Raw genomic sequence first — 144,179 nt, 5'->3', positions numbered from 1 at the left:
TTAAAACACTCAGTTTGTTCATGCCGTTCCCAACAGCTCTGCAGAGCAGCTATGGACCCAAGAACCATGTCTGGAGTCTCACTGTACCCTAGAGTGAGATTTAAACTAATTTGGCCTCAGAACTGAGTGCCAACAAGGAGCATGCTTAGAAATAGTGCTTCAACCTGCAGCTTTGGAGCAGCTTCTTGGGACACATTACTGCCATAAATGATGAGATGTTCCCCAGGACAATTCTGCGTCACATCTAAAGTGCTTGAAGTGTCTTTTCAGTGCCACCACCCGCATTCCCCAGTGTGTCAGGTAACCTGAGTTCTCACCACCCCGTGCGTCAGGACTTGCACTATTTCCCCTTCAGCCTGCGGCCCGCATCGCGTGCTCCTGGACCGCCGTGGAGAGGGCCGACCAGGACAACGGGCACCGGGTCGTGCAGCCAGGGACACACAAGGAGCCCCCGAAGCCTCACGGCTATCCACAGCGGGAGGTAGAGCAGCATGGGGGGTGCATGGGGAGGGCGTGTGCGTGGGGACCACATTTTGGCTGGCGGGTACGCTGTAACACCGTCTGTGTCTGGGAAGCTGTCTGCTACAAACTGGTCTTTGTTCCCACCGATCAACTGTTTTTCTCTTTTTTGCCAAGTCTGAAGACTCTTTCTCCTTCTCTGAATTTGTTCCTGCCAGGCAAGCATGTTTATTTTCCTGTAGAAGAGAACGGGATGATAAACAGTTGACTGGAATTTAGTTTCAAGCAATATTTTTCTCCTAAGCAAGGATGCTTCCTGACCTGGCCCAGTGTTGGTGATGGCTGTGCTTGGCGTGGGAGGCTGGACTTGACACCCCAGAAGTGGTATCAGGCAACACTTGTGGGGCTCCCTTGTGGTCTTCTCTGTTCTCTCCAGTGGAGAGAAGATCTTAATTGTTTGAGTACAAGTTCAGAAAGCAAATAAAGAACATTTTAGTTGTGAGATGGGAATTTTTCATAGGGGTTTGCAGGTCGAAAGAGAAAGTGAGCAAAGTCCTATCATATATGTGTATGAGGTGCAACTGTGGAAGCTGAGCTGTCTGTGAGATATGCAAACATGATCCAGAAAGCAGAGTGGACCATTCTGGTTCTTTATAAATGAGTCTTTGTAATTGATTAGCAAGGCTTGTAGGCGAATATGCAGACTCTTCATCAGGTATATTAAATGTGCTACCTTCAGGAAATGAGTAGCCACCTTTGTATCTCTTCTTCTACACTGAGAAATTGGTGGTGCTCTAATTTTACTGAATTATTTCCACCCTTCCTTAGTTTCTAGAGTCCACCGATCAAATTTTTCCATGGGCTGCTGGATTATGATAAAAAGAGTCCCGGGGTTCACGTTGTCATGGAGAAGGGACACATGGTGTTCTTCCATCCCCTGCTTATTCATGGCTCCAGAGCAAACAAGGTTTTTGAAAGATGGGAAACCACCTCCAGATACAGCTGTTAATATTTGTTTTAGCTGCTAAACACCATCAAATTCTCCTTAACTAAGAACTGATTACAAAATAAGTGGGTTGATGGGACTGTCTGGGTGCAGAGTAAGCACCCTTACTGAGCACAGAGGTCTGCTCTGACCCTGTCTTCTCCCATTGCCACTCCGGTTGCTGGTAATCTGAGATCAAGCAGGTAAGGTATTGCTTTAGGTCGTGTGTGTCCACGATCTGGGATGCACGAGCTTTTTTCCACTGGCGATTCGTAACCAGTGTGGCAGTGAGTGATGCCCAATCTCCTCCCGCAGAGCATAAGCTGTCACTTTGCCAGCTCCGAGTGCTACTACATTGATGTCAAGAACACGATCCAAGAGCACCTGGAGAAAGAAGTGACTGAATTCGGACATGCAAAATATAAAGTGACTTCTCCCTCAGACCTCGCAGTAATCCTAAATCCTGACCTTATCTTGTAACTAGCAAGAATTTTTGGCCTTTCAGCTGGTAAGGATGCTTCTTGCTGCCTGGCTGTCTGTGCTGGAAAAGTGCCCTCACCCTCCAGGCAGCCCCTTCACGTCTCTGGAAAGCAGCGGAGGAGCTCTGCAAGTTCTTCCTCCAGCTCTGCTCATCGCCATTCCCACCTCTGAGCTGCCAAAATGAATTTCATCCATGTGCCTTGGTATCTTTCAGGGAAGTGATCGTGCCCCTGTACTCAGCACTGGTGAGGCCGCACCTCGAATCCTGTGTTCAGTTTTGGGCCCCTCACTACAAGAAGGACATTGAGGTACTGGAGCGTGTCCAGAGGAGGGCAACGAAGCTGGTGAGGGGTCTGGAGCACAAGTCTTATGAGGAGTGGCTGAGGGAACTGGGGTTGTTTAGTCTGGAGAAGAGGAGGCTGAGGGGAGACCTTATCGCTCTCTACAACTGCCTGAAAGGGGGTTGTGGTGAGGTGGGTGTTCTCCCAAGTAACCAGCGATAAGACAAGAGGAAATGGCCTCAAGTTGCACCAGGGGAGGTTTAGATTGGATATTAGGAAAAATTTCTTCACCGAGAGAGTGGTCAGGCATTGGAACAGGCTGCCCAGGGAGGTGGTGGAGTCACCATCCCTGGAGGTGTTAAAAAACCCATGTAGATGTGGCACTTCTGGATATGGTTTAGTGGGCATGGTGGCAGTGGGTTGATGGTTGGACTTGATGATCTTAGAGGTCTTTTCCAACCCTAATGATTCTGTGATTCTGTAAATCAGCCCACCGAGGGCAAACTTATGCCAGCAGCTTTTTAGGTGACTCTGAACATGCAAGAACAGGAGGACAGAGTTTATTCAGTACCCATCTGTGGTGCCTTCCCTGCACACCACACCAACCCACTGAGCCTTTTGCCTGGGATTTGCAGCTTTTTATTTCATTTAGTGATGTCTGTACTTTTCTATTGGAGACTTAGAAGAAACAATGAATACGTTAATGGGTATTTTTATGCATGCATGGCCAAACAGACAAGCTCATGCAAACAGGAAACACTGTCCCAAAAGATGGTGGCTTCTAAGTATTTTTGGAGGTTTTTGTTTTTTGTTTTTTCTTTGTTTTTAAATGCAGGGTGTTTGGAAGAAGCAAGCAAAGGTCATGCAAGGAAAAAGGATTAATCTTTAAAGTAGCCTCTGAAGACCAGGATGGAAAACATGTACCCGAACTTCTGAGTAGACAGATTTATGTGCTTTTGGCCCTCTATGTAAGAAACTTACCCAAATACTACATTACAAAATCACTTTATACTAATACAGAATAGCTGCACTGAGGTTGAAGAGCTGATGCACTTTGAAGAAAACGTGACCTACAAAAACAGAGTTGCTGTGGTTATTTTAGGTAATCAAAGAAAAGCGATGATGAGAGATGTGCTTTACTTCTTGATTATTTTTTCTAATTTCTCTCTTGATATACTTTTGGGCTGATGCTTTATTAATGTAAGAGTATTAATAATCTTAATAGAATTATAAAAATTATTATAGTTAGATGAAATTAATATTATTAATATGAGTCTATGCACGACTATGTTTTTAAGATTTCTAACATCCTTTTTCCATGCAAAGTAAACACAGTGAATCAGAGTTTCATGCAAGTTTCAGTATGAGCTCACATGGGAATTCATTAGTACAGCCGATGAAAAAGTGGATTTTATTTTTATTTTTGAAATAAAGATTAAATTAGAGCAAAATCACGTTTGGTGGCTGTCTTGCATTATTTCTATAGTTCAGAAATTCTGCCGATGGGTGCGTGGGTGAATAACCAAAGAAGTGAACCCTGGAAATGTAGGTGTTTGGTCTGAGAAAAATATCAGGATGCTGCAGCTAAGAGTCACCCAAAAAACATGTAACAGTTGCCTGTGTCCGGCCTGTCTTGCCGGACGTTTGGGTGACTGGGTGCAGGGCAGCTGAGAGCAATCCCAGTGCTCCTGCCGCTGAGCCCTCCTGGTGTGGCTTACAGGACTGGGGAGCCGCGCAGGGATGGCTCTTCTTTATTCCAGGGAATCCCGCTGCAGTTCAGCTCGATGCTCTGGCTTGCTGAGGTGTAGTTTTTGGCGTGCGGGGCTGGACATCCTCTCCCGAACGCTTCCAGCCCAGTAGGAGTTTGGCTTTACCACCGTTAATTTCTCCAAAAATCATCAGGACACATTAATGAGTCCAGAGCTGGTAGGTGCTTCCTTGGCACCAGATTGCAGTGCAGTTGAGTCTTTTTGCTAACATTAAAGTCAATCTCCTTGTCGTGAGCTAAGGCCATTTTTTCTACTTTTAAATTCTATCAATCAGAAACTTCATGACTTTATTACAGCCTTTGCTCACAGATATGACAATGCCAAAACCATTTTGGAGACAGCTTTGGACAAACCACTTGCCAGTATCTCTTCATGTCCTCACTGCATGACCCTCCTGGTCCCAGCCCACATCCTGGCTTCCAGGCTGTTATAGCCAAGTTTTCAGAAATCGAGGTATCGGTGCAGCAGTAGCTGAGTTATGCTGTGTCTGTGATTAAAAGCCAACTGTCCTAAGGAATTATTATGTGAAACATAAAACAAGCTGCATCTAACGACAGCTTGTATAAGGAAAAACAGCATGCATGCTATTTATGGAAAGGTTTTATTTATTTTTAATAAGCACTTTTGTTATGCAACAGGCATGTAGCAAGGTTTCATGCAATCAGTCTATGCGCATGCATGTGGAGCAGACAGATGGCTTGTCCGTGGAGTATGAGGCAACCTGCATTGAACTGGAAGGTTTCAAGCCCATCATCTTCTTGCAAACATCTGGTCACCTGCACCATCAGGCAGGCTGCATGGTTTCAGGGCTGTGAGTGATGCTACAAGACTTAACATGTCCATGGTTTGGTGGCCTGATCTTCCCCATGTTGCTTTACCCTGTTGTGCTGTGTGAGGGTAAGCAGGAAAATTCAGGGACCTGAGCATCAGGGACGTGGTACAAACAGACCTGGCCCTGATTGTATCATTGCTGCATCCTCCCCTTCGGTGTTTGCCCCCTGATCATCGCTCAAAGCTGACAGGTGAGGGGAACATAGGACAGAACATTTTGCAGAGAGTGGGTAGATCTCTCTGCACCCATGCCCAGCTCCCCTCCTGCTGGGGCTCAGGGTGATGTGCTCTGCGGGGGACACACCTTCCCTCAGCATCCTCTGCCCCCGAAATGCAGGGCAGCATTTATTGCCGCTGTTCCCAAGCCATTTTCTAGGCTGAAAACCCGATTTTTGGGATGGATTTACATAACTCACTGAACCTAGCCAGGGTGTTCAAGTACTTGATCACCAGGATCTCCAGGGCCCTGAATGAAACCAGACTGACAGCATTAGGTAGATTTAATACACAGGGCATACAAGTCTTCGCATGTGCTAGCAAGTAACCAAGGCCTTAATTTAGAAAGGTAATTAAGAGCCCATGTAATTACTTCCATGCTGCTGGTGTATGGGATGGGCTCAGATACAGGAGCACCAGGTGCCGTGATTTGCTTATGATGGGCTCTCATCCAGCCCTTAACCTCCTCACCCTGTTTACTCCAGCTCTGCAAGGGAAGGAGGAACTTGCTAATTTTATGATCATTTATGTTCAGTGTCACCTGTCACGTGTCCTCTCCTAAAATCAGCACGGCCAACATGCGCTGAGTTATCTGGGGTTACAATGCAGGCGCTCACCTGCTCAGTACTCCCTGTCGGGACTGCAGCCCACACCAAGGTCAGTTATTTTTGTGTTTGCACATGTGTCTCATCCCCCGTGCCTTTCCCAGCCCCTACCTGTGCCTGGACAACCAGCCCGGACATGTCTGTTCTCCAGGCCTTAGCTGCTGTGGGGAGAGAGTGAGCACTTAATTACCTTTTCCTATGCAAAATATCCCCTTCTCCTTGCTCTGATTACTCCCCTGCTCCTTGTCAGTGCAAGTGGCGTGGGTAACCCAAAACCAGAGCTGCTTCTCTCTCGGCTTTAAGTCTATGAAGACAGAACAGAAAAGCACAATATAAGACGCTGCGCTGGAGGGGAAACTGCGTGGCATATTGATACGGCAGCAAGTCCGGCTGCCCGTGCTGAGAGCTGTCAGGCAGCCAGCAAAAGGCAGGAGTAAACAGCATGCCAGGTAGGAAATTCTGAAAGAAATCTAACAGTAAGGTACAAACTTAATAGTGAAAATAATTGTCCTGGAGAAGCCAGGTCCCCAGAGACACAAGGGATTTCCCTTCCCTCTGCATTTGCCTGTCATTCTAAAAGTCAGGTTTTGTGTTTTTTTCCAAGGGACTATGGACAAAGGTTATTTTGCCGTTTTTGAGTCACTATTAGTCATATAAATAGAAAAGAGCCCTGATAGCCCAGGCTGTTTGTGGTGGTTAACCCGGCAGGCAGCTAAACACCACACAGCCGTTTGCTCACTCCCCCCAGTGGGATGGGGGAAAGAATCAGTAAAAAGGTAAAACCCATGGGTGGAGATAAAGACAGTTTAATAGGACAGAAAAGGAAGGGAAAATCATAACAATGATTAAAGAATATAGGAAACAAGTGATGCACAATGCAATTGCTCACCACCCGCTTACCGATGCCCAGCCAGTCCCCGAGCAGCAGCCGCCAACCCCTGGCCAATTCCCCCCAGTTTTATTGTTCAGCATGACATCATATGGTATGTAGTATCCCTTTGGGCAGTCTGGGTCAGCTGTCCTGGCTGTGCTCCCTCCCAGCTTCTTGTGCACCCCTGCCTACTCGGTGGCAGGGCAGCATGAGAAGCTGAACAGTCCTGGACTTGGTGTAGGCATTGCTCAGCAACAGCTAAAACATCAGTACGTCACCAACATTATTCTCACCCTAAATCCAAACCACAGCACTATAGCAGCTACGAGGAAGAAAATTAACTCTATCCCAGCAGAAACGAGGACACTGTTTTTTCAGCCAGCAGTGGAGGACCCCAGCTGCACCTTGTGGCTCTCGCACATGGGCAGTGCAGGGCTGTTTTCAGGGCAAAATGAAATGGGATCTGCAACATGGCTTTCCACAGGAAATGAGAATAAAAGAACAGGAGAAAAGTTTTGCCTGCACTCCTGTCCCACATATACTTAATTTGGGGAGAGAAAAGCCAGGCAGCAAGTGGGCTGGGAAAAAGAAAATGATGTGAAATGGCTGGGTGAGCCCAGCTTGATGGGGGAGCTGCATGTGATGGCACAAGAGACCATTGCACAGGCTCTGCCATGAAAAACTGACAGGCAAAAAGGAAGGTCCTTTAGTCGTGCATTTATTGTGAAATGGTGTTAAGTTTTCATTAAGCTGATTTTACTTGAGAGTTAATAAACCTAAACTGGCTAGTGAGAGGGAGAAAATGCTAAAGGTTTAATTTTTCCTCAAAGTGTTTGTAAAATACAAGGAAAGATAATTTGTGGCAGAGTGAGGTGTTTTAAATTAACATTTCAGCAGTAGCTGAGGGCTGAGGAGAGGCAGGATGCTTAATGTATCTATCTAAAACCCAAGCCTGATTTTGTAGGAGGTTATTATGAGAGAAGCTGGATATCTTCCTGCCTGTTTTCATATATACACAGGGCACTTTGTAGCTGCAGAAACAACCTTGTGGACAGGTGAACATTTCCTGGCTGGGGAAAGGGTTGATTTATCAGCTTACTACTCTGCAAATCTTAATAATGGCTCTGAGAATCCACATTCAGCATTATATTTCCAGTGTGATTTTGCTTAACGATTTAGGGTACATGGCAGCTTCTGCAACACCGCTGGCTTGATTCACCAGCAATACTAGAAGCAGTGGTGGAGGTTTCTGTAATGTTAATCCACTGTAATGCCTTATACCTACTGGCAGTGTTAGGGCAGACTCCCATCCCTGGGCCTGGTGGCTGCTCTCCAGGTCTCAACACAGCCTGGCATGCGATTGGACTTCTCTGTCATGAGGTTGGAGGCCTTTGTATCATGTTCCCAAAATTGGGACAGCTTCAATAACGGTGTAGATCCCGCTGGGCTTGTCAGGTCACGGCCAAGCTGCCTCTCCTGGGTCTCTGCCTCTGCTCTTGCTCCGAGTATTGGTGGAAACCTATCAGTACGGACAAGAGACCCCGCAGGCTGCTCTGGCACGGTGTTGGGGCTGTGCACTCATGTGGCAGCAGGCTGCAGCGGGTAGCTCCCCTCCTGCCTGCTTCTGCTGGGCTGGAGCCATCTCTGGCACAAGAAAATTATCTTCAAAAATAGACTGAGGCACATGAAGTCCATGACATCAATCTCCCCCACTCCTTGTTTATTGCTGGCGTTTAAGCAAAGCAATGGGCCTTGGTTTCTTCATCCTATTTTTGCATGCAAGGATGAATCGAGAGTATCGCTTTCATTCCCTGGCTCCCGAGGAGGCATATACCTTTCCTATATATCACAATCCTGGGGGCATCTGTGAAGATAAAGCATTGCCCCATCTTTGACAGTTTGATTTCTGCAGAAGTCTCCATTCCATTGGCCAAAGAGACGAGAACCAGAAAAACCTGAAGTTTTCAAGGTGCTGGCTGAAGGCTGATACTGATGTGGAATTTCACGCTGGCTTTGTGGCAAGAAACTCCTGTTACTTGGAATGAGAAATCTGAGTGGCAGCCGGAGTTATGGACCACAACCCAATTCCTTTTGGTGATTCAGCACCAAGCTCTCAGGCAAATGAAGATATTGAACAAGCAACTCATCCTCAGAGAAATGATACCATGCAAATCCAGGGAGTGTTTATCGCGCACTGTGTTTATTCTGAATGAGGAATCAGCAGGAGACACGGCCAAGCAATGTCACAGTTACATATTTACAGTCACCTGCCAGTGACACCCCACACATCAAATGGTATCGACACGAGACTGAAATGAATGCAATATGCTGAGCAAAGTTGCCCAGCAAAAGCACCAGTGGGAGACGACAGCTGCAGACTGCTGAGGTAAACCTGTCCAGTTGCTTCAAATGAAGCAACTTCTTTCTCTTCCAGCCCCTGTGCAAGCAAACAAGAGGTACCAACAAGGCCACCGGGACATGCAAGACTCTTGGTGGCAGTTTCATGAAATCACTGAGGTACTAGTAGTGGTTTTAGGCACTTAAAAACACCCTGTGATCCTACTGGGCACGAGCTAGGGGCAGCAGAAGGATCAGGTCCAGGAAAAGCTGGCCAAATGCCACAGGCATCCCTACAGAGATGTGCTTTCAGAAAAATGCCTGTATGAAAAGAGCCTTTCTCAGGAGCCACCCCTTGGAGATCTCGTCCTGCTTGGTTTGAGATAGTTACTGTCTCCCCAGGCAGATATGCCAACAGCCAAGGCTGACATGGCAGATGACTGGGAGAGATTTCAGGAAAATTTAGTGACAGAAAAAGGGAAAAAGCTATTAAATGTAATCACTCAGCTCTTTAGAACCACTCACAAAATGGTGCCAGATTCATTAAAATGCTTTTCAAAGTAGGAGCTGCAGGTTTGTAGCTGTAAAGGTGCTGTAGTGTGGATGGTGCTGGGAAGCCAGTATAAGCTGCGTGATAAGGAAAGGGCTTTCAGAAGAGCTCCCACTAGTCTGCAGTGTGAACACTGCTGGTTTGCAATGCCAAAGCCACTGAAGGGTTTTGAACACATAAGCCAAGGAGACGACTCAGATACTGTTTGACATCTGTTCTTATGGGTAAAAGCAAGTAATTGTGGAGCCAATGAAGACTGCTCTATGGCTACAACCCTCTCGCATCCCTTTTTGGCCAACAGGTGAAAAACCTTGACAGGCTGGCATTTACGCACCACAGTGCTTATGCAGTATACAGGCCATCCCAGTTCATGATGATTTGTTACTTAAAGTTCTGGTGAGGTCACTCTACATCAGCCATTCAACATAAATTATGGGATCCATAGGGGTTTCTTGGTACAAATTCCTCTCTAGCTGTCTCTTTCCTAGGTTAAATCTTGTAAACAAGCTGTTAGTAAGAAAGAACAGGCATGAATGTATATTTCACAGCCTTATTCAGTCAATTTTAAAAAGATCAAAGCTTAATATCCATGCATTGACTCCCCTGCTCATTCATCTGCAAAACCAGAATCCTCTTGACATTCCAGTAAATAAATGTGCGGTTTAGATGCAGAAATCCATCCTTATGTTGTGAAAAAGTTAACTCCAGGTCACTTAAGACTGTTGAGAAATTTTGGTTTTTCCTCCCCTCTTGGTAAAAGTGTTTCTCCACCAATCTTCGGACCCTTTTTCTCCTAGAAACATGAACCATAGAGAAAATAAGTTAAACATGTGGCAAGATGTTTCCCAAACATTTTTTTTGACACAAGCTGTGGTAGGGCTAAATTATCTGATTAAATATTGACAGACACTCTAGGATTAACATTCTGAACTCTTACAGCTTTGGTCAAAAGCAAATTCCTCACAGTTTAATAAAACAAAGCTTCAAGATCAGAAAGCAAGAAGAGAAGGTCCATTAAAACACAGCCTGAAGGTACCTGTATGTACCTGACAAATGCAGAGCTGCTTGGTTTTGCCGGGAGCTTGTAAGGGCACTGAAGCAAAGCGTGGGATAAAAGTACAAAGAGAAGCAAACAGAGCTGAGGTGCTCAGAAACTGCTGGCTCACACTTACCTTTAGCATCCCATCTCGCTCCCACTTGAAGAGGCCACAGGTACTGAAAGATGAAGATGGCAGGTGAGGACCACTGTGGTGCGTGTTTGCCACACAGCATGAGGGGGTCCAAAACTAGACCAACACCTTTCCCACACTGCTTAGCACAAAGGCTACCGTTCCCGTTTTAGGACATGGTTATGCAACTCCCCACACATTACTTGTGAATGGACAGTACAAAAGCCCCAGTCACTGTTTCACAAGGCTCATTTCTTACCTGCAGGGCTTTTTTGGGAGCCTGTCCAGGGAAATAGCTCGGTTTCCACAAGGACATTTGAAAAATCGCTTGATGGCATCATGCCAGTGGTAGTCGTGGTTATCCTGCACACAAGTCTCCAGAGGCTTGAAATAGGTGTAATTACACTGTCAGGGAGGAGAAAGAGAGCTGTGAGTGCTTCACTGGCATGTGAGACCTCTTCTGTACGTTGATGATGGCTGAACATCCACGGGAAAGCACCTCTGTCTTCTCCCAACCTGAGGAGCCCAGCAGGCCTGAAAGATCATTGCCCCAGGCTTTGTCATTACTCCTTCTAATGCCATCCTGCCCTCTTTGCCAGCACCCTGTGGCCCTGCTTCCAGCACCTCATGGGGCACACAGTGGCCCTCTGTGCAGCCTCAAAACAGATAGGAAAGCCCAGCAGGAGCTAAAACTCTGGGAATGGGAGTTAACTCCTCCCTTCCTCTCAGCACATTTAGGATGGTAACAAAGCTCCACTCCTCCTCCTCATGGGAAAGTCCCTGGAAATGCAGATAGAGGAATCCCATCCAGTGTTGTTTTCAAGGCACTTTGCTTATTTTGTCATCCAGTACGGGGAACTGAGGGTCCTGGTACAAAGCACTTCAGAAGAAACTGATAAATATTTTCAGGACACCAACACCCCAGGAACCCACTGGCATAAACATCACGTTGAGGTGTTCAGCACAGCAATAAAGCCTGCCTCACCAGTGTCTTCACGTCACTCAGTGCATGGGCTGCTCTCAGCAGCAGTCACAAGGAATGAAACTGTCTCCATTTGATGCGTGCACTGGACTATGGCCAAGAGTGACTAACGGAGAGTCTGCAGGATGGTCCAGCACCACTTCGTACAATCCATGCCCCACTCCCCTGCTCTCACGCTGGCTCCCCTTCACTCACTGTTTTACATGTCACAACTCGACATTTCATTTCTTTAATGCTTCTCATCTTCTCTTCCATTTCTTCCTTTTTCACCAGGGGCTGAAAGTATTGCTCCTGCAGCTCAGCCTCAGCCTGTGGGGGCACACAAAGAAGGTTTAGTGGGGAGACAAATATAGAAGCCTAAAATGTCCCTAAAAAGGCCCATAAATGGACTTAGGGAAAATTACTACCAGGCGTGCTTGAAGTAGACTGCAATCTGTGAGCCAGAGGAACATCAAATATCTCTTGCTTCAAAAAAATCCATATAGTGCACGTGCTGTGTGTCAGCAACACTGAAATGAGCCACCTCTGAGATGTATGAGTGGGAAGGTTCAACAGTAGCATGTACTATTGAAATAAGCACATACCTACGAGGACAGTGCAGGGAGAGGTCAGATAGGCAGATGTAATGGATGGAATTTGTACTTAGCCAAAATATTACTCTTCAGAAGACCTTAAAACAACTAGAACTTCATACAAATATAACGTGTCCAAAACAAGAGCCCTGTGCTACTGGCGGTGCCATATCCCTGGGAACATGCTCAGCAAAAATGCCGATGGGAGAAACCCAACCTCTTAGCTCTTCAGGGCAACTGCTGGCATTTCACATACTCCACATCTTACATGGGTCCCAGATGAAGGTGGCAGCTGTCTTTATGTGGCCAAGATGTCAAGAAATTAGGGACAAAATAGGCACATGGCTAATTTGGTTTTAAGGCAGAAGGGTTTCTTTGATCATCCACTAACCGGGAAGCTTCACTGATTTTTCCGAATACAGCAAAAAAACCAATGGCAACTTGACCTTACCATGGCTATGGCAATAATGCTGACTGGCAGGCACTGTGCCCTGTGTGCTCAAGCCCGAACCCTACTCATCAGGAAAATTTGGTGCCTGTTACATGTTTGGGTGCCTGCTTCTTGCTGAAATCATTATGAGGGGTCCAGACAGCTCCCCAGTTCTGAGCCCTCAGTCATGGCTGGATTGAGGCCATACCTCTTTCAAGACATCTGTGTGCTTGGACTTGGCATTCAGGATTTTCTGGAACTCTTCTGACTGCAGATAGGCCAGCTGCTCACGCCGTTTCTTTTTGGAAGGCTCCAGTTCATCCATATCTAGGAAGACAAAAAGGCTCAGTCCTACAGAGACCAAGGTTGTGATCTCTAAATTATGAGATTTTGGAAGTCTCAGGTCTCTCAGACAGATGTTCAGGTCAAACAGCCTTTCATAGTTCAGGAAATCATGATGCCAAGTTCAAATATGGCTTCAGAAAAAATAAAAGCATTTTTTTAAATAACATTGCATCTTCTCTCAAAGTACCATACTAGGAATTTTCACATCACTCCCAGGGGAGAGAGTAGTGTTGCTTCCCTGACCGATGGAGAAGCTTTAAAGGGAAGTAAGAAATTCATTCAAGATCACACAGTAAATCACCAGCAGGCAAACTCAAGTTCCCACAGAAAATTCAAATACCTTCACAGGTGGGACTATTTCTTGGTTAAGTCAGCCATGCATTGCAGGTGCTCAAGTACCATAGGAAAGGGAACAGAGATGAGGACAGGGAGCTATCAGAGGTTACATCTCACACTTTCCACCGGGTTAGAGATTTTTTAGCATTTGCAACAAACCCTTTAAGTTCTAAACAGACCTAACTTGGCCTCTCTTTGGCACAGCAGTTAAGTCCTTAACCCAGCAACTAGTGTTCCGATCATCAGGACATAAGCGTATTTTTTCAATTCGAGAAGCTAACATTACATACCATTCTCTGCTTCTGTACCTTGTGTCTGAGCAACATTTTTCTCAACTCGTTCAACAATTTCTAGGACATCACCAACATCAGCTCTTTTTCTCTTGACACTGTTTGGGTCAGTTTTAGCAAGAATCTGGCCTTTTGCTCGTAGTCGGTGTATTGCAGCCAGCTAGAAAACAGGAAAGAGCAGTGAATGTGTTGGTGACGAGTCTGGATCCCATGTTCCTACTTCCAGAGGTAGCAGAGGAAAGTCTGTCAAACAGAGGAGACAAGATCCACTGGCCTGAACATAGAGCTGGCTGAAGAGAGGCACAACAAAATTCCTAGCTCTGATGTACATTTAATTCACCACATCACCCAACCTCTTGTGACTTCCCAAACCACAAAAATCACTCCTCTGGGGGTGTTACCAGGCTTGATATCTCTGCAGCTGTGCTTTAACTGCACAAATCAGTCTGTTTCCCAGAGGAATCAAATCACTTGAGATTTCTGCATAAATTGGGAATAATTGTGAACTAATAGAAAACCGCGCACAACTATTCCTTTCCATACTCCCAAAAATGTTAAGACTCCTTCACCCTTGCTGGAACAGAAAAGGTTCTTTGACAAATATGGGAACAGATTTATGCCAAGGGAAGATGCAGTCTGTTCTGGCTAGACACCAAACTTGTCCAAACTCATGGCACAACATGGCTAAACCGGTTTATTTTCCTGTTGCTTACCTGGCAGGCAGAAAACACCAACAATACCTGGCACTAGCAATGCCAAAGAACAAACATGCACAGTTTAGCACTCCAGGGATTTTCAGCACAAATCCCCTGCCCCTTCCCAGCACTTAAGGGTTTCCACGCTCATGAAACAATCAATAGCAACAGGCTTTGCTCTCCTTTCTTCTGTAAAAATCACTTCAGCCCCTCCAATCCTGGCCCAGGACCTATCCACAACCTGGTGCATTAAGGTGTCCCAAACACCCAAAACAAAAGAGCAGCCACTGGTGGACAGAGAAGCTCTGTCCCACCTGCGTGAAGAACAGAGTAGGACAGCCACATGGCTACTCCAAACTGCTCTCCAAAGGCATAGGTTGCCCAGGGGGTGGACAGACTATGTCAGGTCACGAAGAACAGAGTCAGTTCTACTCAGAGAAGCTGCCAGCATGCATAAAGAAGTGTTTCTTCACCAAAAAGCTTAGCATCAGGTCCATGACTTAAATGAGATGCCCTATCTCCCCATCTGCTTTTCCCCAGTCTCATCCCAAGAGGCTGCTCTGTCCCCTGTCCATGCCCAATTAGCATTTACTGAAATTGCCAGTTGTGTCAGCAGCTTCAGTGATCTTGCCTTCAGAGAAAATCAAGAGTGGGCTCATAAGCATCACACACATGAGACAGATCGTAACAACTCAATTCTGACCAATTCAGGTGGATTATGAACAAGCAAGGGACACCAGCTCCTGTGGCTAAATGTCACACACACAGGCCCCTCTTTAGCAGCTGTTCTGCTGGTCTGGAGGTTGACTAGAGGCAAGGTGGCAGCACGGACCTTTGTATTAACAGCTGTCAGGAACTGCAGGTTTCTTCTGTATTGTAATATAGGCCAGTCTGACCCCACAAAGCAGAAACTTCACCAGCATCAGAACTGAGCTGGCCTAATCTTATCAAAGACTCCTCTACTACCACAAACCACACTTCCCTTAACGTCCCCTTCTTAATACTTAAAAGATTCAAAGAGCTGTTACCTTTTTGGCTTCTGCCAAGCTGTCTAGCTTTGGTGTGGGAGGTGGAGACCCATCAAAGAAGAGGATATCTTCTCCTTCTGAGAAGCCTGTGCCCAACCTGGGCCTCTGAGGAACTGACATTTTTGCAGCTTTGGGAAACTCTGCCCCAGGCACTGGGGAATGGAGTGAGGACTGTCTGGAGGAGGATGGGAGAGCAGGGCTGCCAGCTTTACTTGTGCTCTGCAGAAACCTTGTCAGACAAGAATAATCCATTAAAATAAGGACACAAGCCAGAGAGACAGAACTGTTTGAGAAACAGATAGGAATAGAAGGGATGCAGACTGGGATTTCTCACTAACTGGACTTTTATCGCTAGAAAAACATGCAGCAATTTAGGCATTCAGGAGCATAAAACAAGACTGGTAAAGAACACACCAGGTCACTGAAATCAAGAGTGACTTGAAGTCACCAGGAGTGAACAACCAATTGCTTTCAAAATTAAGATCAGGAAGAAGCAGCAAATGAAGCTGGAAAGTGGGAACTGAAAGCACTTGGAAAAATGGGCTTCTCTGCAGAACAGATAATTAAGCAGTGGGACTCCTTGTCACAGGAGTCACATAAATGTTTAGGTTTACACAGGTCACACTGGAGGTTGCACAGGTTCATGAGGAAAAAAAATCCCTTCAGAGATACTGTAACAGACACCACCTTTAGCTTGGAAACACCCTGAAATACACACTGTTGTAGGCTGGAAGAGTATTTGGGGGAAATACCATCATGATTGTGCCTAGTCTTATCATTCTCCTTCAGGTTCTGTTTCAGCTCCTGTTGAGCCTTTTGAGGCTGCTTGGCTGTGCCAATCTCAGTCTCACCCAAGGTGGCCCTTATGAGGTGGTTCTTAGGTTTGTTAACAAGATACGCACAAAACACTTGCCAAATGTTAAGGTTCAGAAGAACCCTGCAAGCCAGCCACAAAGAGAACCAGGAACCCGAGTTTCCTACTCTAATCAGTCTCTTCCCATCATGCCTTCCAGTTGCTGGGCACTGTGCTGGAGCATTTGGTTCTGCATTGAATACAGGGATATTTCTATTTAAATGAAGTTTTTATTAAAACAGCAAAACACCTCCACAGTTATACTTAGGGCCACAATAACAGAACCCTTCCTCTGAAAGTCAGTATGTATTACCGCCTCTGAATCTCTTCAGATCGCTTTTTTCTGGCCTCCAGCACTTTCTGTTTCTGTTGCTTGAGCAGTGCTGAAGCAGAGACAGACTGGAAATTGGCCCCTTGCTTCTTTTCAGCATCTGGGAAAAATCCAAAACAAAATAAAAAGCCACTTATGTTTGCTCAGAAGGAGCTTGAGTGTTTTCAGGAGTGGGTTTTCCTTCAGGCAAAAGGACAATACCTGCTTTGGTCCAGTGTTTGCAGAGGTTGCGTGCTCCAAAGGTTGGCTGTGCCAGCAGTTCCTTGAATTCCTCAGAACATTGCATGGGTCTCTTTGCTGCACCTGGAACGGAAGAGGCAGAAATACAACAGATTTGGAGCCAGTAAGGGAAGCAGGCCTGGCTTAGAGATGTAGAATAGTCTAGGTCAGAGGAATAAACACCTGCAGGTCACCTGAGTGACCACCCCCCCCAAAGCAAGGCCAACTTCTATGTTATATTTGGTTGTGCAAGGCCTCGTGTCCTCACAGAAGACATCACAAAGACATTTCTACCCCTTCAGCAATTTCATCGGACAGTCAGCTCTCCACCAACCTTGGCTGTCTGTGGTGCTCCCACCGTTCCTGTTTTTAGAACACGTGAAAGCCCTGCAGCCACCACATCTTATCTATGGAGAATTAAGAACAGCTAAAGGCTAGAGACAGGACACACACTATATTGTCTGAAATGGAGGCAACTGAGGGAACTGAAGGATGTGAATAAGACATCTAAGTGGCATCTAGAGCATGTAGTTTGAATAATCTGTCATCTACTCTCAACTGAGCATAAAGAGGGTGTAATATTAAGTGCTTTACAGAAACGAAACAGAGGCAGAGAAGATCGGTGACATCCCAAAGGCTATGGAAGGAACATGCTTTGAAGATCACAAAAGAAAAGCACTAGAAACAGGCTGGGTACTCAGGAGGTCCCCTGCATTGCAGACCTGACTGATTTATACTTAGTATTCCTTGGAAGTTTTCAAGGCTGACAGAAGTAATTTATTTTAATCAAATAAAATAAATTCTCTGGTTCAAAGTTCTAAAAACTTCCAATTCCCATTAATCTGGCAAAGATCTTCTGTCACTGTCCAAAGACAGAACAGGAGACTTAATTCAGGGGCACTGATGAAAAAAAGATGCATGGAGCTGCACAGTTGCTTAGTTACATTTGCCTTGCAGCTGTGATCTCAAGAGGGAAGAGGACTTTTGATCAATTGAGAAAGCAGCCTGCAAACGGCTATCTCTGGCAAACCAATTCCCAGACTCATTCAGTGAGTAGCAGGGTCCTGGGACACATCTACATATCAAGCTGGAAATATCTGGAGGGCGAAGAGACTACATAGGTACCAATTTTCTGCCTGGTTTCCTGGACAATTGCATCAACTCCTCTCACAACCAGATTGGAGAGAGTGGTTTGAATCTTCCTTTTCGGCACTGCAGCTGCTGCACTAGAAAGAGGAAACAAAACCAGAACATCAGAATTTTCCCACGCTTAGAGCAAGGACAAGAGCTTGAACACTAGCCCAGTGCATCAACAAAATTCCAGCCACCCTTTATTTAATCCAAACTGGTACCTCTCTGCTGTCATCTGTCTTTGGGATCTAAAATGTGTCTGAATCTAAATGCTAGCACAATGTTTAGATCTCCCATTTCTCCCTGGGTTGAGATATATATTTCCTATGCATTGAGAGAACCCTAAACACAGGTCATGGCTAAGCCTTGCTCGCAGTTAGTTCCAGGGATGGAGAGGAGGTTGGAATTGCTTCATTACTGTGGAGTGACATCAGTTATCAGAGGGCAGTGGTAAGGGAAGGAAAGCTGTCTGCAAGCACAGGGCTCGATCCAGCTGTGACTCAAGTCTTTCCACAGCTGTCTGCAATGGGATTTGGATGAAGGACCTGACCCCTCCATGTTAGTTATGAGACACATACTGATTACTGACCTTGGTTGCATAACAATATGCAGGGTGTACTACTGTCATTTTATTAACACATGGTGATACTCTATCATTTCAGTCAACGAAGAAAGGAGGAGGAAATACAGAATACACTGACACTGAACCTGGGATTAAATGCAATGAACCATAACAAAATACAGTAAGGGAATAGCACTGAAAAATACTCATCTCAGACTCGAATGCTTGGAATCTCATGAAAAAGTTAATTTAATCTACTGAAACACAGTGCTGCCTGGCTTCACAACACAGTATTAATTTAGAGGTAAAAACACCCCTTACCACGTCTTAGCATTGACCATTAAAATTTTCCTATCAAACAGCATCCCATGAAGCCAGGATTACACCAAACAGGGGGCATTTATTCCTATTTGGTGAATGTAGTTATGTCAAAGGGATCTATAACTAAATAGACCCCCCTAGAGATAGCTTCAGGCTCACTTGTATATGGGAGGGAACTTCAGTTCAAAAGTAAGGAAAATAAGTGGTTTATCTTACACTGAGGCTGCATATGCTGCTGAAGAGACACCTCCATAGTAAAATCCATCCTGACACAGCCTCTCCTTCAAACTGGGATTTTTCCGACCAACTTTTTTGGGAATGCGGCCACCAGAGAAGGTGGACTGCAGATCTGCCCGCTTCGAGCTGAGCTTCTTGTACTGGGATTGTATGTGATACTGACAATATTCACAGTCGTTCTGAAAAGAAACGAGAGAAGCCTGTTGCAGAACACTAGCGATTATAATTTACTTCACTCCCCTCACCTACACGCATCCTTCTATGGCTAAATTGAAGTAACATCTCTACTGTAGTACTCCAGCATTTGACCAACTCAGCAAACATATGCCCACATTCCAGCAATGAAAAATAAAACTAAAATTGCCCAAACTAATCATTGGAAAAAAACCTGTGTGTCGACTTCCTTCACCCCAGGAATTTTAAGGCCATTCCTTGGCCCAAGTCAACTCATGTCCCAGGTCCTCTTGCTCACATTCTGTACTCTTGACTCTGAATTGCACACAATTTTCTTACTGGTATGAACACAAAGGAAAACTAACACTGGAGCAAGGTATTTCATGCACTCATTTCAAATTAATTCATCAGTTTTCAGTGTAAATTTGAGGGTTTAGAACTGAAGATAGTGAGCCTGCCAGTCAGAGACAGCAGTGCCATAAATACACTCAACTCAGGGTGTCCTTTAACTTCAGACAGCAAATTCCTTCATGAGGTTCTTCTGCCAGACAGCCTCCATCTATGGTTTGTTCCAGGTGGCACTGGAACTTCTGACATTGAGAGCCCTGTGCAGAGCCACCTCCTGGAGTGGGTCTGCAATCACAGCCTTGTTTTGCTACAAGTACCTTCTGTATTTGTCTTCCTCCACCCCACACACTTTGAGTTCCTCCCCAGGTCATCATTCCTTCATTTTCTCTCTTCCTTCTAACTGCTACGCTACCAACTATAACCCTTCCAACTTAGACAAGGTTCCTTTCAGGTATCATAACATCACTATAGCCACAGTGAAGTGACATAATCCACAAGTCCTTTAAACTAGTACAAATCAGTACTGTCCCTAAAAGAAGAATCCCAAACACCTTTTTCCTTTCATCTCTAGTGCCCCACATTCAGGTATAAACATTCTGGCAGCTTGCAGGCACGCTGGACCAGGGAACTCATTGGGTTAAAATGATCTCCAAAACCCAAAAACATTCCCAAGAAAAACCTCCTATTGTTTTACCTTGGATGAGTTCTTTAGTGCAGTGCGTAGAAGCTTGCAGCGGCACAAAGGAGAGTGAAAGGGTGTGGCAATGGTGACAGTCATGGGTCAAGACCATCTCTTTTCACTGCAGCACCAGCTTTGCATTTAGGGAACTACCGTGCTGCTGCTACAGTGCCACCACAGCAGCTCCTCCTCTGGGTTTCATTTCTGTTTCTCCACCCACTTCAGTTAGTTACAAGTCAAGATCCAGAAAAAAGTCAGAGTCGGAGCATCAGTACAAAACCAGCACCCAGATTTTTACCAACGCCTTAAGGATGTCCTAACTACTGAGATACAGACCAGGTTCACAATCTGCACGCAAGGATCACCGTTCTTCTTCCTGGCTTTGCAAGTGCCCATGTCCAGAGCTTCACCCATGAGGAGGATCTTCTGGGGATGGTCAACAGACAAACACACCTAGAAAGAAATCGGAACATGCCTTCAGGAGGACTGGATGGGCTTCTCTCTAGATACCACTAGTTTGGCTTTGGTCCAGTTTGGTACCAGAGGTATTAACAATGCAGTTTTAAAATGCAGGCCTAATTTAAGAAAGCCACATATCCTGTTCAAATTGAGAAAACGCTCAGTTAAAAAGAAAAAAAGTTAATTTCTTTCTCACAAAGAGAGGAAAGATGTTGCATTTTTATGTTCAGAGCCTCAGGAAACCAAGGGCCAGCAAAGACAGATCTAACTGTGCTATTAATGATGGTTCTGTACAACTGCTTGGCTCTGACGCCACCATGGCAACAATATTCGGCAGTGGATGGAAGAGGAGATGGGCTCAGAGCTCTCTGTCCTTCTCCATATGTCCAGGCACAATCAAAACTGACTCCTGTGGTAAAAAAAAAAAAAAAAGAGCGTCTACTTCACACAACCAAAGATACTAGGAATTATGTTGTAGGTAAGAAATACATTGCGAAGTCAGTTTTAATGTAGTTCCAAATGTGTACATTCTAGCTAAGAACCATTCTTAACAGTTAAATACAGTCCTTACATTAAATCTGGTATGCCTTTTGACTCACCAGTAGGACTTTCTACTGCTTATTCATGTTAATTTAAGTGATTATATAGCTTAATAGACAATTAATGAGATTCTTAATTTTTCCATTTGGAGAATTTAAAATGCAGAACACATCACTAGATTGCAATTCCCCTTGACAGAAGTCAGTAAAAACGGTTTGCATTCCAGTGTAATTAAAAAGATATTAAAAAAAAAATTTATTAGAAAAATGAAGCCACCTTAAATGTTTTGCTACATAAAGTAAAGTAATTAATCTTGTTCTGCATTTATAAGTAATTGATTAAACAAGTGAAATACTATGTATCAACTTACTATACATAATACTTCGTTTGTTTAATAAATCAAATATTGCTTCTTCTCAGTTATGATTTTGGAGCCAGGAAACATTTTGCAATCACATCTCACGCTTAAATTAGAAGGGAGAAATGAGCTTCCCCACCTTTTTCAGCTTTTAGAGACCTCTTGGCTGACACAGGCATTACACTGAAGTAGCTGAATAAACTTAAATGAAATAGCACACCCTACATCTGTGGAAGAGCCAACTGCTACCAAGAACAGATTAAACACTTGAATAAACTCCGGTTTTAGAAGCTTAATAGGACTTCTTGAAGTTCAGTCTTCCAGAAGGCCAGGAGCAAATACACACCACGCAAATAACTGAATGCAATTCAAACTGTTTAGGCAGACTGCTGTAATTTCAGCCTTAACATGTGTTATAAAGCTAAATCTCAAGCAGATATGAAAAGGTTCAGCTATGAGTTTTTATCTGCAGCTGATGGGCAAGTGAAAAATCCTCTCACCTCATCTGAGCCTTCCTTAGGTTTCATAGGATTAGCATTGAGCAGCCCGATGACCGTGCCTTGATCTGTCTTCCAGTGCTCTTTGTGGACATCACCAAACAAGAAGAGTGAGACACACTGATTGAGATCCCGTAGGTCGTTCAGCCGCCAGATACTGAAAGTTCTGCCCTGGAACAGACATTTTTTTCCTTTCAGCTCTCAGCATGGGGACACTGACTGCATCCCCTCTTGCTGTTGCTTTTAAAGAGTTATTCTGATTTGTTTTTTCCCTGGGTTTTCCTGATTCAGAAAAACATGATTTGTAACCTTAGTAGAGGTTAAATAAAATACCTGCAGCCATTTCTGGGATTCTTAAAGGCCAAAATAGCAAAACAATAACTGCTATCACCAATCTTCCTGATATTAAAGCTGGACAGCACTCTTACTTGCTGAATAAAGATGTTTTTACCCCACTGAACAAATAAAACCAAGGCATATCCAGATCTCTGTTTCATCAATGACTTTCTAGAGGACGTAAGAAATTTGTCATGTTGAGGGTGGTGAAACCCTGGCACAGGTTGCCCAGAGAGGTGGGAGATGCCCCATCCCTGGAAACATCCCAGGTCAGGTTGGACGGGGCTCTGAGCAACCTGCTCTAGTTGCAGATGTCCCTGCTCATGGCAGGGGGGTTGAACTAGATGGCCTTTAAAGGTCCCTTCCAACCCAAAGGTTCTATGATTCTGTGTACACCATATAGGACAGAATGACCTCTAGGGAAATGATGGAAGCAGAATGTGGTGGCACACTTAAAATAAGAGGGCTGACTAGGAAGACTGAGAGTCACAGTTCTTTTTTCCACACTGGCATTTAACATGTAACAATGGATTAACAGATTTAGACAGATTTATGCCATGGCTACATTTCTTACCTTAGTCTCTGGGACACTTGCACCAGACAAGCTAAGGACTTACCCTGAGGACTAAAAGCAGCATTTCTGCATGAAACCAGAGGAGACAAGATCTTTAACATAGTAGCTTTTCATGAACTACATGGACCTGGCTGATTTAAGTTGAAAACCTAACTAGTTTCTCAGGAAAGAAGACCAGCATGTTACTTGGACTGAGCAAGGGATACAACAAAGTTACTTACATTATTTGCGCTCTGAGGAGTGACCTTCTTCACTATGACTCCAAATGTTACCCAGTCTATTTCCTCCAGATTTTCTGCAGCAAGCTTGTTCTTCAGCTGGGACAGTCGGATGAGCTTCCGGTTAGCCATCTTCCTGTCCATTTCAGCCGATGAAACCCGGGGTTTTCTAGATCAAGCAAAAGCATGTAAAAGAGAACACATCCATTGGCATAAATGGACAGAGACAAGCAAAACCATCCAGCATTCTCCTGGGGAGACTATCTCTCTGCAAAATGCCTCTGTGCCTTTGAAACAAAACCCCTCAGGACACTGTACAAATATCAGAAAGCTACTCATCATGCTGTTTTTTGTCCAAATAGCTGCACTGCAACTTAGCCCCGAGCCTGCATTAATTCTGCTCATTTCAGGAATGACTGAGTACGACTGACTGAGCACGGTTTGGAAATCCAGCATGGTTTCTGGTGAGGAATGACACCGTGAGTATTCAGAGACCTCTTGTGGCCACATCGAGTACGGGGATCGCGAGTAACTGCCAAGGCTCCTCAGTATGGAGCAAAATCTGCTCAACTGGAGGACAGTTGGGCTTTGCACACGCCCACTGCTTCCCTCCTCCACCACTGAAGACATCCCAGGGAAGGCAGCGCTCATAAAATGATAGCTTTTTTTGTGAGAAAAGAGCAAAAGTGAAAATAATATTAGAAACATGGTACTAAGCCAAAAGTCAGTCACCTATTTACTGACCAACCAGCCAATGCTGTGGCTTTGTGTCACATCCCCTAATGACAATTAACTAATCTGACATGGTTAAATGATGTATATACAACAAATCAGAAATCCAGTCCTTCACACACCACTTGTGTGACTAGCATCACAGGACGCTGGACTGACTGCTTTTTCTCTCCCATTACTGGAAGGTGATGTCCCCAGACAGAGCTCAGTGCTGGGCTGCTGACCTTAACCTGAGTCCTGAGAAGGTTTCCACAGACACTGGCTGAGTTGTTGCACTGAAGCACGTAGGCATGTGAGGAGTCTTCTCTCTGGTCACCTTACTGGGTGTGTTCCCTGCAGCAGACTTGAGAGGCTGGAACGCCAGACTGAGGACTTGCCGTGGAGGAAGAGTCTTGTTCTCTTTAGCAGGGAAAAAAGGCAAGAAAAAAAATCTTGATAATGAAAGAAAACTTCTAAATAAAAATAACACTAACTTACACCTGACCAGACAGGAGTTTAATATAACACACTTAGGAAAAAGGTGTAAAACTGTCTTATTTGTACCAAACCAGTCTCCCAGTCAGCTGGGAACTAACTGACAGCTCCAGATCAGTCACATGTTAACTCAAGCAATGAGTTCTGCCTGGTAAGGAGCTTCCCAGAACAGCTTTCATCTTCCAGGCAAGCTAAACTGAAGGACACACAGATGCAAGCCAGACTGCTGTCAGTGTCAAAGTTAACCGCAGTAGCACAGAGCATAGCATCCATTGCAAAGAATGCAATAATTAACTCCGTAGTGAGCTCTGTTCCACTGTGACCAGGCTGCTACTGGTGCACTGACTAGCGTAAAACTAACCTGGATGTGTCTACACTGCTGCTGTGAACTAGACAGGCTTTCTACAAGTGTCCAGTGTGTTTCAGTGAAAGGGAGACTGAGAACAGTACCTGCTGAGGATGCCTTTGATTTCTGGATTCCTCGCTTGGCTGGTGGTAAAGGATTGCCCAACTGGGCTGAGAAACATGGTGACTCTTGCAGCTTCTGAACTTTCCTTTCCTTTAAGGGTGGACAGGGAGATTTACCTGGCCAAGAAAACAAAAAAGTATTTTTGAGATCTCAGGATCTGGACTCTAAGAACAGCTCCAACCGAAGTAATTCTCTGAATAACAAGCCCAGGTCAGGGTCCCACATAGAAACCCTTCACCTAAGTTGTCCACATCCGAAATGCAACAGCTGGAAAAGCCCCAATGATTCTTCCTCACAATGACCTAAAACTCTGGATGTCACTGAAAGCACAAAGCTGGGGAAAATAGGAACATCCCTTTGTTTTTCAATTTTCCCATGTTGTTTCATTACTACACCCAGTGTGCTACAGCAACAATCAGCTGTATTTTCTGGGTGTACCAACATCAGCCAGTAAGAAGGTATACTTCCAGCAGAAGACCCTGGAGCACTTCAGTCATGAAAGCTGCCCCATATAGAATCAGCCCATGATGCAGATACCAAAACTGTAGCTTGTTGATTTAGTCTGTAGCTGCAGGAAACACCAGACCACCATTCCTCCTTGCTACTCAGTGCCCACTGTAGGATTATCTGGAGCCTTGCCTATAAATTGCATGTTGGTAGGCCAACAAATCAGAAACCCATATAATTAGTCTCATTACCAGGGGTTTTCTTCTCAGGGCCTGAGCTGGATTGCTGCCCAATAGCAGTCTTTTGCAACTGCTCCTGTAATGTCTTCATCTGTTCTTGCAATTTTCTCAGCTCAGCTAGGAAAGAGAGAAGAAAAAGGATAATAATGAAGACAGCGGGTAACCATTGCAAACAGGGATTTATGAGATCCCTGGAAGTCTAGCAGTTTTACTGCATCATAGGAACTTAGAGAACAAACACTTGAGCCACAATACAGATTTGAGTCTACATAGCTCACAGTGAAGGGGCACTTTTCCATAACAGCCTGGAGTTGACTTCTCTGATATTTTACTTGACCATGATATGTTCCTTGCCATGTTGCATATTTCTTTCCTACTGAATGTAAGACAATTTAAATGGCTGATGATTGCACCCCTTACTAAAAAAGAAATGCTTACAATACAACCAAATATGTGGTCTGGACACAGGAAGGCTCAGTGGACAGCTCTGCTTCCACACTGACTGGTATGGCAGAACCTCCTGCTGAATAAGTCCTGACGGGGAAGTGATTGCTGTGCTGGTGAAAGATGGCAGGATGACAGCCCTGAAGGCTGAAGTAACATTGTTCCTCATCAGACAAGGCAGAAGTACATAGGCAACCTTCTCTGTCCTGCTCACCAGAGATAGTTTAGTCTCCCTGGCTTACTTCAGTCCTGTCTGTCTTTTGGAAAAACAGGTCTAGTGAGTTCGGCCACTGAACACCGGACTTAGAAACTTTCACAAGGACTTTCTGTATTCCCCTTCTGGGCACCATCCTAAAGTGAGAAGCAGAAGGCCCTACCTTCTGCCCATTAGCTCTCTAGAGACAAGTTATATATGACAAGTCAGATAAAAGATGCTGTTACAAAAACCTTGCAGTTCTTGGTTGGTTTTCCCTTTTGCCTGGCTGGGAGCTGAAGTGGGGACAGTTTCTTCTGCCGCCTCCTCTTCCAGCAGGTCATCCACATCTCCAAACAGCGTAGCCAGGTTCTCCTTCTGTTCATCAATCATGCTGTCCTCAGCATCGACCTCCTCAGTGTAGGACACATCATCTTCTGCATCAAAGAGCTCATCGTATTCATCTGGTTCTCCCCTCTCATCCTCTGGGGCGTCTTCCTCCTCAGGAGAATTCCTCTCCTCAGTTGCCTCACTTTCTTCCAGGAGGGAGGCCAACAGATCCAAGTCATCATCAGCTAAGGCAAAAATTAAACTCAGAGTTATTTCCATCCAGTTAAAAGAAAGATACCATCCACGATACTCTAATCACAAGCTAATGATAACTGAAACTAAGTCAGAGCAAGTGGTATTTTTAAAAAACTACTTCAGCTTTGGCTAAAGGAAGATAGAACAGCTTCCTGCTGTCTAGTCAGATGTAAACGTGGTTGCAGACACACTCAGCTTGCAACCTAGGCTGGCTGGTCAGCAGAAAACTGGCAGGCCACTTAGCACTGGCTTTTCCTCCTATGCAGCTGCTTGTACAATAGCTGCTGTTACGAAGAAAAGCCCTGAGACCTGTAAAGGTGTAGCCAGGAGCTCTACAGAGAGACTCACACGGCTTTTGCCAACAGAAGCTGAAAGGGAAAATGCAAGGCAGGCAAGAAAGCATATTCCCACATATGCTTTGCTCAAGGAAGAGAATAGAGCAAAGAAACATCAAAGGTACAAATAATGGAATAAGGAAAGTACAGAGAGAGGGATGGGGCAGACAGAGCAGAACTGAAATTCAGAATGAAATAAGAAATATATTTAGCTTTTGCTGCTCAAGAAAACACAAAACCAGGGAAGGGACAGAGCAGCCTCACAGAAGAGTGACAACAATGAAGGCAAAGGGCAACTCAGAGGTCTCTTCAACTGAAGTCAGTGCAACATTATCTTCCCTTGCTAAAATGTTTACCAAGCTTTCTGAATAGAAAACCGTTCTTTTTTCCTTTTTTTTTTTTTTTAAACCTAATGTATTGGACAGAAAACAACTTTCCTACTGAAAGTAAAAGAGTACTTTCTCCCTTACCGTCCATGGTTTCACCACGATTTCTTCAAGAGCCCCTCAAGGAAAAATATGCTCTGTTATGGGGAGAACAACATTGATACTGTTAAAATAGATATAGCTCAACTAGAAATACATGTTGTGTTCAGGCTCCTTATTTGTCGATTTGCAAACCACCCTCTTGTTTTTGTTTACAGCTGCAGATGAGGACGCCACTGAATTTAAAATCTCCATGTACATTTTCTATATCTGAAGTTTGACCTATGCTGAACTCACTGCAGCGCAAGGACATTACTTTTAGATAAAAGCCCACAACAGACACAGATTTTAAGAAATGCCTACCATGTTCTCCTAGTAATAACCATTTCCGCCTCATCAGTCCTGCGCTATAACCATAATTAGCATTTAACTAAAGCAAATCTTCTGAGATGGATTCAGCCTTCATTTGAAAATGGAAGAAGGTAGCAGGGTTTCGTTCTCTCCTCGCAAGGCAGTTCTTATTCTTAAAAACATATATTCTACATTTCACACAGCTCCTCCATTTCACGGGCACGTGTCCATGGAAAATAATCAGCACAGGCAAGCAGAAATGGCCAAGGGAGACTGGATAAGAAGTAGGGAAACCCACTGGGGACATGCTACTCACAAACCCAAACTAACTCTGTGCTTACAGGTCTTCCTGCTGCAGAGATTTTTGTTTTGTCCATAAACTCCACTTTTAACAGTTCTCTCTTTTCTCTTGCTCCAGAATATTAATTTTCAGCAAAGAACAAAACAAAACTCAAGAGCATACAAGAGCAGCCGTGGCCTGCGGCCACCACACAGCCCCGGGCTCCGGCGGCCTGGTGACAGCAGCCCAGGGACCCACCCCGCTGCCCCTTGGCTCCTGCTGGGGCTCGCCCAGGCGAGTCACCCCGGGATCTCCCCCGCCTCCCTCCGGACGGCCAGCCCCGGCTCCCAAGGCCCAGAAGAGCTCGGCTGTGCCGTGCCCGCCGCCTCGCCTCTCCTCACGGACCACTGCAGCCGCGGGACCCCCATCCCTGCCCTCAGGGGAGCCCCGGTTCTCCCGCAGCGCTGCCCAGGAACCGCCTCCCCCCCCTCACCCCCCCCCCCGCTTCACGGCTCCCCCTCTCCGCTCGGCCGCCTCCCCCACCCAGGAGGACCCCAACCTCCTCCAGAGCTTCCCCGCGGGTCTCCGATCCCTCACGCCAGCCTCTACCCGCCCCGACGGTCGCTTTCTGGGCTCCCAGCCCCCCCGCACCCCGATCCCCGCCGCACCCCCCGGCCCTTCCCTCACACAGCCCCACTCACCACCAGCCGCGCGCTGCCCAGCACCCGCCAAAACTCCAATCCGGCTCCGCCCTCTCCCGCACATGCGCGGGCGCAGCTGCGGGGTACGCGCGGCGGCGGCGCGCGCCCGCGCCATCGTTAATCCTGGCAGGGGGCGCCTCCGGGCGCCATGTTGGTTGTGGGTGGGCGGTAGGGAGGGTGCGGATGCCCGCTGGGGTTTGGGCCAAGGGGTGTGCGGCGGTGGCGTTGGGAAGAGCTGCTGTGCTGAGTGAGGTCACAGGTGAAAGGATGACGATGTCATGTCATTGTTACATGCCTCGGTGGAGCTGCATGAGGTGTCATGGCCTGCCCTCTTGGTTATCCCCATGGTGTGAGGCCTGTGTTTCTCTAGGTTAGCCTCCTTTGGCTGTGGAGAACTGCTTTTGTGTGGTCAGAGTAGCCTCCAGGAGTGGCTACAGCAGGGACCATAGTCGTCTGAATTACCTAAAAAAATCTCAGCACTTGTGTTAAGCCAGCAAATTCAAAACCGGGTCTTGCCCTGTGCAGTTGACAGGACTTTGTAGTTGGTTGAGTATTCCTTCAGTGCAAGTAACTATGGTTCTGTGAAAAATAATGTTCCTGCATATGTACCAGCTCATTGCTCTAGTCACTTTCCCCCTGCATCAATTATATGCAGAAATTACCCCAAAATTGCTCGAACCCCAGAATGATTTGATCTTGGATCCTAAGGCTCTTGCACTAAATCCACACTGCAAGACAATATACACGAAAGAGAGGATGTCTCTGGTATTTAAAGGCCAGCGGTACCAGTACCGGCTTAGGGAAGATAAATTAAGCACAGAAATACTGTTGTAGCTGAAGGAATCAAGAAGAAGTTCCAGCAGATGGCAGGAAAAGACCCCAAAGAGAGAAGTGCTCCTATGAGCTCATAGCATGAGCTATTCATGCTCTGCTGAATAGCTGTCAACCAAGCTGTCCTGTGTGTGGCATGTTAGATGCTCTTGTTTTCGTGTTTTCTCACAAAAATCACATGCCTAGCCCAGATGTGCTGGGCTAACTCGTCCTGGCTGCATCTGCCTGCATGGTGCTCGTGCAAAGATGTTTCAGGGGAGCCGGAGCAATGAGTAACAACAGGAGCTGGGGAGGAGCATGTGGGCACTGAGGGCCCCCCTGAAGGGGCTCCTCCATATTGCTGCTCATCCACAATGGAAGCGGGGAAACACCTTGTGCCTCGTCCTGGCGTGGTGCAAATCCATGAGCCGGCATCGGGACACTGTTTTTTTCATATTTGCTGTCCCTCTGGCTGCTAATTGCTGGTGTGACCCAGACTATGGGCCTCCTGGCAGCAGATGGAGTGCAACTGTCTCCAAAGGGGAAAAGGATTCTTGCTTACGAGCTGGCAGGGCTCATCGAGAGGGCTTTAAGCTAGATTTGAAGGGGGAAGGGGATAAAACCAGGCTCACTAGAGATGAGCCTAGGGGTGACATGCCGGAGTTGGGGGTGAAATCGATAGCCCAGCTCAAGTGCATCTACACCAATGCACGCAGCATGGGCATCAAACAGGAGGAGCCGGAAGCCGTTGTGCAGCGGGACAGCTGTGATGTAGTTGCCATCACAGAAACATGGTGGGATGATTCTCATGACTGGAGTGCTATAAGCCTTCAGAAGGGATAGGCATGGAAGGAGAGGCAGTGGGGTGGCTCTGTATGTTAGGGAGAGTTTTGATTGTATAGAAATCAAGGACTGTGAAGACCAAGTCGAGTGCTTATGGGTAAGGATGAGGAGGAAGGCCAACGAGGCAGATATCCTGCTGGGTGTCTGTTATAGACCACCCAACCAGGATGAAGAGGCAGATGAAACATTCTATAAGTGACTGGCAGAAGTCTCGCAATCGCCAGCCCTTGTTCTTACAGGGGACTTCAATCTACTGGACATCTGCTGGAAGTATAACACAGCAGAGAGGAAACAGTCTAAGAGGTTCCTTGAGTGTGTGGAGGATAACTTCCTGACACAGCTGGTAAGTGAGCCTACCACAGGAGGTGCCCCGCTTGGCCTGCCATTTATGAATGGACAAGGACTGGTGGGAGATGTGGTGGTCAGAGGCTGTCTCTGGCTTAGCGACCGTGACATGACAGAATTCTCAATTCGGAGTGAAGTAAGGAGAGGGTCAGCAAAACTGCTACCATAGACTTCAGGAGGGCAGACTTTGGCCTGTTCAGGTCACTGGTTGAGAGAGTCGCTTGGGAGACAGTCCTGGAGGGCAAAAGGGTCCAGGAACACTGGACGTTCTTCAAGAAGGAAATCTGAAAGGCACAGGAGCAGGCGGTCCCCATGTGCTGTAAGAAGAGCTGGCGGGGAAGACAACTGGCCTGGCTGAACAGGGAGATTTTGCTGGGACTCAGGGAAAAGAGGAGCCTTTATCACCTTTGGAAGAAGGGGCAGGCAACTCAAGAAGAGTACAAGGATCTTGTTAGGTCAAGCAGAGACAAAATTAGGAAGGCAAAAGCTCAGCGAGAACTCAATCTGGCCACGGTTGTAAAGGATAACAAAAAATGCTTCTACAAATATATTAACAACAAAAAGAGAGGCAAGGAGAATCTCCATCCCTTACTGGATATGGTGGGGAACATTGTCACCCAGGATGAGGACAAGGCTGAGGTACTTAATGCCGCCTTTGCCTCAGTCTTTAATAGGATAATACTTCAGACCAGGTATCCTCAGGGTATTCAGCCCCCTGAGCTGGAAGACGGGGATGGAGAGCAGAGTAAACTCCTCATAATCCAGCAGGAAGCGGTTAAGGAGCTGTTAAGCCACCTGGACACCCACAAGTCTATGGGGCCTGATGGGATCCACCCAAGAGTACTGAGAGAGCTGGTGGAGGAGCTTGCCAAGCCACTCTCCATCATTTATCAGCAGTCCTGGTTAACAGGGGAGGTCCCAGAAGACTGGAGGCTTGCCAATGTGGTGCCCGTCTACAAGAAGGGCCAGAAGGAGGATTTGGGGAACTACAGGCCTGTCAGCCTGACCTCCATACCGGGGAAGATTATGGAGCAGTTCATCCTGAGGGTGCTCACAGGGCATGTGAAGGACAACCAAGCGATCAGGCCCAGCAAGCATGGGTTCATGAAAGGCAGGTCCTGCTTGACCAACCTGATCTCCTTCTATGACCAGGTGACCTGCCTCATGGATGAGGGAAAGGCTGTGGACGTTGTCTACCTGGACTTTAGTAAAGCCTTTGACAGCATCTCCTACAGCATTCTCTTGGAGAAACTGGCAGCTCGTGGCTTAGACAGGTGTACTTTTCATTGGGTAAAGAACTGGCTGGATGGTCGAGCTCAGAGAGTTGTGGTGAATGGCGTTAAATCCGGCTGGCGGCCGGTCACAAGCGGTGTTCCCCAGGGCTTGGTTCTGGGGCCGGTCTTGTGCAATATCTTTACTGATGACCTGGTTGAGGGGATTGAGTGCTCCCTCAGTAAGTTTGCAGATGACACCAAGTTGGGTGGGAGTGTTGATCTGCTGGAGGGCAGGAGGGCTCTGCAGAGGGATGTGGACAGGCTGGATCAATGGGCCAAGGTCAACTGTATGAGGTTTAATAAGGTCAAGTGCCGGGTCTTGCACTTCAGTCACAACAACCCCATGCAACGCTCCAGGCTTGGGGAGGAGTGGCTGAAGAGCTGCCTGGTGGAGAAGGACCTGGGGGTGCTGGTTGACAGCCGGCTGAACGTGAGCCGGCAGTGTGCCCAGGTGGCCAAGAAGGCCACCAGCATCCTGGCCTGTATCAGCAATCGTGTGGCCAGCAGGAGTAGGGAAGTGATTGTGCCCCTGTACTCGGCACTGGTGAGGCCGCACCTTGAATACTGTGTTCAGTGTTGGGCCCCTCACTACAAGAAGGATGTTGAGGTGCTGGAGCGTGTCCAGAGAAGGGCAACAAAGCTGGGGAGGGGTCTGGAGCACAAGTCTTATGAGGAGCAGCTGAGGGAACTGGGGTTGTTCAGTCTGGAGAAAAGGAGGCTGAGGGGAGACCTTATCGCTTTCTACAACTACCTGAAAGGGGGTTGTGGTGAGGTGGGTGTTGGTCTCTTCTTCCAACTAACTAGTGATAGGACGAGAGGAAATGGCCTCAAGTTGCGCCAGGAGAAGTTTAGATTGGATATTGGGAAACATTTCTTTACTGAGAGCGTGGTCAAGCATTGGAACAGGCTGCCCAGGGAGGTGGTGGAGTCACCATCACTGGAAGTGTTCAAAAAACGTGTGGATGTGGCGCTTCGGGACATGGTTTAGTGGGCATGGTAGTGTCAGGTTGACAGTTGGACTTGATGATGTCTATGGTCCTTTCCAACCTTAATAATTCTGTGATTCTGTGGCTAACCACAGAGCATCACCAAGTCCCCCTACCCTCCATCTAACTGGAGTAATGATGGCTTGCCCACTTCTGTGACTTGAAGTTTGCAAATCCAGAGATACTCTCCTGCTCAGAAATCTCAAGCCCACCCCACAGGACTGTTCTGGCCCCTTCCAGTCTGGATTTTAAATCTGAAGTGGAATGAGATGCTTCTGGCTCCTGTTCCACATTGGAGGTATTTGAAAGAGGTGTAGCTGTGGTGCTTAGGGACATGGTTTAGTGGTGGACTTGGTAGTGCTAGGTTAACGGTTGGACTCGATGATCTTAGAGGTCTTTTCCAACCTAAATGATTCTGTGATTCTGTGAGTCGGGGTACTGACCGTGGGACACACTGCTACACCAGGAATGTCCTTTGATAAAAACAGGGATATGCTGACAAGTAGTATTTCATGGACATGTAGCGTCTAGTCACTTTAAAACATAAATACATTTTATCTTATCTTTCATCTAAGGGAAAACAAAGGGGATGTACTCTTAAATCTGTGCTAATGAGCATCTGCTGGCCATGGCCACCTGTCATGATAGCCCATCTGCCCTCTGGACTGCAGTTAATGATGACAACAAGAGACAAATAATCCTCCTGTTGTATGAACAGGTTTCAGTGTGTTGTGGTTTTATTTGCAGTTCCTTGTCCCTCCTGATTTGTGCTATTAGACCTAGTATCTTACCTTTTTATGAAGACCTACTTCAGCTGATGCCTATGTCTTCTGTTAGTATTCCTGTGCTAAGTTCCCTTCTCTTTCTGACTCCTCTTAAAATGATGAATTTTGACTTGACAAATGCATAAGTAATTCCTCTTTTCGCCTTTCACATTGATTTTCTGTGTTTTCATTAAAGTTAAAGCTCCTCAGATTAAATCATCTCTATTATCATTCTATTCGTTTGATTTTGGCCTAGTAGCGTTTCCATCAGATTTTAATCATTGCAGAATCCGTAACTATCACAAAGTTCCCGTAATAAAATTGGATTCAGGGGAAAAAGCTCATACATCCTGCTGTCGCAAGGAACCAATTAAAAGCCAGTAAGAGATTGCATCTGCTGGCAATACTTGTAATTGATGAAGAAGGTTGCAACCAAGCTGATGAATACCTCTTCACAAGAGATTTCAGTCAGCTTTTGTATTACCTGAAATTATGGGTGAAGCTATGTGAGAACATGAGCTGCAGCTAACAGAAAAGTAGAATCCAGAGTCTACAAGAGATAATTAGAACAACAGTGACAACCAGCAAAATAAAATAAACTCCTCACTTTAATTACAAGGGCAAAAAAGGCCTTGTTTCTCCTGGTATTGGTAGCTGAGAACTCACTGACAGCATGACATTAAAAATACACTGAAGGAAGATTTTCTGTGGCCCAAGAAACATCTGCAGGTATTTTTCTTGTGTATATTTTAAGATTATTCATCTGCTGAGAGTGAAACATAAATCTTACACTACTGAGGCCTGTGCTTTGAATTAATCAGCTCTAGACTAGTTTCTATTTCAGGTTTGAAGCAAAATATTGAGTAAAATATTGAGTCACCAAACTTTTTATTTCTAATTCCACTATTGATCTGTTCAGTGTGTTTTCTCCTCTGTGATTGGGATCTTCATCCACAGGGCAATGTGGAGAAGCCTGCACTTTTGGAGCTAGGTTGACAGGAGAATTTGTCATGTGCAAGTACAAAATACCTGCTATAACTCTGCCCGTTCAGGTGTGGTATCAAATATCCCTAAGGCTTTGTCCTATAGAGTTGTTCAAGGGGTTCCTGCCGTTCATGCTTGTTGGTATTTTCTTAAGTTTCATGTAGTTTCTTCCCTTATGTAGTGGCAAGTTATGAACTGGGGTTTTTGTGAGATAAAAACACCAGTGAGGGCAAGAACAGAACTAAACACAACAGTTCTTTCTATGCAAGCTTTTCAGCCATAGGTATTTGCAATCCTGTAAGCATTCACAGGCATAGATAATTTTATACTTGCAATAGATTTATTTTGAGATGTGAAAATCCATTATACCCTTCTCTTTAAATTAGGTTACATCCATCTCAGCGCTTTCTAGCACAATACTGTACAGGTTCAAATGAATTTATTATAATAAAGAAGAATCAACACAACACCTTAAAAATGAACAGTTCTATAAAACCAAGTGACTTTGGATACACCAGGAGCTACCTGCATCAGACCTAAATGACTTATTTTAAACCTTACCCACATCTGGCTAAAGCAAGAAGTTACATAAGCCATCAAAAATTTAACATCAGATTAGTATGGTCACAAGGGCAGCAATAAAACTGCCATCTGGAGAAAGAGCAGGGTTCATTTCAAGTGCTCAATGAATACAGCACTACTCCATTTTGCTGAAAGCTTCCCAAGCACCTTTTTTAATGTATTAGCTTCCTGATACATAGTATGTAAGAGATGAAGTATTTACAGGCTCACAGTATTTTAATTGATCAGCATATATCCCATCTCCCTTCTGACTTCAGTGATTCAGCCCCGTTCTGCTGGCTAGCCATAAGAGCAGAGCACATCAGGGGAATGTTCCTTAAAGGATTTCATAGCAGCAGACACACTGGGAGTTCTTTAACACATCCATGTTGTTAAGCTATAAAAATTATTTTCCTAAAGCAGATTAAAACAAGATTAGTGAGTACAGGGTAGGAGTTTTACCCTTTTCCCATTGAATTAATGAGAAAAACCCTGAAAACCTCCTTCACTGGATGTAGGAGTTGAGTATTATTCGAGCAGGAAGAAAAAAAATTGTGTTTGGCAGGTGCAGTTCCAGAGGATGAAGAATTGGAGGGCATCACTCAGTTAATGCAGTCCATAACGTGAATTTGCAGTGTGTCCAAATCTGGTAGAATTTCTTCACATTTGGGGCATGAATACATTGAGATATTCCGCTGCTCTGGCCAGTCTTGACTACCAGTTCCTGCAAGCAGAGAAGATAAGTGATTACCTGTTATATTTGACTTTTCCACTTTCTGTTGAGTGGTTGGAAGACGATTGCTGTCTCACTCTAAGAGCCAGAGAATCACGCGCTCTGCAGCTACCCAGTTGCCAGAACAGCCACAGGGGAGCTGGGGAGCTGCATGCAGCCAAGCAAAGCTGTTTTAAACTGAGTGCAGCAGGGCCTGGCCCCATGAGTTGGAGGGGCTGCTTACGGTACCTCTTTGGACAAGGCGAGGTGAGTGTTCCCGATCTGGTGCTCTGGCTCCGTGGCGATTCTGCATCTCCGCCAAAGAGTTTCTGAGAAAAATAAATCAGTCAAGGGCTCTGAAATAAGACTCAGAAAAAGGTATCTGCTCTTTCTCTCCAGAAAAGGTAAGAGGATTCAGAATAAATCAAAGGATTTGCAAGTAAATCATGTCAACTGGTCATGCATTTAGTTCATAACTGCTGCTCAGAAACAAGACCTAGAAAGGCTGCTGCTTCATGAGGTTGTGCCAGGATCCTGTTGAAATCAGGGTCAACCAACTGACACCAGCAGGATTTAGGGAGCTACACAGCTAGGGATCTGGGGCACACTCCTCTGGAAAACTCCAAATCTCAGCTATTCAGGGCAAACTGCAAATTTGATTGAAGTAGAAAAGCAAGTTATACCAGAAAAAGGGTTCAGTGCACAGTTAACACGACATGTAACTTGACTCTTCAAATTCTGGGCACTCTTCTTGTACCCATGGCTTCCACAAGATGAGTGGAGGACACATGGTTAATATTTCTTTTTTCTCTTTTACAGCTAAGAGTGTTCAAATGGCACAATTCCAGGGTTTCACAGTACTTGAAACTATGGGTACTCACTTATCACTGCCACATGGAGAAGCAGCAGATATCCCTGGCACACATGTAGTAAGCTTAGCTGCAGATTCACCACTAAAATTGAGGCCAGAACCCAAAGAAACTCAAATGCATCATCAGGGAAAATTTACCAAGTATGAATCATCCGAAGTGAAATCTTGCTAAGGCACCCAAGTAAGAACTAACACGCTTTACAGAGATTCTATCACAAAATTAAAATGAGAAGTCAGCCAACTAATTTTTTTTTCTCTTTTAAAATTCAAATTAACCAAGAAATAAATGTCTGCAAAGTTGTTTGCCTTTCTACTGAGATGCTAGCAAGACAATGTTGGTCAGCTCCAGCACACAGGGTAACAAGACAGTCCAAAGGCAGCTCAGCCAAACTCTGTTCTCACCGGCCAAGATCTTCAAGGTTTTGCTGCTCTTTTAGCAGGTATGCCAGCTGGACAGCCAACTGCTCCTTCTCCTCATGGATCTTCTCTCTTGCTGCCCTCTCAGCATGGAAGTCAGAACAATAAACCTCCATCTGATTGGAGAAATGAAATCATGCTGAGAATTTGTAACTTAGACTGAAGCATAGTCATATGCCAAAATAGCAAAACTGTATCATAGCCTGCATCTACTCGAAACACTCCTACAGCATCTATACACTGCAAAGCGAAGACCTGCACTACTTATAAGGTGAAGAAGACGCAGTAGTTTCTGTATTCTGTATAAGATACTTAAGTGTCTTATCTGGGATGGTGCTATTGCCCTGTGGCGTACAGAGGCAGAAATGAGGTACTGACAAGCAGCAAGGAGGTAGCTTGACTGATGACACAGACAAACCTGTGGCATAGAGAGTGGAACTGGGCCAAGATCCCAGTTCTGTGCCTTAAATGTGAGGCAGACCCTTTTTAGTCACTGTTTACACACACTGGTTTGAGTATAAACATCCCGAAAACATATGCAGTGATTCTTAAGACAGTGGTTTTAAATACACAAATGCCTCTATGCCCAGCTATTGTTTGTTGTGCCAGACTCCAGCATAAACAGTTCCTCCTACAGAACCACAGGATGTAGTGGTAAAGGCTCTGCAGGGATCTGCAAGGCAGGCCGAGTAAGGGAATTATGCTTTGGAATTGAGGAAACAGATATTCAGTATTCCAGAGTGAGCCATTAAATAGCTACTTCTGGCTTCTGAATATTGGCTAGGGGAACCAGCCAATTTCTGAAGAAGAGCTCGTACCTGAGCACGGAGCACAGCCATGGTTTCAAGGTCCTCCTCTTGCTTAGCAATTAACTGCTTCATTTCATCTATCTGGAGCTGCTTCGCAGCAAGGGCTTGTTCTGCTAACTCCACCTTTGCATTCAGTTGCTCCACCACAACTTTATCCACTCTGTCCAGCTGCAAGGAAGAACTATCATTAAGAGATGAATTCAGAATACAACACGCTTGAAGTGAAAGTTTGCTTCTTAGTCCTCCTGGCCTTGGAAAAGCTTCCAATTTTGCTCATCATAGACATGGATGTCTATGTTTATCCACATCTCTCATGGACTGAGACAGCAATGGTGATTGATATTTTAATTTAAAAAATTTTGGGCTTTGAAATTTGAAAGTTTTGAGCTTTCAAACTACATTGTGTCAAGTTAAAAGACAGCTCCCTAACGGACACTGCAAAGGATGTTTTTCCAAAATTATACAGAAGAATCTGGCACTTATGTGGAGCCTCAGTTACGAACAGGACCTCACTGTGACAGACATTCTATTAAAGATTACAAAAATGTTTAGAAGTCTACCATCCCACATTTACGAATTATGCTGCAGGAACATCTATATGCTTTTGCTTATAACTGATCTCTAATGACTGGACTCCATACTGCACTGCAGATTAGACCTTATCTAGAAAACACCATGGAAATACTGATGTGTGGATCAAGTTTTCTATAACTGACAGCACAGGGCCTATGTTTATTGAGCAATGCTGCTATGTTGCATGCTATATTATGTGGAAGGGATGACAATTGTTTTCTGCCCAAATTTGTTCCTAGATACACTCTCCCATCCCTTCCTACTCCCTCTTAATTAATTATGATTTATTCTTGTGACGAGTTTACCTCTTTGAGTTTCATTTCATCGATTGTTTTCTTTGCCTTAGTGAGTTCAGGAAGGAGTTTGTTGTATGCCTCCTGCAAGCTACTAAGTCTTGCCCTGTTTACAACAAGAAGAGGTTAAAGTTTGAAACATGTAAAAGTTTTTTCTCTGAAATCTAAATAATCTGCCAGAATTTAGAAGAAAAACCCCTACCACCAGCTCCTTGCAAATGAATCTGCATTTCTGATGAGGAAAAATCATGCTCCATCTCTCGTCCAGTGAGTTGCGTGCTGCTCTACCCATGGACTGAGTCCAAACAAATGTCCTTACTGATCATCTGCCTTTCAGATTGAAGAATCCATCACCCAATATTTTTATATCAAGCTCACAAATTCTGTTCAATATGTAACACCCCTCTTAGGAAGACATCCAAGTCTTGACTCAGAAACTTCAAGTGAAGGAGAATTCATCAGGAGAAGAACCAGACACAGAGTCCAAATACAATAAGCAGCTTCTCCAGCAGCTGAAGTCAGGTCCTTCAGGCAGTTTAGCCTCTGTACAGCTTGGACTGACATTTTCACACTCCTTACATGAATTGCACATGTGACTCTTTACCTCAGTTCACTTGCTCTTAGTTGCAATGTATTGTAGAGACTGCAGACCTCTTCATTAACATCACTTTCTCATCATTGTAACCACCTGACTTGTCCCAACCCTCCAAGGTGTGGATGCATTTACCCCTGCTACTCAATGGGACGGCTGTTGTCACTTTTCTGCTTCCTCTGCTTGTATATTATACCTGACACTACTCTGTCTTTGACTTCATGACAAAAGGAAATACAAGTCAGAGCTTATAGCTCAAATTTTCCTACGTGAGGTGTTCAGTAGACAAAAGAATACAATTTGGGCCTAATGTGGAGACTTCAGATTTGAAGTGACACAGATCCTGAGGTGAATGCAGGTTTCTAGTTCAGACTCTACAAACATAATGTGGTTTCAAAGAGTGCAGAACACAAAACTCATATTTCAGATTGAATTCCCCTTTGGCCAGGTTCCCTTGGACTTCCCTTCCTCACTGACAATACCTCCCTGAAATATAAAACCAAGTCGTACTCACTTTTCTTCACATGTCTTGGCTTGTTCCAGCTTGACCTCTGCCTGCATGCTCTCCACCTGAAGTTCCAGCTTCTTGATCGTGTATATTAGCTGCTGCTTCTCCTCCAATTCTGATGCAGCAGCTGAGCTTTTTCTTTCCAGTACTTGGCACCTGACAGAACAAGGAAAAAGGTTGATGTCTCCTGTTCACCTTTTCCTGATGGATTTGGCACACTAGGCTTATTACAAAAAGAATCTTTTTGTGGTTCACTTTAAAGGCTTATTTTGATGAAGAACAAGGAAAGACAAAAATTAATCTATACAGAAACATCAGAAAACAAAGCTGCTGAAACCAACGCTTACTTTCGTACTATTATGAATCTCAAAGATTTGACAGAATCCAAATACCAAATTCTGGTATTTGACAGAAAACTAAGCAACTAAAGTGTAACCACTTTTCATAACTTACACCGTCAGTCTTCAAACGCATAGGCAGTTCATGTGAAAAGGGTCATAACTATGTTCCTTAGCTTCTTCCCCTAAGACTAGAACAAGGATTGATTATGTGAAGCAGAAAACAGGAAAGATTTGCCTTTACATCAGGAAAGGTTAAAACCCAAGCCTTAAAATTCAAGGCACTGGAGCTCTATTTCTAGAACTAGGTTGGCAGCTCAGATTTTCTGACAATTACTGTATTTCTGTACTTTCATCTCCACTTACAAAGAAGGAGCAATCTTTTACAGCATTTCTGTGAAACAGATATTTAAGTTGGTATTTGTAGAGCTGGTGAGTTACCCAAGGTGGGAGCTGTCATACAAATATGTAGTGGGTGTCACGGCAGAACTTTTGTTCTTCTGAACCTTACTTTTCTTGAAGCTTCTTCTGAATCAATTCTGCTTCTTTTAACTTCTCATGGGCTTCATGAAGCTCTTTAAAAAGAGCACAAACTTGCAAATTCAGGGTTTCTACTTCACTGCCAACCTTTTAGAGAAAAAATAAGGAAAATTACATATGGACAATTCAAGGTAAGAAAGTTGCAGGCTAACCAAGAGATCTAACCAGGAACTATCATTCTTTCTCTAGAGAAAGTGTAAGTCAGTATGCACCGTTACACTCCATACTCAGTAGTAACGCCCTGTCCACAAGGCTTCATGATTACTGATTATTCCTAAATATGGCAGAACCCCATTTTGATGGAACACTTCCATAAAATCCAGATGACTCAAAAGACAATACTATTACTTAATGACTTTCCAATGTTGGCTGGAATACACCTCATGCAGATGGGAAACATCTACATTTTCTTTCTCAGAATCAACAATTTAAAATACACATGAGCAAAGCAGATGGACTTTGTGATTACTGCCACTCCACTAAGCAATAGTTATAGTCTGTCAAAGACACATAAACAAATGATGTACCCCTAGGTAGGCTTACAGTTTGCTAGCATCAGTGAGCTCTTTCGAAAGAGGTGTGACAGCAGATGTGGAACAGAAGCAGCAGTTTGGAAGTAGAGAAGTCGAGGAGGCAGACTAAAACCTTACTTTCTCTTCCCAGCACTGGCATTACCTTTCCATTCTAGTTTCCTCCATTCTTGTTTTGGGCAGAAAGTAGAGAACACAGAAGGTTCATGCATTGTTATTTATTTCGATCACACATTAAACCTCTCCAGACAACTGTCACTCTCCCCACACCTATCAGCGTCTCCCATGCACACGCATCAGAACCACAGGTCCAGAAGACTTCAGTTCTTGACTTTTTGAAGGAGAAAATACAACCCCAAATGGTAACTCCATTACCATGCATTCATGAATCAACTTTGCCAACCAAAAAGATGATTTTCTAGTAAAACTGAAATCAGTTTTGTTGCAAGTTTCTGGCCCTTCCATTTGGGGACAAGCAAAAGACAAGAGGAGGAAAGAAACAGCAGCTGGGTTGTCCTCCAACCCAAGACACAAAGGAGACCTCAGAGTTTCAATTTGTGAAATAGATCCCCACACTCTAGAAGACATGAAACCTTTGACTCCTGCTCCACTTTCCTAACAGGAAAAGTCCACCCAGGCAACTGAAACTATAGAAGTTGTTCATCCATGATGACCTGTGAACACTCCAGCTTTCATCTCAGAGTGGAAGTGTGGAACACAGCCAGTGTGACAGAGGGGCAGACAGAACACAATTGTCTTCTAACAGGTGTTGGTGAGGACACCTTCCACAAGCTGCCCGAGCTAGTATCATTCACCAGTCATACCAAGCAAAAGGGACTGAATATAATGGTGTAAACACTCACAAAGCACATTGCACTACGCTTTTTCTATCTCAGAAGCAAAAAGAGATCATTCTTCTACCATCATAGCGGCAAAACAAGCCACAAAATCATTTTATGCAGCGATCCAACTAATCCAGTCATGCTCACAGATGAAAGCACTGATTTTTGTAAGGTGATGGCATTTCAGTTTGAAGAAAACTAGACGTCAGTAGAAACTGCCTTAACAGAAAACGTGTCAACAAATTAAACCATATATCACTGGCAAGAGTCTGACTTCTAATAAAGCTGTACTGTGAATTCTTGGTCCCTGGTGAAAGCTAGCATACTTCAAGATATTTTACTTAACTGGAACACAATCAATCCACGCTTCTGGAAAGCAAGTCTGGCAGCTTCACTGAAAGAAAAGGCTAACCTGATTCAAAAAATCCCATCACACAGTACAGACTGTCTCTTCCCAACACCCATTTCTAGCCTGACCAGGAAAAGAGCAACACCTAAACCACAGCCTCCTAGATCGCTGCTTCTGCGAAGCTTGCAAGCAGCCTCCCAGGGAAGGCAGAGCAAAAACTGAAGTGGTGCTTTAAGATGACTCATCTCAGGAGACCTGGCTGAGGTTAGTGTCCAGCTGCTGTTTGGCAGGTGATGTGCTCTAGCCTGTTCTCCCCCAGCCACTCCTCACACTCCAAACACAGCCAAAGCAGGTTTGAAAAACTCTTCCTTCTCTCCCAGGATGTTTTCAAATGCAGAGCCTTCAACTGGTCCACACTGTACCCCGACTTCGTTTCATTAAAGATCTACCTTTTACAACAGGGGGAGATAACATGAGCTCCACTGACAAGAGCCCTCTGAATAAACCCAACAGCATATAAATGGAAACAACAAGTGCCATCACAAGGATCTCGCTATGCTGACCTCAATATCAGTACTTAGATGAGGAGCATCTGGCTCAAGCTTTAACTCAGGCAAAGTTGGGATAAAAATACTGGAAAGAATTAACTGAGACATCATTTGCTTCCCTAGAAAGGACATCTCTTGGCCTGACTGCAAACTGGTCTTGTTTAACTAAGACAGCTTTTCCCTAAAATACTTGTCTTCAGAAGGGCACAGGTCTCCAGCAGATTCCATAGTGTATTTGCTAGCCCCATGCAGCACCTCAGATAACCCACTCTACCTCACATACAGGCATTCTTAGTTGCCTGTATTATGCAGCTGCACTGAACCTGAATAGAACTCCACTGCTATGGGAGCTTACATGCTTAGCTCACATAGAGACGCCTACAACGGTAGGCACGTAAATTTAGGTGTCTGAATCTGGAGCTGAATCCCAACCCCAACATCCATTCAAACCCTTAACTGAAAACAACAGGACTGAGTTTGCCTGGAACTGTGTCTCAGTCCAAGATAGTTATGTGCTGCCATTGTAATACATCTCACCAAAACCACGGAAAAAACCCCAAACCAGGTGCCATGTGAGCGCCACATTTAAAGTCTGTTTTACAGTACGCTGTCATTGGATTCTGATCCAAAAGCTGACCTAGCCAGCAGTGAGGAAATCCACCCAGTCTACAAGACTTTCTGGAGCTAGCAATGACTGTATCTATCTCTGTTTAATGGGCACGGCCAGGACAATGAGGTATACCTGCACTTATGCCATGCTTCCCTAATTCCTGGCCATCCATCTCACCCTTTTTTTGGTGGCTGGTGTAATTTGGAACCACCTCTAAGATATCAATTGGAGAGTTCAAAATTCATTTCCATGTCCTGTGCAGGATATTTGCCCTTTGCTCCCTGAGTGAAAGTGGAAATCTTGGCCTCAACAAGTAAGCTGTATGTTGTTCCATCTCAGCTCAGGAGGACAGGTACTTACAGCCTCTGAACTATCCTCTTCTTCCAGTTCAGTTTGTGTCCCACTCTCCAGGCAACTGCTGGTTTCCTTCTCCAGCTTTGACAGTCTGGAAAACAGGAGGATCCAACAATAATGGATTTGGCCTATATTTAAAGTGAGATTGTGATTATTCAAGGATTTCATGCAAGTGATGTACTCTCTAACATCACAGCCACAAACTGTGTTTGAGGCAGAATTGAAAGCACAGACATGCAGGAAAGCCTGTACAACCATGGAGGTTCCTGAAGAACACAGGACCCCCAGCATATAAATTTAACTTAAGTGGATGTATAAGTCTGCAGGTGTGCTGGATGACAGTGACATTCAGTCCACAATGATCGATCTTCGGTACAGTCCAAAACTGCTAACCCTTTGGAAATGGGTCAGTCTGTTCACTGAATCCAGTAATTAATAACGCCTTTATTTTCCTTTGGTATTTTCAGAGGCTGAGATTTCCAAGAATCATCTGGCTATGGCTCATTATCTCTTCTAGGAAGACCACGTAGAAGCAATTACTGCGACATCAACCTTTCATAGCAGATAATGTCCAGGAAGTCTTACTCTGTCTCTGCAAAGTGGGGATTTGCAACAGCTATTGCTTAGGCAATCTTCCACACCTGAACAATCATGCCAATTTATACCAATGTAACTGAGCTGAGATGGACCCTCATGCAGGTCTCACTGGAAAAACTCTCTCTTAGACAAGTTTGGAATTAAACTTATTTTAAACATTTCTAAGGAGCTTTTCCAAGCTCACACATTGCTAAATGTAGACTGCCAGTATCACGAAAAGGACTGTAATCCCTGTTTTATACATAGTGATTTGCTTAAGACACCACATGCAGATGATTCATACAAAACAATATAACTACAGAGGAGTGAGTGGAGAGAACATCCTCAGCTAGTCATCATATCATGCTGACATGAAATGGGTAACCACCAATCTGTGGTGCTATAGGAAATAATACTAAAACATGGAAACAATGAAAACACAGAAGAGAACCTGTGGTTTATCTCCATGAGGACTACCATGAAAATAAGTTATTATTACAGAGTGCTCGGGAAATTCCCCATCCAGGTCACATTGATATTTCAGCTTGTCTCTGATCAGCCCCAGACTTGTTAACTGCAGCAGCCCTGACAGAAAATAGCTTCAAATGTTACAGTGCACCTGCTTCATACCTCTCTTTGTGATCCTGCAGCTCCTTCTCAAGTTTTTCCCTCCTGTGAGTTTCATTTCTAAGGCAGCAGAGCAGCTGGCTCACAGTTAGCTCCTCAGACTCCAAATTCTTCGATTCATCTGCAGGTTTGCTCCTGCTTCAAACCAAACCAGAAGTAAGTAATGACATCTATGATTATACAAGAGCACTCCCTTATCCCTAGTTCTGGGACCCAGTTTGAGAGGCCACCATTTCACACAGTGCTGAAAACCAATGTTCTGTGCAAAGGGCTCATTCCCAAGAGCCAAGACCTGCCCACAAGCTGCTAGCCACAGTCCCCGTGCGTGCAAATGCAGTCCTTGCTTTGTGCAGTGCTCAGACAGTCCCCTTCAAGCTGGGGGAACAACTTAGTAGTTAAGCAAGGAAAACAAAAGCAGCCAAGAAAATAACAAAATTCAGTGCATTTATTCTGACCTACTTTGCAGCACCTTCTGCAAGGTGCTGCTGCCCATTCCCAAAATAACTTATTTTCCAATGAAACAGGCAACATTTCTTATCTCTGTCTCATTCCTTTCCAGGAAAAGAAGGCAAGTTCCACCAAAAACAGTCATCAGAAATTGCTTTCTTTCTCAGAAAAAAATCTCTTCAGTATTCCACCTTCATCATATTCTATAGCTCTTTTGAAAATTGCATTATGCTACTGTAGAAATGAACCAAAACAAATACAAAATTCTCTGAAAAACAAGGTAAGTTAATTTCCTGGTGATAAAATACTGTATTTCATTCCCTCCATTTTTATGTCCATCTGGAGAGAAAGTCAAAACCCCCTAACTGTATGGTAAGATAGGCAGGTTATATACACTGTACACTTTGGAAGCTCAGCTGTAAAACAGCATGTGTTTTTCATTTTGCTTTTGTAGTTCAAAACAGAAAGTAAAGCATAGTCCTCTGTGTGCTCCTGAGGGCTAGAAATCTTTGGTGAGCAAAATTCAATACCCCAAAGACAGTGTTCATACAGGATATATCAAGTAAATAACTTCTATCAGGGGATTTTTAGTGCACCATTCTACTCTTACAGAAATAAACCTGTCCTGAGTGGATCACATTTCTCTGAACCTGTTAACAGCACCAGTCTAAAGTTTCAATGCTGCACAAAGACACATGGTGACACAGGAAATATTTTAAGAGGTATATATACCCCCTGCTCTTGTAGATGCGGCCCAGATACTCATGAAAAGGTAAGCAAGTCCCACAGAGAACGTCTTCTCATAATCAGAGTGTTCTCACAAGCTACCACTAACGACAAGCTGAATGCCTGCAGTCAGGTCTGTGGTCAGCAACTCTCTGAGTTTCATCCATGACCATAACTTCTTTTTTCTTTCCTCCTTCAACTTCTTAACTGCAGGCTGAGGGACAAGTTTCCCGTCTCATTACATTAAAATGTTGCTCTCCCTTGCAGCGACGTAGGGAGTGACAGGGGTTTAAGAGAAAACCTGTACACTGAGCACAGCCTTCTGGCCTGCTATGCCCTTAGCATTTTCTATATCCTTTCCTTCCAAAAGCAAAGGCCAGAAAGTAAATAAGAGAGTTCGGCCACAACCATCTAGCTGCTAAATTTGGCAGTATCCAAAATGGAAAGTTTAATAGCATCAGCTGTCTATGTCTATGAGGAGTAAAGGTTCAGCTAGGGGCAAGAAAGTCCCTTGTGCCCTAGTGCTGATATAAAGATCAAATTCTGAGAAGTAGCCTAAACAGAATGCTGGTATCTTAAGCCTAGTAGCCTGGAAAATAAGGACTATGTCATTGCACTGTCTGTCTACCCCACTGTGACACATTTTATACCAGCCACACACAAACAGAACAGACAGGGTTTAGATCTGAAAGACTACAAGACCTCTGATTCTTACCAACATCATTGTAATTGGGTAGAGGACAGATACTCTATTAGATGGTCTCCAATGACTAGAAGGGAGGGAGTCCCGGCAGCCTCTACCTTTATCTTTTCTGTTTGGCCTCCCTTAAAAGCCTGAAAAGTTGGCAAGTAAGCATGTACATGGACAACTGGCCAGAATATGCAGTCCCTCTTGACAGCTAGTGAAAATTGGAAGGAAAAAAAATCAGAGAGCTGAGGGTCTTTCTAACACAGTAGGAAGGTAAAGCTGCTGCAATGGAGGGATGCAAGGCCACAGAAAACAGGATTTTCTAGTGCATTCCTCATAGAAGAAAGGTTCCCTCATATTGAAAACAAAACACATTGCAGAAGTCTAAATCACACACATCACACAAGAACCTACATACATGTAGATAGCAATGTTACTGGTCATTTCATCACTATTCTCTTGATGTTTCTTTGCAGTTCTATTTATTTCTCCTTCCTAGGAAAGAAAAAAACACTATTAGTTTGGTATTGGACTAAGTAGGACATAGTTTTATTTACTTGAGTTAAGGAAGGAAGAAAAAGAGGGAAAACTACTATCATGACAATAACAATGAATAAAAGATAAAACTCCTACCTATCAGTTTCATGTTTGGAAATTAACTTATTAACTTAAATACTGCACATGCCTTTCCCTGTATCTCTTCCGGGCTGATCAGAGAAGAGGAACAATGAGATTTGGCCTTCTCCTTTCATCAGCAACTTCCATGGCCACTCATCCCTAGAAAGATGACTGGGCACCACACAGCAACAGCCAACATCACTTTCTACTAAAGGAAGACAGGATGCTAAATACCTCACTGTAGAATGTCATCAACTAAATATTGTCACTGTAGTTACACTCAGACCTGACTTCCTCAACATTTCACCTGGTATGAGAAGAAAAATTAGTTTGCAAAAAAAGGAGGATCAAGCTGGAACCAAAGTTTCTTGGCCACAGGTCACTGTTCTTTTTATTCCCCTCACTTACATTCATCCCGATCTCCACAAAGGAATCCTCTGCTGAGATGTTCAGCTTGACCTGCAGTTCCGATATGATGGCTAGCAGATCTGCCTTCTCAGCTTGGAGCCGCTGCACCTGGGATTTCAGCTGCCTCACTTCCTTTTCGGGAGCCATGCAGCCCTCCTGGGATAAACAAACCCTGCATTAGGCAACCCAAAGGCAACACCAGCCAAGAAGCACAGAACCTGAACATAACAAGGGTGTCCCACATCCCTTCTTCTCCGTTTAGGTTTGTCTGGAAAACCCCAGTGTTCAGATCCCTAACTGTGCTCTGGTCCACTAGCCAGCAAGAATTCTAAACTGTGAAACCAAGTTGATGAAATGATAAGCATCATGCTTCTGGAAGACATGGGCCGGGTTCTCTGAATGCATAGATAATTAGGATGTAAATCTTTGCCTGAGTCTATGCCTCTCACTACCACGTAGAATCTCAGCCAACCTACAGAATTATTGTCCAGAATTACTTTATTTTTCACTCATGCCGTTATCCTCTTTTCCCAAATCTACCCAAGATTCTAGGAAGAAAAGACCAATGGGCAGAGGGGTTTTCCACACACCCCACTTTCAGCCTTCCTTCACCATACAACTTCTCTGTACCCCACCTCCTGCGTAAATCTCTCCCTATATCCCTTCCCTTCCAGAAAGCCTCTCTCCCTCAGAGATTCTCCCCAAACCTAATCCCTCGTCCAGTCATGACTGTCTCCTTCAACTTCTGCCTCTTCCCTTTCCCCAGGATCCTCAAACCCCCTCTTAAGCCCCTAAATAACCAGGAAGCCTCATTTTTTTTCTTTCCTTTAGGTGCCTCTCCCCATTATGAAACTTTCCCTGGGAGTTTATTTCTTCCTCACTTTGTAATCCGAGCCTCCCACCTCCTGGTAATGCCTTTATTACACCACACACTATCAGTGCAAATTCTGGACAATTCCTGGGGTCTGAATTACATTCTAATCTATCATTCATGCTAAAACTCCAAACCCTTCCTACACTGGCAGCCTCTCCCATCCTGCAGTATGGCCCTAACTGCCTGACTTGCTGCTGTCTCTGATTTTGTGCTTAGGCTGTAGGAGGATGCCATTAGAGTCAGCAGCAACCTGTGCCAACAGAGGTATGGTTTTGAGATAAACCCTCCTATGAATGCTGGTTTATCACTAAGGGAGGCAACACAATCTATCTGTGATTTACTTCCAGTGAAACAGAGATGTCACTGAATGGTAGCAATGGACTATAGTATCAGTTAATAGTAAAACAGAGGTGAGAGAAATTAGACTAATTTTAAATTAGTCTTTCTGTTAGAGGAAATTTTTTCATGTTCTTTCTACAACAAAAAAAAAAAGTAAAAAGGATTAAAGTAGAACTAAAGCATTCAAGAGAGAAAGTAATTTTTGCTTAAATGACAGTCAGCCTGAAAATCATGATCAGAAATTAAAATGTTGCTGTCTAAATTACAGTTACCACTGGCTGATAAAACTGCAAAGAATCACAGGAGGACCAGGTCTTACTCTATGAAGCTCTTAGAATGAGATAAATAGAAGAGGTTTATTTTACTCATCCATATGCTGGATTACCCGAACAGGCTGGATCATTCTGTCAATAACATACTGTAAGTATTCAAAGTACAAAAAGTTCTAAAACAGGTAGAGGCAGAATAAATCCTCTACTTCCCCATAAAAACTATTCCAGATTTGTGAAATTCTGAGCTTCCCTGGCAATCCTGAAACACAACTTTTAGTCTGTAAAGTAAATATTGTGTAAGTAATACTTACACAATTACACTATTTATGCTTGACTTTCCTACCCCTTGTAACTTCTGAACTCATTGGCCAATTTTGATTTACGTGCTGAAAAATTTCTTACAGAACATGAGAATCCACCTGGGTCCTGGAGGTAACAGATAATCAGGATGCATCAGTTTGGCTCTGCATGAAATTTTTTGTTAAACATCTCTTCACACGACCATATGGGACACAAAGCAGGTTTTGTTTCACTAGACTTTGTCCATAGATGTCTTCAGTACTACCTGCAAAACGTTGCCTGGCTACTAAGTGATCACCTGCAACGTTAGAAATGATGTGTTACAGAGCCAAAGGTAAGACAGAGGGAGAAAGCTCTGTCAGACTCAAACAGGGCAGCAGAAGTACAGATCTAACCCAACCTCAGTATAAGAGCTTTCATGAGAGGAGAATGATATAATAAAAATAGATAGCAAGTAAATTTTTTTTTTTGCTTACATGTCAGCTTCTCTCTGGAAACATAAACACAAACGCAATTGAACGATCATGAGAGATTGATAATCTAATGAGCAAAGGGAGGGATAAAGTCAAGAGATAGCCAACACTAAACAAAATAAAGAATGAAAAGGTAGCAAGAAATGTTAATGTCTTATTTCTTACATCAAGAATGTTAATTAAATGTTAATTAAAATGAAAATTATCTCAGTGTGGCACAATTTGCTGTTGCTACACTCTGAGAAGACTCACTCTATAAGATAAGTCAGGCCAAGACTTCTTGTTAGAGCATAAGGATAAAAGTAGAGAATATTAACAAATCTCCAAACCTCCCTGTGACGAAAGGACATGAACGCTCCAGACTTTCAATTCAAAAGCATGTCAAGCCCAACCAACTCCTTATTTACCATTTCAGCTCCTTCTTCTCTTTGCTTTAAGCTCTGAAGTTGTTGCTGTAGCTGTTCATTTTCAATGCATTTGGCTAGCAAGCACTGCTTAGCCTCCTTAAACTTTAACTCGTAAAATTCTCGTTCTTCTTTCTGCTTCTCTCGCCAGATGGAAAGTTCCTCATATCGGTCCTTCATAGCTTGGTTATGCAACTTCATGGCTTCTGAACAATAGCCAGAGACAAGACATTGATTCACATTAATACTCTGTCAATGAAACAGCACATCCCCTACACTGAATTTGGCATTCTTCAGCATCAAACGGGTTAGCAATAATTAGGTATAAAATGTGAACCTCCTTCTCATGTACTTTAAATACCCAACCAAAAGTAAACTTACTATAGCTCGTTAGCACTATAATAAAGAGCATCAAATCCACTGCTGAAGTCACATGTCCACACTCTGTCACTTCTTGACTTATTCCTAAACCAGGAAGTACAAGCAAGAAGTATTGTTCACAAGAGGTACTTGGGATCTTGCTGCACGTGTTATTTACATGATCAATCCAAGTGAAACTACCGAACTGAGATTCTGAAACTACTGAGACTTGGTAGGGAAAACATACATCCTAGACTGGTAAATTGCTGCACGAAAACAGATGCTATCAAATCGGAAGTCTCAAATATGCTCAACAATGCTCTACTTGAACATTTGGTTAAGATTTGTCTGAAAGCATTGAAAAAATATACCTGAAAACTCACAGCAAAGTCAGCTCCCCTTGGCTGGGAAGCCATGTGTATGTAACCAAGTCAGTATGTAACATCAGTCTCACTACTGCAAAATGCTTACAACATTTTTAGGAAGAGTCACTGAAAGTATTTCAGACTTGCTTTTTTAAAGCGCCAAGCTCAAAGCCAGTTGCTTGAAAATCTTTTATACATTGTGTTTTCCAGTAACTTCCATTATGTCCTGATGTTGTATTATAAACTGCCAAGTCCTTCAGGTTATGTAAATAAATGTAGCTCTGGAGAATGATTTTGCAAGGTGTGAGTTACAGCAGCTGTAAATACGGTCCCGAAACAATACCTTATATGATATAGGACCTTTTAGCAAAATACCAGAAGTACTTCTAGAAACAACTTTCCTGCCAGATACCCATGGGACTCCAAGGTAGAGAAATTGTACCAGGCCCAAAAATGATTCAGGAGGAATTCAAACACTAGTGTAAAATCACAGCACACAAGACACGTGGCTCTGCTGCCATATAAACAATGAGGTACCTCTCTCTTTTACACAGAAAATTCCCAAATCCCTTGGGTTTTGCTCTATCCATTTAAAAAAAAAAATACATTATCTGACACCTAAACTCCTGGGATCCAGAAACAAAGCTCTCTCACCTGAAAGAGTCAACTTCTTAGGCTTTTTCAGGGAAACCTATTGGTTTCTCCCAGGCAGACCCTGCCATGGCCACCACTTCCTTCTGAAGTACAGAAGGTGCTGCCATATCTAATGTTCATAATGATTATTACACACAGTGCAGGGCAGCCTGCTCCAATTCCTCTCTCTGCCCAAGAGGATGCAGCTCCTTTCAGAGAGCATCCTAATGCAAACTGTTCTGGACATTGTAGTACCCACCCCTCCTGAGGCAGCTATGCCAAAATGTTAGTCTATCTGTAATGGAGCGGCCCAACAGTCCTAAAATACAAACCAAAAAAGCTTTTAGAGGTTGATGAGCAAATGGCATATCATAGCGCAAGATTTTTCACCTTGCCTCCTAAAATACACAGTGCTATACTGCTTATATGTGTAATTCTGAAGCAAGTAAGTTACCCATAAATTGGGCTATTCTGCCCCTAATCGTCCATACTGATTCAATTTGATGTGTCCTATCAAACTGGCCTTGCCACTTTCAGAGTCGCTTATACAGCGAATATTACCCCTGTATAAGATGTTATCCAGCAAGGGCAAATGGTCACAGAATTCATACTCATAGGACAAAAAGCCCCACAGAAGAGACTCGGGGCTTTTGCTTTTCAAGACTGATTCACAGGCACATTCACCTTTTAACTCATTGTTCTCAGTGATTAGTTCTTTCATCTGTTGTACCATCTCTTCTGGGGTGTAGGTACTAAGGGTGGGGGCAGCCATGCTGTCTGTTCCATTTTCCATTTTACTCGTGGGATGCTCTCCATTTTCAGCCGGACAGCTCTTCAACTTGCTGGACATCTCTGAAGCGTCTACTACAAGGTTTGCAAGGAGAAGACTCTCGATTTCTTGTCCAATAAACGTTTAGAGAGAAACCATAATCATACCTTCACTTTATTCAGACAAGCAAGCCACACGTCGTAACACGCTGGCACCTCGCAACCCCTCTGACCCCGCTACACTGGAGTATCCATCAGTCTCCATATCCTGCTAACCCCTCAGAGGACTGCATGAATAAAACTGATCCCGAGACATCTCTCCGGCTAACCGACCCCCCCTCGGGAGCCCTTCCTCTGGGGCCGAAACGAGAACCCCTGTCTCACCCACCCTCCCCTCTTTCCCTCCCCAGCCCTGGGCGTGCGCAGCCTGACCGTATTTTGGGCAGTCCGCAGCGCCCGGCCCCGAGCAGCGCCGGCCTCGGCCCAGCCCGGCCCGGGCCTGACAGGGCCTGGGGCGCCGCCGCCTCTCGCCGCCCCGCGCGGCCTCAGCGCGCCCCGACGCTGCGCTTCACGCCGAGATGCCATTTCCGCTGATTTTTAACTTTCATTTTCGCTTTCTTGTTGCCTTTTTCCAGCGCAGAGCCGGCACCTCGCCGCGGTACCGGGGAAGGCTGAGGCACCCGCCGCTGCCCAGTCGCAGCCCCCCCGCCCAAGCCGCAAACCGGCGTTTCCCCGTTTGCCCTTCCCCGGCGCGGCCCTCCCTCCCCGCAGGCTCACCCCGGACCCGCGGAGTGACCGGGCGACCCCACCCACGGCGATCGCCGTACCCCTCTGGGGCAGCCACCGCGGCCTCCCCGCCGAGCGTCTCCCCGCTCACCCCCGTCACGGCGCGCCCATGGCGGCGGCGGCAGCAGCGGCCCAGCTCAGCTGACTGCCCGTCCCCGCCTCCTCCTCCTCCGCCTCTGCGGGGACTTCCCGAGCTCCGCACTCCCCGCCCACCGCCCGCCCGGCGGCAGGGAAGGCTGCGGGCCCTCCCGCGCACCCGCCGTCTCCCTTCCCTCACACGCTCCCCGGTTCCCGCCCTGAGGAGCCCGGGGCCTGCCAGCCGAGCGGCAACCGGAGCAAGGAGAAGCAAAGTCGCTGGTTGTGTGGGGTAAAATCGGCGGTCTGCCGAGGAGAAGAAATAAAGACTTGAGGACACGGTGGAGCAGAGAGCGGCATCACGGGGGATGATTAGGAAAGGCTCCTCGCTGCACGAGGCCTAAAAGACGGCGTCGGGCAGCGGGTGTGAGACGCGCAGGGCATAATGATGTTTTGGTGACTATTGCCACGGGATCAAATGGATTGGGACGGGGTTTGCCGTGCTGGAGGGATGTAGCCCATTAATGGGTGTCAAACGTCATGGTTGAATGCAGCATCTGGCCTGGGAAGTCCTTAAATGCCTGGTTCCCAGGGATGGAGTTGGTTGGGGCAGTTCACCCCACACAGCCCCCGTGCTTAGTGACCATCCTGAGCAGGATGCCGGGCTGGGAGTACCCCATAGTGCCTGTTCTTAGGTAACAGGGCCAGCTATGATATTTTGGTTTCTTTGTTTTTAGTGGGAAAAATGTCATTTTAGCTAAAATGTCAGTTTTCTATGTGGCAAATACCAGTCTTTCATTAAATAACTGCCTGGCTTGAAAATAAGCTCTTTTGCTTTGGAAATGTTGCTTTGATATCTCCTAGGAGCTGTGAACTGTCTGCTGTTTAATGCAGTCATGCCCTTCTGCGGATGGTCTCCCCAGCTGCCCTCCAAGCACCGCAGCCAGAGACTCACCAGCACAAGGCAGAGAAGAGAGGTGCACGATGGATGGTGAACAGTGGCAGGGATCAATCCTTTTACAGCTCAGCAACTTCAGCATTCAAACTGAGGGTGCAGGTTACAAATGTCCCTAGAAATAAAACTGGCTAACATTTGGAACCACCTGCTTGGTAAAGAACAGGTCTGATAGCAGGTTCAGGCATGCTGAGCCCATAATCCATGTGCTTTCTTCTTACACTGCTAACAAAGTGAATCCAGCTCCTTGCAGGTACACTGAGATCTCTGCTTGCAGGAGTGATATCTCTGAATTACTGTCATCTCCCATCACGTGGCTGGTATGTTAGAGAGGAATGTATGGGAGCCAGAGAGGTGATAAAGGTAGCTTCTGTGAGGATGAGGAGCAGCAATACTAGCAGCCCATCATGGCTCTTTGAGCTCTGAGCTAAGTTCTTGCAAACTGCAGGACCTTACTGTGTGTGCAGCAAAGGCAGAAGAATAGTGGCAAAGATCACTATTCAAGATCAAGAGTTTTACTTGTTCAGAGCCCTTTAAAGAAGGATTTGCTGTTTACTACACTTCTGATAGCTGTTTGTTCCCACAGTAATCCCAGATCTGGTTTTAGTACCCAGAATTCATTTTTGGGAACAGATCTTATTTACACAGCAAATACCCAAGTTTTGGGGGAACAATTTAGCATTTTGATGTGGGCTTCACTGCCAATATGATCTAAATGTCTCACAACTATTTGAAGAGATCCAAATGCAAGAACAGTCCTTGCTTGCAGTTGTAAAATGGAAGGGAGTTGCTTGGGAATCCGAAGTGGTGTATCTGATTCCAATTGGGATGAAACATCTGCTTTTTAAAAGCCAAAGAAAAATTAAAGTCCTTGTAGATAGGGGAGGGAGAGACCTGTGCAAAGAGACCTTGTGAAAAATAATAAAAAAAAGAGACAATTCAACTTATTTATATAAAAGGAAAAATTGCTTCTATCTAAGGAACATTAAAGTGTTTGCACAAAACTTCTTACACCTCAGCACTGTGGGAATACAATGGAGAAAACAATTGTTTGGTCCCACCTATTTTATTCAGATCTTTTTTTCACCACAGTTTCTCATGTGATTAATTTGTTTTGTCCATTCTGCAGGTCATGGGTAACACGCCGGAGTGGAGCATCTTGGCTCTGTGAAGGAAGGAGACTTCTGTTCTAACTCTCCTGGTGAGTGGTCTGAGCTGCTGGGCTGAGTTATGAGTAGCTCATCTATCTATGCTGTCCTGCACAAATGGTAGATATTTGGCAGCAAGAGGTATAAAAGTGTCTAGCTTTCCCCAACCCACTCCATAACATTTGTTTGTGGAAGTAGATATTGGTCAGCTCTGGGGCTGAGGGCTCAGATTCAGTCAAGTTACTTAAGAAATTCCCTTGCGGCAGCTAAGCCACAGAAACAGTCTTTGTGTACACCCTTACTCCCTAGCAAATGTGAGATAATGCAGCTTAGCTTGGTCTGAAATGACGGAGCATTGCACTGAGTTATCTTCACATTGCCCTGGGCTAACAGCTTGGATACTGTTTTTGCAGTTGTCCAGGAACTGAACCTTGAGAATCTAACGAAGCTGGGTCAAAGACTGGAACTTCAGAAAGCTTTGTTATAAAGAACGTCTCCCTATGTGTATCTCTATGTATATACACGTAGGGCTTAAGTTTTATCTATCTGTCTGTCTTATAAAATGTGGAACTCCTGCTGCCTTTGACTCTCTTATGTTGGCTCTGCTCTTACTGTCTTTCTAGTCTCAGCACTGCCTTCTTGCTTCTGACTGTTGCTGTGGTAGCTGCCAGAAGCTCCTGATTTTGGCCAGGATCACATAGATACTGAACAGATGTAGCCCAAAGACTGACTTCTCTCTCAGGACACTATGAATATACACTACACCAGTCTGGTTTGCTTCCTCTGAGCTGCTCAGGTTGCTAAAGAAACTTTCCTTTATTCTGTCCACAGAGTTACCTAGAGGTCTGTGGAAGGACTACTACCCTTGATTAATACCTGGGCTTCTTGCCAGCGTAAATGCTGGAGTGTTTGCTGTGACTTCAGATTTGCTGATTAAGCTGAATTTCCAATTGACAGGTAATTTGAAAACACCATAAAGATAAATTCTTTGCGGGCTTTGAGCAGATTAAGTGGGGGAGAGGGGATGTTATGAAGTGCGTCCAACTTCTGAAGTCAGCAGTACTGTGTGATGGATGTCACCATAACCTAGAGAGAAGTAAGATAATGAAATGCATTTGTTTCTTTCAACAATTAAATGCTACCATGGGCTGGAGAGGGCTTAGAGCCAGCTGGTAAAGTTTACATTAAACAGTGTCAGGCCTCAGATTATCATCTACAGTAAAACATCTAGAAAGAGCATGAGAGTCAGATGTATGATCTGAACGTTTATCTGCCATTAACAGATGGTACGGTGTGTTAAATCTGGGGTCATCATGGGTTTCTGATTATCAGTCCAATGTTGAACCTATTGCTATTGATACTGTTATTATCTTCAAAGGGAGAATCATCAAATGTGAAGTCCAGGAAGCCAAGAGATGACAGGAATAAAATAATAGGAAAAAGTGACCCAAGGTCTTGTTTTCAGTCTGCTAACCCTGTTGTAGGCAGGATATGTGAAGCAAAGGTAGCGCCAAAGAACGTATCCTACTAATTGCTTTTGGCCCATTCTGCGCAGTTTAATATAGTGTGTCGTGTACCACTTTCTCTCCCACGTACAGCCGAATGGATAACTTGTTTTACAACTGCAATTATATAACATCCCTGTGCAATGACATAGAAGAGTAAAAATAGTACCTCTAGCACAGCTTTTAGATTATCTAATTTGGAGCTTGCTGGTACATAGAGAAATTATAATGTAATGGTTTTCCTTTTCAGCTTTTTACTTCCTCAAATGAGTTGCAGTTTGATTGTGCCAAGTTGATGGAATTCCTCACCAGTAGCTCTGATTTCTTTCTTGAAACAAACTCATTCCATCACCAGTCAAAAATATTATCTGTAATCTTTTTTTCTAATAAGTTTAGTGATTGGAGTCAAACTGGCAAAAATGTCGCCACTCATTCTTAGTCTAGCAAGAGCAGCAGCCATGAAAATTACTCCATACTATTTCCTCTAGGTACGTGGCCCTGTGTTAGGAGCCCTGATGACAAAGCAATTTGCTGCCTGTCAGTAAAGATGCTTTAGACTTTTTGCTGAGAAGAAGGGCAAAATGTTAACCACAAGCCTGGTGGTTTTGTGATTCTGTCTCTGTCAGTTCAGAAGAGATGAACTGACTCATGACTGCGGAATAACTGCCATTGACTGTACTATAGGATCCTTGTTCAGGCTGTCTTCTCCTTTCTTGACTGCTCAACAGATACTGGTGTCCACTCAGGAAGCAGTACATTTCACTCAACAGCTGCCATGCCAGCAGATGCTGCTCCTTCTGTCCTTACAGCCTTGATGATAAAGGGGAAGGAAAAAATAAAATGGATAAATGTGCAGAAAAGCTAAAAGCCAAACTTGACGACTGTCCTTGTTTTTTCTTTCCAATAGATGGCACCAGTTCTCTTTCCAGATCATCATCGGTTGAACAAGTCAGGAGCTCCAGAATACCCCAAGTGTTTAAAAACACAAGCATTTTTGCCCTTTTCTTTTGCTCTTTCTGAGTGTGAAATTTGGACCAAGAAGGCAGCAGACTGAGAAAATGTCTGAAGCCCTTGGAATGTGGCACTGCTGCCAAGTACAGCCATGCCAGGAAAACACAGGCAAATCAGCGTGACCCACGGCTAGGAGACGGGGGAAGGAGGTTTACTTTTGCCTAAGGATGGTCAAAAGTAAAAGTGAGACTATTTTAGGGAATTATTGAGAAGGAATTGGAGAGCCATTGGGAGAGGAGAATAAAATGTGAGGATTCCAGGTCAGATGGAGAAGTCTTGGACAGCCCCCTTATTAGACATGCCCATTATTTTGTTTTTATCCCAAATGTCTTGCTATGATTTTTGGTTGAAGGGCTCTTTGATTCCACAAGCTGCTTTCCTACAAAGTATGAAAATATAATTTCTGGTGGGTTGTGTAAGTGCACTCATCACTATTTCCCTTTTTACACAATCCAGAGGAGGGAAATACTGCTATCGTAGTGAATTGAGCTGCACTGGCATTTTTGATAGGATGCAGCAAAGACCATTGTCAGGTGTTACAAACCACTAAGAGAACAACTATGGCAACATTATGGAGGTTGTGACAATACAGAGTTTCCCAGTGAGAGACCCCAGATCACATCCATGGTAGGAGCTTTTCCCTGGGGCATCTTCTGGCTCTAGAAGCCATGAGCCCTCAGCAGTGCTCCAGAGGGCTGTGCACCAGCGTGAGACCAGATCCTCATCTTGCTCGTGGGATATTGTGGCTGTTACTGAGTGGAAATTAAACTTACAAGCCCATCTCACAAATTGCAGTATTTCTCTGATGACTTAGGGGACCTTCTCATGTTGCAGCCTTGGCTTATCGCTGTGATGACTGCAGGCACACCGTGGCATACCTGGGTATGCACCTCCTGCAAGGAGGCTTGGCGTGAAACGTTTATACAGCGTTTAAGCCTGTTTCAGACAGCACTGCCTTTGAAGTGCGGGTGGGGACATACAGCCAGATCTGAGTGAACCAGACCAGAGGTTTTAACCTGGATCAGTTTTTAACTAAACCAGTTTCCCTTGTGCTGGCTTACCATATGCTCATGCAACTTATGATGGAAGACTGTGAAGAAGCAGCATTTGGACCTGTTGGAGCGGGTGCAGAGGAGGCCATGAAAATGCTCAGAGGGCTGGAACAGCTCTCCTCTGAGGACAGGCTGAGAGATTTGGGGTTGTTCAGCATGGAGAAGAGAAGGCTCTGGGGAGACCTTGTTGCAGCCTGCCAGGACTTAAAGGGGGCTGATAAGAAAGATGGGGCAGACTTTTTAGCAGGGTCTGTTGTGATAGGACAAGGGGTGATGGTTTTAAACCGAGAGAGGGTAGGTTTAGGTTGCACATAAGGAAGAAATTCTTTATGATGAGAGTTGTGAGACACTGGGACAGGTTGCCCAGAGAAGCTGTGGCTGCCCCATCCCTGGAAGTGTTCAAGGTCAGGTTGGATGGGGCTCTGAGCAACCTGGTCTAGTGAAAGATGTCCCTGCCCATGGCAAGGGGGTTGGACTAGATGGTCTTCAAAGGTTCCTTCCAACCGAACCCATTCTGTGATTCTGTGATAGAGGGTGATAGATAGAAGGGCTGATTCTTTCAGCAGCCATGCTGGTTTATGCAGGCATAAACTCTGCGTAAAACTACAGTGTGTTTGAGAACCTTGAATCCCAAGGTAGAGAGAACTCGTGGGATGAAGAAAGGATGTTATCATCGCGGGGACTTAGAGTGAGACATGCCTTCAATGGACATCTGCCCTGCAGACCACAGAGGGGTACCCCAGCTCTCAGTGATGCCCTAGATCCCAGAGGGTTGCCAGCCCCAGTTGTTCAGCCCTTCTGCTCTGCCTCCTGGGCACAACGGGTGTAAACAGCCCTGCTTGGTGGCAAACATACAGCACTCGTTCTCTGTAAAACGAGCCAGCAATCCTGACAGGCCTCCCATTGCCCTGTCACTGGGAGAGAGGTGAATACCGGGAATAATCTGGTTTGCAAGAAAAAGAAGAGAAGGAGAATTTTTCGGAGGCTATTCAAGGCAGCGAACACTTAAATTTTGGCAGAAAACAAACTGCTTTTCAGACAGCTGAGGGCGCTCAACACTTTTTAAGTGAAGTTGGTGTTTTGCAGGTTTGAGCCTTAAGACACAACACTAAAATGTACTGATGCTTGAATCAAAGATAGTGCTGCTAGTGAGCAAAGCTTGGGCAGGGGCTTAGGCTATAAAATTGCTAAGAGCTGAAAAATAAAATTACTAGAGCTGGTTAAAAAGCTGCTTATGTTCTTCAGTACAAGCATAAATTTAATGACCTAATTTTAATGACACCTTGAAAGAACTCTCTGATCACAGATTTCCCCTTCTGAAGTAGCAGGGTTTTATTTATTTATCATGATTTCAAGTATCTCCATAAAAGTAGCACTGGAGAAAGATATTAGGCTAATATACCTGGATATTTATGTTCTGACCGTCATGGAATCATAGAATGGTTTGGGTTGGAAGGGACCTTAAAAATCAGCTAGTTCTAGCCCCCCTGCCATGGGCAGGGACACCTTCCACTAGACCAGGTTGCTCAAAGCCCCATGCAGCCTGGCCTTGAACACTTCCAGGGATGGGGCAGCCGCAACTTCTCTGTGCCCTACCACCCTCATCGTAAAGTATTTCTTCCTTATATGCAAAATAAACCTACTCTCTTTCAGTTTAGAACCCTTACCCCTCATCCTATCACTCCACTCCCTGATAAAGTGTGCCTCTCCATCTTTTCTGTAGGCTCCCTTTAAGTCCTGGCAGCTGCAGTAAGGTCTCCCTGGAGCCTTCTCTGCTCCAGGCTGAACCCCTCCAGCTCTTCCAGCCTGTCCTCCCAGCAGAGCTGTTTCAGCCCTCGGAGGATTGCTGGGGCCTCCTCTGGCCCCGCTCCAACAGGTCCATGTCTCTCCTGTGCCGAGGGCTCCAGAGCTGGACGCAGCACTGCAGGGGGGTCTCCCCAGAGCGGGGCAGAGGGGCAGAATCCCCTCCCTTGCCCTGCTGGCCACGCGGCTTTGGGTGCAGCCCAGGACACGGTTGGCTTCTGGGCTGTGAGCGCACATTGCCAGCTCCTGTCCAGCTTTTCATCCACCAGTCCCGCCAAGTCCTTCTCGGCAGGGCTGCTCTCAATCCACTCATCGCCTAACCTGTATCCATGTTTGGGATTGCCCTGACCCAGGTGCAAGACCTTACACTTGGCTTTGCTGAGCTTAATGAAGTTTGGATGAGCCCATTCTTCAAGCCTTTGAAGGTTCCTCTGGATGGCATCCCTTCCCTCTAGAGTATCAACTGCACTACTCAGCTTGGTGTCATCCGCAAACGTGCTGAGGGTGCACTCAATCATCTTGCAGTTTTCTCGCATCCTGGTTTTATCCTTGTCTTTGGGACCTGCTTCTTGGCATGATGTGCCTTTGCCAGAATCACCACTATATCTGTCCCGAATTTCCCAAGAAAAGGACCTCTGCTGTGGTGGGTTCTGCATTGTGGGCACATCTGTTCAGTTCTGGAAAGAAACACACTGACCTCATTTCACCCAGACCATGTTATGTTATTGTTTTTAGGGATTTTTAATATAAAATGGACTCCTCTGAGTTCTCATTTATCTTCCATTGATTTCTGTAGCTTATTCAGGCTTCTTAAAATCCTTCTGTGATTTTTGTTTATTCACCACTTAACTAGCAAATCCTTGATCCTTAGTGCTTCTAAAGCTCCTCAGAACATGAAACAATGCTTCTCATTTGTTAACCATTATTATTACCACTAATGGTGTGAATAAAAATTAGTGTATTTTTCTGAAATACACTTAATACACACACTTATTTAAGTGATTACTATTACTAAACTTAGTTGGATACCTCACGTCCTTGAGAAGAAAGATTAGTCTAGTTATGATGGCAATGATGTCTATACTTGTTTCAGCTCTGAAGGGACATCTTTGCTTAGAAAGTTAAGGACTTTTATGTCAGTGACTTGCCATGTTTTTCATCCACAGAGACTTTCATTTGGGTTTTCAAGCACTGGTAATTAAATTAAAGCACTTGTTACTTGCAAGGCCAGTTGACAGTGGGCACCTAGCTCATCTCTGTAAGGTGTGCATGGTATGTGCATGGTGAAGTTCCCCCATGCGGGAATGAATTCCCTTAATTTAGGGTTCGTGTGTGACAATGTGGCTGTAATAGTTCTTCCTAACTCAAGCTGTGCAGAGCTTCATGGCATGGCAGGGGCAAGCCCATTTGCTTTGTTTAGGTGCCTTGGCACCTAAGACTCTACATTGTGTCATGAAAAAATGTCTTCCTCTCTTTGTCTTGCGTGACGGGTCCAACCACACAGCCAGGCTGCAGCTGGCATGGGGCCTTCGGGTGGGATTTCCCTTTCATGCCTGAGCACAGGACTTGGCTCCGGAGCTACCTGACTCCATGGTTTCCCCACTGAGGGCTGAAGCACAGCACTCCAGAGAAACCGCAAGCCACTTCTGTCTTCTCCTGGCACTCTCTGCGCTGAGAAAACATCATTTCTCAGTACTCATAATCTGGAATTCCCAACCCATTTCAGCATTTCCAATGAGCGAAAAAATGGCTTTGGCAACACGTAAGTTCCTTACGGCACAGCCAGGCAGCACAGAAACCATCTGTTTTCTCCACAGAAGGTTGTACCTGGCTATTAAAGGGAGAGACATTGGTGCATGCAGAAATCAAGTCCAGCTTCCTGATGGGATGCAGAGTGATATCCAGATGTCAAACCCCTTGTTGAATCCTGTTTCTGCCTGCTAACTCTGCTGGGGGTGATTCACTGGATTTCTCAAGGGATAGCCTGTGGATGTCCCCAGTAACGAGTAATCCCTCTCAGATATCTCCTACTTAATATATTGTCTGTCTTTGGCCTTCAGGTGCCTTAGGCAGCATCATAACTGTCAAATCCAGAGGGCTGTTTGAAGGGCATCCACTTCTGTGTAGTTCAGTATCTCACAAGTGCGACCCGTGAGGATCACGGGATGCTAGAATGCAAGGCAGAGGCATTTCATCCCTTCTGCCAGCCTTTCTGACTCCTTCCACAGCTTCGATATTCTCTTTTCAGCTAGGACCGGATCCAGGTGGGGTTAATGGCTGGAGGCTGTGTAACCAGACATCCTCAGCCACTCCGTGGGAGCCAGACGGTGCTTCCCGAAGCAGGCAGAGTTAATGGCAAGCCAGGGAGGGGATGGATGCTGCAGACAGCCATCACTGTAAATCCTTGCTGCTTTCAAAAATGAGAGCCAGCCAAGGAACAAAGCAGATGAGGGAGCAGACTTTATAATCATGTTTACAAGTTGATCAATTATTATCATAGCTGCAATAAACTAGTTACAGAGATGAGAATAAGTTGATGTTATAGAAAGACAGCTATAAAAAATGTGTTTCTAGACATGCTGAGTTCTGTGAGGACAGAGAAGCGGCCTATTAAAAGATCTTGTTAACCTATGGGTTGTAACCTCAAAGCCGATGCTTGCTTTATTCATCTTTTATTTTTTCACCCTTCACTTACTTGTTCCTCTCCTTTCTTGTCTAAAGACATATTGTTTTCTTTGGGTAGATTACTGGAAAATACGGTGTACAGGTGGTAAACACATGTGGTCACTTCTGTTTGCTAAGCTCCCCTGAGGTGAACAGGGTTGCACAGGACATGATGGAGACCCGAGCAGGATGCCAGGCGCTTCTTTGCAGTCATTGCTATGGTCCACACTGTTTCACTTGCAGCCATCTCTTTTAATCTCTTCCCTTTCTGCCCGGCTGCCTGATTCTTCTGGCTGGCCACTGGGTTAGAGGGTACAAAGGGGAAGGGGTACCTGGCCTCAACTGTGTGCACCGCAGGCAAAGAAAAGTCAGATTTATGTTTGATTGCATTACATCAGAGCTTCTGTCTATTAAAAGGGAGTTATTTATGCAAGATTTATGTTATTTATGCACTGAAAGAGGAAGGAAATGTAATGATTTTTAGGGATCTGCTCTCAATGAAGGGTTTGGATACTCATTTAAGATATTATTAGTTTGACATGTTATTTTTACCTTATGCACTTATTAGCATTGCAATGTCAGAGTAGGGCCCAAATGACAGAGTTCCTATCCAGGTCTCATTGCTTTGGTTTAGCCTATTCTTCTGCAGGAAAAGGACCTGTGACAGAATCTGAATCAAGCCCAGGGTGAAATATCACTAAGACCTGGCATCGTTCTCAACAGGTTTTCCATTTGAGAGATTCCTTCTACTTGCAGTTTTTTCTGTAGTGCGTCACTGTAGGACCTGGGCTCCCCCCGATATCACGGTAAAACCCAATTGATCTAACATGGGCTTAACATTTAGATCAGATGATGATCTAACAGTTCTGACTTCTGCAAAGATTCTTCCTTGACCTGATACCTTTCCCTCTGAAACCACCCCCTCTGTTTATAGGCTGTGCTCTGGGTGGGGATTTAAGCACACTCTTTAAAAGCCCCAGTAGTTCCTTCTCAAGGCCAAAGCTGGGCTCTAAACACAGCCACTGCTGGAGTCCCAGCTGGACATGGTGGGTTTTGGCAGCAGTAGTGTGTCCCAGAGCAGAGAGACCATGTTGGAGGGTGCTTTAGGGTCCTGGAGGATTTTTGCGTAGGTTGTGTAAGCTAGGTAGTAGCTTAGGGCTGAGATGGGGAGAGCTCGTGAAGGTAAACTTCTTAAGAGGCATTCTCTCTGCTTTATTCTTTGAAAGCAAGGGGTCACCTAAGATTTCAGATTGCCTGAGACTGTAGCCAGTAAAGTACATTTTGGGTTTGAGGGGGGAAGATTGTGTTTGAGAGCGAGAGTTGGCCTAATACATTACTTTGGTTTTGTAACTTGTTTTGCCTGTAAGCGTTTCAGTGCGGTATCTACATACCAAATCTCAAAGAGCTTCCTAGATTCAGCCAGCTCATGTAAGAGTATCATTTGCCCAAAGCCATTACCCCAAAACACCTCATCCTTGAAACTGGGAAATGAAGAACATGTTGAGCGAAAGTAACTAGAGCAGTTTGAGAGGCAAAAAATAACTTGTGTGGGAATGACTTTTCACAGGTTAATGCAATTCATGGGCCACTTGGATTTCAGATGACTGAACTGTGTTGGAAGCAGATGCTGTTTTGTCCTTGTTCCTTTGCTTGCCACTTCCATTTTTCAGCACTTGTTTGCCACTAAGCTCAGGGAGGCAAAATCAATAATCAATTAATCAGTCAACATTAATAATTGAGCAAAGCAGGCAGCCAGCTGAGTAAACCCCATCTCACCTGAAATCAGAGCAGTTACTTCCTAGCTTGAGCTAACATATCTGAGAATTAGGTGCAGGGTGAGGTGGAAAATGGGATAAAAACACCAAAATAAAACAAAGCCAAACAGCCTGCTCCCCCCGTGCTGTGCTGCCATGGTTCTCACCGGAAGAGCGGCAGAAGTGAATAAGGATTGCTCTCTTGAATCGTTCTGTATCGGGATACAATCAGGCAGAATGGTTTGAAAGCATCTTTAGTTTGTAGGAATGAAGTCTCCAGGGGTCTGAGTGCTATTTCCAGGTTTCATCCTAAAGCTTAAATGATGCACTTATTGAGAGCTGATCATATAAAACACATGAAGAAGAAAAGAGCCTGTCAAACAATAGCTTTTAACTGGTGGAGTGGAAAAAAAAAGGCTATAAACACTGCTGGAAGTGTTTCTGAAGGGTATTTGGATATTCTCTCACTGCAGCGCAAGAACCCCACTAGAACATGATGTTCCACAGCATCCCCTCACTGAAATGCTCTCATCTCTGGAAAAGACTGCATTAAACTTCTAACACCCCTGGTGAAATTACACCCCGTGGTTAAGGGACGGGGTTTCTTAATCACAGTAAACCATCGGGAAGGGGTGCAGTAGGATGGCACATCAGATTGCCGTACCACCCCGGTGGCTTTTGCAGTTTACAGATGGAAGTTACCCATGTGATGTGTTCTTGGCAAGTACTGGGTTTGGGAATCTCTAGATCAAACCCGCTTATAAATATTGAGAACAGGGGGCTTCTCTGAGGGGAAGTCTTGTTTTAATGGGGTAGACTATCTGTTGATGGACTTGTCAGTAAAGGCATAAATCATATCTGAGACAACAGGATATAGCTGGCAAAGAAATCCAATGAGGATTAATGCCAAGATATCAGCAATCCAGGAGATACATGATAGCGTCACTGTGGAGCCGACAGACACAAAATGCAATGTGAAGATTTCATTTCTTTCATGGTCTCTCCAGGGAACCTTCTGCAGTGTCTCCAGGAAAAATGCTCTGAATTCTAAGTAACGTGAGGAGGCAGACAGCCTGATTTAAAGGTGTTTAAATGTTTCCGAGGGATGGGAGCATCCACCAGGACAGTGCTGTGAGATGATGCTGAACACTCACTGCGTCAGGGCTTTTGGGTGCCATGTTGAGGACAAGCCATGTGATGCACTGAAGCAATCATTCCATAGACAATTGCATGCTGTTTCTATAAGGGATAAGAAAACCTTCTGTACTGGTGTGTGCGGGAATCCCACTACTGCGTATTAAAGCTTCCTTTAAAGGGACAACACAGGCTGCAGTTGTGGACCCAGTTTGCAGTTTGGATGGAGCCTGTAAGAGTGAGTTTCTGAGAAGCTCAGCTAATTGGAGTTTGCAGCCTTTCTCCCAAACAACAGAGCAAGATCAAAGCCTTTCATTTTCATTGCTTGCAATGTGTTTTTTTTTCTTTTCAATGGCCTGCAGCAGAACAAGAGCTGCAGCACGAAGAGATCGTGATGTTCAGAAGCCAACGAAACCAAAGCTTTGCTAGGCAGGGCCCATCTGTATCTCCTCTCCCAGCCCTATCTTTCCCCACTGGCTTTCTGTGCAGCAGCTGGCAATATGACTGAATCCAGGAAAAGCCTTGCAGAGCCAGGGGAAACCCAGGAGGCAATTAATTCATCCTGAAACAGCACAGCCTTAAACAGTCACCAATGACCTGGAGTTTCTATTCAGAGAGTTTAGATAACTGTGCTGCCAACTTGCCATCAGGGCTGGGTTTTTATTAAAACTTTGCAAGGAGCAGCAGTTTGTCAAATATTGCCTTTAAATATGTCAGTGAAGGGGCAATGGCATGGCTGGCTGCTGCCGCAAGCGCTGCTGGCCTCGTGGGCTCTGCCCACCACCCTTTGAGACCAGCGTGGCTCTGGCAGGGGCCACTATGTTGGAAAAGAAGCTCCAAACATGAACATGAGGGCTGGAGGAAAGAAAGGAAGAGTAGAAGCTTGTTTGTCCCTGATAATCTACTCGGATGTGTACAGACTGGAGGTGTATGGCTGGAGGGAAAAATAAGACCGTATAACATGATTCAGCTGATCCCAAATAAAGGTTAGGGGTGAGGAATTCCTACCTGAGCAGAGGGAGGCTTTTCAGGGAATTTCCCCTGGTTGTCTTTCAAAGCTCTGGCTGCTGCATCGTGACCTGTGAGGCATTTGTTTGGTTTGGCTTTTATTTTCTTTTTCTTCCTTTTTTTTTTCCCTTTCAGTTCTTGTCTGTTTTGTTTCTGAATGACATCCCGGCCCCTAACATTTCTGGAGGCAACACACACATTCCTTGCAGCTCTGTGTTACCAAGAAGACAGAAAATGTTCCTCATAATTACACATGATTTGATCATTCCGGCATTTCCACCTCTTCCCAGAAGTTTTATTATCATAATTAATTTCTCTGGCACCTACTCGCAGCTCTAGGCATTTTCCCAAACCTTTAAACACAGAGTTAGCAATTCTGAACTTTTCACTGCTGTACTTCTTCTCCTCGATTTGCTAGTTATAAATTCTTTGTCAGTAGTCTTTCCTAAAGCATGAGCTTTATTCATGTAGTCCCCATTACTGTCGCATTGTGATACCCCAGGGATGGGGCTGATGCACTAGGGATGGTGTTATCCCTAGTTTACAAATGGAAATCTGCGAAACAGAGTAAGACTCGTATTTTTAAGTATTTGGCCTTTGGTGACTCACCCAAGGTGTCACAGGAAGCCAGTGGCAGAAAAGGGAATTACACTCCGGTGTCCCAAGTCCAAGTCCCTACCTGCTGGGCCAGCTTGGTTTTACTGCCTTTCAAGTGCATTTCTATTGCCTTTCAGAAAACGCTCTGCAATTTCCAATCCATGCAGGATTCATGACTTTCTCAAATGCTGTGAAGGAAAGATAAACCAAGAGGGAAGTGGTTTTAAGAACCAAGGACTCCTCTCAGGGAATTGTCTTCTGTCACTTCTGGATGTTGGATAGAAAAAGATCTTTTGCTTGAGAGAGATCTGAACTCTGATCTGAATTGTGGAGTATTAATCATGTAATATATTCATCATACCCACGTATGATAGCACTTGTCCATAGTAAATTTCTTGGATCTCAGAGGAAGGATGTAAGAGACATGATCTCAGATAATGTTGTGTTTCAACAAACAACCCAACTCACATTAAAAACATCAGTTTCAGCCTCCCGTTGATTTCAGTGAGGGTTGGTAGATTATTGAAATGAGAAGCTCCAAGCACCATCCAGCACAACTCTTGGTATGATTCAGTGTGATCCATCAGTCGCTACGCAACAGGCAGAGCTGTACATTAGCTTCAACTTCTGCATGTCCCCAGGCACATCCATGTGCTGCAGTGGTGGAATTCATGCTAGCTCTGTTGTTACGAATTAATTGCATAGGCTGCAAACATCTCACGAATTCTGACTCTTCACCTGTTTAAAACCAACCCTATGTCATCCTCCCACCACTACTCACAAGACCCACAGGTATCCTCAATCTGGACGCAAGCCACCGTTGGAACAGGAGGGACAGCCCTAGAAGCAAAGCTGCTGATGGAAACGCTTAAATCTTGCTCTGTGTCAGACAGAAGCTGAGCCAAAAGTCAGGCTTCAGCCTATGCAGAACTTGGCCAAACTTTATTATTAATTTGGCTACCAGCACAGGCAGCTCAGCACTGAAATGCAAAAATACCCTGGGTAAATAATTTTCCACATAACCTCAGTTTACAGCTGAGTAGGATGAGAGCTGCCCTGGTGTGGGCAGCTTCCCCCCAATGTCAGAGTGAGAGCCGGGTCTCCTGGCTCAGCACTGCGAGTCCTGGGGTGGTCCCATGCGAGAAAGTGGGGAGCAATGTGGTGGTCTCCCATCAGGTTGTGTTCCCAAGACAGTCACAGGAGAGAAGTGGTCAGCAAGTCCATCGCGCCTGGAAAGAGCAGTTTGCCAGGCTTAGGCACTGTGACAAGTGGTACCCTAAATATTTCCAATTTACTGCGAATGTAGTTTCACCTATGAACTGGGAAAGGACTTAAACAAACAAACAAAACAAAAGAAAAAAGAAAAGCACTTCAAAGCATTTCCTTTAATGTTATTTAAGCTATATGTCTGTGTCAGTCCGTGTCTGTGTCCACAAACACATATTTAGCAAAGCTTGTCTCTGCAGCATAAAGCCTGATAAAGGTCTAATTGCCTGAGAAATGCACAGCCCTTGGGACTGCGGTGGCAAAAGCAATTTCCTTCTTTACAATGGAGCCTTAATGAAAACCCCTCCTGCTTAATGCGGGCGTGACAGACTAAGGGGCAAAGGTAGGGCTGTGGAGCTGGGCTGCAGCCAGCCGGCGTCTGCACGGGGTGGCCCGGGCGAGAGGAACCCCAGGCAGGGCAAGGGGTGCCTGTGCCGCCCCTGACGGCGTGGGTGGCCATGCCACGGGTGGTTCGCCGTCCTTCCACTCCTCTCGGGGCAGCTCCTGCCTCCGGGCTTCCCTGGGACTCGTGGTCCTGCTGGGGTGCGGCCAGGGCACCGCCGTGTTGGGCGACCTCAGCCGCCACGGCCGCCTCCGCGCACCGGAGCGAAATCCGGCCACTTGTTGCTGAAGCTTTGGGGGATGAAAGTGCCCGGATTGAGGAGTATTTGTAACGACAGTGGTTCTTTGTTTCAACCAAAAGAGCCAAATTTAATGCAGGATACAAAGCTGACCCTGGGGTGAAAGCCACCACTGAGCCTCCTCAGAGGCTGCCCTCCCACCCAGGAGCCAAACCCAGCAAACCTTTGATACATTAGCATTTAAAAATGAGAGAGTGAGCAAAACCCCCTCACAAATTGTTCCAGGGAGAGAATAAAACAGCAGAAGCAGCAAAGGGTGGTCAATGTGGGTTTTGCAGCAGATAGTAATACAGGGCAATTTCCCTGTTTCCTTTCTGGTGAGAAATAAGTTTTTTATCAACACAGAGATAGCCCTGGAAAAGCTAACGAAGCTTAAAACTGAGTGAAAGAAATCATGTTCTGGGGACTGTTTGCAGCAACTTTTCTCCCTGTTTTTTTTTTACCAATTAAAAAAAAAGAGGAGTTAACACCTGTGCCTGCTTCACTATGCCATTTTTCAAGTTTGCAGTTGTCCTCAGGGGAATAAAAGTGACAGATTTATGCAAAGCTGCAGTTTGGATCTCTTCTTGCCCTGGAGCAAGGCTTTTATCTGACGCTCGTCTTCCCCCCTTCATGAGGGGATGGTGAAGAGGAGGAATGCATCACACTTGAAAAAGGCAAAGAAAAAAAAATCTTTCACAGCTGTTCCTAGCTGCTGGGATATATTTAATCAGAACTGGAGATTAACATACATCTCTGTGAAAGAGATATCTTCCTCCCCTTATGGTTATGTTATCACCTGTGCAGCAGACAAGGCTTGGAGCTGAACCTCAGCAAGAGGATGGAGGGGCTGCAAGTGACTTCGTACTCTTATTCCCAGTAACTCCTGCAATGGATTCGCTCTCCAAGTAGCAAGGACAATTTCTTTGGGCTGTCTACATTGTCAAAGCCCCTCCTAAGTGTTTCAGGCTCCTGCAAGACTGAAAGGCTGGGCCTGCACCCAGCTCCAGCAAGCCTCTGCACAGAGGTGTCTGCAGAAGGCAGCTCTTCTCTAACTATTGTATTGGAGATAAGAACAGCAGAGAAGGACTTTCCTGGTGTCTCAACGAGTGCTACATGCACACAGATGAAAAAGAGTAATGGTAAATCTTCAGCAGTACAAGAACGTCTGCTGTCTCCCAAGCCTTCATTCAGGGCGGTGAGCCCTGAGCAGCAGCTTGGACTGTGCCCTCCTAAAGAGCAGTTATGTTTTATCTTCACTGCTCAGTGTGCAAACGTCCTGAAATCTCCTGTCCTTGAACCATTAAGGATTTGAGAGGCAGAACTTGAGAGGCAGAGCTATTAACACCTATATGGGCTTTCCTGTGATGCTTGTCTGCACGTTATCTGAGTGCCACAAACATGCTAATAGGTGTGAATTCACAACCCCTTTATGCAGTAAGAACCTGGTACCTATGTGACCTACCAAGTTTGGCTTTTTGGTCCCCACATCTTATCCTTCCAGTCAACGTCCTTCTCCATCCCCACCTTTCAGCCAGATGTGAAGGTCTTGCCTCTACTCATAGGAACAGAGTCTTCAACACAAGCAAAACAAGACATTGCTCTTTAGCCTTCCCTGGTGAAGAGACCACTGAAACATTTTCCACATAAATCTACCCAAGATAAACACGTAAAATGTAATGTTTCAGCCTGAAGAGTTAATGCAGTCCAAGGAAAAGCCAGGCAGCTTTGCTGACAGGCAATATAATCCAGCAAATCACGTGCTTAGGCTGCTGCTGCTGCTGGATTTTGTAACCTTCGCTGGCTCCACCACCTGCCTTGGACATGTATCATCAACCCTTGAAGTGGTGGCCAGGGAACAGCTGTCCTGGCCTTGACACAAGACCTTGCGCTGGCTGCTCTGTGCGTGCACTGATCTACTGCACAGCAGCATAGCAGTCAGCCTCTCTTAACGGGTTATCAGCAAGTTGCACGGATGTATTTCACTTAGCCAAGGCAGGTTCAGAAGTAGAGATGTTTCCTCCTTGGTAATGCTGATGGTGTGTGGGAGCATCTCATTGCCAAGGAGTTTGGGAGCAGGACTAGACGACCAACACGTACTCATCAGCAGTGCAGCTCTCATCGCCAGCATCCAAGTGAAACCCTCATTAATGTTGGTGGCATTGCTAACCCAGATCCTGGGAGAATAAATTCCCCTGAGTCAGAAGGACAATTTTGCTCAGCAATGAGCCAGCTGATTGCCATGAGGGGAGGCAGAAATCTCTGGTAGGAGAGCTGGATCAGATCCCATTTCACTACCTTTGCCACTTGGGTTAAGTGTAGGTTTTTTTATCCTTTGCTGAGGGCAATTTCTAAGATCCAAAAAAACCTCTTACAGAATGGCAGGGGTGATGTGCTTTCATGTCAGCCGCTCTGTGAACACAGCAACTGTGTCAAAGACCTGGAAAACCCTATTCAAAAGCATACCAGCAAAGAACATAACAGAAAAATACAGGGCCCATATGCTAATGGACCAGGTCCTTGACCCATTTTGTGAGGTTTGTGTAGATGGTTCAATGCCTTCTCAGCAGCAGTTAAAGAGAAACTCACTGCCTGGTGGTTGGGGAATAGGTGGTTTGTGGGGAGTGGGCACATCTCATGTGAGTGCTGATGAACATTGGTGGGAAGACTCTGAGCCCTCACTGTTCGGGACACAACTTATAAGTTGTGTGACCGGAAATTCCACCTCAGACAGGAAATTCCACCTCTCTCCTTCTCTTGGTACCTCATTTAAATGTCCCAGAAATGGAAGTAGATGTGGGGGTGCTCATGAGAAAAAAGGGGGGTGATGGCGGGGCCGTGGTGGGGACGGCAGGCAGAGGAAGGAGGGCAGCTCTCCAGCTGCAGGCAGGTCAGTGGCACGGGGACCAGCAGAGAGGCACAGCGTGACACTCCAGCTAAGCCCAGCTTTCTGCAGGACAAGAGCCGATGCAAGCTGGCCAGTGTGAGACTGCTGAGCGAAAGCTGGTTTGACTTGTCTCTATTGGTTTTTCTTGCCTCTATTTCAGTAGTTTTGCCATATGATGTTCAATAAATTAAATCCCAACTTCTAAATTCCTTCATTCATTCCTCCTTTGCCTAAACTTTTCCTTGACCAGTTACTTCCTTCACTGCCCCTTCTCTCCTGTCGTGAGTCTTTTCTTGCCTTTCCTACCAATTCCTCTGCCTTTCCCCTGCTGTCTCTCGTTTTCTCTTGGGCTCCGCATCGCTGTGTCTGCCTCATCCCTCATGTTATTTCCTACTCGCTTCATCTGTGGGACTTCATGGGGTGCAGGGGTATTTCTCGCCCCTGTAGTAGTCAACAGTAATCTACCACTCAGTAATCTGTGTTGCCTTGCCCCCCTTTCCCACAGGTCTGCCCTTCCAGATGCGCATGCACATCTGTACAGAAGGAACACGTAGTCCCAGAGCCAGGAGGCCGGAGTCAATCCCAGCTCGGGGAACTGCCAGCTTCAGTGGGATTATCCCCTCCAGCTCCAGAGCTTGGGTGTTGGATGAGACATGGATGGCAGGCAGTTGTGTTCCTTACCATATCCCTAGAAAAAAGTCAAGTACTCCGCTGATTAGTGCAGTCTGAGAGAAGAGAAATATGCTGAAAATTAAGCATATGTTGTCTTACAGTGGAAAATATTTAAGTAAAAACACTTTAAGTTGCATAAAGGTGTTTTGTAAGAGAACTGTCATATACCATGAGACAACTTTACCGGAAAGAACATCTGTAATGAGAAACAAATCACTCTGACCTTTGCTATAGGGCTTGAAAGCAGGTTTCTTTGGGGTTGTAGGGACTCATTTGCCCTCCAGCAGTGGAAGAATTAAGATGTTATGTTTAACATAAACAAGGGAGGTTTAATCCCAAATCCTCATGTGAGAGCACTTTGTGTTCTCTTAAAAGTTCAGTAATTCCATAAGCAAGATGGACAGTTGGGTTATTTTAGACTCAATGAAAGCAGGGGAGGGACAGAAAGGACATCAAAGAGTATTAACTCATCAGAGTAAGAACCCAGTTGTGAAAACTGAACAGAGTGTGAGTTCAATTGCATTAACTATATGTGGTGCAAAGGTCTCTCAGTATAAGATGTCCTTCTCCCCTTTTCATTTTATCCAGGCAAACTGCAAGAAGAAAGGTTGATCTGCATGGAACTATCCTAAGTCAGGGCCCTGCAACCTCCTGAACATGCATGCCCGTTCCTGCTCAGCCGGTAATAGCATGAGAGTCATGATTCTCATTACCATGTGGGCTCTACACAAGATCTTCTGAGGTCAGATGCTGGTTTCTGAGCGATGAAGGAAAGCTAAGGTGGTTCCTGCAGACTGGAAGGCTGCACAGGGAGAGTTGTTGTCTCTGATGACCTGCCTCTGTTGAATCTACCTGCACATCATCTCTGCGCTCAGCAAAGACAGAGTGGGCTTTGGTTTGGGAGTGTCTTGGCCCTTTTGAAAGGCAACCCCCAGCTCAGGTTTGTCCTGCTGCTCTTCTGCCAGGGGCACAGAGACAAGTCAGCCCTGGCAATCTGGTACCATTTAGCAGCACTAAATTATCTTTAGAAAAAGACAGTGTCAAACATGTTACCTCCAGCTGTGATTCAAAAATTAAAACAGATTCAATTCTTTGAAAGCATAGGACGGATAGGATATAAATCCAGAAAGCCTGAGCTATTAAAGCAAAGGCAAAACATTTCAGATGTTCATCTTTTTATTGCCAGATAAGAAGCCAAGTCCTACAATATCGCTGCCGCATTAGGACTCAGACATGTACAGCATCACTTTCTTCATCGCTCCCCTGTGATCCTGCAGCTGAAGAGACCCAGTATGAGTGACTGGGTGCAAGAGGCATGATTACTCTGGCCCAAAACCAGGCCAGAACTGCCTTAACTTGACTGCGCTAGGATTGAAATGCAAACTGTACTTTGCCAATACAATTTTTCTTCAGGAGTGACCAATGGAAATTGCTCCATACTTTTGTGTAATGCTGGCTAGCAGAATAAAGGTGGTTCTTGGATGAAGGAGCAGAAAACCAAATAGGAGTGGTGGTGCTACCCTCTTCCTGGCTCTTTGGAGACAATCCAGTGTTCATCTCTGGTCTCTGCAGCAGAAAAGGATGTTGAAAATCTGGGGCAATCAAGCTACAACAGTGACTGATAGTCTGGTCATCCTGCCACTGAGTAAAAGAAACTGTATTCAGTTTATTCAATGGCGTGCTTGATTACTGGATTATAAATGCCAATGGGTGAGGATTTCTGATAAAAGGTTTTTTTTTTCAAGTAGCAGACAACAGCACAACATGATCCCATGGCTGGAAGCTGAAGCTAGGCAAATTTAGAATGGGAAAAAGCACAAGATTTTAGCATTGGAACAGCTCACCGAGGGATGAGCTTACTTCTCCACCATCTGAGATTTTAAAGTGAAGGTTGGATGTCTCTCTTCAGCTTTATTCTTTTAAGCTTAGTTATTGACTTTTAAACTGTGTTATTGACACAGGAGTCCCTGGGTAACATCTTCTAGCCAGTGTGGTCAGATTAGACTTTCCTAATGGACCCTCTGCCTTCAAAACCTCTGATTTATAAGAAGTGCATTTACCTGGACCAGGGTTCACCCCAGGGACAGGGGAATTAGACATCTTTATTCATTCCCCCACAGCTGTGGGAATGATATGTTTAGATATTTTTCCCATTGCCTGTTGTGTCAGTGGTATGTGTTATGCAGATGTGTGTCTACTGGGAGTTATGCTCAGACAGCGCATTTCACGTTGATTTATGAACAGACTTTTGAGCGCGGCAGCTTCTGGCCTCCACTGACTTGGGCTGGAATCAGCTTGCACGTTGTTGCTATTCTTATTCTTGGACCTGCAGTGATGGCTAATGAACCAGATGCTGCAGAAATGCAGAGCTGAGGATGTCCTTGCCTCAGAGCTCTGCTGTAGGAGCCTGGCATGAAGCAAGGGGTGGATGTGGGTAGCCAAGGGAGCTCAGGGAAAAGATGGGTGGGAACGTGATCAGTAGTGATGGGCTAGAAAAACAGTATGTGTAGCAAGTTCGGTGGACAGTGGTGGGCCAAGGCTGGGTCTGCCCAGGAAAAGGTGCTGCTGAACTCAAAACGTGAGAGGAAAGAGGCTGCACAGCATCTTGGTTGTGTAAATGGTAGGAAAGGCCATGTCTGGGAGAAGCTATGGGGAAAGTGTCTACACAACCTTGAGAGTAGAGAGGAAAGTCTAAGGTGAAGATGACATCCAGGTTGTAAGCCCAAGTGATGGATAAGAGGAGGTGACAGTGCCAGTGATTGAAGAAGAGAGAAAGGGTCACTTGGAATGAGAGTAACAGTTCCCCTTCAGCCACAATGGGTCTGAGATGAGGGACAGATGTTCCCAGATGTTAGGGAGCCAGGCTGAGATGGGAGGTTGGGTAGGAGGGCACAGCTTACAGGACAGAGGTCCATATCCAAAGGAAACTGCATTTAAATTGGTGAGATTTGTCAGAGATTGGGGCGGAGGTAGAAGAGAGCAGGACCCTGTGGGCACAGTGAGGGCAGGATGGGGAAGATGGACAGTGGAGAAGGGTAAAGGCCGAAGGGGCCAAGAAAGCACAGAAAGATACAATGAAGGTGTAGGCAAAGATCTCCATCCATAACAACTCTTTGATTCTTCTACTCACTTTTCCATTCAAATTCTAAATGGTGTTACAGAAAGTCTTTTTACTGCTGTGCATAAAGTAAATCTTTGCAAACTCTTTGAGACAGCAGTGTATTCCCGGCTGATCCCCAAAGACAGATCCTGTTTCTTCATGGTCACGATTACTCTTCAAAAGAAAGAAGCATAAAGAACTGCAGGGATCTTTGGCCAGAGAATCTGTGTTTTTTGAATAGGAATCACCCAGCCCAGACATTGGTACAAAACCAGTTAAATATGATGGACCACATGTCAAACTATGAGAAGAATTACTCAAATTAGAGAGGCGTAGAGAGAATAAGGTAACAAAAACATCTCTTCCTGTGGGGACACTAACACAGCCAAATATTCCTCTTTGTAGGTTGCCCAGTTTGAAGAGGGGTGGGCAGGGGGAAAGAAATCTGGGTTTGATATTTTGTACCCTGGACTACAAAGGAATATATAAATAAAAGACAGCTGGGCTGAGGTTTCAGATCACCTACACCCATCAGAAAGGCAGCCAGACTCCAAGCACCGTGCTCTCTTCTTTGATACCTGGACTAATGCTCAACTCTGTCAATACTTTAAAGGCAAAGAGAGAGACAGAGTACAGCTATGTTTTATTAAAAGGCTTAAATCACCCGCATTACCACAGAAACAGCAAGGAAAATGACACAGTCCGGAGTGAGAAACCTTTGGTTTAAATATCTGTAAAGATGTGCGGAAGAAAAGGAAGAGCTCCCGCCTGGGAAAACACAAGCCTGTCTCAAAGTCTACAAGACTATCTAAGCAGAGGAAGTGAATGAATAACTGTGGCACATGCACGAGTGTCTGAAAGCACAGCCTGAGCGGTAATTGGCTCTATTGATGCTCCTCTGATTAGCTGGTTTTGGCTACAGCACTCGTCAGACCGACGCTCAGTTCACAGCACAAAAGTATTCGCGTTGCACTGAAGAACGTCTCAGATCAGCCAGTGGATCCCTGCAGCAAAACAGCAAACACAGATCGGAAAGATGCCGTGCCCAGGGAGGGTTTCTAAATCCTTACTTCGTGTCACTAATTCTTTGTTATCCAGAGCTGGAAAAGAAGGGACCCCTGGAACGGATTCAGATGCTCCTGCTACTTTTCACTACCTTGGAAATGAAGGAAGAGAGAAGAAAATTGATGGTGCTTCTGTGGAGAGAAATTTAAGAGCAAAATCATGTGATCTGAATGTAGACGGTTCTAATTCCTTACTAAAATACTGATCTGAAAGTTGCTAATGAACTCAAACAGCAAATAGCCCAAGGGATCAGCTTGTCAGGATGGGAAGGAAAGGTTACACACTGATGAATCTCTAGAGAGCCTCCCGGCAGGGAGAGGTCTCAGCTGGGGACATCTTACAGAGGGCACGGGAGAAGACGAGCCACCCCAAGCCCTTACAACGGCACTGGGCACAGCACCAGCAAACATAAATGGAAGAGAAAATTGAAATCAGGCACTTTCAAGTGAGAGCTATTATTATTTTTATGTGAAGACTTGCATACCTACTGTGTCTGCTCCCGGGTTATGGCCAACACCTTCTTTCAGCTCATTCAGCTCTGAAGTCAGCTCCACAGACTCCCGCTGCATCCTCAAAACACCAACATGACCACTCTGCAGGATGATAGAGAAATTCCAAAGAACATTAATTACTTGCTTCCACACTCCGGTAATCACCACCAAAAGGAGAGTTGTAGAGCATCACCCAGAGCCAGCGTATGCGAGCAAATGCTGTTCTGTTTTCTGAGATGGCTCGCTGATTCAAACACTCTCACCAAATACAAGCAGTTTAATTTAGACTATTAATGGTAGCATTAAGGAAAGACACATGCACAGTTTGGATGTGAGCTGCCCGTGTCCCTCCCTTTCTCACCCTGTCCTCCTTCCCAGCTGCTACATGGTGGCTAACCGAAATGTGAGGAATAGCAGAACAGATCACAGCTTAGATTAGATATTTCCAAAGTGCTTTGAGGACAGTTGACCATTAGCCACTTGCAACACACAGTAAACAGAGATGAAGCTTAAATATGAGGCTCCTCTACCCAGAAGATATAAATCTCGTATGTATACACAGAAGAAATAGCAATTGCATTTCACACAAGCTAAGAATTTGGTTCCCAGGACAAAACCAACCAACCTATGGTTATAAACATCTCATCAGCTTCTTGGGCCTCTACCTCCTCAGTAGCAGTTCTGGAGTAGTAACATACCTATATGTTGCTACCCACACCCAACATGAGATTCACGTTGCTGAAGCTGCCAGGCTCTGACGCCAGTCATACCACTTGGAGAGTCCATGGAGAGTCCACGGAGAGACCATGGAGAGGCCACCTTGGATGGGCTGAACATCTCTCCCGTCAGTTGCAGCATTTCTCTTCTTCTTCACATGACCCTCATGTTTTCGCCTATGTCTTGAAGCACTGTTTCTCAACAGAAACCTATGACGTTCATACCAAGGCTTCCATGTAACACTGGATTGCACAACATGCCTCCAGGGCTGCCCCAGTCTTGTCTGACTGAGCCTCAGTTCTTTGTTTTCCTCCTTAGTTCTTATTTATGTATCTAAAAACTGCTGAATGAGGCTCTGAAACCTTCTCTATTGCAGTTTAGTCCCTTCAGTTTCCAAAGCAAAAGCAGTTTTTCCTGACAGTTAACATCAAAAAAATATTGACCTTGTTGCTCTGGTGGGATTTCCTGATTTCCTGAGGATATTTTGTTCAAGAAATTATTTTCAAGATTGTCCTTTAAGCTTTTTTCCTGAAAGTTGTGAAGCAGTTGGTTGATCTTCAAGAAATATATCATAAAAAAAAAGTTAGAAAAGCTCTATCTGTTATTCTGGAGTTTTTGTTAGGAAAAAAAATCAAAGTCTGTTTCTGTTTTAGCAAGAACCAGCTTTGCCATTCTTGCACAAAGCTATGCTGAAATACATTGTGGGACCATGCCATCATAAAATATGAATATTACCTTTGTTAAAGTCTTCAGCGCATTTTCTGCACACAGCTGAGTCTGATGAAACTATTCCAGAGGGAGACACTTGTCACAGAATAAGTCTTGTCTTGCTGTCATGAACTTGGCTCAGCTTTACGTAACTGATGATTCATTATTTTGCACATGATTTCCAACACCAGTCATGCACAAGGACCCCCTACACCAGGCACAGCATGAACATGGAACAAAAAGGCACCTTCTGCTCCCAGGAGCTCCTAGTCCTTGTAGAGGACTGGAGAGGCAGATGGAGACAGACGTACAGGCAGACAGAGGATGAGATGAAAGGAACCAGCCAAGACATGCTGTCAAACTCCTTAGTAACCACCACACCTAAGGAGACATTTAAGTGGGACCGTGTCTCCATGATGATCATATTCTAACAAAAGTTTGTAAGGGTCCCATGCCCGTTCCTGACTTTATTATCCCCAGTGAGATCAGATGTGGGAAAAAGAGAATACTGAAATAGAAAGAGGCTATTTTGGGCTCTGAGTGGTGCGGGGCCCCCGGGGATCCTCGGGAGAAGCTCCACAGCAGTTTGTATGCAGGGAGAGGGTCAGTCTGAGCCATCTGCCAAAAAGCTGGAAAAGCCTGAAGCTGCCTCAGCCCGTTCAAGGAGGAAACGGTGGGAAGCAAAAATATATTGAGAGATGGCTTTTTATTTTTACCTTGCTCACCAGATGCATTTTGAAAAACGATTGCAGGCTGCTAGGAAGAGCTGCTCTCCTCCACTTGCAAGTTTTTCTCCATCTTCATCTGAAGTGGGAAAAGTGGATGACCAGGGTTACAAGCTCCCCCCCCTTCAGTTTCCCAAGCTGTCCTTTCCCAGCAGGAGCTGTGCACAGCCCCCTGCTCCACTGGGACCCCGGCACTTCCAGCACCCTACGAGACACCCCTTCACCTCCCAGAGCCCTGGGTGCCGCCAGTGCCCCCCGGGGCCCGGGGCCCCCTGGCAGCAGCCGCCCCCACCCCGGGGTGTGCTCGCCCTTCGCATCTCTGCTGTTGCATCTTGCCTCTTCGCACTCCCTGTCCTGTCCACCTCTTCTTCCCTTTGCATTCCTCCGCTCCGCAACTCTGCCGCTGCATCCCTCCCCTTCGTATCCCTCCCTTTCCACCTCCCCCTTTGCACCTCTCATTTACATCCCTCCCCTTTGCCTCTCTGCCCCTCCGCATCCCTGCCTCTTCCCATCCCTCCCCTTTGCATCTCCGCTCCTCGCCTCTCTGCCCCGCTACACCCCCTGCCCCGCTGCCCGCTTGCAGCTCGGCCCTGCGGGTCTCTGCCTGCCGGCACCCCCACTGCCCCCCTCCCCGCCCCTTCGCACCCCCGCCTCGCCGCGCCCCTGCCTCTTCCACCGCCCCGCAGCCTCCGGGGCCGCGCGTGTGTGCGTGTGCGAGTGTGTGTGCGTGTCCCACCCCATCTCCGATCCCCGAGCCCCCTCCCCGCCCGCCCGGCCGCGGGCCGCCCGCCATGCTGCCGCCGCCGCTGCTGGTGCTGGGGCTGGCGCTGGGGCTGGGGGCGCGGGCGGGCGGCGGGGGGGGCTGCCAGCTGCCGGCCGAGTGGCGACCGCTCAGCGAGGGCTGCCGAGCCGAGCTGGCGGCGATCATCGTCTACGCGAGGGTGCTGGCGCTGCACCCCGACCCCTACGGCGCCTACAACTACCTGCCCTGGCAGAGGGGTCCCCCCGCCGGCCCCCAGCAAGGGGCGGGGGGGCTCTTTTATTCGGCCGAGATCGAACTGCTGTGCGACCAGGCGTGGGGCAGCATGCTGGAGGTGCCCGCCGGCTCCCGCCTCAACCTGACCGGCCTCGGCTACTTCTCCTGCCACTCACACACCGTCATGCAGGGCTACGCGTATTTCTTCTTCCTCCGGTGAGTCCGGGCGGGGGGGGCCGGGGGTCGGCACCCCGGCTCCGGGGCGTCTCGGGGGCCGGGGGGTGCGGGCAGCGCCTTCCGCTTTGCGCGTCCACGCACGGTTCCATCGGGAAAAAAAACCCAAAACAAACCCAACCAAAACAAACCCAACAAAACAACCCCAAACCTGTAATATTCCAGCATGTCCGGGCTACAGATGTACGAGGAGCGGCTGTTGAGTAGCTCCTGGGTGCTGCTGCTTGTGTTTTTACAGCGGGACGGTCACGGCGGTTCGCCGAAGTTTGGCACGGGAGCTTAAAACCCATCCCCAAATACTCACCCGATAGCTTTCTCTGGGTTCTCCCAGCCAAATCCTGACTTTGGGCTCATCGAAAGAATAAGAAAGTAAACCACAACGTGGGAACGGAGCCATCGCTGTGACCTTTCAGTCTGAGAGTGTTTGCGAAATACTACTCGGTGGCTCGTTTCAAAATACTTGGTATATTCTTACACTGGGTGCGTAACAAAACACATTTCGATGCTGTCTAGCACTCAGTCTGTGGCGATACCTTTAAACATGTTTTACACAAGTTATTTATTGACTGCTTGAAGGAGTACTTAAACTCCGGGATCAAGGGCAAGGCGATGCAGATTCAGTAGGAGCCATGGGCCAAAATATAGATTTGCCTCATTCATGGGGGTTCATTGATCTCTGCAGGGTGGTAGAAGCCTGTTAGGTCCTTGCTGCTGCTGCCTGGTGCCCTCCTCCGTGGTGGAAATGGCCGGCTTGGCAACTAAGTGCCAGGAGAGCTGAAAGCCACGTGCTGGCAAAAAGTCTGTCTGTGTGGCTTCGGTGGCACTTGTTGAGCCGGGCTGAAGTCCGACGGGTGACTTCTGCGGGAGAGAAAGCGCCGCTCACAGCGGGCTGCCCGTGCAATTTGTGTTTCAGAATGGATGAGAACTACATCCTCCTGCCGCACGGAGTCAATTTCCAGGAGGCGATTTTCCCGGACACCCAGGAGAACAGAAGGATGTTTGCCAGCCTTTTCCAGTTTTCTAACTGCTCGCAGGCGCAGCATGTCTTGAGCTTCTCCAGTGACTGGGAGATTCAAGAGGACAATCGGGTAAGGGATTTTTTTGCTCTCCAGTGCTTGTTTTCTAAGTGGGCACAGGCATTCCCATGTCATTTGCAAACATATATGTATATACACATATATGCAAAGCTCGGTTTCAACATGTTCATGAGCAATAGGTTGGAAACCAGCGTTACTTGCGATCCTGTCCTACTCTGACCAGGTTGTTCCTGGGTTTGCTGTCTGCAGACCCTGTATTTTAACTTCAGCTGAAATGTTCAGGAGCAGAGCTTTGCTTTTGTTCTTCCGTGGTCATCTCATGTAGCAAGAGCAGTGCCTGGACCATGACAGACTGTAACAGATTATTCTTGCCTAACTCCACATAACAGCATAAACATCTACTTCCGAACTGATCACCCTAAGCTGTCTTTGTGGCAGCTGGGGAAAAATAGACTCTTGAGCGTACAGTTCGTCTGAGCAATGAGGGCATGGTTCATCTAAGCGACGCGGGCACCTACTTCTGAACAAGCTGAATGAAATGCCTCTTTCTCCTCTCAAGGGAGGCCACAAGGAGTAGTTCACCCTCTAGGCGATCTTCCCTTAAGAAAGTACATTTTTAGCATGGAAAGTCCAACGATGCCCATTGTTAGTGGCTTCTGAGCCCCCTTATGGGGCTGTAGTGTGTGTAATAAATGCAGGATTTTAATAAATATGTCCTTGGCAGCGAGGAGCAACCTGCAGTTATGTATGTGCATGTTCTGGATGTGCATATATGCTTGCAAAAGAGGAACTTGGAGAGCTGTTCTAGAGCCAAACCTTGTTATATGAGGCTAGTGGTTTCCCCTGGTAGCCGAGAACATTTTAAGCATCTCTTTAGGTCAGGATGGACAGGACATGTGTCATCACTTGCGTCTTCTGTGGATTCATCCAAGGCACAATATTTACGTACGGCAGCAGAGGCACTAGTGGCTTGTTTGGGAGATGGAGGGAGGGAGCTCGGTGGCTGGCTGAGCCCTTTCCCTTCACCAGCTGGCCGATGGCCAGTGTACAAAGTCTGAGCTGCTGCGTGGCCGCCTGGCCAGTGACCCAGCCCCGCTCCTTGGGATGCCCCGTGAGCGAGCGTTTTCCCACTGTTGATATTTTGGGGAGGGAGTGGGGAACGGTGATGTTCAAATATATATTTGGGGATAGCAGCAGGAATTGATAGTTAAGAGAAAATTAATGATCTTACAATTAGATCGCAGAGCCGTAACCCTGGCTGGGCAAGAAGGGGGAGGCGTAGAGCCCCAGTCCCAGCCCTGCCAGCCCAGCGCCCCAAGCAACGTATTTGGCCCGTAAAGGCGCTGCCGCTGCCAAACCCACAGATTTTGCTCCAGGGGAGCGAAGTGTCATTGGGGGACCACCAGATCCAACTCCCAGTGTCTGCTTGTGACGCCTCTGGGCTCTTCATTTCGCCGCGCCGAGCGAAACGTCGGGGATCTTGGTGGGTTGGTGCTCGTTTATGGCAGCGGCGAACCTCGCTTTAATGGAAATCACAAGGCAGAAACCCCCAGGGTAAGTGGGGGCAACCGAAAGCGTATGTATCAAACGTGCATTTCAGCTGTTGCGCTCTTTGGCCCCGTGCAGCTGTGAGCAGATTAGGGGGGATTATTGCTGCTGGTCGCACAGCGCGGGGCTGGGGGCTGTGCATACTTCAACACCCACCCGTTGAGTGAATAAATTCAGCGCAACTGACGGGCACTTTGTAATGAAAAGTAAAAGCTTCCTCTGCACCAGTTAAAAATAGTTCGGGCTGACTGTGCTCCCATTCAGCTCCTGCATCTGTGTTTGCCCAGCCGAGCGCCGGCTCCCGGAGCCTGTGTGCCCCAGCCTGGGAAGGGGATGGCATTTCTGGCTGCCGTGGTATTAGGAATTTGTTCCCAAGCTCTTCCCAATGCAGGTGTCCATGTCCAGGGTGCAGCTCTCTTTAGCATTTTGCTCCTCTCTTTGCCTTGTCACGTCCGATGGTGACTTTCTCGACTGCCACAGCGTCTGCTTGCATCCCATCACAGTGCAAACAATTCCCATTTCCAAATGTGCTCGGCCAAGCTGTCCTGTGCTGGGTCCTGAGCTGAAACCTGTGGCATGTGCCGGCTTTGTAGCACAGAAAATGAGCATTACTCAGAGCATTATTCGTGAAGCTTTTTGGAAAAGAGGCTCTTAGGGAGCCTTGGGACGCTCAAGGGGTGTTTCCACAGTAGTGTCAAGTTGTGGAGAGCTTGGAGAGAGAGGGAAGGACCTTCTGATGAGGCTTATGCTGCAGTGAGGCATCAGGGGTCTCACTAGTTGCTGCGTACTGACATAAACTGCTAGTTAAAATCCATCATGGATGTTTTGTACGGTCAGAGGGAAGAGATGGAGACACTGAGATCCTCAGAGCAGAAGGCAGCTGGGGTGAAGGTCTGGTTTCAGGAGTTAGTAGCTAAGGTCCTGCCTCTAGGTCTTGGGACGGCTGCGTGGAGGGACATCTTAAAAAGCGGCTCTGTCAAAAAGCAGCATGCCCCAGTAGGTTTGGGATAAAGGAGTGATGAAATCTCCTGTTTACAGCTGGATCCTGTACTCTGAAAGACTTTTTGAATCCCTGTATTTGCTCATGGCCTTGTGCCCTATTTCTGGGGTGGACATTTTAAGGGAGAATTCGGCACTGGGAGGATGTGCAAGTTGCAATGAATAATTTATGTTTGTAGCTCTGGGGTGAGAGAGCCCCATGATGGGTCTTTTGCCTCATGTGATGCTGCTCCCAGTGAGAGGTCCTGTGTGCGGGATGTGCCCGAGCTGGCCGCGGAGCAGGGGACCCAAAGGTGACCACTGAGACGCTGTCCTGCTCACCCGCTGCTCCCCGCAGTGCTCCTTGCACGCAGGCAGCCTGGTCTGGCTGCCCCAGTGGGTGAAACGAGGGAAACCCCAACAGCTCCTTCTCCTCCCAGCAAATGTGGCTGATGATGCAAAAGAGAGCGAAGAGATACGCAGGAACTGCTTGATGCACTGGGGTGCACAACCTGCCTTTTCCGTCATGGGAAAACCCTTTTAGTTTTTGGAAAACCCCATGGCGCGTGGTGAAAGGGGGCCTGACCCAAGGCACGTCTCGTTGAGGATAATACATTCCTCATCCTGGGCCTGCTGCTGTCGCTGGAAGCTAATTCCAGGTGCATTTTTAAGCCCCTTGCAGTCTGGGCTGAGGGCCAAGGCGCTGCTTTCCAGTTCTCCAATAACCCCCCAGTCTCATAAATTCACTCAGGTGCTTGTTCTGGCCACTCTGGAGAGCAACAGTAGCTCCAGCTGTCATTTCTTTAGGCACTTGCATTTTGGCTTTCAGGTTTGCAAAGGCAGTAATTAATCTGGCTCCATCCTGTTTCCAGACCTCCTGCTTTACTCCGGCTCACCATTGCAGCGGTTTCCACAAGGTTGCTGCTAAAGCCCCGAGTTCCCACCAGGCTTGGGGTTGGATCTGGGTTTATAACGAGTGGCTGCACCTTCTTGCAGAGCAAGGGGCCCGTCTTGCAGCACATTGCAGGTACCTGCATCCCAGGCTTGGCCCAGACCCAGAGCTGATGGTGGTGGAGATAATGGCACAGGAATGCTCCTTTTTCCCCTTCAGAATTACAGTTCTAGTCAATTCTTCCACCCTCCGCCCCGGCAGAAAGGCAGTATTTGCCTATCCAAGGAATCTTGAAGTCACAGTAATTTCTTTTAATAAAATGCTTTTATGAAAGAAAGGAGCAACTAAGAAGTAATAAAAATTCTTAAAAGCTCCATGTTTTTACCCACGTCTCATGTCGGCCCCTGAGGGAAGACCTGCAGACGTATCAGACCTCCTACATGGGCATGCCAGGCTGTCCTGTGCCGGCCGGCGTGCAGCCTCTGGGTCACCCCTGCCTTGGGAATCCACCCCAGACACCTCTTTTCCTCTACCCACAGCTTCCCCCAGTCCCCCTAAAATTGCTCACGAAACCCTTCGTGCCTCCCAGTTACTCTGCGGTGCAGCCAGCAGTGCTGGTGTTTCATTACTGATGCTTTTAGGGAGCAGCCTTGCGACCTTTTCTTGCCCAAAAGGAGTCTGAGGGGTCAGGCTTTTTTGGGGAGATGGAGATGAGCATTCGGCGGTGCAGCCAGCATCCTCCTCCAGGGATGGAGAGGGAGAATGGGAAAAACCTGAAGGCCCAGAGAGCACCCATATGTGCCAATGCCTCTTTCTCACAACGTATTTTTTCTTACGGCTAAATGCTAAATGACACTTTTCTATGTGCAGAAGGTTGATTTCTGCTTGCTCAAGCTGGGAGGTGGGAATCGTCCCTGCGGTTTGCCCCCTTCCGCAGCGCCTGCTGCTAAGCCTGGGGGTGATGCAGTGGGTTGGGGCTGAAATCTTGGCCCCCCGCAGAGCTTTACCATTTTAGTGCAAATCTAGAGGCTCTAATTCCTCCTCCTGACTTGGCCTTCTGCAGGGTGGTGGGGTCTCATAAATAAGACCTCGTTGCCTTGTCTGCACATGAGAGATTACCTCGAAGTGACTCGAGGTCTGGTGTAGAATCTAATATAAATCTATATAGGTCTGGTATAGTCTATATACTTATAGAAAGCCTATAGAAAGTGTCTAACAGTGCTTATTGTTGTTTATTATTCAGAGGGGTTTTACCTCCTGGTTTTGTCAACAGGTTGGTGGGGAAACGTGGTCTTTTGGCCTCTGTTCCAGCTTGCTGTGAGCTGCGGAGGTGCTCACGACCCGGGGCCATGCGATGCTTCCTTTACAGGCACCTTCCTCCCCTTTTTTTCAGGCAGGAGATTTGCAAAACGACCCCGGATGCATCATAACAAGGGAATTAACAGCAGAGTGTCAAACCGATCGTGAGCAACTGTGAGCTGTGATAAAGCTGGAATGGAAATTAAGGAGTCCGATAACTTCAGTCAAGCCTGGCGAGATTGCAGGAGGAGATAATACTTTTTATTAAGCCTCTCTCCCTGCATTGCCTCTCCCCCTCTTGAGCATCAGAGCCACAATCACGCTGTTCAATTGATTTAGACAAATGGACTCATCTTCTGAGAAACCCCCAGAAATTTATCTGGGTAATAATAAAGCTTTTATGAGAGTAGTCAGTGTCCCAAATAAAAAGCAAGGTAATTCGTGGGTTAGCAGGGCATTCTACAAATATCTGCTTAGCAGCTTTGGGCCTGGGTCCTCTTCTCCGGTGGCACTTTGGCTGCTGTGACAACCTGATGACCTGATTAGGACACCTGCAAGGCTTTGGAGCAGCTGAAAAGGGAACCGGATAAGAAAAGCAATGCAATTGCATAAATGGCCTTTCCATTATTATGCAAAGCAAAAATTAGATTAAATGGCATTCTTCCTCTGCGGAAATAGAGGAAATAGTTTCAGAGCTATTTGTATTTTAGCAACGGCTGTGTGCATGAACTGGGAGCCACAGGGTAGGAGCATTCCCCGAACCCATCTGTGGGCAGCAGCACATTTGCTCAGCAATGGCCCCAGCCCGTCTCTTCCCTGATGCTCTCAGCTGGGCGGATGGTAGCGGGTCTCGTTCAGCGACACTTCACGTGACCACGAGGGCTTAAATCACAGAGGAGTAGCCACTTACACAAAAGCTCTTTGCGCTACCGGAGAAGGGCTTGCTCACGTGACATTTGCCGTGGGGACCTGTTTTGATCCATCTCCCTGGGCAACGTGCCCCTGGAGAGGGAAAAAGAAGAAGGGAGGTTGGGGAAGTTCCCATAATTTTTCTGACCACCCCGATTTTGAGCCTGGCCAGTGATTAAATAGCATCATGGCTAGATACCTGCTGGAGATGCCTGTGGCATCTCTGGGGGGAGCCTGAGCTGCCTTGGATGCAGGGACCAGAGCTCTTCCTGCTGTGGCTGAGACGGACATCAGGGATGCTGAAGGTGACTCTGCTACATGAATCATGCAAAGCCTGGCTGATAACTGTCATGGACTTTGGCTGAAATGTCATCCACAGTATCCCCTGATAGAAAATGAAAAAGCAGTTTGGTTTTTCTCTTTTAAAAGTTAAGCACTTCTGCTCTTGAGAAGTTCGCTCTCTGCTCTGAGTGCCGGGAGAGAAATTGCAGGACTGGAAGACACTGGTCGCGGAGTCTAGAGCCAGCAGTTTTAGGGGGAGGACCAGTCTGGAAAAGAGCAGACAGCAGCCTGGCTTGGTTAAGACAGTTTTCTTTAATTCCCATGTACTGGCCTTTTGAGTTTGCTTGTGGCATGAGCCACATAAGGATCCTCCCTTCTCTGGTCCCAAGGCACTAGGGGATTAGAAAATATTCTTAGTTTAAAACACTGTTACGTCACAAGGGTGGGGAAAAAGACCTCAAAATAGATGAAAGTAAGGTCCAATATCTAGAAAATCTTGTTTTACATTCAGTTTCTTGCCCTGCCATTTGTTAGAAGAGTTGTTGCTCCATTAGCCTAATAGTATGACAGAGAGTGTACGTTACTTCTGGGTCGTTTTAATAGTGATTTACTACGCTTTTGTTTTCTTCCCAGTAACCCACCCAGCGCGTACCTCCTCCCTACGATCTGTGTTTAATTTGAATACATGTAATCAATATTAGAGGAAATGGAGAACTGCTGACAAGTGTCTGGGGTGAGGGGAGACCATGAGATAGTTTATATGTTTCGGTAACATCTCTGGAGAGTCTTTGGCATAGAAATGGCGTTGACTCATTTCCAAATCTTCCCACCCAGCCTGTGGTAGGGGACTTCTAGAGGTCTGACTGGCATCTCTATATCAGTTTTCTGTCTTCCCACACGCGTGCAGGCTGCTAAAATACAGAATAAAAGATTGTGGAGGAGTTCAAAATAGTCTTATCCATGGGATGTTTCCATTGCATATGGTTTTTCTTATTTTATAGCACCCAGAAGATATTCTGAGCACTTCCAGGGGGAAAATGGGGAAATCTTTCTATTTTGAGGGTATTTCTTAGAGGCACCTTATTTCGGTATGTCTGACTGCCATATAATGCAGGAGGGTTGACCGGAGGGGGCATGGGACCCTTGAATTTGATGTCAGTTGTCAATAGTCTGAATTTGGGGCTAAGGAGTCTGTCCCCACCCACCTGAACTCTTATCCCCGCTTACAGCCATGACCCATGGGGAGGTGCCAAGGTGAGGCCCCCAATTTGTGCCCTTCTGGTACCAACACGGCTGCCGGACAAGGTGAGGGGAGTCCCACATTGGTATCCCAGCTCCTGGTGAATGAGTCTGGACCAACTTGCTCCCTACCAAGCGATAGAGATTACTCTACAGCACAGCCCTCTGGGTATATGTAAGGCATGTCCAAATACACGATAACCTTAAAAATATCTGTTTTCCAGGCTGCTGAGCAAGGAAATGCCTAGACAGCCATGGGTATGTGCATGTATGTACATGGCTGCCTCCTGCGAAGGGCAAAATGACAACGCTTCCGGGAATTGGCAAGACCCACATGTCTCCAGGCTGCTTTTAATTATCCAGAACCACACTTCCAAGAAGTTCTGCTAAATGCACTAAATCATTCGGGATTTCATGCCATGAGGCTATCTGCTGCTGTACATTAACTTGGTGGTGAGCAGGCATCTGACCCCAGCCCCAGGACACCCTCTTGGCTCTCCATCTGGCTTCTTCCACTGCCAGAGGGGTGGGAAACTGCTGGTGGCCACAGAGGCGCTTGGTGGTTGTGGGCTGAGCTCTGCATGTTGAGAGACACAAAGGAGGGGCTGTCCCTCCTGGGTTTCAAAGCCAAAGCTGCCTGGAGATGTGCTGTACCCTTGGGTTTTCCAGCCCAGAGGTGGTTGAAAGACCTGTGGTGGTGCTGCTGAGGACAAATCCTGCCCCAGTGCTTGTTTAGCTGGACAAAGAGTTTTTTGCAAGCCCCCAACTGCTGACTCTTAGCCAAGGGCTGAAGCAATGTGTCTCCCAGTCATGTTAGAAAGATGCAGCTACCTGGCTGGGGCTAACTCCATAGTGTGCAGCACAGGTAGGATGTTGCTGCTGTTGTCTCAGGGTAGGTAGGAGGGATGGGACTTTTGCTGAGCTGGTCATATTCCCTCTGTATTAAGCACGGAAGTGGCGGAGGTGGGAGATACCTCCCTCTGAGGGAGGGCAGTAGAAAGTTTGAAGCTACCCCTGTAAGCATCTGCATGTGGAGGTGGGCTGGGAATTGCAGCACTGTGACAAGTGGGGGACTTCTTGTCTATACCCTCTGGAGATGACACTTACGGGAAAAACAGCAATAAGAAGACGAGGAGGCCAAGGCTGACTTTGCTCCCTGTGTGTGTGAGCAAGTTGGTGATTTCACTGCTTTTCTGGCCTGCCCTCCTGTTCATGGCCTCCCCAGCATGGGAAGGTGAGGGAGGACAACCCACCGTATGAGACTGGGAAAGGTGAAAGCACTGGTCAGCAAGGGAGGTGGCTGGTGAGGACCTGGGTGGTTACTGGAGTTGGGAACTGAAAACGTGCAGGGCAACACATGCTTGAAAGTGCTTGTGTCCATGGCCAAATCACCTTCCTTGACACAGGTTCCTGTACTGCAAGTGCTCCCCATGGTATCTAGCACCTGGCCTCTAAGAAGAAAGGTTGAGGCTGGTGTTCTTGTAAGGTGGACGTATTATCTTACTAACCTGAGGAAAAACAAAATGTGCAGTCCAAAGAAGCAGGTCATGGGTGTTTTTTGATCCAGTCATGCTCATTATTCATACTTGTCCCACGATTTTTCAAACTTAGAGAGTTAAGGTACTGACGTAGCCTGAGAGCTACCAGAAGATGCTCAGATGTGTCTCCTGGCACCCTGCTCACAGTAACCCACTGGGACTCTTTCAGTGCTTTTGGTTGGGTTGGAAACAGGAGGGAGAAGCAAACGTCTGAGCCAGGTGCATCTGGCTCTTCACCTGCTTGGATTCTCTTAGACCTTGGTTTGGGTCAGCTGTTTTGGGGAATAGATTCAGAGTGAGTCTCACAACTGAGTGCTATGAGCAGCCAAAATGAATGAAGGAGGTTCATTCTGTGTTGTTCAGCCCAATTATGGGAGCCATCAGGCACGTCTGTAAGTCTGCGAGTCTGTAGATGTGTTAGATGTTTTTGTGTGTGCAAATCCATGCTTCATGTTGGTCAGCAGTTGGGAAGAACGGTTCCTGTGGACCAGCAGTCCTGGTCCAGGGCCTGTCCTTGATGCACACGTTGCTCCTACAGGCACTGTGGGCAGAGCCAGTTTTTGGTTTAGTTGCTGGCCTCAGCCAACCATGAATCCAGAGAAAAGTCTTTTGTCTTTTCTTCCCACTTCTGTCTCTTTCCTGACACACCTGTGAGATAGATACAGAAAAAGATGGAGCAAAATGTTTATTAACATCACCAGCCACCAAAATCCAGCTGGCAGCTGGCGGGTGGGACACCTGTACTGCTGCCTGTAACCGGATCAGCCATTGCGGCTTGAAGGGAGATGAGTTCTTTCAATCTGGGACATATTTTCCCCCAGCCCATGCATTTTGATGTTTATTTTTGCAAATGGCAAGCCAAGTTGGCTCCGAGGCAGCAGTAGTTTGAATCCCTAATGGAAGCTGCAGACAGAGCCTTTTAAAGCCTGCCTTGCCTCTGCCAGCCAAGTGCCTCTCCAGAGTCCCCCGGAGAAGGGTCCTCGCCCCGTTGCGCTCGGCCAGGAGCGGCCACGCCGTGCCAGGCTTGGCGTCGCCGCCGGCCCTGGAAGCACGCAGCCCCTTGCAGCAGCTGATGCGAAGCGACAGCCTGGAGCGGCCGGTTTCGAGGGACGAGGAGTATGAGGTTTCAGCGTCACCAGTCGCTGCTCAAATCGTTGCAGGTGTCTCTGGCAGCGGGTGCAGTGACTACCTCCTTTTGCTGCCCTAATTTGCGGTTTCTTTTCTTTGGAAGAACACTGCTACAACTGTTAGTCTGGTTGTCTGTAAAATGAATGACAGCAGGGAAAAAGATACTGAGGGAGAAGCAAGCTTCCATGACACTGTGTAATGCAAAGGGGAAATAATATGCTAGAAAGCCAGGTCTGAATTTCTGCCCAAAAACCTGAAAACCAAGCAAGCAAAAAAATATTTTCTGAGATCTGAAGGCACTTAATGGACTTGTTCTCCAGTATTTTTGCATTTCCTAGATCAGTGGGGAACCAGCAGAAGCACTAGCTACTGCAAAGGGGAATATCAGTGCAGTGTTGTGTATTGAGACAAGGTGTGGGATTGCATTTACATACTGTCATCCTCAAACCAACTCACCTTCATTGCCATGCAGGGGTAGCAGGAGAACTATTCCCATTCTGTGGATGGTAGAAGTGAGGCAGACAATTTGGGCTCTGTATCCTAGTCTAGTGGAGATAGGACACGGGACTTATCCTCAGTGGAATTAGAAACAACTGGCTGAATGCTTTTTCTGTCTGTAAACTTATTGGTATAAATCCTGTACCCTTCCCCCTCCATGTCTTCCAGCTTTGTTGCACAAGCAATGCCGTATTTTTAGTAAGGAGAGATGTTCAGATGGGTGACACATGAGCAACTGGGCTTTCGTTGGTTGTTCAAACCAAAGCATGTTGATGGTATGAAGCCTGGCTTCCTTCTTCAGGTGATACGCGTCCTCTCCATTGCCTCAAAACACGAGGAGTTTATCATCACCTCCATTTGCCTTCACTGTAAACCCATTTCAGAGCACGTTCATTTGTTTGGCTTGTTTTTTGTCTTTCCAGAGCCTTTAGACAAGGTCTGAACACAATTATGTTCTTCTGGATGTTTTTGATTATATTTTTTATTGTGGAAAAAATTCAGTTAGTTGCATAACTGGATGGTAGTTGGGGAGAGAAAGGAAGGAAAGTCAAAATGGAGGAACAACTTGTACTGATGTTGGTTGAGGATAGGAATAGAAATTCAGATGCTGTAAGTACACATTTCCATTACACGGGTAAAGAAATCCTGTTTCAGAACCTTTGAATCACAGAATCACGGAATCCTTAAGGTTGGAAAAGACCTTTAAGATCATCAAGTCCAACAATCAACCCAACACCACCATGCCCACTAAACCATGTCCTGAAGTACCACGTCCACATGTTTTTTGAACACTTCCAGTGATGGTGACTCCACCACCTCCCTGGGCCGCCTGTTCCAATTGCAACAATTCCAACATGGCAGCCACGTCCACTTGAAATCCTCCATTTCATTGCAGAGCAGGAAAGCCCTTTTCCACCTTAAAAGCATCATCTTGGGGTGTGGAAAAGGAGGGATAATGAGGAAGGGACTTAGCCACAGTGGCCATGGGAGAACGCTGCCAGATGCCATCCCATGCTTTAAAAGAGCTCTGAGGTCTCTTGTGGGTGGGACAGAGTTTATTCATGGTCTGTAAAAGATGCCTTTAAAGTGGGAATCTCTGTGTATGTGGCTTATCAGTGGGAAAGAAACAAGCAACTTATTCTTGATCTGTAAGTACCTCTCTTGGGGATGTATCTGTAAGTAGGGACAAAGGAAAAAAAACAGGTATAAATGAGAGAAACTTAAAATAACAGGGAAATAGGAAATGAGGAGATCATCCACCAAAACATGTAGTCAACTGACGTGGTGAAATCTCCATCATTTACAAGGCTTGGGTCAAGCTGGGAGATTGTGGTGGGTTTCTTAGTCAGAAGAAGACACTCTCCTTTTGCTGTCTGCCTCAGGAGGAAGATCCATTGCACAGGTCATGACATGGCTCTGGGAGGGACTGTATGGGGTTTCAGAGTGCTTTGTCCCTGTCCTCTTCTCATTTCTCAAACTGGATAGATGTGGCGACAGTAGTGACTTGCTCCCTCTGGAAAGTGTTTACATCTCCCACGCTATGGCTGAGCAGCTCCCGGAGGTACCAGATGGCACCCACAGCCCACCTCCATCAGCTGGATTTGAAAAGAACCTGGAGGTGAATTTTTCTAAAAATTCCTTACAGGTTCTCTGGGCCCTTCAGACAGCTCCAGTCATGCTGGACATGAATGCTGATGTTGGGAAAAGCCCATGGATTGGAAATGAACAGTTTTAAGAAGGCCCCAGGGAAAGGCTGTTACTACCATCAGTGATTTGGTTTCTGCCCTTTTACATGGTTTAGGCTCAAGCATGTTTTGTTTGAGTTCAGTGAACACTTCATGATCTGTCCCTTGAAATCCTGATTGAGCCTGTGTTTTCTTAAGTCTCGATTTCAAAGGGCAGAGGAACAAATGTGATTCTTGGTTCTTTTCCCAAAGGTGCAAAGCTGTAGATTAAATGTATCCTGGAAATAATATTTTATGCTCACATCTTTTCCACTGCAATAAAAATGGCTCAAAACCACATCCAGTGTCAAAACCTTCTTATATTTAACCCATGACTAGAAGCAGCTGAAATACTGATGGGAAATGTGCTGGTGCTTCCAAGTCAGTGGCACTCTGGAGCTGCTGGAACGCAACGGTCCTTGCTCCAGAAACACAGTACAGACGTTGAGGATGTGAAGGAGCAGGCTCCTTCCATCACAGCGTTAGGACAGAGAAGGACTGAAAACAAAATTCCAGACGAGGCATCCCCGAGACATTTGCCTGCCTGTTCTGTGTCGGGACTTGAGGATCAACCTCTGGTTCCTGCTCATTGTCAGGAATGTGTGAAAGGGGAGAAGCCTCCTGTGGTCCCTGCTGACGAAGTGGTGTTTGTCACGCTCTGGTAATTGCATTTGCTATGGTATTTACAGCATTTCCTATGTTTTGAAATGGAGAGATCTCAGGCTTGCCCGAGGCTTAACTGTGTACTCTAACCTGCTCCTAAGCCCACATGTATCTTTAAACATTAGCACACGCATCGGCAGTGTCCAGGGTCAACCTCAACCCCACAACTACTGAGCTGGGAACATGACTATTGCGGTGTTAATGTTTGCTCTCAGTGTTTATCAGGGGCAGTATCTTGTCCCTTCCTCTACAGATCCTAGGGAACTTTCTTTTCATTACTTTCATATCTTGGAAAGATGCAGGCAGTCCTTGCAGGCAGTGGTACAGGCAGACAGTGGGCAGAGGGAGGGAAGTCAGGTTCCCAGTCTAGTTAAATGAGGATTCAGAGCAATTTGGGATTCCAAGAGCAGAATAGAGGTTGTTGCAGACTTGTCCTGTGCTTTCAGCAAAGAGGCTCATCTCAGTAAGTTTGCAGATGAGACCAAGTTGGGTGGGAGTGTTGATCTGCTGGAGGGTAAGAGGGCTCTGCAGAAGGATCTGGACAGACTGGATCGATGGGCCAAGGTCAACTCTATGAGGTTTAATAAGGCCAAGTGCCGGGTCCTGCACTTGGGTCACAACAACCCCACGCAACGCTACAGGCTTGGGGAGGAGTGGCTGGAGAGCTGCCCGGCGGAAAGGGACCTGGGGGTGCTGGTTGACAGCCGGCTGAACATGAGCCAGCAGTGTGCCCAGGTGGCCAAGGCGGCCAACAGTGTCCTGGCCTGTATCAGAAATAGTGTGGCCAGCAGGAGTAGGGAAGTGATCGTGCCCCTGTACTCGGCACTGATGAGGCCACACCTCAAATACTGTGTTCAGTTTTGGGCCCAACTCTACAAGAAGGATGCTGAGGTGCTGGAGCGTGTCCAAAGAAAGGCAACGAAGCTGGTGAGGGGGCTGGAGAACAAGTCTTACAAGAAGCCGCTGAGGGAACTGGGGTTGTTTAGTCTGGAGAAGAGGAGGCTGAGGGGAGACCTTATCGCTCTCTACAACTACCTGAAAGGGGGTTGTGGCGACGAGGGTGTTGGTCTCTTCTCCCAAGTAACCAGCGACAGGACAAGAGGAAATGGCCTCAAGTTGCGTCAGGGGAGGTTTAGATTGGATATTAGGAAAAATTTCTTTACTGAGAGGGTGGTCAGGCATTGGAATAGGCTGCCCAGGGAGGTGGTGGAGTCACCATCTCTGGAAGTGTTCAAAAAAACGTGTGGATGTGGCGCTTCAGGACATGGTTTAGGGGACATGGTGGTGCTGGATTAATGGTTGGACTTGATGATCTTGAAGGTCCTTTCCAACCTTCGTGATTCTGTGTTTCTGTGATTCTGTGATCTCTGCCTGCCCTAGGAGGTCACCAGCACCAAGCAGATGTTCAAATGTGGCATTCTTCTATTCAACATCGTAGAAATGTGCTTTCAGTTAGTGTAACATGTCTTTTTCTAATAAGGGAAACCACTAAAAAAAAATAATAATTGTTTTCTTTTTTTCCATCCTCAAGCCCAGAAAGTTAAGAGATGAAGATGGCTGGGTGCCACTGGCAGTTCCACCCCTGGGACACCTACCTTATGGGAGCAATTCAGCTGCCTGAAGTAGGTGCCCGTTACCATTTGAGATGCCGAAGGGGATCTGAGAGATAGGGCACAAGACCAGGAGCAGCAGGAAACCTGCTGTTCATCACTGAAACATCACCTTCTCCAATGGCAGCGGGAGACCACACAGGCATTTCAGGTGGCACTAGGTGTCACAGGGTGGGCAACTCAATTACAATTCTAGGCAGTGCAGACAAAAGAGGATAGAGAGCAATTCAGCTGACCAAAGGTGTTTGCTTTAGGACAAGCTGAGCACTCATCCACGGTCCTCTGCAGATGTCTTAGGCACACTGAGGTGTCCAAGAAGGAGCTAGACACCTTGTTTGGGCTCTAGATCTCCATTGACTTATGAAAACTCATGACACTGGTCTTGATAAACAACTGCTTGTTGACATCTGAGTTGAAATGTCTTAGTCTGGGAGCTGAAATCTATCCCATGTGTTACTTTGCTTTTTACTTGTGAGAATTGCTAACAGAAATGCGACTTACAGAAATGCTTGAGAAGACAGAGCTACGTGATACCGGTGTTGTGTCCTCTGCTTTGCAGCACTAATGCTTTCTCTGTGCATAAATTGATACTGAAGTGACAGGTTAATGAATGTGCATCTTACGGCACATAAAACATGGTATGGGCTTCTATGAATCCAAAGTGAAAAGGCCCCACTGAAAACGCACAGAAGAAGCAATTGATGTCTTTCTTCTAGAGGTAGAAGCTATTTCTGGTGCACAGCTCCAGATCTTCAGTGCCATAGCTGCAAGACCTTCCTGTGTAGTTAGGGGAATATCCTCTGTCATACCAGAGTATGGTGAGAAGGCAGATGTGTGAGTGCTAAAGTCTTCAGCTGTTCTGAGCTCACATTTGTGGTCTGGCCTTGGCCCCATATGGACTTATGGGGGACTAAAACTCACTGACTTCGCCCTGGAGCGTTTATGCTACAACGCCCTGCCCATGACTATGGCTCTGTCTTACTGTCTGCTTTGGATATAGCGGTTCTGGGCTTAGATTCAGTGGATTCTGGAAAAGTTGAGAGTTTGAAACAAGCATTGCACCCTGCCTGGGGTCCTCCTTCCATATCTATTGCTGTGTTGAACAGGTGGCTTGAATTTGGCTGGAGCTTACGATGCATTTTGGAGCCTTTATCTTCTAGCTTATAAAGCCTTTTGGATAAGATTTGTTGAATGCATGTAAGATGTTCAGTTTTATTTTGTGGATTTAAATCCAATCTTCTAAATTGCTTTAAAGTAATTCCTTGTGTTTTGAAATTCCAAAGCCCCTGGCCCCCTTTTTTTAAATGCTTGTGGTCAATTACAGACTGATTTAGGAAATGGTGCAAGATGTGTAAACAAAACGAAAAGCATTTTTCAAAATGGTGTTAGGAAAAGAAAAAAAAAGAGGTCACATATGTGATCAATACTTTATCAAAAGGGAACAATGTCTCTGACCATAGAAAACCTTATACTCCAACGCTTGCAGTAACAACCGCAATAAGCTCTCTAATCCAGGCAACATTGTTGGAACCATCATGTAAGATGACCTGTTACATGGGGCTCTTTGAATTACTTCAACATTGATTTTAGGGATTTTTCTATTTGGTGTCCAAGTATATACTCTAGATGGGACTCTGAACTTATTTTTTCCATGCATTTGAGGTATAAATATTCTGGTTTGGGATTGGTTTCTTTGTTGGATTTTTTTAAGTAGTAGTTGAAAGGAGTTAGGGAGCTTGTCTTCTTCAGTATTGCTGATTTTCATTGCACACAGGGCTCTAAAGCACTGCAGCCAACAGCAGAGTGGAGTATAGGAGTCCTTTTGACAGGTGCTCCAGTTTTGGAAGCCCTGAACTGATGCAAAATAGTGTCTTCTGAAGAAAAAGTGGAGAATACAAGTTGGGGCTACAAAAGAAGTGCAAGATATATGCTGGTTTGATTTTAAAAGTTTGAAATGGAAATCAAATTATATTTGAGTGAAGCAATCTATTGAGTAGCCAAATCTACTGTGCTTTGTACAGTCTACTTGGTGGAAGCAGTTTGGGACTTTGTCCCATATCCACTGAAACTCACGCTGACTTTAAAGGAAGAGGAATCATTTCTTAAGGAATGTAGTCCACTCCTCCTCCTGAGCCTGCGCCTGTAATTTGACAAGCGTCTAATCCATGGTTGTGATGGAAGAAGTTGGTGTGTGGCACTTTGGACACTTTTGGGCTGGAGGAAACTAAAGAAGCTGTGCAGAAGAACCAGCCAAGCCAACCACAATGTTACTTCTGTTTGTGGGGTTTGAAGAGAGGACTGTCCCATGCTAGAGAGAGGAGACATGCTTTTGTGGAAGACTCTCTATTTCTGGAAAAGGAAAAGGGCAGGAGATAGGGTTGTCTCTTGCCACGATGAAGCAAGCGGTAGCATGGTGCCTGAAAGATACCAGTGATCCTGGGAAGATTTGCTTTTGTCAGGAACTAAAACACCATCTCAATTTATATTGCCTCAAACCATTATTTAGAATTTGTCATTCCTTCAATGGCCGCATTTCTGGGGAGAGCTGAACTTGGAAGTAGAAGATCCAACCAGATTTAAGAAGCTTGAGCATCATCTTTCTAAATTAAAGGATCAATTAGCTTATGGTTGACTCCTTGAAGGAAACAGTGAGTCATGCTGTATCTAACACAAATGCCTAGCAATACAGTAAACTTAAACTTTTCAAGGACATACAATTAAGAAAAAAGGATGTGATTTGTTTTAGGCACAGGTTTGCTTAGCTGGGCTGATCCTCAAGCTTTCAGCTGCAGGCTCCTCAGGTGTTGGGTTGCTGGGACAGTGGATGCTGCAGGGGTCAGGGCTTGTTGGATAAAAGGTTTCTTAGACCACCTTGCTCATACATTAATACCTACAATCCTAGAGCAGGATTTGGTTACCTAACCATAGGATCTTTATGCCATTTGAAATGCCCTGGGCTGGCACCTTTGTGCAGGGCTGGCAGGTATGTCACAGGACTTGTGGAAAACTCTAAATCTTCTGCAGTGGCAGATGGCGGGTAGGAACCCACCTGAAATATGCATCATCTGAAATATACACCACCTGAAATGAAGGTAGACACCTCCACTTGGGCAACTAGATTGTCTCCTTAGAGTCAAGTGTCTTACCTAGAGCTGTATCCAGACCTGGAGGACATGAAGTGGAACAAAGGTCTATAAAAAATACTTTTTCTGCCCATCTCAAAAAGGTTTTCAATGGCTTGAAGAATCAAAGTAATCATGCAAAAAAATTCACAGTACTCTTGACTTGAGTTTTTGCTTTGTATGGGTTTAAGTGCTGTTCTAGTGAAGAGGAACTTGGGCCTGGAGTGCCAGTGAGGTGGAGAAAGCACATTTTTACCTCGCGTGGCTTCATGCCCATTAAGTGATGACCTCAACCTTCAGAAACTTCACAAAGTGAAATACAAAGTGAATTGGAGGCACTGCATAAGGGAACTTTCTGAGAAACCACTGAGACAGTGACCAGAATTTACAGGGTTGCTTTAGCATCGCTGTTCCTCTGCTGAGGGCCACAAAGGAAAGCTGCGATACCAAATCCAGGGACCGGAGTTCGCTCATGGAGCTCCGTGTGCAGCAGGGGACTGGGTTCCCCCATGCCCTCAACCAGGTGTCTCTTCTCAGTGCTTTTCTGCCTGCCAATGATAACGGGATCCAGAGGAGACCAGCCTCATCTACCAAAGGTCAGCTTTTATCAGTAATACCCCTCCCCAGCACAGTACTGGCCTTCTGAAATTCCCACGAGTTCAGGTAAATATTTAACCACTGTTAACCTGGGTAAAGTGACATGGAGAGGTGAAGTGTCTTTCCCCAAGAGATGCCAGAAAAACCCGATGAGCAGCTTAATGGCTGAGAGTTCAGGGCCGGGAAATCAGTGGAGGTTCATCAACCACAGAGGTCTCACCCCACTTCTGGTCCTGGAGTTTCTCCTCTCTCTTGTGTTGGAAACCAAATCATCTGCTTGAAAGGCCATGCTCTCGTTTGACATGGGAACAATGATATAGTTTACTGATTAATTGCAAATTGTGGCAGTAAAAGCAATATACTAAAGAGCAGTGCAGTTTGGAGCTGTAGGTGAGCTGAGGGGGCTTTTGATAACTGTTTCTTGATGGCCACTCCTCCTTCATCTGCCTAATTTCCAGGGGGAACCATGTAGGACCTTCTGGAGATGGAAGTCTCCATTCTGGACCTCGTTTATGGCTGTATCAATTTTCCGGGATGACATGTCTGGACATAGCTGCAAGCAGCAAACTGTGTGTGTTGTTAATAAATCAAAATGTGTGTGTCTCACACATAAATGTTTAGAGGTAGAAATACAATAGAAGGTAAGAGTAGGAAACCAATTTTCTTAAAATCATTCTTAAAAGCTTCCATCAAGGTGAAATGTGTGCGAGTTTCTTCAGTTAATAGTCTTGAGCCAAGCCAAGCTTCCAAGCAGTCCATGAGATGAGTTTGTGAGGAAGGCAGAGGGATGAGTTTTGCTCCGGTGCTAACAAGGAGTGACTTCAGTGACCTGTAAAGGATTTTCACAGGCCCTATCAGGCCATGCAAGTGGTTGCACCCACCGCATCTCCCAGGAGGCGGAAGCTCCTTTCCAGCACCTCTTCCCAGCCTTGCCTTCTAAAATTGGCAATAAACTATTTCCTATAGATGGCAAAGAAGAAGGAAGCGAGGAGGAGGGTCACAAAGTCCATGGATTGAGAAGAACAAGCACGATGTGAAAATCTGGTTGCCTACGTCTGGCGCCCGTACCTGGTCAGTGGTGACCGAGGGGAATACCAGGCAAAGGTGAACTTCAGAGCTGAAATGGTCCTTGCCATCTGTTTGGCTGTGAAAGAGCTGAAATCAACCAGTTGCACCAGTTTTCTCTGCATACAGTAAAAGACTGACAGCATTGCCCCCTGCTCCTGCAAGACCCACAGCATATCAACAGACATCTAAATCAGGTATCCAGAGAAGAGTGTAAGAAGAGGGTAATGATATATGGTGGTTCCTGCTGGTGCTGTCCCAGCCTCCAGTGTTTTCAGGTGAAGGACTCTCTGTGGTGAAGTAATTTCCATATATTTAGTTGTTTCTATATATTCAGTGGATTTATCTGCCATGAAGCTGTCCAGCCTCCTCTTGAGAACCACGTTTTTGATTGCCTTGAACCTGGTTCCTACTGTATCATTTGAACCTGGTTCCTACTATGTCATCTGAACCTGGTTCCTACTATGTCATCTGATACCCCCAGCTCTGCTGCTGGAAGTTGCTGTCAGGCTCTATTTACTCCCTCCATGGCTCTTGTGATTGTGTAGACTTCTATACTATATCCTCTCATAGCACAGGACTCAGGGTTAGAGACCACGCTTGACGTCTGAGCCTCAAAGGAGGTTGTTTCTGTCCTATCCTGGATGGGAATCAGCTACCACAAGCGCTCTGCAATGCAAGTCCATGAGAAAAGAGGGAGTAAAGCCCCTACCCTCACTGTCTGGGACCTCCCACTGCTATTGCCACAGGGAAATTCAAAGTTTCGCCTAGACTGCTGGAAGTGCCAACAGGGAAAGCAAATATTTGTGTGTAAGACTTAACCCCAAAAAGATTAAGTGCAGATGGATGTCAGTGGTGCCAGCAACCTGCGAGAGAAAGTGAAAACTGAGAAGGACGTAAAACCAGAACAAGTTGCAGGGAAAAAAAAAAAGGTGAAAGGATAAAAAGCAAAACAGATTGGAAGCAAATCAGGGAGAAGGAAAATTTCAACAGGTCTTTTTCCTTTCCCAAAGAAGGGCAGCATGAAGACCAGCAAGAGGAGCACTGCAGCAGGGGCTCCTCAGTGTCAGCAGCTTGGGAGGCTCCAAGGGTGAGCACGAAGTAGAGAGGGGAGTAGGAATATCAGCATGAGGGGTACTGCTTGGCGGGATGCTGCACGTTCAGTAGATGCCTTTTGAAATTGGGAAGGCTCCTGGAGGTGATGAATATCTTACACGGCCTTCAGTTCCCACTTCTTCAGCTCTAGAAGTCAATTGCTAGCTGGGGAAATGGTGATCCGTGGGAAGAGGTTTGGTTTTGTGAAGCTTGGTCCATGTTCCATGGGAGGAGAACCGTGCAGTTTGGAAAGCGTCTGTCTTGGGAAAATCGTAAGTGGTAGGGCTGTCTCGGCTGGTCAGGAAGGCCCGAACAAATAACCAGGGGAAAACAGAAGAAGAAGAATAGAAAATGGGATTCCTCACCTAGAATTAAATTAACATATCATGAAAAATATGAATCAAAGCTTCAAAGGATGCAAACAGAAGACGGTCTTAACTGAATTTATTCTAATGCTGTGAACCCAGTTAACAAGGAGGGGAAAACAGACATGCCCGTCATTGGACTTACATGCCGCTGCTGGAAGTGGGTGGGGAGATTTGTGATAGGAATGTTACAATTAATTATTATAAATCTCTTTGTAATGACCGTGTGGGCAGCGTGCAGGTGTGTGTGAGGACCTTGGCAGCCTGACAAAAATGTAATTATCGGTTATGGAGTTAGCGGTGATACAGAAGCAAACGCTCTTCAGCACTTCATTGATCAGCAAAGTGCTAATTAGTGATTGCTAGAGGCCACCATGTTTCTCTGGAGAGGAAAATAGTACCTCCTTGAACACCTGGATGTGGCGTGGGTGGGAGTGCAGGGGGAAGCGTGACTTACCTGGGAGACTGCAATTACGGCGAGGATTTCCTGACTCAGAAATCAAACCATTTCTGCCTTAAATCTCTTTTTTTGACCAGCAACTGGAAATTGGTAGCAGTATAGAATCATAGAATCATAGAAGCTTTGGGTTGGAAGGGACCTTTAAAGGCCATCTAGTCCAACCCCCTGCCATGAGCAGGGACATCTGCAACTAGACCAGGTTGCTCAGAGCCCCATCCAACCTGACCTGGAATGTTCCCAGAGATGGGGCATCTACCACCTCTCTGGGCAACCTGGGCCAGCGTTTCACCACCCTCACTGTCAGAAATTTCTTCCTTATTTCTAGTCTGAATCTGCCCTGTTTTAGTTTAAAGCCATCACCCCTTGTCCTGTGGCAACAGGCCCTGCTAAAAAGTCTGTCCCCATCTTTCTCATAAGCCCCTTTCAGTCCTGGCAGCTGCAGTAAGATCTCCCCGGAGCCTTCTCTGCTCCAGGCTGAACCCCCCCAGCTCTCCCAGCCTGTCCTCCCAGCAGAGCTTTTCCAGCCCTCGGAGCATTGCTGGGGCCTCCTCTGGCCCCGCTCCAGCAGGTCCATGTCTCTCCTGTGCCGAGGGCTCCAGAGCTGGACGCAGCACTGCAGGGGGGTCTCCCCAGAGCGGGGCAGAGGGGCAGAATCCCCTCCCTCGCCCTGCTGGCCACGCGGCTTTGGGTGCAGCTCAGGACACGGTTGGCCTTCTGGGATGCGAGCGCACATTGCCGGCTCATGTCCAGCCAGTACCCCCCAAGTCCTTCTGGGCAGGGCTGCCCTCCATCCCTTCATCCCCAGCCTGTGCTGATACTGGGGGTGGCCCTGACCCGGGTGGAGGACCCTGCACTTGGCCTTGTTGAACCTCATGAGGTTCACACAGGCCCATTCCTTGAGCTTGTCCATGTCCCCCTGGATGGCGTCCCATCACTCATCTTGGTGTCATCTGCAAACTTGCTCAGGGTGCACTCGATCCCACTATGTCACTGATGAAGATATTAAAGAGTACTGGTCCCAGTACGGATCCCAGAGGGGCACTGCTGGTCACCAATCTCCATCTGGACATTGAGCTGTTGACCACTACCCTTTGGATGCGACCATCCAAACAGTTCCTCATCCACCCAAAAGCCCATCCATCAAATCCATCTCTATCCAATTTAGAGAGAAGGATGTTGTGCAGGACACATATACATCCATGTAACCCTACTTAAATATGGTGGTTATTTAAACTGAAGTAGATCATTAATCTTTAATTTGCGAGGGGTCATGATGGACTCCTCATCACTGAAAAAGGGGTTGGATCTTTTTTCTAGGCAAGATACGTGCCTGCTGAGGTCATTTGGTGAGCATAAGAGATGACTCGCAACATTTTTGTACAGAAAGTCAAATCTAATTAGTTTAAATAGAACTGATTTTTGTTGCCCTTGTTGCCCTATATTGGACCTGAGCTTTCAGCATGCTATTTTCTATTTTAGCTAACAGAAAACCTGGGTTTTGGGGCTATATGCCATGTAACTGAGAATTCAGCATCCTTGCCCCAAAGCCCATCCTTAGTGATTTGTCTCCCTGTGGGCCATGGGAAACCTTGTACAGCCACGATCACAAAGAAATCCCAGTCACAGGAGTGAACAAGAAGCAGCCCTGAAAGCAAGATCAGAATCTGTCCAAGGCACTATTTTGCCAACCTCAACTATAGCTGAAGAGTCAGGGTGAGAAAAAACATTGATGTATGGAGGCTGTCTTCCAAAATAATTTCAGAACAGGAGCCTTTTAAAGTTCCCTAATAAATGCTATAAAACATGCTGTAGAGCAGCTTTAAAAACAGGAGGAAGGCAGGGGCTGATACATCTCCGTCACAGCAGTGGACAGCCAAGTAGTGCTTGTCAGGCCTGGGTTCCTTTAAAAATGTGTGCTGAGGCCTTTTGCACTCTTAGTGCTGTTTGTTGAAGTATTAAGGAAATGGGGAAGTGTCCAGAAAACTGGTTCAACTCAGCTGACACCGTGAAGTTTAAAAAAGGAGCAAGAAGGAGATTGAGGTCTGCAACACGCCGCTGACCTGCCACCGGCTGGGGACGTGGTGATGCATCGTGCTGGTCCTGCCAGCGGAGCCCTGTGCTCGGAGGTGTCCGGCAGCTGTTGAAAGGGTGCTTGGAATAACATCTGCTGATGGCTGCTATGGTGGAGTTTTTCGGGGTCCTGATGGAAATAGGGGGGGGATTTTTGAGGTAGCCTTCAGGAAGCTTTTGACTCTGCTGACTACAAGGAGTGAGAAGGCCCCACATTGCCCTTGAAGACATGGAAAATCTGTAACAGTGAATTCATCGTAATTTGTCAGACCTGAGCAGAGAGAGCTGTGTCGTCTTCCTCTGAACTTCTGCAAGCCTCACAGATGCTGTGTGTGAACTATTTGTGTGCTGTAATGCCTATAGAAGTTTAATGCATAATACACACGCAGGATGAAGATCGAGCAGTGCCCATCTGCACTTGCTACAGACATGCTTTATCATGGCCATTACTGTAACTTCATTGTTTCTGATTTTTCAAGGCCAGGCAACCCACATCTGCATCCACTGTGCCACCACCCAAGATTCAAAACTCAGCTCAGAACTGATTAGGTTGTATGCATGTAACTCCTTCTTGCGATTTAACACTGGGGGGAGTTGACACTAGAAGATACGTAAATATCTTTTCAGATAATGTAGACTTTATTACAGGATCCCTCCCTTTTCCTTTTCTCTTGTACGTGGTTTTGTGTAGACCTCATAAACCATGAGTCATACTTAAAAAATAAAGTAATAAATTAGTTTGAAATCTGAAGCCACTTTCAGAATTTTTTGGATAAAAATGAGTTTGTTAGTTTAGGGTATTGGTCTACTTTGATAAGCGGTAGAGGTGGAACATGGCTTTGTGAGCTCGTCTTTCACCACTGGCTGGAGTAGACTTGGACTTGGGGCCAGCCAAAGAGGCAAAAGGCTGCCTGCAAGGAGGAGCCTGAACTTTGGGATTCAGCCCAAAAATTGAATCAACTGGTATTTATGTTGGATTATCCTTATAATTTTCTTGTTTCTTGATTATTTTTACATATGCATCAGTTTTATTCTAATGGTTTGAAAAGGCCTTTGAATAGTTATGCTTTGAGATGCCTGGGAAATAATCCCTCAGCAATCAAAGGTATACACAAGGATGTGGCATGCATTTCCACAGTCTTCACTAAATTTGAGTATTCAAATTAGTGACCTAAGACATGAGTTTACACCTACCCAGCAATGATACCACTGACTTCAAAAGGCAGTTGTAAGCTGACGTGTGGCTGTTGGACAAATGGCAGTTTCTTTAGCTGTTATCGCATTACTTTTGATCTCCTTTCCGTCACCGTGTCCAAATTGCTACCTGGTCACGTAAACAAGTCTTAGACTCATTGCCTTGAGTCTATAGCAGAGCATGTTCTGTGATATGTCACTCCTTGTCCCCTCACACAACCCAAGAGGTCGGGGCAAACTCTATTTCTCGGCATTTTTTAGTAGATCTGAACATCTGTGGCTTTTACTGAACTCAGTCCAGCTCTAGCCACATGGTGAACCTGAAAATCATGTTCTGGTTGTGTCTGAGGGACTCACTTCATAACTAGAATATCAAAACAATTTTTAGCTGGCTTTAAGGTATGGACAGGCATTAGCAGAGCTGGGAGGCAATATGGGGATCCTCATATGTACTCACGTCTTCTTGCTTATAGACATCTGCCGCCTTTGACACATAGCTCTGAAACCAATATCCCTGTCTCTTTGCCCATATTTCATGTGTGGTATTTTGGGGAGAGCTCATTACAGCCAAGCTCAAGTGTAGCCAGTGCTTAGTTGCAAGTGCAAACATATCACGAACGTCTGTCTTGCATTAGGATCTTTCCAGAAGGCATTAAAACACAGCCAAGGTGGCTTCACAGGCTCTGCGTTCTCCCAGCACTTGTTGGTTCAACTGTTCTTAAAAAATGTGGGAGTTTGGGAGAGTATAGATGTCAGCACCAGTAAGGATTTGCAGTGTGTTAAGTAGAGGGAAACAGGCGGGTTATTTTAGAGCTGAGCCAGTCCTCCTCTTTGCTTGAGCTTTCAAGTGAAACTTCAGGGAGAGAAAAGTAGTGAGCTCCAGTGGTAGATGGCTCTTTGGGGAGCCGCCAGCAGCTATTTCTGAGTTACAATTGGATTACACAATCCCGGAGCTGCGTTGCACATTCATCACCACCTCCTGTCTGCAGCTGAGCTGCCAGGGGCCCCCAGTGCCGAGACCTCCAGAGGCTGGAGCTGGCCCATCGGGAAGGATGGGGAGTAAGTGTGAAACGGTTGCGTTGCAGGCTGTGCAATGGTCGTGAGGGCTACTGTTTGAAGTTTTCCCAAGCCATGAGGCTCATGGAAAACACCTGCGGGAATAGCAGCCATCCTAGGTTTGTCAACAAGAAGATGCGTCAAATCAGTGCAATCTCCTTCATGCCAAGGAATGAGCCTGGTGAGTAGGAGACATAGTTTGGCTTAGCAAATGTTGGTTTGGTTCACAGAGGTTTTGGTGCACACCAGGTAGATTCCTTCTGGGGGAAACACAGCCAGGCTGCTCCAGGCACCCGTCTGGTGTGCACCAACTCCTAGTGGGAACACAAGGGATCCTGATCAGGTGGATCAGGATCCACCTGATCCCCTTTCCCCATATATTTGCTCCTCCTGTACACATCTGGAACTTCACTGTGTGGATATGTTCCTGTTGCTCCAAATGACTTGCTAATGTGGATGTAGCCAACAGCCCCAGCCTTTTCGCAGTGAGTCTCACTTGAGACCTTTGGTTTCGGGCACCCAAGTCTCACCATGGGTTTCTGGCACACACAGTTACCCATCTCTGCTGCCTCTTTGCTCTTCCCTTTGAGCCAGTCCACAGGCAGGTGCTCTGGCCACCTTACTGCCAAGGCACAGGTCAGGCCATCACCATTGCATGGGTCTGGCATGGCAAATGTGACAGAAGGAATGGAGGACTACAACATTGCCCATGTCTTAGTGAGGGATTTCTGTGTTCTTTTGCTGGAATATATGACCATAACACCTACCAGCTGACCAGCATTGAACTGAATAGTCTAAACAGATCAGGAGCATCTTTAAGGTATCACATCAAGGTGTTTGCTCTTAAGTTTCCAAAAAGCCTGATGCCTCAAGCAAAACTCAGGTTCATTTTGTCCTCAGTCAAGTGCAACCTCTGCCTTGTTCTCAGTTTGCACCCAGAGCATTTAAGAGACACGTTCATCAATGTGTTCACCAGTTTTTAGTAAGCTGGGGCTGAGTTTCTGACAGCTTTGCTTAGACTGACGTATGTTCCTACCCTTTCCTTCTGTGCAGGGATGGGTCTCCTTATTTCCACTGAAAACCTCCATGGTGCGGAGTCTCCTTTTATTTCAGCACATATCAGGAATTACTTAATAAAAGTTACCGAGGAGGAGAGTTGGAATTATCTTCAGATTTTATATCTTGGCTAAAAAAATCTGGCTGCAAGCTAAAACTTGACACATAAATCTCAGCCAGGAAATATTTTAGTTTCTCTCCTTCCATCAAAACAGCAAACAACTCCTCCCTCTCCCAAACACTTGCAAATTTCTCAATGGAAAAAGGTTATTTTAGGAAAGGATTAAATAAAGAAACGTTAGTAAGTGGCAGGATCTCTAGGGTGGGGAGTGTATGGAAGGAAAAACATTTGAAATTATGCAATTTTTTATGATTTTTTTTGTGCTTCTTCACTTGAAATGCCTCACAAATATCCTGAGGGAGCAGTGTAGATCACTAGTTTGATTGTGTTTCAGTAACACTGTCCGCTGTAGAAGTATAGATGCTGTATGCCAGTACAGTGATGTACTTATTAACCAGATTAAATCAGATTAAAAATATTGGTCGTCTAGTCTTTCCAGCTGAACTTGTATTGCAGTTTACATGTATTAACACTAAGTCACATCTGGTTGATGGAGAAAGGCCTCAAATACCTGTAGGAAAGGGTCTCTACCAATCCTTCAGGGGCTTAGTGCTATGTTCTAGCTGTGCTCTTCCATGCTAGCTCAAGCTAATTTCTGTCCTAGCCGAAGAGTGAGAATAAATGTTTCCTTCCCTTCCTGCAAAAACCCCTTCTGTATTCTTCTGCTGGCTTTTCTGCTGGTTTATTGTCCCTTAGGTCCAGAAGAATAAGAGGTGGGACCATTGGCATGTTGTTGCCCATATGCTAGCACCCATTTTGTTCCTGTTAGTGAACGGTGCCTAAAGAATGGTTGGTTTTGTATCCATGTCTCAATGAGGGCAGTTGCTGGACGTTGTCCCTTTGGTCATGCTTGAAACCTTTGGTCTTGGGTATAACACCTAACCATCTGCATCCTCCACTGGGTACATCTGGAGCTGAGCAGAAGTATGAATGTGTTCATGCCCTCTCCATTGCCCATTGCCAAGTCAGCGATCGTGCAACAAGCAGAGGGCACAGTTGTCCCATCTTGATGACAGATAATGACATGACTGTGTTTAACTAACTGATGAGACAGGTTTAGCTGATGAGACACCCTTCAGCTCCCAAAAGAAGATGTTTTTTGCGGGTGTTGAAGTAACAGTCCACCATCTCTTAGTCCTTTCCATTCTACCAGGCACTTGTACAACACCATGCTACTTTCATTAAGTTGAGCAGGTCTGTCCTTGCCCTGCAGGCAACCAGGATTTACAAACAAGCATTAAAAATATAGAGAAAATAATAATTATTTAATGCCGCAGAGGTCCCTCATTTCCCAGTGCGACAAACTTCAGCGATTGAAGCCTTGAGTACATCACCTGCAGCTCATTCTCCCGTCTTTGGTATCTGAGGGAATAAGGATTCAGGACTACAGCACATTTAACCACGTTACCCTTCTCTTCAAAGAATCATTTAGACACGTGGGGAGATTTCCAAAAGCGTCCCTTGATTTTGAGTGGGATCTGTGATCCTCCCAGCTTTGAAAATTCCTCCTGTTTATCATGAATGCGACACAGCACACACCCAAATCCCATGGATGCTGCAATCTATGTGAACGCCTGTCAAGAGTTCACATAGCCAGGATTTTCCCCTTCTTGGAATAACGTGGACTTAAATGCCTTGATCTGTGACACAGAGAGATGCAACTTTTATATTACAAACTTTTATTGACTAAACCCCTAATTATTGAAAGCTCAACCAGTCATGTGCTCCAGTGCCAGGCAGTTTATCCAGGATCCTTACCGGAAAATGGGTTTCCAGATCGCCGGAGACAAGGCTGCAGTGGTAGGCAATGCCTAGCAGTACCATTCATGGAAAAAAGCGGTTTCCAGGCTCGTACTCTGAATTTGCACAGAGAAGCACTAAGAGCACTCTGCGTACACATGAAGTATCTGACCACAGGTCCTGGCTCCCCTGTGGCTCCTGTCCCCACATTATCCAGACTGAATATAGACCTTTCTGGTTTGGACTATAATGGCTCAGAAAACTCTGTAAATCACGGGTGTCCGGTAATCCCCATTTTTGGAGGTGGGGAATTGAAGCGCAGAGAACTACTTCTCACTGGGACTGCTTTTCCCCTGATTATTGCCCTCTCTGTAGTGGAGACATCCAGTTCCTTTCCTCTGATTAGGACATTCATTTTATCTGCCCTCTTTGATTAGGTGTGAAGTGCGCGTGTTGCTTAATGAGAACAAGCTGTTCAGATAACGCAGCTCAGAATAATTGTCATTTTGCTTTCCAAAACTACCATTGCCAAAAGACAAGGAAAGTGTCCTAGTTAAGGGACTAGACTGGAGCCCAGGTCCTGCCTTCTCACAGTGGGTTTTGGTTTTTTGTTTTTTTTTCTTTTTTTTTTAATTTACTGCTATGATGTTAGGCAATTCTTCTGGGGTTGTGTGGATGGTGCCCGGTTTGGATACTGTGATTGCTACTGCAGGAGGGGTGGAGGGCAATTCAGATCATCTGCTCTTTGGGGCTGTCCGTATCCTAGCTCTTGCTATTGCTGAAGTGATGCAATACGTTCTGTGTCAGAGGAATGTGGAAAAAGCAAAATGAATATCCACAGAAGAAATCTGGACTGATAGAGAAAATTAATTTCTAATTATTTAATTATAATTAATTAAAGATTTAAAAATCTTTAATAAGATTTAAAAATAAGATTTAAAAATAAGATTTACAATCCTTATATGCACATGCATACACAAATGGTAGCACAGAATTACAGGGGGTACCTTTGCTACCTGTCCCTAAGTATTTGGCCAGGAACAACAGCAGATTGTACAGGTAAGTGCACATGACAGCAGGATTTTACAAGATTTTGCAGACCACAGGGCAGTCACTCAGAAAAGAGCCAAAAACCAAAGTGTGTGACCCCTGAGCACAGGGCGATACCGCTGTGTGGTGGTGTGGCATTTGCTATGTAATTATCTTGCTCCAACACAATTATTAATTTGGGATTAAACAGTCGAGAGCCGCTGTCGTAACATTAACCAGCAGTGGAGTGCGTGCTCTATAATTCAGATGCTTTCAGGGAAGAGTTCACCGTCAGGCATCTGTCAGCCCTGTGGACATTTTGTCCGGCATAGCTGTGGCTGCAATGCTCCTTCTCCTGGAATCAGGCTGGAAGGAGGGCTCCAGGCTTGTGTGTCTGGCGAGACCTGACTCACGCTTACCTTAAGACCTTACTTTCCACGGGCATTGTAACCAGTCCTGTGTGAAAAGCACTTTTCCCTGTGTAAGGCAGTAAGCGGTGTGAGTTTCTGATGCTTCTGTGTCTATATGAAGCACAGCAAAGCAGCAGGGAGAGACTTTGGCCATTAAATAAGGTGCTGGATCTCAAATATGACCCTGTATTTCCCTGACCCAAAATTTCTACTGAGAATTGAAATACTGGCTCAGGAAAAGAACCCATCTGAGGGATTGTAGCAAGAGTGGAGCAGCAGCTTTTGACTCCTATGGAAAGAGCCATTAATGCCCCGAATGCTTAGGGGCATTCGAGCACGGGCAAGCAGGAGGGTGGTCCCCTAAGTACCACGTCTCCGCACCTTGAAGGCTGGTTATTTGCCAAACCCTCCATGCTCAGAGCAGCCTATTGCCCATTTATCGCACCCAGGGTGGTCCGGGGCCCTTTCAGGATTTACAGCCCACGCAGCGGCCAGCGTTGTGGACAGGCTGCTCTGAACTGCCCAGTGGGACGGGAATATCTGTGCGTAGCAGCGAGCTCCCGCCAGCCAGATGTTAGTGCTTGGAGCTTGTTACTCAGAGCTGCCGAGTGGTCTCTTGGGCATTTTGCCTCCTCGGTTCCTTTCTCGGCGCGCTGACGTTAGCCGGAGAGCGCCTGCAGATTGCAGATGTTTGTTTTTCCATCCCTTTGTCTTCGCTTCTTCATCCTCACCCAAGCTTCTCCAGTTCACCGCTGTGGCACCCTGTGGCACTTCCGTGCTCGAAGGAGGGCTGAACCTGGTCCTGCGCTGCGCGGGTGCCCGCTCATCACCGCTTGCTCCATCACCTCTCTGGAGGCTGCAGGCACGGGGCACAGCAAAGCTTCTTGCTGAGACCTTCCCTTTGCCGTGCGCGTAAGCACGGTGTCGGAGTCGTTTCCGTACTACTCGGCTCTGTTTCAGTGCCTGCTTCCCTGTCCTAAATTAGTTTCTCCGACTCGTCCTCTGGAGGAATTTCTGTCTCTCTGTAGAAAGAGCCCAGAAACCCGGCGTTTCCAACCCAAGGTCTAGTTTAGATACATTGAGCAGGGTGGTGCAAAGGCTACGCCAAGGGACCCACCAAGCAGATAAATACAGGTCTGAGCGTGCCCTTTTCACCCCCCTTGCTTTTCTGCACCCAAGTGGACTTGACAAATTAAGTAAACCAGCCCCAGCAGTTCCCACGGATGCTCAGGAGAGATGCGGACACCTCTGCTTCCCAGCGGCACGGGGGGACGGCAGGTTGCCCCGGGGCACCTGCGTTCGCTCTTTGAAATCCAGAAGCTGTGCGCGGCAGCGGGGCTTCCAGCCGAGCCTGCAGCCAAGGAAATCCTATCTGTTTGTAAAGGCAGCTCAGCTGCGGCAGCTTATGTGAAGTTTGAAGCCAAGACATCCAGGGTGGAGGGATTTATAGGGCAACGTGACTTTTATAGACGTTGCGTTAAATTTAAACATTTGCCTTTCTCAGCAAGCGTTCCCCTCCTGTGGATAAAACTTCCCCTAGGTGTGATGTATTTGCTGGGGAGGTGACATGGACTCCACTTGTGGTAAATGTCCCTGTTTCTGTGCTTTCTTGAGAGGCAGCATTTAATGCATTACAGTCACACTGTGGCCATTTGCCAATACCCATTCACCAGCCTGCTGGGATTTGTTCTGCTTCTCTCTTTCCCCATTTTGACTTAAAGGTGACAGAGAAGCCAAGTTTTTTTCCTATTATATGTAAAATACATTTTATTATGAATCTACTGATCCCAGTCCTTCCTTTCTCGGCAGCAGAGGACGTGGGCACTGAGCATTGTGAGGGGTGCCCAGAGGTCTGGCATTGCCTTACCCATGGGAGGTTTTGAGTTCATTAAGCCCTTAATCAACCTTCTTTCACTGTTTCCGTCTGTCCCCCATCCTCCCACAGCCCACATCTCCCACCTGTTATTTTGTACCCCTAACAGCTATGTTTAAGCCAAACCTCAGCTTACAGACATCCACACAGCACCTGCCACACCGAAGCATCGAACACCTCTGTTAGGACCCCCAGGGAACTCCGACAATACATTAGACTGAAGTAAACCATACTTAAGGTAAACACCCCAAACCAGGTATAACCCTGGTTCAAACTAATATTGTTCTCATGCAAATTACTATTTGTAAAGATAAATATGTTTCCTCACCAGCCGATGCTGATTCTCAGCTTCAGCTGCATCTGGGGATGGTGTGTTTGAAGGTATTGCACTTCCCAACATACTGTACACCCTGTGCTACCCTGCTATAGGGTGGATCTTGTCTGTTTAACAGGACCATTAAGTGAAATGAAGTTTCTAGGAGCTGTTGTAACACGAGGTAGGGGTCAGCTCGTTCAAAAATCAACACCGACATTTCAAAAAATAGGAGCAGAGCGTAAGATGCTGTGCTGCTCTGATCAGCAGTTTCTCATTTCCCATCAGTGAGAGGGAAGGACACAATACACTGTTTCTGGGTCTTGCTGGTTTTATCCCTTCCTTGGTATTTAATTAATTCACTCTTTGTATGTGTGGGGGGAATGGTGACCTAATCCTATTGAAATACAAGCCAAATAAAACAAGTTTAGACGGAGATGTGGTCACACAGCAACTTTCAGTTGGAGAACAATACACTTGAGGTAAGGTATATTGGCAAAATAGTTTTAGGCGTATCAGACCTAATTAGTTTTATTGTGATAATAATAATACTAAGTGGGAAAAAGCTGAGTTGGAAATTAAATTTGGATAGCCAGTTTTGGAAAGTTTGGTAGTTGTGGAAATGGAAAGTTTCTGTACACGTTCGAGAAAAAAAAGCCTCTTGCAGAGACTTTTGAAGCCCAGCTGAAACTGCAACCCTAGCTCTGAGACAGAAATTTAAAAAAAAGAAAAAAAAAAAGGAAAAGCAGTATCTCAGCCATTTTCAGCATTCAGGCAGAGCAAAATGCAGAAATCTATGAAGCAGCCCGGTCTGTAAGGTAGACTTAAAACCACATTTGTTCTCAGCACCTAAATTGCTTCTTGCAACAGAGAGAAGATGTGTTTTTTCCTTACTCGAAACATTTTCCTTTCAGCTCAGCATGGTTGAGCTGGGTGGTGCACTTCAGCACTCAGTGTCGTTTACCTGTAAGTAGGCAGCTTAGTCCATGCCCGCACCGTGTCCCCTCCCGGCATGGGACAGAGGTGTCTCAGGGACATTTACCACCCATGCGTGGTACCTAGAGCAGCCGCCGCGTTGCCTTGGGTTGTGTTTGCAACCTCGACCTTGCAAGTAGCCGAGCTGCAAAGCTTACGGTGCATCTGCCCTTGCAATGGGCAACGCGCGTCCCCTGGAACAGGGGTGACGAGCCCGGAGCGGTGTCCTGGCTGCTGCCCCTGCTTCTGCACGCTGTGGGGGCGTGGGCCGCCCCACAGCTCCTTATCTCACTGGCCACCCTGAGTATTTTTGGGGGAGGGAGTCAGGGGGGTGGTGTGGGTCTCAGCAAAGAGGCTGGCAGGGTGGCACCGCCTGTCCCTGGGGGCTAAACCCCTGGGAAGGCTGTGAGACCCTCCGCTTCCCCCAGCCCTGACCCATCTCAGAGGGTACGTATCGCTCAAGCTCGAGCCGGGAGCGGTGCCAAAGGCTGGAAAGCTCTTGGAAATGCAGAAAGCACGAGGTATGGGGCTGGTGGGGCTGAGCACCGAGCCCAGGGCTTGGCGGCTGCAGCCAGGCGAGGAGGAGGAGGCTGCTCCTGTTAAACCACTTAGACTTCACTGCCGCTCCCCTCCCAGATCCACCACCGCATTCCTGTGGCATCTTGGGCGAATTGCTCGGAGGAACATTTTCAAAGGAAACAAGGCGAGAGTGGAGCCCCTCCGCCTCGGAGCGATGGGGAAAAGCAGCCGTCTGGCTCTTGGTGTGCCTCCCTCGCTGCCTGCGTGGTCAGCGAGGAGAGGAAAGGGACTTGGAGATGCCCCAGAGTGAGGTCCTGCCCTCCTGATTTATTTTTCTCTTCCTGGAGACCTTCTGTCTCCCACTGCCTGGGCAGGGAATTTAGGGATTTACTGTCAGGACTGACTTATCTGCTCACTTGGCACAAGTGAGGTGCCTGTGGTAAGCAGCCTGGCTCATACCCTACACCTTTTTTTTCCCTTTCCTGTCTTCTTGATTAGCGTAGTTTCTATTCTTGTTAAACCATTGCCTTTTTCCTTTGCAAGTCTAGGGGATAAGGTGTTGATCCCTTCCTGGTACTGGCAGTGATCCATCCAAGTACAACGGAGACACATTTCCACCTCCATCCCCAGTCTTGGCAGAGGGGACCGGGTACAACTGTCACTGGGTATCTTTGCATCCTCCCCCCTCAGCAGCATCTCAGGCTTCAGGGCTTGAAGTATCTGGGGAAAGCGATGCCCCGGGACATGCTCCAGGCGTGATTTTGGGGCTAGGGACCTCTTTCCATGCTGAGAGTCTTTTCCCCAGCGCTGAAGTGCCTCCTAATCCCCCTGTGTCCTCTAAAACCACCCCCAGCCTGGGAGCAGGGGTGCAAGGGCTGTGAGTTCAAAGGTGAGGGGTAGGGTTTTGAAACGGATACCTGCAACACTCACTGCAGGTGAGAGCCACCAGCAATTCAGACATCCTGCCAGAGAGAAAGGTCAGGTTTTCCAAAGTACTTAATCACAGGGAAGTATCTTTCTTTAAAAAATCTGTTGCTCAGCTTAAGATCATTATTTTAAAAAAGATGAGGAAGAAAAAATAGGTTATGTTTTTCCTTATGAAAAACACTCTTCCCTGTGACTCAACCATCCTCTGTGCTGAGTTGGTGTCTTGGTGGAGCTGCTGGCACTCGGGCCTTACGTCACAGCTTGTAAACATCGTTCACATTTTCCAGGTACATGGGCCTTGCTCAGTGGACATCAGGGCCAAGTATCACCCAAGAGATCAGCCAAAATGCTGTCTAAGAGCAGCCCCTGGCAGGCCCTCCAGCAGTTCTTGGGATGGTTTTCCACCAAGCAGCGGTTTGATGCAGATCGGAACAAACAAGGCTGTTTTTAGACTCCTCATTGCCTGTGGACATGGACCTGGGTCCGTTTCCAGGGCAAGGTTCTCCAAACTCCAAGAAAACTACCTGTGTGCTGCCCTTGCAGCCTGCCCTGGGTGGTCAGTGATGCCAGCTGCCATTTGTGGGCTTCGGTGTGGGATCCATCTCAGTCTGAGCTAGTTATCTAGGCAATGGAGAGGGTCCCCAAAAGCGGTCCAGCCAAGGCAGGTGTCTCAGGCAGGCAAGAAGTTTTTCCTTGGACATTTCCATTCCTCTCCGATGATGGTTGGGAAAGGTGAGACAACTTGCCTTGACTGGCTGCATCTTAGGAGTTTAAAGTGAAAATCTGCTTTTAGTGAGCGGTGAAAGGGGGAAGAAAAGCACTGTTCACAGTGCCAAGACACCTTGGGGTGGTGTAGCATGGCAGAGGCTCCCTGCAGGCAGTGCTTCATACCCAATGAAGTCCCCATCTCTAACATTTCGGATGAACTGGAGACTTGTGCCACAAGCCTTATACCTCCCACGGCAAATGCCAACCCAGCATTCAGTAAGATAAGTAAGATAAGAACAGTCACAATCATTTCTTTCCCCATCCAGGTCTCATCTATCTTGGTGATTCATATGAAGTCCCAGGGTGAAATCCCGGCTCGTCTCCATTAATGCCAGTGATGCTGGACCTGCCCGCGGGGCCCTGATTCAGTACCTCTGAAAGGTGCAGTCTTGCAGCAAGCAGAGGTGGTTTAACCCAGCACCGCCATTCCCCCACCACCTCACCCAACACGATGGTTTAACAGTGCTGACAGGGGCTTTTCCACGCTTCAGCAGCAGTGTTAGTCTTGGCTGAAGAGTCCCAACAACTGGAGGTTAAGCTACTCCATCCCAAACCCAATACCCTGGGCTGCCAGACCCCTCCTGCTGTCTCTTGCCGCACCATCCATCTTTCCATCCAGCATGCTCACTCCCACGTAGCCTGCCCAAAGGGGCTGAAACAAAGGAGAAACTGATGTTCAGAGTCTGAAATGTGGCCACGGCAAGGCAGGGCTCGAAGGGGACTTCCCTGGCCAGGAGAGGTAAAGATCATCTGTGTGAGCTGTATCGTGTCCTTATAAGCTTCCCCAGGGCACGGAGCCCTTCCTCTTGCTCAAGAGCACGGAAGGGGTTGGGGTAATGAATCCTGGTGGAGTTAAAGAAAAATAAAGAGTTATGTTTGGCTCCTGAGCCCCTTGAGAGAGAGTTCATGAATTATTGCCGTGCTGAGACAAATAGAGCTGGAGGTACGCACTTTGTGCTGCATAAGGTTTCGGTTTGAGATGTTTTATATAACTTGAACAGCGGTAAAGCACAGAGCAGCCAAGTCAATGTGCAGCAATTGCAAACAATTTTTACTTTTCTGCGGAGCAGATTTATAGCAGGGAAAGGCAAGAGGAGAGCGGCGCGGAGATGTGAGCTCGCTGGGATGCGGTGCAGAGGAGCTCCGCAGCAGAGCAGGAGACGTGCTTCCCAACCTGCCGTGCTTGGGCTGTGTTTCCAGTCTCATTTCTGCCACCAGACACTCCCAATAGTGCTGGGGCGATGCTGGGTCTGGCATGTGTCCTGGCTAGACACCGCTCCAGTTAGCAGTTCGGGTCAAGAGGAAGATTTGAGGGCAAGAAACCAAAGTGACCCATGCCCAGTTCTTCTAAAACCACGTCATGTCCATGCAGAGATCAGATGTTATGGTCACACATTTAAAGACGTTCCTACAGTCGTCTTGCCTCATGACATCCTATATCTAAATGTCCAAAAATACTGTCAGATGTGAAAGACATTTTCAGGAGACCTGAAATGAAAGACTTTTAGGTAGTGAGGCTCCAGTGCTTTTTAGCCATGCTGCCCATAGGGAGCATGCATGAGGAGCTAGCTAAAGCTCAACTTCTTGCCCTTTGGTAGGTGAAGGGCAAGACTTGGGTGCCACTGCTGGGTTTTGAGTGACTTGAGCTCTGTAGTGCCAAATTCAGCTATTTATGGACAATTTGTGGTGGATGAATGCTACCATCACGTCTTTATCTATGGGCATTTCCTAGCCACTGTCCCATTCAAATGAAGCTTATAGAAGACAGATTTGTGTGTCTGTCAATCAGGCAAATATATATACACATCATTTCAGCGTGTTTGGTAAAGAGCTCGCATGCCTGTAACGTGACTCTCCAAAAATCAGTTTGATTTGTTACAGTGCCGATTTGTTTGGCAGATGGACAGATTTTGTAAAGCATGTAGATGTGGTGAAATTTAAAACTGGGTATATTTGTGACAGGATGTTTCAGACAAATACTCAAAGGTATTTAATTTGTAGTTTCACAGCTGTAGGCTGTCTGGGATAAATCCTAGGGAGCTGCATGCTTCTTGTTGTGCTGCCTTTCTTGTTACATCTCCTGGTACTGCTCTGGACCCGAGTTTAACCACTGCTGCGGAGGCCTTGCTAAAAAACTGTGGAACAAGCAGACATGCAGACAGAGATCTCCAGAGCAAACAGCTCTTCCGAACTGTGGGTCACTAAAGAATGTAACTTCTGAAGGAAACCTAGAAAAATAACCCTTAAGTTTTTCTGAGGAGCCATTTCCTTGTCCTTATTTCCATTTCCCAGGTCTGTGGGCAGGTATGCCATGCCAAGTGTGGCGTTTCAGAGTTGTTGCTTAACTGTCTGCTGATGATACCGTGTGGGAATAGGAGCTGTCAGCTCTCCATCCTTTCCCATCCTTTCCTTCAGTGGCACCAGGTGGAACTGGCTCCTCAGTGACGTACCTTGCTGGATGGAGATTTCGTTGTCCCTTAAACATTTCATGAACTGTGTCGTGTCCCCCCCCTCGTTAGTGTACCTGAGGTGAGCTGTGATGGGGAATGGGCGCACAGGCCACTCCCAGAAACAAAATCCAGCTCTCTGTAGCTTTTAGCAATGCCTTTGGACTAAGGTCTGACCTTGATGGCCATCAGTGCAAACTGTGCACGTTTACGTGTTCATGAGACCAGACAAAATGGGGTGTGAAATTCTTGTCTGTAGATATGCTCTGTAGGAGCGACTGTGCAATGCAGGGATATCTGATCGGGCTGTAAACAAGAACTACTCAAGCAGCAAGACGGACCGAGGGCTGGTGAACTTCTCACCAGCAGCTGGGTTAGTTATACAGGCTGTGCTCAGCTCCTGGCTTTTGCAGTTACACTGTTCTCGGCACCAGTTTAAAAATAACTTGGTTGCACCCATGTGAAGCGCAGCCCCAGCAGTAACAGCAGGGGTAGGGCAGCACTCACATTTAAACATCACCCCCGCTGCGGAGCCCTGTGGGAAACGCTGGTTGTAACCAGCCGGTGAGAATGTGAGGACTCCACCTTGTTATTTTTCCCCATGTAGAAGGAGCAAAGAGTTTATTTTTCGGCTGGTAGCCTTGTGATTGCAGGCAAGCATCCAGTTATCAAGCTGGGCCCTTCCTATCCCCTACCCTGCTGGTAAACAAAGCTGTGCATGTCCTGCAGTACCTCAGTTTTTTATAACGGTGGTGTGCCGGTGATGTCTCTGGATATCTCCGGGTAGTTTAAGCACTAAACTGTGGGCTTCAAACTGGAGAGTGAGGACCTGGAAGAGGAACAGCATAAGCAAATGAGCTGGCTAGCTTTTTGATGGTGTTTAGAGACGTTTCTGAGTGGCTCTCTAGAGCTGGACCACCTCTGCTGACAGAGGACCAATCTCAAAAGGTTTGGGAGTGCCTCTGGGATGAGACTAGTGCCATCCCTGATGTCTGCTATGGGACATTACCATTCCTCCACCAGCCAGCCCAGACAGATGAGCCATGGTTGGGTTTGCATGAGTTGTTTGTTCCTCTGCATTGGCCTCTGCCGTATGCCATGCTTATCAATGCACCAATGGGAAATGCAAGAAATCCCTCACGAAGTAGAGTTTCCACCTCCTGTCTTCCCAACAAACATCTTTTCCTAAGTCAGTGCTCTCCTTTGCAGGGATTTAAATTCAAGAAGTATTCTGCTTGAAGTTTTGCAAGGGTTTGGCAAACACAAAAGCCAAGATGTGCTGGCTCTTTTCAAATAGCAATTGGAATGAGCTGTGATCAAAACCAAATTCCTTCTTCAGTGCAATTTCTGGCCCTCTGTGAGCTCCTAGTTTCCCTAGTACGCATTTATATAAGAGCCCTAGTGAGAGGACAGTTGGGGCAAGCATTTGCCTTTTAGCAAAGCCCTGCAGTGCTTTCAACAAGAAACACTTACGGGGATGGGAAGAAGTTGCTGTGTTTGTGTTGACTGGCCATGGTTTTCAGCTGCTGGGGGTTTCCAAAGCAAATGAACTATTATTCATCAAAGCAGGCTCCCTCTCTTACTTTCAGTTGTTGAAAATACTACAAAGTGAGATGGAAAGAAACATGTAATCCTTCATCATCACAGTGAGGATTTACTTGTTTATTTAGATTCTCTGTCTGTTCCAAATGTTCTGCCAGAGAAGGCCCATCCAGGGTCCAGGAGTGCTTGACACACATGAAAAAAAATCTAGATGTATATAGAAGAGAAATCCAGCAGACGACACTGCTTTTCCTCACAGTGCACCAGTGCAGCAATCAGCTGAAAGTCCCACTTGCATAATAAAATATCTCAGGCTACTTTTTGTAGGAAAAAAAGGAAGAAGGCCCATCACCCTGGGCAGATACAGATTTTGATGGTGGTTCCTCTAGATCAGAAACTTTATGGTGGGACTGTCCTTGAGCCCCAGGCACCTCTTCTTTTTCTGCTTGAAAAGTGTTGGAATTTGGCACCTTTGTAGTCAGTGAAACAAGAAAGTCATGTTCAGAGGGTGATTCCTCCCACTGCCCTAGGTGGTGGAGATCACTCTCTTGAAAGATGTCTCTCCCTGCAGTCATTACAGGGGAAACCGAAAGAGAGGAGCCCAGACCTGAGTCTCACTTTTAGCTGCTAAAGAGAAGGCAGCTGAATCCCGTCTCAAGTGACACTGCCTCAGGAGCACAACTCCTTTGCACTGAAACTAGTCAGCAGCCTTTGTAGCTGGTGTTTCTCATCCCATTCTTAGTGCTGAACCTACAAGCAGGAAGCAAGTCAACAACAGGAGACCGTAAGCATGACAGTCACATATAGCTGAGATGAGATAGACCTCTAGGTCATCCTAGGATGAGGTAGTAGAGGAAGAACAGTTGTCCAACAGACGTTTTGCATTTGGACCATCATTCAACACAGCGGATTTGAATACGCTTTGTGAGCTGCTGTTCTGGTGATGCCTTGGGTGCAGCACCTTTGAAACTGGGTCCTTTTTTTCTTTTGCCTATCTAAGAGCCAAAGACATGAGTGGACATCAAGAGCTTGATGTCTTTATTTGGGGTAATATTGCAGTAAGTTGGGAGTGGGTAGAACGAGAGGGGCAGTTTTCAGCCAATGACCCCCCAAAAAATCACTTTGTCAAAGTTATGGGATCTTGAATGCTCCTAGAGACTGCTGAGATTTTACCCTTTAGGATTTCATCTGAAAGAAGCCCATATAATGAGGTACTTATGACAACTCAGTTCTTGAAAAGGCAAAAACAACCAGTTCTGTGTTTTGCAGGTGCTGTCCTTATTTTACATGTTGACATAAAGAGCAAAGGGCAGGTGCACATCAAAATCTGGGTTTTCTGAAGGGCTGCTAAGCTGAATCAAATCTAGAGTTTTCCAAAAGTGACACCCTTTGGCCTAAACTCATACCAGATATAGGGTAGCCTTCCTCCTTAAATTCAATGTAGCCTCAGTGGGCTGGAAAGACCTGTCAAAACAGCTCATAAATGTAAATTGTGAACCACTAGTATCATTAAGATCTACAGTTTTGGGTCTTATCTGAATACAGAAGTGAACAAGAGGCTTTTAGTAAAAACGGTGTAAAAAAGAACAGATCCAAAAAAAGCATTCTACTTCTGAAGAGCTGTGAAGTGCTTCAAGGAACACCTGAATTAACCCTTGCTTTAATAAGTTTTTGAATAAAGCTCACCTGTTGCTGTTCTGTTTCTGCTGCCCCCTCAGCTCATGTGCTCCTCGGTCCAGAAAGCCCTGTTTGAGGAGGAGGACAGAGTGAAGAAGCTGCAACAGAAAGTGGCGACGCTGGAGAAGCGCAACAAGCAGCTCCGAGATCGGGTGAAGAAAGTCAAGAGGTCTCTCCGGCAAGCCAGGAAAAACACGAGGCACATGGAGCAGATGAACCGAAAGCTCAGTGAGAAACTTTCCTCTGCAGGTGGTCAAACCCCCTATATTAACTCTTTGAAGCAGGAGAACTCCCATGCTACCTACCTTAAAGTATAATGCAAGGGTAAGTGCTCAGGCCAATGATAATGGCAAATTTTGCCTGCGTTAGCCCTCACACCTTGTCGACATTGTGCTTCAAATCTTGCATGGAAAATGAACCTGAACTTGCTTTAGACATAGTGCTAGATTAAACAGGAACGCAACCCGTGTTTGGCTGGGTGTTGGAGGCACAGCCCAAAGCCATGTCCTCGCTGTCCTTGGCGGACATAGGGCCAGACTGTAATCTGTGCGGCTCTGCCCTCACCCCCCTCCACCTCCGTCACCAGTTTTAGGTTGTCTTTGATGAAAGTGCCAGTTCAGCCCCATGGGCCATTGCAGGCCCTTGACACAGGACCTCTTCTTGGAAGGATCTGGTGCCAACTTATCTCCTCCACATGGGCCGGGCAAGCAAGGCCAGGGTGATATATGGAGATGGATGCTCCATATGGATATGTGGGAAGGATGCAGGCATGAATGCTCTTTGCTCCATCATCACTCCCAACCGCTCAACCTCCCTTAAGCTTGTCTAAAACCTACATCCAGTGTCTGAGCAAAGGCTATGTCCAGGACACAGTCAGTTTGGGCTCCTTTTCAAAATGAAGCATAGATGTGCCCAAATTGTCTTAAGACTGTTTCTAAATATCCCTAAATATTCTATATAAAATATCTAATGTTTTTTATTTTACCAGGAAGTGCCTCAAGGGTCTCAGTTACTCTCTCAGGTGCCTTTATCATTGCTCAGCCAACAGGGTTGGAAACCACGTCGTTTCAGGACTGTGTCTAGGACCTAATCCAGCTCCTGCAGTCAGGAGTGGACTTAGCCTGACTATTAGTGGGTGCTGAATCAGGCCCAGTAGACAATCTCAGATCCCATTTTCAAGCAGGTTTAATTTACAGTGTGGACAAGGCTTCAAGTTTTGTAATCACTGTTTGAGGTATAATGGAGGTTGCTGGGCAGCCTCACTTAGTTACACTTAGATACCACATCAATATCAACAGGGCATTAAAAATTAAGGTAGTTTATATATGTATATATTTTAAAATCCTATAGAAAATATTTTTATTACACATTTGATATAGTCTAATTTCTTAAAATATAAAGTAAATCCCATGTCTTGCTTATCTCATTTTTAAAAAGTCCATCATGTCCTTTATTAGACATTTACAAACTGAATTCCGCTCAAGCAGCATAGGTTAAGGCATCAGTTTCCATGGCTAACGTTTTCAGCTGTGTTAATGTACCAGAGCATGTCTTGGGTCTTGGTACTCAACCAACCTTCCTTCATAACAGGGCACCATAAGGAAAGAAAGGTAGAAGAAGAGGTTTTTTGTTTTTCTTACCTTCTCATAGTAGTTTTTCTTACTCCAAGCATGAGACCCGAGCGCAGATATACTTCATGCTTTTTGACAGGGGCAGCTGGCCCTTGCCCAGTCCTGGGAAACACTGACAATCTGCCAGGGCTAAGCCCACTTTGTACAAGGTGGACTGATCCAGATGATCCTTTAACATAGAGGTGAGGCCCTCAGAAGTAAAAGTCTGCAAACCACTGGTCTGCTCCTAATTCTCCACACTTTACCAGATCACTGCACGGTCTCCATGCTGTGTCTCAGCACTCAAAATTAGAGTATATCCAGGATACAGCCTGGATATCCAGCCCTGCTGGACCATGCTTTACCTATCCCTGCCCTAGGAAAAGCCCGTATCAGCTTTCAACCATGAGCTTCAGTCCAAGCTGAACTCAGAAGTTAAGCCTTCTGTTGGCTTCTAGGATGCTGCTGAGTTTAATTACCTTCCAGTTTTGCTCCTTTTGGAAACAGAGCTTCTTTTTTTCCCCTCTTGAAATAATATTGGCATTTCTTAAGCTTCTGACTCCTCCACAACCTCCACCGGTTTCAAAGGCTTTGCCTCCCGAATCAGCACAATTTGAGTTGTTTTGTGCTGTAGTCAGCAATGCTGTTTCCTGAGAATTACTACAGACCTCAGGCTTCCCTAGAAGCCATGAAGAGATTTTAACTCCAAAAATTAAATCCATAGGAAAGTAACTAATTCATTTTGGTTTGTTTCTGGTTTCTAAACTGCTGTTTAAATAAATGAACTGTTTTTCCCGGTAGAGGCATTAAAAGCTTATGTTCTAATTTTTTGTTAATAAAAATACTCCCTCTGGTATTCATGTTTTATATATCTTTCTATAAAGCTGAGAAAGTATAGTTAATATAGCTACACCGTTGCTATTACAAATTTTCCAAACACAGTGTTGAAAATCTTTTTCTTTTGGCTGATATTTTTGTCTCTTGATGAAAAGATTGGAACTTTCTTCCTATTCCCCCTTTCTCTAGCTTAAAAAAAAAGTAAACCGTTTTGTTCTCCTTGTCAGTTTTCTGAGAATTTTGTTACTTTGCAAAGAAAACAAAAACTAAACCCCCAAATGCAAAATGCAAATGCAACTCAGAATGTCCCCTCTGGGTACAAAACCAAAAAAGGTTGTTGCCTTGTGAGTTTTTTTTCCTTTCATTCCTGCTTGGTTTTGGATCATTCCCAGAGATAAGGACTAGCAGTCAGATCAGATCACAAGTTAACCCTCTCAACAAGTAACTGGGGATGCAAAGCCCAAATAAAAATGCTGTTAAAGTGTCACTATTGATTGCCTGTCCCTGCTGGTGACAGTATCCAGGGAGGCTGTACAGGCAGGAAACATGAGTGGGAAGAGGAATTTGGGTTACGTCCATTCAGGTTGGTGTACATCACATCAGGGCTGACACAGACACTAATTTTTAGACCCACTCTGTAGCTATTTCAGGGACCAGCTAATCTGGAAAACCTCAAAAAAGGGCAAAATTTCGTGCCTTTTTCCAAATTAATGTAAAAGGCATGACTGAGTGTGTTCCTCTTGAAGAGCTACGTGGGAGAGACTGGGGTGCAGAAGTGCAGAGGAGATAGATTGGCATAGCTAGATGGGCTGGCAAGGGATGGTATAGAAACCCAAATAACATCCTGGAAAGTAAAAACAGAAAGAAAGAAAAAAAAGCAGATGTTTTCAAATGAGGAAAGCAATCGGTTAGAAACACCACCAAATGTGGCAGCCCCCCATGAGAAGTTCCAAGATGCTTTACAAATTAAAAACATTTGCTTTTGCAAACACATCAGGAGCTTGAAGGCGGCCAGAACGTCTGCAGGGCCAGTGCTGGGGGTTACCAGCGCAAATGAAGCCGGAACTGGAGGCGAGGAGGGGCTTGTCGGCATCTGCGTTCACCGTGGAGGAATTTAGGGATGCTCTCGTGGATGAATCAGTCTTTCCTGGTGGATCCCGAAGATGACAAGAGGAAGCGGAGGAGCAAAATGAATAGTAACAAATTGCGGGGACAGAGAGCAAATGGGTACGAACAGTAACAAAGAGTAGGCGTAGCTGAGTGATGCGGAGTGAGAGACTGACAACAAAAATAAACGAAATGCTATGTAGGTAATGTAAAAAGATACTAATGGGGGAAAAGAAAAACAGTCCTATCTTTTCAAATGAAGTTAGATGCTCTGAGCTGGCATCAGCCAGCTAAATATCATCGTATGCAATTAATGGTTGATTAGTCAATATATTGGATCAATCTATTGTGAAGATAGAGGTTACACTATATCATTCTATGAAAACATTGGCTCAACACTTAGCTGCAATCAAAACAGTAGGTGAAGTCATAGAAATTGTTAGCGATGGGCTAGAGACCTTCACCATACCGCTAACTATGAGGTATACTCTTCTGGGATGCAGTGTGCAGTTATTCCCCATCTCAAAAAAAGTGACTAATAGGAAATATATAGCTTCTCGACAAGCTAGATAATCTCTCATTAATGAGACAAAGGAGCCCAAATTCATTTCTAAAAGTAGGAGAAAAAACATAAAGGCAAAACTGTTGAGAGCAGATAAAACTGACAAGGTATGTCATTCTTTCTTATAATAAATCCAAGTAATTGCAAGGAAATTTCATTTTCCTCCCCATTTAACCCCAATTATTTTCATTTAATCACTGAAACATTGCTATTTCCCTCCAAACCAGACTGCTTTGCGTGTGAAACATCATTTCCAACATGCGCTTGGGTTTAGGCATGTTCCTAATCCCTTAAAACAAACACAGTGAGCAGGACAGCATGTCCCAGCATACATGGCACTGCTGGGAGGGCTCGTTGGCTCCGGTTGTATTGGCTGTGCAGGAAACCAGCCCAAGTCATCCCAGTAGGGATTTCCCAGGTGGCATCAGAGTTATGTCTGGGGAGGCAGCACAGCATAGATGTAATGGGGCAGGAGCGATGCTGTCTTTCCAAGGAATCATCTTTTGGTGGGTCAAAATTTGGTGCAGATGACACCAAGTCGGGTGGGAGTGTTGATCTGCTGGAGGGCAGGAGGGCTCTGCAGAGGGATCTGGACAGGCTGGATCGATGGGCCGAGGTCAACTGTATGAGGTTTAATAAGGCCAAGTGCCAGGTCCTGCACTTGGGTCACAACAACCCCATGCAACGCTCCAGGCTTGGGGAGGAGTGGCTGGAGAGCTGCCCGGCGGAAAAGGACCTGGGGGTGCTGGTTGACAGCCGGCTGAACATGAGCCGGCAGTGTGCCCAGGTGGCCAAGGCGGCCAACAGCGTCCTGGCCTGTATCAGGAATAGTGTGGCCAGCAGGAGTAGGGAAGTGATCGTGCCCCTGTACTCAGCACTGGTGAGGCCACACCTCGAATCCTGTGTTCAGTTTTGGGCCCCTCACTACAAGAAGGACATTGAGGTGCTGGAGTGTGTCCAGAGAAGGGCAACGAAGCTGGTGAGGGGTCTGGAGCACCAGTCTGATGAGGAGCGGCTGGGGGAACTGGGGTTGTTCAGTCTGGAGAAGAGGAGGCTGAGGGGAGACCTTATCGCTCTCTACAACTACCTGAAAGGGGGTTGTAGTGAGGTGGGTGTTGGTCTCTTCTCCCACGTAACAAGTGATAAGACGAGAGGAAATGGCCTCAAGTTGCGCCAGGGGAGGTTTAGATTGGAAATTAGGAAAAACTTCCTCACCTGAAGGGCTATCAAACACTGGAACAGGCTGCCATGGAAGTGGTGGAGTCACCATCCCTCAAGGTATTTAAAGGACGTGTGGATGTGGTGCTTAGGGACATGGGTTAGTGGTGGACCTTGGCAGTGCTAGGTTAACAATTGGACTCAATGATCTTAAAAGTCTTTTCCAACCTAAATGATTCTGTGATTCTATGACTTGGTTGGTTTTCCATTAGATGAGCTTGGTGGCATCACACCTTTCCTGAGGTGCCTGATGTTTTCTTCTGATGAGAATGTCTTAGTGATTGCTTGCTGCTTTGGTTAATGCTAATTGTGTGCAATGGCATCTCTCCTTCTGGTTGTCTGCCTCATGAATAGTTTGGTTTTGTTTTTTTTTTTTCTTTTTAATGAAGTTTTCCACAAACAAGGACTCATTTCGCAGAACAAGGTGGTGGTGGGGAATAATTGTTTTGCAATGTTAAAATATAATCAGTGAAGTGACATTTTCTTTGGCAGACTCCCACTTTGGAATTGTGACAAAGTTTGGCAGAAGTCCCTTCATGTCCCTATAGCCCCCTGCCCCAAATCGGCAGGAAGTCTTTGAAATATTTTGGTTTTGCAATGCACACATGCTCAGCAAAGCCTTCACGGCGCTTTATGGCTAAAACCACAGCGAATGTCCTTAATGAACCTTCCTGCGCCTGTCTTGGGTCTTCATCCCAACCAGACAGTTGGGCTGCCAAAGATGGCAACACAGACAGACTATGCCAGAACAGGTGAAAGCAGATTTTTATTGTATCTCCAGGTCCAAGATGCCTCCACAGTGCCCTGGGGCTGGGGCATTTTCTTGGAGAGGCCATGGTCTGTGCATGCAGGGAGCTGCCATGAGGATGAGGTGCTCTGATAAGCTCAGGAGACAAGGAGTAGCTACAGGAGAGACACGGGAGCTGGAGTGCTCCTGGGGCCAAAATTGGTCTTATGGAGGTGTCTACCAGGACCTGGATGTGACTCCTGGAAAAGGGAGAGCCATTTGCCATGCACTGTCCATCAGGGTCTGCATAAGGGAGCCCAAAGGCCCCCACTGGGAGGACTCAGTTGTGTCAGTGACCTTTCAGTAGGGTGAGAAGAGGAATTGTTTTGCTTATAAACCAGACTTGCAGAGGACTAGTGGGTGGTGAGCGCACGGGGAAGGTGCAGGGAGGTGTGGGATACTGCAGGCAGCACAACGCAGGGACTGAGCAAAAGTCAGAGCATTCAGCCTGCTCCCTCCCAGCTTATTGAAACCTCTTGCTTCTTAGGAAACATGTTCGAATACCAGGCATAGCTGCAGTTTCAAAGCTTAACTTTGAATTACTGAGAAAAATCAGTAGCTTTAATGAGAAAAGACCCAAGATGCTGTGTTAGCAACACAAGCCTACTGGAGATTGAGGAAAATCCTCTAACCATGAGCTGGGCGGAGCTCAGCACCAGCTGAGCCCACAAACCAGCCCACAAATAGTACCAGAAAACCACATATTAGTTCAGGCATGTGGGTATGTGGCATCCAACCCCCTTGATTCATCTGGCCAGCAAGGCAGGCAGTCAGATTCATCAGGTTGGTCTGCAGCCATCCATGTTGACATGCCGCTTGAATCACCCAAACCTCTTGGTACCAGAATCCAGAGTGGGTTTTGTCTTGCTATGTTTTTTTGGAAAATAAAATGTGTAGTAGTTCTAGTTTTGCTTGCAGTTACGTAGATCTAAGATCTGGTGGGAACTGAATGGAACATTTCCTACAAATATGAATCTTTCTGAGTGTCAGACAGGTGATTGCTGACTGTAGCCTCTGAAAGTCAGATTTATCAGCATCCTGTCCTCCTACAAGGAGAGCAAGTCACCCAGAAGCTGGCTACCTCAATGAACACAACAAAGTCAAAAGCACCCCAGCACACACACTAGGGTAGACAAGCCCTGCAAGCAGGAGGAATGTGGCCAGGGCCAGTGTTGGGAGAAGGGATTCTGCTTCAGATGAACTCCCTCCTCCTTTCTACCAAAGAACTTCTCTAAGGGTTTTGCAGCCAGAATTTCCATTGCAGCAGCTCACAGATTCAGTCACTTCTCAGCTGCTGCCATGTCCCCCTATGGCACCCTGACACCTCCCTTCCCCTGGGTGAGATCTGCTCTGCTAATGTCAGCCCACCCTGTGCGCTCTGGCTTGTGAAGGTGGGGACCCATCACCGTGTGCAGGCACCATCTCCCCTCACACTGCTCTTCAAAACCCGGGCTGACTTCAAGAGGACCCTGTGAATGTGTTGCTTGTTGCCCTTTCTTGTCAGGCCATGGGCTGTAAGGGACAGCGTCACCAGTTAAAGAGCTTTAAAGAATCACACCAGTTGTGAAGCCACAGAGGAGAGGGACTGTTAGTGTATCCTTCTCTTCTTGGTCACTAGGGCAGACTATTAATCAGAAATGCTATGAGGTATTTTGTACTTGAGTGTGTTTGGCCCCATTCTCACCAACTATGGCTCTGACTGTGTCCCTGGCATCTGAGGAGATCTGGAGTTGGCTGGTGGGGCTCTCAAGAGGCCGGCTTGAGTCCTTCATATCTGTGCATGAGTTCATTTTCATCAAGATCTACTCCATCCATGCACAGTGGACTGACAGCTTGGTCTCTGCGGGGAGTGGGCAGGCACTGCGGTGAGACGTGTTGGCCTTCAGCACCCAGCTGTCTCCTTCATATGCAGGTTATGGACGCGATTCCCCTCTCACGTTAGGCAGGAGCAGCGAGGACGTTCTAGCCACAGCTGATACTGCAAACCGATTTTGCCAAGGTTGTGGCAGATTACAGCTGCATACTTGCATTAGTGTGAAATAAATCTCAGCAACCGGAGCTGACCTTTTCTCACCCCAGTCCCTCCAAAAATGCCCAGCTCACTTGCAGTCCTTGGCAAAGACCCCTCTTGGAGAGACATGTCATACATGTGTTCTGTGTCAGCAGCTGGCCAGGAGCTGCATAGCTCTAGCTCTAGCTCCAGGTAAAGCAGCATCATGGACAGCAATGAACGAGTGATCACGACCCAGCCAAGCTTACTGCTGACCTGGAGGCATTGCTTTCAGGTGGCAAATTGGCAGCATGGTGAAGAATAGAGGTGAGCTCAATCCGTTGCTGTCAGCGTCCAGAGCACACAAAGTGGCCTGGCTCCTTTTCTCCATTTCTAATTGCTCTTACAGACTCTTGGGATCTTTTCTGCAAGGAAGGTAGTCAAAAGGAAACCCAAAACCTCATGGTTTTGGAAGGCCACCAGCTGCCAAACTGCAGCCTATAGACCACAGACTGGGAAAAAATGCAACAAAATACTTCACCTTTCCACTGTTGAGTCCTTAAAATGCTTAAAATGCTTTAAGCAAGGTTTTGCATGATCCCCTTCCACTCAAAGTCATGCAAAGGCATCAAGACACATGCAAATCACTTAATTCATAGAGCAGTTCAATGGCAGGTCTGCATAAGAAAATTCAGGGATCCCCAACTTTTGGTCCTTGCTCCAGTTTCTAAAGTTGCCAACTGCTCAAGTGGGGCAGGGAGGGGAGATGCCAGCACATCAGTGAGGGAATGTAGCTCCATGCAGCAGATGAATCAGAGCGGTCTGCATTAGGTGCCAAAATTTTGATTGTTTATTCACACAGGAACACACCTAGCTGAACAAAAGGGGTGGGACAAATGTACTCTTGGCTGGAGCAAAGCCCAGGGAGGTCCCTTCTTCTCCTCAGCATCAAGAGCTCTTTCTACAGCCTTCAACTACTGAAAGTTCTTACACAGTCCCCACACAGAACCCAGGTCCTTCCCGGGCACTGCCATGATTTGGCACTTCTGATATGCCCAAGCTGCCTGGCAGGAGGCAAACTGGGGAATCCTTCATGATAGGAACCATGGGGATATCACTCTTTGACTGTGGCCGTGCACAGAGGATGATGAGCGCTTGGGCAGGTAAGCCACCACCTGCAGCATCTCCCCCAGCAGCTCTCCCAGTGCTCTCCATACAAGCAGAGGCTGGAAACCCATTGTTTTTTCTCAGTGTTTCCTTGCAGAGTAGACATGCTCTTTGGAGAGCAGAGAGGATTTTTGACACTTCTTTTTTCCTATTCTATTCCTATTTGGTTCTGTTTACTCTAGGAGATAGACCATAATCCAAACTGTAATTTTTACAGGACTCGGTCAAATCCTGTCTCTGAAGTTTCTAAGTATCTGCCCTGTCATCTGCTCTGTTCCCCCTGCCCATGCACACATCGCACAGGCTCCAAAGGAAACGTTTGCTTCTGCCAGGGCTTTGCTCAGCTGAGTCAGTGCTGGAGCCCACACGCTCAGGATTTTCCTCTCTGCCCGCAGCCTCCCTGGACCTGCAGCTGGAAGCAGGTCTTTAAACTGCTGGTTGCTCAGTAAAACAAATCTGGTTAGTGGGTATGAGACCTCGGGCAGAAAAATGGCATCAGAGGCGTTTCATTAGCTTCCCGCAGAGCTATGAGGGAGCGTGTGGGTAGTCTCATGAATTCTTAGAGTAGTAGGGGAGCAGCAGCCTGACTGAAAAGTATTTCATAGAATCACAGAATCATGGAATGGTTTGGGTTGGAACGGACCTTAAAGACCATCTAGTTCCAGCCCCCCTGCCATGGGCAGGTACACCTTCTACTAGACCAGGTTGCTCAAAGCCCCATCCAGCCTGGCTTTGAACACTTCCAGGGATGGGGCAGCCACAACTTCTCTGGGCAACCTGTCCCAGTGTCTCACCACCCTCACAGTAAAGAATTTATTCCTAATATCTAATCTACATCTGTCCTCTTGAGTCCATGATGCACTTCGACTTTCCTGACAGGTAGCATAATCCAGTCTAATGCATCACAGAATCACAGAATCATAGAATAGTTTCGGTTGGAAGGGACATTTACAGGCCATCTAGTCCAACCCCCTGCCATGACCAGGGACATCTGCAACTAGAGCAGGTTGCTCAGAGCCCCGTCCAGCCTGACCTGGGATGTTCCCAGGGATGGGGCATCTACCACCTCTCTGGGCAACCGGGGCCAGGGTTTCACCACCCTCACTGTCAGAAATTTATTCCTTATGTCTAGTCTAAATCTCCCCTCTTTTAGTTTAAAACCATTGCCCCTTGTCCTATGGCAACAGGCCCTGCTAAAAAGTCTGGCCCCATCTTTCTCATAAGCCCCTTTCAGCCCTGGCAGCTGCAGTAAGGTCTCCCCGGAGCCTTCTCTGCTCCAGGCTGAACCCCCCCAGCTCTCCCAGCCTGTCCTCCCAGCAGAGCTGTTCCAGCCCTCGGAGCATTGCTGGGGCCTCCTCTGGCCCCGCTCCAGCAGGTCCATGTCTCTCCTGTGCTGAGGGCTCCAGAGCTGGACACAGCACTGCAGGGGGGTCTCCCCAGAGCGGGGCAGAGGGGCAGAATCCCCTCCCTCGCCCTGCTGGCCACGCGGCTTTTAACCTTCACAGCCCAATTTCTTCATCTCTTTCTCACCCAGGAGGTACGAGTGGGTCCAACGGACACAGATGCTCCCGTGGGGTCACTGGTGGCTTGGGAAGAGGAAAGGAGGACCCTCACCCCGAGCTGTGCCCGGGCACCCGAGGGAAGGGCTGGACCAGCCAAGAAGGGAGGAGGAAAGTGCAGAGCAGCAGGTTGTCCCAAGCACTTATTTATGTCTCAGATGACATTTCTGTTCCACTTCCCCTGCCCAGAGAAAAGCAGAGAGCCTCCAAGGCAAAAGGGATTTATTTGATCTGCCAGGCCAGTAAAGCCCAGGCAGACAAGGGAGAGGCTGAGATGCCTGATCTCCGTTCGCTGTCCGAGGACAAACACATGACCGCATCGCAAAGGGGTGCTCGCTTGAACTGTTCCCATGCATTTCCATGGGAACGGGGCAACTGTTTTAGTTTCTTCTTTTTAGTATTTCTTTTATGATTATTTCTGAAATACCCTGCTAGCTGGAGACTTGGCCTCAAGAGATAAGGAAGAGGAAATGTCACAGACTGTTGTCAATAAATTATTTTTCCCAGTTCTTGATGCCAGGAAAAGCAGCTCTTACTGGAGGAAAACAGATCATGGGTTATGCTCTCCTCAAATTATTTGTTTCAGAGATGTTAGAAATTGCAATATGCACCAATAGGTATAGCGTGTTAGTTGGAAGCTGAAAGCAATGAAAACCTTTTCTGTAGTAAAAGAAAATCTCTTATAACTTGATCTCTCTTGTGCATATATAGGTGATTCAGGCTAGTTTCAGGATTAGAATCTATTCTTCTTCACATACACAAAGTGAGGGCTTCATTTTGCTCCCCGTGAACACACAATGAAGAGCTAATTCCTGCCTCAAGAATCAGATCTTATAATTGTGGCTGGAACCAGCACTTCTTGCCAGGAGCGCAGGACAGCTGTGATTTTACAACACTTCTAGTAGCTGTATTTACACTGTTCAGGTTGAAAGTTTCTGTGCTGGTGCTGGTCTCTGCCTCAGTGCATGGAAAAAATAGTTTCCAAACTGTCAACTGTCTTTAGGGCTGTCTGCAACTGAAAAACATTTTATTTTTCTCTAAATATTTTTGCTGACTTTTTTTACCATCACCATCTTCAGAGCAAAGAGCTAGAGTCTGATGAGGGCATTTTTATGTGAAGTCTATTATTTCTGTGGAAATTCTACCCCCTTTCAAGCAGGTTATAATGAACTGTTAAGAGTTCTTCAGCTGCAGACACTCAGCCAAGTCTCCCTCTTAACCAGCTTCACTGTCCCAGTCATATGGACCACATGAGAACTGGCCGCTGGTGGGATCCCCCGGCAGTGTACCACAGCTGGGTAATACAGCGCAATATGATGGTCAAAGTGGTGCCACTTGCTAAAATCCTCTGCCGGAAAGCACTGTCTGTAGTTGCATCCTCATGTCACCAGGGAAGCCCATCCTGCAGCCACATACTTGGTACCTCACCCTCCGGGAGAGAAAAAGCACCAGTCATCTGGAATTGCTCCAAGATGGAAAAACATCAAAAAACAATGGTCTTGGCCTCATTTCCACTGAGATCTAGAGGAACAAGGCTGTTTTCCATGCCTGGGAGCCTGCAACACCGGGAACTTCACTTAGCTCAAAAAACCACCTGCTGTTCTCTTTCCCTATGGCACGAGAGGACATGGCAGTATCGGCTGCTTTGGTCATAGCCCCGTTGTTTGAGCTGCTCTCCTGATAATCCATGTGCCTCCCACAAGTGGGTCATGGCTGCACCAAACACCAACCAGCACTCAGTGCCATAGCCACGCTGCACTTGAATGGCCCGTCACAAAACGGGGCTGTGAGCCAGAGAGTGGCTGAGATGAAGTAAGTTAATCCTCCTCCTCCATCAGGGAGGGAGCTGCTGGAGGGGGTGGCAGGAGGACACTTAAAGGTGATGTCAACGAGGTGGACAAATTGGTAAGAGCCGTTTGGGGGAATCATCTTTAAATCCCCCATGACACATGTCTCCAATAGAGCACTTGGATCTGCTTTCTCGGGACAAGGTCCTGAGCATCAGTCAGACATCACGAGCATCGGTAAGACCTCATGAGCATACCAAATCCATCCGAGACCCAGAATTACATACATCCCTTCCAGCATCTCACCTCCATAAGGCAGCCATGATACCGCTTCTCTGGGCCCCATTGCAATAGCAATCGCCACGCTGATCACCCGCACATGCTGAGCTGCTGAGCGCACTAAGGGATGCATAGCATATGGTGTAATAATACAATATTATGTTTCCACCATTCCCTCAGTCCTGCATTACATCTGATGACCATCACCCAAGTCCTGCCATGCCATGCAGGCACATCTGGAACAGGAGAGCTGTTTAACAACCGCTGCAGCAGCAACAAGCTCATTTAAGACAAGCAATGAGAAAGGATTTCACATTTGTTGGAGACCAGGAGCTGGTTATGTGAGCAGATTGCAAGCCCCACGGACAAGACATAGGGACTCTGATGAAGACTGTTCTGGTTTCAGCAGGGACTGGGCAGTGTTAGATAGTGAATGCAGGCACCGAATCGCCGGCAGTACAGGTCCTCCCAAATTGAAGAGTCACCTTCGGTGGGACACAAGACCCTTCAGAGACAGACCGAGCTGCTGGCCTAAACCCTGCTGTATTTCTGCCTCCCAGCACAGCCTTAGTGGGATGATTTCCCAGAAAATCATTCCGCCGGGTGCTTTCACTGAGACCATGTAGAGGGCACAGCTGACATGGGCAGGCATGTGCGGAGGCAGCTACCAGATGTGGCACCTATAGATACATGCATGGCAGCTGTTTGGGCCAAAGGGACAACCCACATAAGTAAGCAGTTCCTTTATTTCAGTGGGTACCCAAGGAAATAAAAATACAAAAAAGTAATATTAAATAAAACTAGAATAAATAATAATAACTATAGAAAGATGAACAATAATAAAAGAAAATTAAAATTGGTATTAGTAGATTATTTTGTAACAAAATGAGAAAATATAGATATTTTTTTAAAATCTCAAGGTTGGAGCCAGCCAATACTGCCATCCTGGTGACAGTGTCTGGTTTTAATATATGACCTAATACCCAGTGTAGCACATGATTATGCACGCATGGAGCATGGGAAGTTAGAAACCATGGATCAACACCCTGCTCAGCACCCATTCTTCTCACCAAGCTGTCAACTGCGGCTGAAGCCCCAGGCTGGGAAGGGACCGTCCACCCAGCCCTGGACCAAAACACAGGCAGGAGTACAAAGCCCCCAGGACCAGCTGTGAGGAATGTGGCTTTGAAACCCAGCGGCACCAACACGGACCAAAGCAGGGGATGACTTCACACCAAAGCCTGACTGAGGTGCTCATCTTGTGTTTTTATCCAAAAGCAATTTAATATTAAAGGGAACGAACAGGAACTCAGGCCCAGGACTGGCAGCTTCCAGGTGAGTGCACATATTCAGATGAAAATCCTGAAGGTGCCAGAGCCGGAGGATAACAGACACTGATGTGCTGCAGCACACATGAATGCCTCAGCAGGTATCTGTACTCAGGGTATGTTGGACAAGCACAGACATCAAATACCCAACCTGTTGAGAGACAGCCTGAGGCTGAAGACATCAGCACCACTAATGAGGTGTCTGACATCTGCCAGGAGCCTTCACCGCCTCTGCACAATTATGCAGAGGAGTGTAAGGAGGAGATAATACATTGATAGTGGCTTGACATGGACCTATTGGACCTTAAACGCAGGGTGCAGGGGCTGCTCTCCTTGCAGCCTTGTGGGTCATCCAGGGCATCTGGGGAGGGAAACAATTTTCACACATCCCCTTACGCTGAATCCCCCTGCATCACGCTTACGCAGGCGGCGGTCCTTCACACCGCCAGCAAAGCCTCGCCAGTGACCCAGTGGCCACCGTCTGGGAAGCATCCATGGAACTGCAGAGCAGCAGGGCAGCCCAAGCCACGGCACTCGGCAGGGCTCCTTGGCGTGCAGGTGAAACCCCGGCTGCAGAGCACCTTTGCTGCATGACCGGCCCCGGGATGCCAGCCAACAGGCAACCGCCCAAGACCCCAGACATCTCTTGCCCAGTCCCATCCTTGCGAGTGCAATCGTGCAAGTCCAGCCTTGCAGCTACATACGACTCACACGGCATCCAGGTCGCTCCCCAAACGCAGTTAACAAGGGTGCTGTTTGCTACGAGAGGCCAGCACGTTGTCTCAGCTACCAGCTATTGCAGTCATGGAGCAAAAGCAAGTCCATCCTCCCCCCATTTGTTTACACAGCTCCCAAACCACATTCAGTAAGGCGCAAAATCCATCAAAGGCAGCAAATATGAAGCCATCCTGCAGTGGACACAAAACTTGCCCACGTCGTTTTCCAGGCAAAATTAAGGCACCGTGCATTCTGTTGGCTTTGCAAATGTAACGTAACTCCTTCTGATCTGGTGGGTCTGACCCTGGTAGGAGGCATTTTATACCAGCTGCAACTGTCTTAAAATGCATATTGTGAACTCAGATGCAGACAACCTGGGAGAGCTGACTTCTGCCGTGGTGGCTGAGGCTGCACAGCACTGCAGTTAGAGCTGTGGGCAGCCCGGGGACGGGCCACCGGGCTCCCAGACCCAGCCCTGGTCAATGCAGCGAGGTTAGTGCTGCGCTCGGAGCACCCACGGCAGGTACCTGGTTCTGTGCACTGACTCAGGGGCTCAACAGGCTGGAGAAAGGAAAATGCAACCACACTGTTTTAATTAAAGACAATGGAAGCTTTCCAGCCACATCATTACAGCCCACGCGGAGACAAAAATCCCTGTTCTGCTAATGGGATAAAATAAAATGCATTGTCACGCTGGGGATCAAGCTGATCTGAACTTTGTATTCCTCATCTGCTGTATGCTTAATTGTCCTCATTTTTAATGGACTGCAGATTTTCTTTGGTTTCACAACTTTATCTTCGAAGCAGACCCTTTGTATTTATAGAAATAGGCCTCGGGGTGTATGAGCAGGACTGGTGGGGGGCTTCGCGCTGCTGTTAAGTAATGATATGTTCTCTGCAGCTGGAGACAGGGTCAAGTGAAATGCGATGTACGGTCTTCACTGATGAGCAAGGAGTGGGAGGAAGCAGAATATTTCCAGCCGTAAAACAGGGTGAAATTAAGAAGTTACAGGCAGCTTTGGCACCACAGAGCTCATTAGCCCAGTGGGTAGAAAATGCATTGCAGATGCAGCAGCCTTGCTGGAAATCCAGCGGGGAAGAGGCTGTAAGGACTTGTGCAGGCAACGGGCAGTACCCAGTGGTAATGGAGGGCAGCCACGACGGCCAAGGCTGCTTCTCATGGATGTCACGACAGACAACAGGGAGAAAATGGTCCTTCTCACAGATACTGCTGAGTCCTCTGCCTAAAATGTTCCTTTTGCACCAAGCTGCCAGAAAAGAGAAAGGGGACGTGACAAACTTTTGGGGACATGATGAAAGACTTCAAAAAACACTGAGATTTGGGCTCCCAGAATAGGAGGGATTCTCATGGTGTGCTTTAGCCACTGAGCTGAAGTTAACTTTTGGGATATAAGGAGGTTTTTAGGTCTTCCCCTAAACGACTTGCATGCAAAAGTCAAAGGACTCCGGAAAAGTGGGAACTGGAACCCAGATTTTACCTTCACATTTTACTGTTTTCTTCCACCTATTCCTGTTCTGTGGGGATGTTTGCTGATGGGCTAAGTTTTTTCTTTCTGAGGACATGTATTTGGAGGAAGAGCCAAGGGCACTGCAGATTGATTTTCTGAGTTTCACTCAGACTCCATGATACAGGTGGCAATTCAGTAGGATAAGCTTATTCCTTTTTTCACTTTTCATGGATTTCATTAAGAAGCATGAACCGGCAAAAATCCCTCTAAGCAATCATATTACCAGCCTAATTTGCTAGACTTTCATTAAAGCAATTAAAGATAGAATGATGCAATGACCCAGTTCAGGACCCAATTAACACTGAACCAATAAATCAGTAGGTTTAAATCACCACCATAAGGCCATAGATAGTCAAAACAAGTTATGAGGCTGATGCTAAACAGAATTACTGTATTAACATCGCCACAGGAGAATTTAAAGAATGAAATACTTTCCAGTGCGGTCCCCACTTCATCTCATTACAGCCAACTTGATGGTGATGGTCACAGTCTGCTACAGGTCCAGCAGCCTGCTGGAGATCCCTGCCTAGAGGCACAGCAAAACAGCCCTCCTGGGCCATGCGGTGACTGTATATAGCCCTGGGCACGGTGACTTCCAGACAGAGGTGTCAGGACCCTGTCCATCTGTTCAGCCACATTTGGCGCTAAATCATCTCATCGGTCTGTAACCACCTTCTTTGCACAGACAAGTAAAGCCCACAGGTGTTTGCCTAACAAATCCTTCTTAACCACAGCTGTTGGCTCTTTCTTGAAGGTCTTTGTCTTTCTTCCAGTGGAGTTGCTGAACAGTTGGTTCTGTCCATAGATTTAATGTGAACCATTGGTAAACTCAAGCACATGGCACCTGCTATATAACGTGACTTTTCTACACCAAGTGATCCTCCAGCCAGCATCATGGTAAGTTGTCCTTCAGGGAAGCATTTAGACTACCAAACTTATCAACACATATTTGCACAGAAGCTCATCTTCTCTATGGAAAAAAAGAAGCAACACAGAGGGTGAAGGTTGAAAGCAAAATCTGAATTCCTCTTTTGTCCTTGGGATCTTTAACTTGTACGTTATCTGGACTTGTTAGTGAAGGCTCCGGCAATGCTGCAGTCTGTTGCCCTGGACTGGTGAAGCACATGACCAGAAAGGTTGTGGTGTCTCCATCCTTGGAGATATTCAAAAGCCATCTGGACATGGTCCTGGGAAATCTGCTCTAGGTGACCCTGCTTGTTGAGCAGGGGAGTTGGACCAGATGACCTCCAAGAGATCCCTACCAACCTCAACTATTCTGTGTTTCTGTTTTGAGATCCTTGCAAAGCACATCAGAAATGAGCATATAAATACTATAATTACTTAGAGAGGGAAAAGGAGTTGGAAGTCCCTCAACACAAGCCTCCAAGGTGATCGTCTGTTGACTCAGCAGTGGACTCTGTTGTTGACATGTTTGGTGGCAGTGAAGTTAAACATTGTCACAAGAATTCAGCTCTAGCTTGCTCATAGCTGAATTCCTTCTCTAAATATTGTGACCAAAAGTACCTAAAAGCTTGTCCTCTTTCTTCTTTTCACACTTGAAATGCATGATAATATCCTATCATTTGAGTAGTGAAAAGGCATAGTAGCCTAGTCCCAAACCTTTACTTTATGCCATGTTATCCCTCTCCTTTGGTCTGGCAGAGACATTATAACACGATACAATACAATATAGTACAGTACAGTATAGCATAATAATAAATTGCATTGCATTGCATTGCATTGTATTGTATATATTACAACTCCAGTGTGTGTCCATCACGTACCTGTGTTCTACCTGTTGAGAGCAGGATTTTGTCCATCAACTCCCACTGAAGGTCAGTATGGGTTCACCACAGTTATAACTTCGGTGGCACAGTTTTTCCCTGTGGTGGATCAGGGGTCCGATCCACCTAGGTGCTACACTGAGCTGCGGTGGATTAGACACTCCAAGGGGAAGTTACATTTCAGATGCTACTTTGAGCAAATGCAAACTTGAAGTAGCCCTGCTGTAAGCATATGTGACTCTTCAGTACGGAGGGTACCTGCCCAGCTGGCCTCCAACAAAAAGAAGTATTCATTTGAGATTTACTATGCATTTCTGGTTACTGCTAAACTGCAAGCTGAGGCACGGATGTGAACACGGCTCTTGCTTCTGCCCTAAAGAAAGAAAATAAAAATCATACAAAAGCCTATATGGCGCCAAAGAAAGCACAAAGCTCATGAGTTCAATGGGAACAACAAATTGCCTCTCAGCTCTATTATTATTATTAATTTCCCTAAACAAAACACCTTTATGAAAAAGGTAAGGGACCCATTAATTGACTGTTACTTTATCAGAATACTGCAATTATAAAAAGAAAAAACTCCAACATGAAAAAAAGTAAATAAACTTTTGAATTCAGGATAAGTAAACAGAGTTTGGAAGTCAGGAATTTATCCCAGTGTAATCCAGAAAGCCCAAAAGCCAAACAATCTGGAAATACTCAGTTGAATACTTGCAGTGCTGATCCAGATGGTCGTTCTTCCCCAACCCCAAGGTTACAAAAAATGGTCATCATCAGAGTAATTCAGCATTGTTGAGAGACCCCATCAAAATAAAGACTCAGATGTGCTGGACAGGGCACATATCCACAGTTATGAAGGTGGACCTTCTCCCTGAGGGGTGTCCAGGGCTGGGAGGAAGTGTAATACGATGGGAACAGCATGTCCCCTTGTTCCTACGGCAGCTTACCGTGTCCTGGGATTGCTCTGGCGCAGCACAGGCCCATGTTCTCTCCTCATGGAGTCCTCAGTGGGATCCTCACAAGCCCATACCTGAAAATATGGTTTTGTGGATGCACAGACAAGCTGGGAGGTAGGTTTAGCCTTAAGGATGAAATTCAGTGTGGGCATAACCAGAGAAAGGGTAGGACTGTCTAGGCTGCAAGGAGCTAAGTGCTGTGGCTGAAAGCCCTGTGCAGAATGTTTCCACCTCAGCATCACCCGGCCATGGGGGCCCTGAACCACAGGGATTCTACCCCTGCTCAGGCTGGATGGTCTTTGAAGTTGGTCACCTGCACATGCTCTGCTTCAATAGATATCACTCATGCAAAACTCTTCTTGACTGTGAAAGAGGAGCTGCCCATAGCCTAGTGATGCCCATTGGAGCCCTGGTTCTGCTGAGGGACAGTGCTGAAGAGCAGAGGAGCTGAGAAATGGGCTTGGTATAGCATGAAGACAGGCTGATGTACAGCATAAGGCAGATCCTTATCCTCAGTGCATACCAACACTCAGAGAGCCTTCAAAATTAAGGACAGTCCCCTTCCCTCCAGTGCAAACATGGCTGTGGATCTTGGCAAGCTTGCAAGCATAATATTTTCTATAGCTGCATCTTGGTCTTGTTCCTTTGGCTTCTCTGTACTGACGTTTTATCTGATTTGTTTCAAACAGACAAGAATTTGTTGCTGAGCCCATACCAGTGAAGAAAACGCATACAGATCAAGTAAATACTGACAAGCCCATCTTAGAGCTTCAGCATTTCAATGGTCCTGTGGCGATCTTCTGCCCTATCTCACTGGGAGCTAGGAAAAGCTTAGTGCACGCTGGGTGACCACTGAGCCTACAGAGGAACCCATGGTTTTAAAACCAAGACATGAGAAGGTTTTCCTGGCTGAGATTTTAATTTCATGGTGAAATGTGTGATAGACCTTCAACTACCATAAGTCTGCAGAATTTGAGTCAAACCAGGAGACCTAACTTACACAGGTGGGAATGTGGTCCTGAATATGAAGGCATGGCTGGAGTTCAGGCTTGTGTCATATGGGAAGACTGTGGAGCCTTTCTACAGAATCTGTTGCTCCTCCTGACACTGCAAATCATGTATCTGTGCCTCAGTGTCATAATCTGTCTCCAACCCGCTCCCTGCCAGCA

The 144,179-nt window shown here is 46.3% G+C and overlaps 3 protein-coding genes across 4 annotated transcripts; 1 reads left to right on the top strand and 2 right to left on the bottom strand.

Moving 5' to 3' along the window:
* Nucleotides 1-10,093: 10,093 nt before the first annotated feature.
* On the bottom strand, nt 10,094-27,463 carry MCM10 (minichromosome maintenance 10 replication initiation factor; the record flags this gene model as incomplete). Its single annotated transcript, XM_082013911.1, has 19 exons — nt 10,094-10,177; nt 10,557-10,599; nt 10,813-10,958; nt 11,731-11,844; nt 12,746-12,864; nt 13,509-13,668; nt 15,232-15,460; nt 16,398-16,515; nt 16,617-16,718; nt 17,760-17,860; nt 18,865-19,064; nt 20,423-20,539; nt 21,944-22,111; nt 23,072-23,237; nt 24,025-24,199; nt 24,725-24,859; nt 25,442-25,546; nt 26,321-26,641; nt 27,457-27,463. 19 exons carry the CDS (start codon nt 27,461-27,463, stop codon nt 10,094-10,096), a joined length of 2,610 nt encoding a protein of 869 aa, XP_081870037.1.
* Nucleotides 27,464-35,912: 8,449 nt separating this feature from the next.
* Nucleotides 35,913-53,156, bottom strand: OPTN (optineurin; the record flags this gene model as incomplete). 2 transcript variants are annotated; one of them, XM_081998991.1, is made up of 13 exons in its annotated part: nt 35,913-36,034; nt 36,272-36,351; nt 37,296-37,426; nt 38,129-38,287; nt 38,998-39,091; nt 40,092-40,241; nt 40,935-41,050; nt 44,203-44,287; nt 45,403-45,537; nt 47,679-47,755; nt 48,287-48,442; nt 50,952-51,154; nt 52,991-53,156. In XM_081998991.1, the coding sequence occupies 13 exons, from the start codon at nt 53,154-53,156 to the stop codon at nt 35,913-35,915; spliced, it is 1,674 nt and encodes a 557-aa protein (XP_081855117.1). The 2 variants fall into 2 exon arrangements, with proteins under 2 accessions (XP_081855117.1, XP_081855118.1); XM_081998992.1 differs by having other exon boundaries at nt 45,403-45,534.
* Nucleotides 53,157-81,576: 28,420 nt separating this feature from the next.
* Nucleotides 81,577-124,110, top strand: CCDC3 (coiled-coil domain containing 3; the record flags this gene model as incomplete). Its single annotated transcript, XM_082006855.1, has 3 exons — nt 81,577-82,009; nt 82,941-83,115; nt 123,835-124,110. The coding sequence occupies exons 1-3, from the start codon at nt 81,609-81,611 to the stop codon at nt 124,108-124,110; spliced, it is 852 nt and encodes a 283-aa protein (XP_081862981.1). The 5' UTR covers nt 81,577-81,608.
* Between the last annotated feature and the right edge of the window lie 20,069 nt (nt 124,111-144,179).

This window comes from Phaethon aethereus, assembly GCF_964289735.1.
Source record: "Phaethon aethereus genome assembly, chromosome: 1".
In the NCBI taxonomy this organism is placed as follows: domain Eukaryota; kingdom Metazoa; phylum Chordata; class Aves; order Phaethontiformes; family Phaethontidae; genus Phaethon; species Phaethon aethereus.
Note: the sequence above shows the minus strand (reverse complement) of the source record. Positions and strands in the feature narration are given on the sequence as shown.